Here is a 137,854-nt window from a genome sequence, read left to right as displayed (position 1 = left end):
TCAGTTTGAAAAAAAATGATTTAAGCAACATTTAACAAGTAACATTGCAAAACTGCTGCCAGCTGACTCAGTTAAAAAGAAAAGAGCTCTTCTAGGTCACTTGTTAAAATCTGGTCCAAGTCAGTAGTGACTGCCAGTTGTTACTAAAATACATTTGGCAGCTGGTTATGTCAAATTAGAGATCTCAGTCCAGTTCATTGACGTATCCAGAGCACAAGACAATAGTCACATTAATCGTTTCAGTTTACACCGCATATTAACTGGCATGCTGGCTAGTAGTCTCAGCGCTTGCCAAAGATCAAAATAGGCATGTTGGTGAGGTAGCACTAGGAAAACTTGGACTATCAGTGACTATGCTGCACTTATGTATTAATTTGGTTTTGTCAGGCCTTTGAGAAGCACCAAGCTGACAAAGGAAGTTAAACTAGATCACTTTCAGCTTGCTAGAGAGATCAGATATATTCATCAGAAAAGTTCAAAACTGTGTATTTCACTTGGACAATTAAGCTAGACTGGTCAGTTTCCTGGGAAATTAAAAGTTAATGGAAACTTTCCATTCGTTTCAGGTGTGGTTAAAACACACCCTCCTGTCACATTTCTTCATTTTAACTGATTAGATAAGATTAATTAAATCACACATAAAAGACAGCTTATTCCCTGTATTTTGTTTCACTATTCATAACTATGCATAAACTCATCTCTAGTGAAATATACTAACCTTTTCCAAGGGCCAAGTTTTGGTCCCATTGAATTAGGACGTACTAATTAGATTGTTATAGTAGGCAATAATTGTTTCAGAAATACGAGAACAAAGTATATCTATATCTACACAAGTTATATAGAACAAATGAAGTCAAAACCATTATCACAGGATCAATATATCCTGGCTTGAAAGTAAACATTGCTGGTTTGCGGTGGCATTTATCTAGCAGCAGGACATCATTAAGCTGCACTAACCTTCTATTCCACTGGTACTAGCTTTTAAATGTCTGCACTTTATATACCAATAACTCCCACAAAACATTCATACTGTTAGAGTGTTCTTTTCATGAACCTGCTAAGCAATATTAAAATTGCATGGACCCCTTCAGCCAACACATCAATTGATGCTATCCACATTGTGCTTTAGACTGAACTTTAAATTCCAAATTCATTAGTACAATCTAATGAAGTACAATACAGCAAATGTCTGTAGGTTACACATTTTAAATCACAAAAAAAATTGTTCCAGTAGCATGGTATATCTAAGTGTCCTTTCTAATAAGAGAGGGCACTTTGATACACAAAGAATGACCATTAATATGAAATTTAAAAACTAATAATTCACCCTGAGAAATTGTGTTTAACTTCTTCACCTAAAGACACAGCCAAGTTTTAAACTATTAGTGAGCATCAGTATCAAACTTGTTAAAGAGAACATTTTTTATACTAACACACACGACAATAACTTTATGGGGACTGGATAATTCAATTTAATTCAGTAACCTATCTCGGTCCTTAACTTGTCCTATTGTGGTCAATGGGAGTTTTGCCCAAGTAGCTGCAGGATCTAGTCCCAGAAACTGTTACTACCTACTGGCTGTGGCTTTAGATGAAGAATATCTCATTCCAGTTCTTACAAGAGTCTGAACTGTGATACTGGCTTTAGTGATTTGCGGATTTCCTGTGGGAAGTTTCACAAAACTGAGCATGCATGAAAAGTGAATTATTATTGTATCTTCTTATCAAGGGACGCTATCCTTTCATGTAAGGGTAGAGATAGGTTGAGCGTAGACAGAACGTGAGGAACTTCGTACACACGATGCTGTGCCTGTTCTGTAACTAACTGAGATTTCCACTGCTGTCAAAGTCCAGCTGGCACCCAAGTCACAAGGACTACATTTGCTTAATACAAATTGTTAGACTTGTCCTTTCAGAAGTGCCCAAAAACAAAGGACAGACACACGGACACTAAACATCTATAATTGAAGTCATTGTGTTGTTGTCTAAGGCAACTTAAAAGATTTCAAGATATTTTCAAAGATACATAAATAAAACAGTCCTGCTAAGTTTTCATTGTAGATTATTCTGTTCACTTTTCAAGTCAGTTTAATTTTAAAAATATCTTTCTGAATTAGAGCAGAAATATCAAGCAAGCAGAATCCAAATTCTTTCCATAAAATTATGCAATAACCTTTGAAACATCTGAATAATTTCCTCCGTGTTTTTAAAAGCAGATGTGTCTATAACAAGCTAAATTCTTAGCCACGTTTATTTTCCCTTCCACAAGAATAGACTATTTTTCTTTTTCAAGAGGAAAGAGCTTGATTTGTAATGTAAGATTAAAGTATTTAACGAACTCTTTTTTGGGTCTCACAGCTTAAGTGTTTTCAGAATTTAACGCTGCCTCATTTGAAACCATGTCTCCACCATTATAGAGCAAATCAGCAAAAGAAAAATTCTGTCTGCCCAGTCCAGTTAAGGAGTTTATTCTCCAGAAACTAAATGGATTTACATACTGCAACTACCCACAAATTCCACACGCACTGATTGGACAGACCTTCCCCACCCCAGAGCTTAAATAAATATAAATATAGAGGTTGTCAAAAACATAAGAATCTTATGTCCTCTAACCATGCTGGCTCTTTGCTAAATAGCATTTGCAAAGTGTTTTAAAAGGTGCACTGTCAAAAACCAGATTGTAATAAAACAAATCTTTCTATCATCCTGGATGGTGAAAGACCATAACTTTAATGATTTATTCTGGTCTCTGGTTTGATCACTGGCATCAATGATTCTAAATATCAAAATAAAGTTCATTAGCAGTTCACAGGGAACTAATGCCATTTATATGAATTGATGTAAAGTAATATTACTTCCCCAACCAGTTTATCTTTTTATCAGCTAGTTTACTGACTGCCATTTAAACAGCCTGCCACAAAATGTCTTTGCTCATTTACAAAGTCTAAAATAAACTCTGGTATCAAACACATAAGCAAAACAAACCAATTAGATCAAATTTAAACAAACTATTTAAGTCATTTCTCCAGAAATAAAATCTAGTGGTAGTAATATACAGGCTTTAGGGCAGTACAATAAATTGGACTGATCAATGCTGGTTACATAAGCAAATTTATCCAAGCATTGTAACAGAAGAGATCAATAGATCCATTAACAAAGTTCCAAACTTCATGATCTGAATTTAAGCATTAATTCATAAATGGTATGTACAAACCAGACAGAGCCAACAAGTTGCAATTTAGATACCACAGCAGATCTGGTATAATTAAAATGAAGTTAGTTGTCTTTCCTCCCCACAAAATTAGTGGGAATATGCCGGTGAGAAACAAATACAATTTCATTCACACATTTTTAACATAATTGAGAGGTAAAATATGTCTGGTCGGTATGTTTCAGACTGTAAAAAAATATACAGTACGTTGTTCACACAGTTAAGAAAACAATTCAGTTACCAAAAGTTTATTGATAAAAGTTTAATGTCAACTTACTTATAAAAATGAAAAAATATTTTAAACATACACCGTACAATTGAGCATCCGGGCCCTACTGACTATTAACTATAGGAAAGCATTTAAGGAAGTTGTGTCAAAAACCAAAGGTTAAACTCCAGGGATGTATTCTGCTAAAAAAAAAAAAAAAAAAAGTTTCTTGTTTGCAGGAAACTACATGCCTGGCCTAGTTCTTAAAGCTAATTACAAAATCCTCTTTCTGGTCCTGGTGTCTTGACAGTTGTTTCTTCTAACAGAACTGTCAAAAGAAAAGAAATATTTTATGAGGTATCTGCATACAGCTTATTTCTAGTTCTTTGCAAGAAAGAAGAGAAGAAGGCATTGCTCTAGAATGTGGTAATTTGCTTACAGTCACAGCATTTGCTTACATTCAAGAATCTCTACAGGGATTGAAAATCTTTTTCTGTTCACTTGCCCACAGTGAGTGCAGAAAAAAGTGTATTTGGTCCTGAAGCCATTTGTATTGGTATGAAATAATTTCTAGATGTGGCAAGTTATTAAATACCTTTAAGTGTAGGTTTGACCTAACATTAAATAAAAGGGAAAAAATACATGTTAACTTTATAAAACTTCAGAAAGGGGCACAAAACAAAGGAAGCTTTTCCCTGGCATTTTTCCCAATTTTCTTCTGCTGACATTTTTAGCAGGGGAACAATATACACTTCTGGGGTGCTACAACAGCCTAATAGGGTGAAGAAAATATAAGAATTAAGGGAAAAGCAGAAGTCTAATATTCACAATTCACTGTACAATGGCCCAATTAAGTAAAGAAAGATCTTTTTTCCTCCTAACTATAGTATTGTCTTCACTACACTGGGCCATTGTAGCTCACCAGAAACTTTTGAAATAATCTTCCAAAATACAATAATTTGTGTAAGTCAATTCCAGGGCTCTCTCACAACCCTTCCCCCATTACCCACCAGCGATCTGGCAGTAGCAGGCCCTCTTGCCCTCTCCATTGAAAGGGAGAAGAAGCTGAAAGGTGATCAAGTCTCTTTACAGGAATGCAAATAAAGGGAGCTCCTGGCTATGTCTCTCCTATTCCTCTTTCAGCAGCTTTTACGGCCCTTGTGACTGTAGTATCTGGCTGCCTCACAATCTTTAATGAATTTATCTTCACAACACCCTTTGTGAGGTAGGGAAGTGCTGTTATCCCCATTTTGCAGAAGGGGAACTGAAGCACAGAGAGACTAAGTGACTTACCAAAGATCACACAGGAAGTCTGTGGCAGAGAAAAGTATTGAACCTTGGTCTTCAGAGACCCAAGATAATGCCCTAAGCTCTGGACCATTTTTTTTCTTGCATTACCTAGTGCAAGCCCTCATGTGGCCAGCCAAGGAAGAGGGGAAATCCTATGTGTATGGGGCTCCCACAAGCCATTTAGAGGATATTAAGCAGAGGAAGAGGAGCTGTGCTCCCCAACACTCTCCACTCCTACAGATCAACTTCAGTTTTGCAATTTTGTAGTCAGTGTGGATCTCTAAGTGAGCATGTGTCTCATGTACATAAGACTAGAGTTTTTTTGAATAGCAGTGTCCATCAGGGCCATGTATGCACCCTTGGCTTCCCTGGGCTCTTATGAGGGCTGTCAAGGCTCCTTCCCCACTCTGAACTCTAGGGTACAGATGTGGGGACCTGCATGAAAGACCCTCTAAGCTTATTCTTAGCAAATTAGGTTAAAAACTTCCCCAAGGTACAAACTTTGCCTTGTCCTTGAACCGTATGCTGCCACCACCAAGCGTCTTACACAAAGACCAGGGAAAGAGCCCACTTAGAGACATCTTCCCCCAAAATATCCCCCCAAACCCTACACCCCCTTTTCTGAGGAAGGCTTAATAAGAATCCTCACCAATTTGTACAGGTGAACACAGACCCAAACCCTTGGATCTTAAGAATAATGAAAAATCAATCAGGTTCTTAAAAGAAGAATTTTAATTAAAGAAAAGGTAAAAGAATCACCTCTGTAAAATCAGGATGGTAAATACCTTACAGGGTAATTAGATTCAAAACATAGAGAATCCCACTAGGCAAAATCTTAAGTTACAAAAAGACACAAAAACAGGAATATACATTCCCTCCAGCACAACTTATTTTACCAGCCATTAAACAAATGGTATTACTTACTGACAGTTGTAAAGCTGCATTCCTGATCTGTTTCCGGCAAAAGCATCACACAGACAGACCAACCATTTGTTCCCCCCCTCCAGATTTGAAAGTATCTTGTCTCCTCATTGGTCATTTTGGTTAGGTGCCAGCGAGGTTATCCTAGCTTCTTAACCCTTTACAGGTGAAAGCGTTTTGCCTGTGGCCAGGAGGGATTTTATAGCACTGTATACAGAAAGGTGGTTACCCTTCCCTTTATATTTATGACAAGGGCATAGAGAACAGGGAGGCCGTGACCCTTCTTCATTCCCCTCACAATTCAAAGTTTGTGTAGCTGAGGACTCTGAAAAATTGGTGATAAAGGGTGGGATGTGGGATCCACATTGGCTACAACAGAGGTGGCCAACCTGTGGCTCCGGAGCCACATGTAGCTCTTCAGAAGTTAATATGCAGCTCCTGGTATAGGCACCAACTCCGGGGCTGGAGCTACAGGTGCCAACTTTCCAATGTGCAAGCGGGTGCTCACTGCTCAACCCCTGGCTCTGCCACAGGCCCTGCCCCCCATTCCACTCCACTCCACTCCTCCCCGCCCCCTCCCCTGAGCCTGCCATGCCCTCGCTCCTCCCCCTCCCTCCCCAGAGCCTCCTGCATGCCACGAAACAGCTGATCGGGAGGTGCAGGGATGGAGGAGGTGCCAATCGGCAGGGCTGTTGGTGGGTGGGAGGTGCTGGGGGGTGGGGAGAGAGCTAATGAGGGGCTGCTGACGCATTACTGTGGCTCTTTGGCAATGTACATTGGTAAATTCTGGCTCCTTCTCAGGCTCAGTTTGGCCACCCCTGGGCTACAACTTCTTAAAGAACTACACAGTTACTATAGGGTCAGTAAACTTGCTTTCTTCTTTGAGTATATTTCTTCTTTGAGTTGATCCCACTGTAGGTGACTGGGAGCAGTATCTTCTCCAGATTTTGCAAGTGTAGAATCTCGGCTGTATCAGTGAAACAGGGATTGGAGTACTGCTGTTCTGAACTTGGATCTGCCCTGGCAGCCATGTCAAGTGCATAGTGTTTCAAAAACGGTCAGCGGGCTTGCTCCACAAGGCTGTCTTACAGATCTCAGAGATCAGAATATTTCTGAAGCAGGCCAGAGACATTGGTTGGATCTTAATGGAGTATGCATTTATGTTCAGAGGGCAAGGCTTGCCAACCAACTGATCACAGACAAATAAATTGGGTAATCCACCTTGAGATTCTCATAGAAGAGATGGCTAGGCCTTTTGACATGCTGGATATGACCACAAAGATTCTGACAGGCTTGGTCCTGTTGATTTAATAAAGCAGAACCCGAGACACATCCAGAGTATAAAGGGTGTATAAGGCAGTCTAGTCATGACAGCCTGCATTTGGCGGACTCTAGACACTGATGTGATGGCTACAAGAAAGACCAACTTCATGGCTAGATGGTACAACAATTCAAATGAGAAATGGTCTAAGAGCGATAAGTAGGGCCCTACCAAATTCATGGTCAATTTTCATCAATTTCACGGTCATAGGATTTTAAAAATCATAAATTTCATGATTTCAGCTATTTAAATCTGAAATTTCTTGGTGTTGTAATTGTAGGGGTCCTGACCCAAAAAGGGTGTGGGTGTGTGTGTGGGTGTGTGTGTGTGTGTGTGTGTGTGTGTGTGTGTGTGTGTGTGTGTGTGTGTGTGGCAAGGTTATAGCGGTACAGTGTGTGTGTGTGTGTGTGTGTGTGTGTGTGGGGCAAGGTTATAGCGGTACAGCTACCCTTACTTCTGCACTGCTGCTGGCAGCGGTGCTGCCTTCAGAGCTGGGCAGCTGGAGAGTGGCGGCTGCTGGCCGGGAGCCCAGCTCTGAAGGCAGAGCTGCTGCCAGCAGCAGCGCAGAAGTCAAGATGGCATAGTATGGTATTGCCACCCTTACTTCTGTGCTGTTGCCTGCAGAGCTGAGCCCTCAGGCAGCAACCGCCACTATCTGGCTGCCCAGTTCTGAAGGCATCAGCGCAGAAGTAAGGGTGGAATGGTACAGTATTGCCACCCTTACGTCTGCGCTGGTGCTGGTGGGGCAGTGCCTTCAGAACTGGGCACCCAGCCAACAGCCGCTGCTCTCCAGTCACTCAGCTCTGAAGGCAGTGCAGAAGTATGGGTGGCAACATTGTGACCCCCCCTAAAATAACCTTGTGACCACCCTGAAACTTCCTTTTGGGTTAGGACCCCTAATTTGAAAAACGCTGGTCTCCCCTACGAAATCTGTATAGTATAGAGTAAAAGCACACAAAACACCAGATTTCATGGGGGGAGACCAGATTTCATGGTCCATGATGTGTTTTTCATGGCTGTGTATTTGGTAGGGCCCTAGCTATAAGAGAACCTCATTAAGCTTCCACATAAGAGCAGGGTCTCTAACTGGAGGGCAAGCATGGAGAAGGTTCTTGAGAGATCTCAATCCCAAAGGATGTGAAAAGACCAAGTGTGCCTGTATCTGAGTGCAGCACACAAATATTGCTATAAGATGGACTTTGAAGGCACTACTGGCTAGTCCTGCTTTCTTCAGGAGGAGCACTTAGGCCAGAATCCTTGGTCTTAAGGCCTCAACTGCCTTAAGCTGCCCATAAGAAAAACCTTTTCCACATCAAGGAGTAAGTCTTCCTGTTGGAGAGTTTCTGACTCTGTAAAAGGAACTCTCAGGCCTGCAGGAAGCAGTCTGTCAGTCCTTTTTCAAACAGCCTACATCCAGACCATCAGATGCAGTGACTGTGGGTCTAAGTTTGACCCTGGTTCTGTGATAGCATGTCCAAACCCATGGGAAGATGTGTATGTTGCGTGGGGGAAGGGAAAAGGAGCGGGGGAGTGGCTGACTGGACATCTGCAGATCAGATGGCCAAAATTGCCTTGTCCAGTAGGGACATGAACGTAGCTTTATCTTGCACATGAATGTAGCTTTATCTTGTCTAATCTGGACATGATCCTGGGGATTGGTGCAAAGACATGCAAACGTCCTTGAGACCCACCAAGCAGAAAGGTGTCCAGATGGGACCCGGAGTCTGTACCTCTACTGGAGCAGACATCCTCACGCTTAACACTGTCTGCTATGGCAAACAGATGAGAATACCACACGGGTGAAATATTGGCTCTAGGATGGATTTCCAGTGACCACTTCTGATTGGTTACCATCTTCCTGCTTAAAAAAGTCTACCAGGTTGTTCCTGACCGCAAGGAGGCATTTAGCTATTGGAGTCATTTGGTGGTGATGGCACCATTCCCAGGTCTCAACCACCTCTAGGCAGAGTGGGGATGATCAAGCATCTCAATCTCCAAAGTGTCCATGACCTGCACCCAGCTCTTGAAAGGTCTTGAAGTTGTCCAGTGCCTGTATCAGCACCAAAACTACTGTCTTTCCTAGGACAAAGATAAGGCACCTTTAGATAGCGAAAGGGGTCATTTGGCCTCCTGCTGTCATGTCTCTTGGCATTCCAGTGACCAAGGTCTTGCTAGTGAAGCTGCAAGAGAAAGGCTCCTCCTCCTTCTTCTGCAAAGACAGTAACTGACTCCTACAGGCCTAGAAGGTGGGCCCCAAAAGCCCCAGTAAGGCCATAGTAATATTCTGTATGTGCACAGAGGGCTGGCTAGTTGTTGGCTGTACTAATGCCAATCCCAGCGTGCCTGTTATTGGGGTCTGTAGAGATCCTCTGGTTTCTAAATGGTGATACTGCTCATAGACCTCAGCAACAAATCGTTTCTGCCATATGTCAGAGAAAAGGCAAGGCCTGGAGATGGTAAGGAGTACACTTCCACAAACAGTACTGGTTCATAAAGCGGTTTCTGCTCTGAGGACTATGTCAGTGCAAATGTCTTTCTCAATGCTGCATGTGGCTCGGGTGTGCTCTAAGTCTGTATGATTGGTGCTAGAAAGAATATTGGGGGGTGGGGGAGGGGAGGAGTGTATGTCTGGTACCAGAGCCATACTGCACCATAGTCAGCTCCTTTCTGCGCATCTTTGATGCTAGGTGTGACTTGCCTTCTGACATCTTCCTGTGTTCCTCTTTATGAGAGAGCAGAGCTCCTTCCCCACCATTCAGGGTGGCATCTTTCAGCACTGTTTCAACCTCTGAGGTATCAAGTTTGATGCTGGGCCTGCTGACAGGCTTCAGTGCCAGACATGGTACTAGTGCTGATGTTGATGCCAGGCCTGGCTTTGGCACCACTTTCTCTGCTGAGGTCTTCAGCATCACCTGCCTGTCAGTTAGATGTAGGCTTGACCATTAAAGGGATCTTCAAATTCAGCTCTTCTGTGTGTGATGGCACTTTCACACATTGCTCCGGAATATGAAGCTTCAGCCTTGCATTCCTTGATTTGTGGGTTCTTTCAGAGGAGGAGAGGCAGACGGAGCACCTGCTTAGACTGCAAGATTCTCCCAAGTAGAACACACATCTGCTGAGCCAAACTTTCAGAGGAATTAGACCGTCACAGGATGGACCAGGCTTGAATACTGTGGGGTTTGAGTCCACTTTGCCAAGTTACTGTTCAGTGGGAGTCAGGGAGTGTGCATTCACACGTGCAGGTGTGGGGAAAAGGGCTGCAAGCAGCTTTCTATTTGACGAGCACTGAAAACAGACTAGCATAAGAAAATAAAGAATGAATACGGTTCTGAAGAATCTCAGAAGAGCTAATGGAGTGTTTTGAGAAGTCTAGCAGGTTGAACGCTGGCTAGGTTCCACCTTGTTGCCAGAGGTGACAATAGGTAATTGAAGGAGGGTCGCAGACACCTCAACTTTTATGCCCTCATACAGGAACATGAGGAGCCACAGAGTGTATGTGCAACCCTGAGGGACATGGGTATTCAGAAAAATCCAGTCTAACATGCAGAGATTCATGCACACCTAGAGCGGGATCCACACTGACACGTACTTGAAAAATGAATGCTACACACTGTTGGAAAGCTTGGGACTTTTGCTTTCCAGTTATTTATTTCTAATTCTATTTGTTCAGAATGTGTTTGACCTGAACAGTCACCGACTCCTAAGACCAGCAGTGCTTTTTTGGCACTGATCCAGGACATGATAGTATATTGCAGAGCTTGGTCCACTGTAATTTTTTATATTAAATATTAAAAAATTAAAATAAATGAATAACGGTATTCATTGCACGGTACAGCAACACTTTGCACTCCATCTGAACTTCTGGCTTAGAAGTGTTATTACTGAATCCTATTTGAGAATCTATCCTGAGTTACACAAGTGGCTGTCTAAGTCAAATAGTTTCATCTTGCTTTCTTCCACATCTTTCTGGATTAAAATTCTAGCTGTTCTAAGTGTTTACAAATCTGTACACTTTATTTTACACTACAGTAAGCCTTAACAGAACCTGAAAGACAAAACAACACTACAGGGAAATATGAAAACTGAGTTAATGGACATAGGTAACTGAATGGCTCGAAAATTGCAAACTATAAAAGTTTCTCTTCCAAATATATTTCTCAGTTAAAGGTATTTGGCAGAATTTACAATTTATCAAACTGGTTTGAGAAGAAAAATAAAAGATTAACAACTCAAATAGGTTTTCTGTAATCCAGAAAGTAAATTGGAAATTTGACCATCTGCTACACAATATACAGAAGAGAACAAAAGCTTTACCTTCCATCTGTTTCCACATTCATTACAGACAACAAATGTTGTCATAGGTTCATCAGCACTGCGGGTTTGAACCTACAGCAAAGAGAATGGGGAGGAAAGGGAAAGGAAAGAAAAGTGTTATCACCATGATCCTGGTCAATTATGTCACTTCTGTTCAATATAAAGTTACTCAATGCTAAAATAAAATCCGTATATCCTAAATAAAATTACCACAAGAGCTATCCAAATATGTGATTTTAAAAGTTACTATATTTGAAATCCATTGTATAACAGTGCTTCAACATTCCATTTTAAGTGTCTTTATACAGATTAAAAATGCAAATTCTCAGCCCCACAACCTACTCCAGCCCACAAAATGGTCACACCCTCACAGGTGAAATGAAACTAGATAAATTAAAATCTAAGCACCAAGTCAATTGTGAACACGTGAGAGTACAAACTAGGCAAACAGCTAACAAATTGGAATTACCAGATTTTTTACAAAATAATCATGACTATTTCATTTTGTGTATACAGAAAAAAGGTAGTAAAACTTTTTTGTGCCAAACACATCCATAGGGAACCCCTTTTGTTTGGCTGATTTAAGTACTAAAAGTATCCATTTCAATAATGAAGATCAATGTAGAACTGTGCAAATATTTTTGAGTTTTGTTTTTTGTGGAAGTAACAAATGCACATTCTGCATAGATTTACATAAATATACTTATGATGAGGTGGCCTAAAAGCATAAAGACTCAGACAGATTTTTACTGCATTTGTTTACATCAAAACATTTTCGATACTAGAAGCATAAACTTAGCTTATTAAGTTCAAAGCTATGCACTGCAGCATTACTGAAATCAATATGGACTTGATTTTGCAAGTTTTTTGCACACAACTCCTAATTAAATTAGTTGCATTAACAGGAGGCTTGTAAATAGACCCCAGTTTAATAAAGTCATAATTAATGTTAATATTCACATTAATATTCAGAGGTTTTCTACATATTACATTTGCCATTGCCACCCAAATACACAGATAGGTCAAAGACACTGAAACACTAGTTATATCAGTTAATCTCCCGCACATCACAATTTTATAAATAGCTAAAAAAAGAAAGTCTAGCAAAGAATTGCTGAAATGGGGAAAAAAAATACTTGTCAATGTTAAGGAATTTCAAACACATCCTTGGAAAGAGTTTAATTAGTGTTGGGCTTAACTGCTGATTTCTAGGAAAAGTATTTCTAGTTACATCAAGTTGAAGGATAGAGGAAAGAGTAGCAAAGTAATAAGATGAGTATTTTCTCCATAGAAGCAGATACAAATCTATGAAATACCAACAGAAATAAGAATATTTGGAAATACAAATTCACTGTTCATAATTGGTTGTAAAAAGAGGCTTTTTTTGCACCAATGTTTAACTGCTATTTCTCTAAGAGGAGAATATTAATTTGCTTTAGGCTAACTGGAACCAAGAAACATTTAAAAGCTACTCAAATACTGCTATATTATAAATGACAATTTTCTTCAGCTATCAAGTTACAAGATGATGAAACAAAAATTCTTTAAAAAAAGAGAAAATTTCCTTAAAATTGAGATTCAACCTTGATCAGACAAACGGAACAACAAGAATGATTATGTACCTGTGTGTAAGTGCAATTCTTCTTTTTACATTTGCCACATGTAAACAGGTCAGTCTGGGTGCCTCCTGTCTTAGCCATCTGGTGCTCTCTGATAGCTTCTTTGGTCAGATTTTTGCGCATCTCTTTCAGCTCATCACTTGCCATCTCCTGTTATGGATAAAGAAACTGTCTACCATAACATTCTCAATTTGCTGTTGGGTCGTCTCTTCTTACAGTTTTGATACACTACTGCTAGTATGACTACCGTATATATCAGCCTAGCAAAGTTCATTTTGAAAATGTGTATAATTGTATTGAAATAGGGTTTTGTTTTTAAATCCAGGAATATCTATCCTATCAAGCAGCAAAATCATTCTATAACTCTTGGATCTTTTATCTTTGCTAAATTCAAACTGAATAAGCTTCAACTTTAGTTATCACAAATTCCACTAAGTTGGCCAAATATGCTACCTAAAGTTAAAACATTTCTTTACTCCTTTATACTGTTGGTGAAATGGCAGAAGTTACATAACCACCAAACTTGCAAAAATGTTTGCACTCAAAACATGTCTGACCAGTGACTATCAGAAAGTCTAGTTAGTGTAGGGGTAAAGAAGAAAAGGTGGTAGAGAAAGGTCCCCAGGAATGAAACCTTGTGCAATTTTCTGGTTGTGCAAAATTTAAATTCACTATTTTTGTTTTTGCATAACCAAAAGTTTATTTCCACCATGAAACACTCACAGTGCAAACAGTTTGCACAGCTGTCCTCTCTTAACAAGAAATGAATATCTGCATAATTCTAATTTAACCTAAAACATAGTATTGTTTGATAATGAGAATTGAAACCTTCTGCCTCTAGTTCATGATTCAAATTTAGCTTAGTATTGTAATGATCAAAAATTATCTGATGCTTGTTCATTGGCCTAGGAGAGGAGAATTTAGACTAAATTTATCTACATTTAAAACTGCATCCAAAACTCATGCATTCTTGTTATAGATAGAATGGGTATGGAGAATGAGCTTCCCCATCGAAGGATCTCTCCCAGAGTGGCCACTCCAAATCAAGATTGAGGCCATTTTCTCCAATGCCTGTGCTGTAATTCTCCTGTGGATAAACACAAACTTCAGTCTTCATTGCTGACTATCCAGCACGCCTCATGTTAAAAAATCTGGAATTCTAAAGTGCTTTATCCAAGCTTCTCCATCATTCAAGGTGTAATTACTAAGCTGAGAATAACATGTAAAGATTTTAGTCTAAAACCAAAACATTTAAGTCAATAGCCAAGTGACTGGCCTCCATGGTAACTTGTTACACAAAACGGCAGAATTACAGTTAGTAGCTTTCATATCTAACTTCTGTTAATTTTTTTAAAGCCTTTTCAGGGTTCCAGACACCAGAGAGGGTTTTTAAACTGTAACAGGGCCTAAGTGAGGCAGCTCTCTCTATGAAAGGTCTCTTCAGATATTGCACAATAGGGCTTCAAAATCAGTTTTAATTATGTATGTTCCTATTCTATACAAACTGCCCTTTATATAAAGCATTTTGTAAAATAATAAGTCCAAAACTTCACACTTGTTAGTTCAAGCTTTAAAAGATGAGATGTTAAAATTTTTAAGCGTGTAATTTATAGCCAGTTTCTTTAAAAATATTCAACTTTCGATACCTGTTAATTGTTTTCACTTCATTTGACTTGGTCAGTTGGGTGCTCCATACTTCCTTAACGTTTTGTATGTAGGAATGAGCATTCCCAATTTTTCCCACTGTCTCAGTATCTGCATGAGATTTAGCAGTTCAACTAACACTGCTCCAGATTAAATACCTATCTCCTCTACGTCAGTTCTCTTTTAAGTGGCTAAATATCTGTACTCAAAATCTTTTTAGTCTGAAATGAATTTAAAATCCAAATAATGATTGACCCTGAAGCACAACTTTTATATAAATACAATGATCACAACAAAATACAACCCCATAGAATCAAAATGCCATCTGATTCTCCTTATACAAATGTAGTGGTCTGCCACCCTCAGTTTACTTATCTATATGCGCAGACCATTTTTCTCTTGAAGAACAAAGCTCACCATTACTTATGACCTGTATGAATAGCTTAACTTCTGTTCTAGTTCCAATCTTTTTTTTCTTTGCCTGTTTGAGCACAACAAGAATTTAAAAATGCTGACACAATTACAAAGCACATCTAAGCTCTTATTAATTCTGTTTTTGTTTTTATCGTAACCTCTAAATTTATGTAATCAAGTTAATTGTTGAGGTCTCTGTAGAAACTACACAAAGGCACTGACCCTAGGAAATTTCATTTCATGTTCCTCAGGCACAAGTCCCATATTCTCCTCTCCAATTATTTTCATATTGACTTCCTAAATCCACTTTGGAGCACCAGCATTTTTCCTAAAGCCCTGTGCTATATAACTCAAATATTTTAAGACAGCATAAATAGTTGCATCAACTTCTATGGTCATTTCCCTGAACCTGATTCAAAAAGACACAAAATAGGGCGGCTAAGTAGGATTGTTTAAGCTACTGCACTTAGCAATTATTAGACTGGACAGGAGTACACTTTGCTTTGTGTGAGTTTTCAGTCAAATTTCCAATGCAAGTTTCCCGTTTTAAGCCTTTCAGTATCAAAAGTTATCTTGGGAAGTTAGCTAGAGAGGTTCTGTCCTTCATATTAACAATTCTGCAGTAAATTCCACTTTTACCAAGTTTTAACTTTCTTCTTGGGTTGGTAAGCCATCCCAATTCCTTTTTCTAATAAGATTTTTAGTGTTTCATCAAATACAAGTACGAATTTAGTCAGTTTTAAAACTTTTCCCTAAATATTGTGCCAGTGACATTTTAGTGATCTGTACGTCCTGCGTTTCTCTTTCTTTGTAGAGAAACACACATCATCTAGTCAAGTTTCTTACAAAGGCATTTTTAAAAACAATGTTTAAAAACAATCAGTGCTTAATCCTTGTTTTAAATATCCATTGTTATAGTTTAAATTTATTTGCTTTTCTTTAATAGTAGGATCTCATTTTATTATCTTAATTAGTCCATTTACCTAGCTTACTCTTTCCCTATTAATTTGTCTTTTTGTTAAAAAAAATTAATATACTTGGGGGTACTACAAAGTGTTTGCAGTGAGATAAACTAACCACAAATTTTAAAATTAACAGAAATTTTAAACAGTACTAAAAATAGCTCCAAAGAGTCTCACTGCCACAAAGAAAGGAGACTGACCTGTAAAAATCAGGATGATAGAAGTAGTCAAAATGCTGAAGCTAGCACTTGCCAAATACAAAGGCGGTGCTGTTTAATGATGATGATGACGATACAACGCACCCAAAAGGGGCACAAGTTGGTAGCCTGGGGTCACTGGCAGAACGCCAGTCCACCTCCCCTAATTTGAAGGTTGTTACTGGTACAGGCTGCATTTTATTTTTTTAAATGCAGTACATTCTATTTCTAAGCTCTCTCTCTGAAGCACCCTCAGGGACATTCTACCTGCTTCTTGCCTTATTCAGGCATCACAACTTTTGGAACTACCCCACTATCTCTATGAATCTTCAAGCCATTATACTGCTGATAATTGTGGTTTGTCTTAAATGCCTATACTTATGAGAGTGTGAAGATAAAGTATAAGAATGTTGATGGTTTGTATAGTTAAGTCAAACAGAGTAATAAAAGTTAGAAGATCTAATATTGACTTACCTCTGCTGTCATTTTGGCAAACCTGTCTGGAGGTATGTTCCCACATAATACATTTTTTCTTAGATTAGGGTTTTTTGTGTCCTTGAGATTTGCTATTCTACTTCGTACCCTATTTTTGTATTTCATGTCCGTGTTTTTCAATTCTTGATATATAGGTGCTTAGGACTTAAGGAACACATCTTCAACAAGTAATACGCAGAACACAATATAGTACTTCATTGCTTTGCAAACGTTTACCCAGGTTTACACAGGATTAGATTTTTATCAGTAAGTGTCAGTAAACGTCAATTTTACCATATACAGACAGACAGACGAAAAATATTTCCATCAATATTAACAGAAATTTAAGATCAGCACAGTGATAAAAAATGCTGCTTGAGACTTTATTAGTTTTATTTAAAGATATTTACTTTGTATATTTTAATTGTTATAAAACTCAAGTTTGAATCTCTATGTCTACAGTCATTAAATAATTGTCTGATCTTTCCCTATTTCCCACAACTGTGAAAATTTAAGTAGATAAAACTACCTACAAGCAAACATCTGTACTATCTACCAAAATTTTTAAGAAATAGAAATAAAATTCTGCTAAACCTACTCTTTACATAGTTGATCAGTACCTTTCTTAGCAATGGCTGCCAGTGCTTGTATTACATAATTTTCTCAATTTTTTCTGCTCAACACATGGCAGTTAAGTAATGGAACTGCAGATCTCTCAAGATCTCTCTTTGACTTGTGGAAGCCTCCCACAAGAGCACAACAGGCATCTTTAATTCATTCTGCTGAGGAACGGATTAGTTTCCAAAATAACGCAGTGTTGATATCTGAGCATCAATAATACCTAAATCAAATTTCCAACGAAAAATGAAGCTTCCAAAGTTTTCAACATAGCTACCCGATGTCTTTACAGAAGACACTCTCACATTTTATGCTAAATGTACACTGGCTGGGTAGCATCAGGAAGCTCGCATTGTTACTACCTATATAGCAATGGTCCCCAACCTTTCTTGTGGGAATAGCATATTGCTATTCCCAGAAGACTGTGGCGGGCGCCAGACACCCCGACACCGAAATGCAGCAGCGGGAAGAAGTGTCGCTGCTGAAATGCCGCCGAGAAACGGCAACGCTTCTCAGCAGCATTTCGGCGGCGGGGTGTCCTGCGGGCACACAAAAATGCCCCGGCAGGCGCCATGTCGCCTGTGGGCACTGCACTGGGGACCCCTGCTATATAGTATTTGGTCTATTGCTAAGTAATAGATGATGTTTGTTGCCAGTTTGGCTCCTTTGAAAACACTAAATTTACTTTAAAATGAAGTTGGGGTGGGTGGGTGGGTGGGTGGAGGAAAGAGTCCTGATTTGTGTAAGCATTAACCACATTAGACTTAAAAACAAAACAACAAAAACTATGCACTTAAAGAAGATTAAGCACTTTGAGAGTCACAATTTTTTTTGGCATTAAGATTCATCCAAGATTATCGGAACACAATAACACCACCTAGCTCTTATATAGCACTTGTCATCAGTAGATTTCAAAGCTAAGGCATAGAGAGAAGTAGCTTGCCCAAGGTCATCCAGCAAGTCAGAGGTGGGAGGACTAGAACCCAGTTCTGCCAAGAACCTGTCCAGAGCTTTATCTGCTAGGCCACACTCTCTCTAGAGTTTCACCACCGGTCACTTCAGTAAGATATCTATGATAGCTGCTGCTAGCAGCAGCAACCTTGGAACTATAACTTAAGTAAAAAGACTTCTGTATGTAATTTAATGGTCATAAATTGTGAGAATCTCTTCTCACACTAAAAACTTTCACATGGCTGTATTGAACAAAATGAGTATTTTCCTACTGAATAAAAATCAATGTTCATTATATGGACCAAACCATTTTTTTTTAAACAAACAGCAATATAAATCCATCAGCAAATACTAATTCTAGAGCACTTAGATATATTACAAAGGATATCTTCTTCAATCTGAGATCCCAGCTCTTCCTCATCAGCACCAATAGCAATGTAGTCATCTGAACAAAAGAGAAGTTTGATTATTAAAATTAAGTGGACATCAGATTTCCTTAGCAGCTCAAGTACCCATTGGGAATCCTGGAAAGCGTAAGTTATGCCACAACCATAGTATGCATTTTCAGAAAAAATAGTGCCCTATATACTTTTATGGTAGCAAAACCCTGTTAGCTCATTATTTTGCAGAGAACACAAAAGGTAAAGAAGACAAGATTGGTAGAAAATCAATGGCCTAAAACAGGGGTCGGCAACCGAGCCGATTTTTAATGGCACGCTGCTGTCTGCCGGGTCCCAGGCGCTGGCCCCGCTCAGCCAGCTGCCGGTCTGGGGTTCTGGCTGCTGGCCCCTTGCCAGCCGGGATCCCGGCCGCAGGCCCCGCTCAGCCTGCTGCCGACCTAGGTGAAAGGAACCCCAGGCTGGCAGCAGGCTGAGCAGGCCACTGGCACAAGATCAGTATTTTAATTTAATTTTAAATGAAGTTTCTTAAACATTTTGAAAACCTTGTTTACTTTACATATGACAATAGTTTAGTTATATAATATATAGACTTATAGAGAGAGATCTTCTAAAAAACGTTAAAATGTATTACTGGCACGCAAAACCTTAAATTAAAGTGAATAAATGAAGACTTGGCACACCATTTCTGAAAGGTTGCCGACCCCTGGCCTAAAATCTTATTTAATCAGGAGCTAAACTGTAGATGTAGGTACTGTACAAAGAGCTTTTGTGTTATCAGTTAAGTCTTAAAGATTCTACTCAGTTTGACAACTGCCAATCTCTTCTCTGAAAGAAAACACTGAATATCACTTCAACATCTGTGATAAAATTCACTCTAAGGATAGCGTGGGTACATTCAGTTAGTGTTAGATGACAGCAGAATCAGTAATTAAGTTGTAGAAAGGAGCTTAATGGACATTACAAATATAAGGAAAGCAGACAAACTGAAGTGCAATAAAACAGGAAAGTTAAAGTGGTAAATAAAATAGGTAAAATACTTAGACTCTAAAGACAGCATGAAAAGTTTGACCTGAAATGCCCAATCTTAGAAATCTCTGAGTAGAGATTTTGGAGAGAAAAAGTAAAAGAAACATTTACTTTCTAATTTAACATTTCCTTCTGAATTTGACAGAGGACAGGCCAGACAGTGCAAGCATGCTATCAACATTTCCCACCTTCCTTCCCCTCACCTTCATTTGCATTTTAAAAAGCTCAACGAACACCATCAACTAGAAATTAAGTCAACTTCATAAAATAAGTAAAAAAATAGTTTCAGGTACCACATCTATCAAATGCCCATGTCACTTTTTTTTTCAATCACATATTTCTACTAAAAAAAAAAATTCTCCCCTTTTGCTGTGTAAAAGGCCAATAAAAACAGCAGAACATGACTGATTACTAATGGGAAAAAACAGTGAAAATGCCTACACTCAAAATGCTCTCAAAATGCACAACGTAAGAAAACTGAAGAGAAGAAATAACTCACTAGTCTGTTAGTATAGCAATAATTTTAGGTAAGTTTCCAAAGACAAGTGTGATTTAAATTGACATTGCATAAAATCTGCAAAGTTACCTAAGTGATTTAGGAGACTAAATTACATTTACCCAAGCATTTAAGTCAGTTAGGCATCTTAACTTTCATTAACTGCCAGCTGGACTTAGACAAGGAGTAATGTCTTTCATAAGTGTTCAGCTGCTTCTGGCAGCTCTCTGCAAGTGAGTCTGTATAAAAAGTGGATGACTCAGTATTTAGAAAGTGAGCCCCACTATGGGAGAGATAGTGTTACCCTGAGGGCAGGACTTGGACCTACATATAACACTGCTTTAGAGCTCAAAGAAAAGGGGACCCAGGCTCCATTTTCTGAAGGGAGAGAGAAAGTAGCAGGAAGGATCCACGCTGCCTGTATGTACATTGCTTTGAGCACCCTGATCTTTTTGTACATATTCTCAATATTATCCCATTTGCTATTTTCACTCACTTACACTTTGTAACAAACTTCATACAAAAACTGTGTCATGCTCAAAAGTCCCTAAAATTTTTTTTTTAAATTGCCCTTTTTACTACACAAGCCAGTCTGAACCAAAGAGAAGGTTAATAATGAACAGATTTGGTTCCCACTGATAAGGGACTATGTACATTTCTGGAATAAGTTTTAAGTTAAAACAGAGTTAAATATATATAATTTGGTCAAGGGATAGCTTTAGAAGGATGGGAGCATGAAACTGTACAGTAATTTGAAGAGTATAAACAAGAGCAGTAATAGGAGAAGCTTTTTTGTACATGGAAATGTACATATTAATGTGCACAAAATGTATAGGTTATTTCTGTATTTTGAAAATAAAAAATAAAAAGGAGCAATAGGATGAGGTTCAGGGTAAATGTAGGAACAGCAGGAAAACAAAAGCCTTGACAGAGAGATCTACTGGATTACAGAATAATCTCCCAAAGGAAATAGTGAAAATCTTATTTTTCAGTATAAAACACAAAGGTGTAAGAAAACTCCTGGCACTGAAAACAAGATGGAATAGATCATTTCATAGGTCTTGTCCACCTCCAAATTTTATAACTCTCAAAAGACATAGAAGTTAACACCTGAAACTGGACGAGAATAGAATACGGCTGTCATAAATTGGATACTTAAAGAATTTGACATATTTAAAATTATCAAAACACCAGTGCCAGATGTACTGTAACAAAATTAAGTTGCAACTGAAATGGAAACGGAGCTTCTGGCTACCAGAATTTGAAAGGTCACAGGACACCGGGGGACAATGTGGTACCCCCCCAAAAAACAAACACTGAGACGATACCTTTCTTGGAAACAGATTAAATTGATGATACCAAGGAGGTAATGGCTAGCATGTATCATGAAGAGGATTCTCTGCTATTGGAAAGTAGTTGTCAGATGGGCTGGAGCAGGAAATGCACCTCATCATGTTTCCAGGTTTCCAGGGTTACTGGGTTATGCTAATCTGGATGAACCTATACCTGACTAGCTAGCCTGGTTGTATAGAATTCAGACTGGTCTGACAACCAGTGCTAGGATACATGGGAAGAAGAAACAGAACAAAATCCAATACCGTAAATAAGTTCTACAAAGCTCACCTCCTGTTTTGAGAGCAGCAGCCAACATTTCTCTACATTTCACTCGTACAGAATCTGAAGTACTTGGAGCCCGAGGAAAAGAAGGGATGAAGGAATCTGACGAAGCATTAGCCTCCTCTTTCCTGATGCTGGAGTTGCTACTGGAACTACTGAAGTAGGTGAAAACAGAAAAGTGGTATGAAATATCTTTTTTCCAACACGTTTCACCAAAGATCAAAACAAACTTTTTGTTTGATCTTTACATCTCATTCCCATAACAGAACAAAGATAACATTTATGCAATTATTTAGAGCTACAGATATTGTTAATCTTCAGTAAAAAGGATGTTTGAAATACTTGCTTCTATGTGACATGGGGTACAACAAGAATTTTACTAAAGAGGGGGGCCCAGATCCAGTGATCCTCTGGGCTCCCTTGTGCTGTAGTAGCCACTCCAACCCCTCCAGGTCCCACTTACGCCTCCAGCCCCCAAACATATACAGTTTACAAGGAATGACATGTGGGGGCAGAAACACAGATCAGTCCCGCACAATATTTGCATTGTAAGGGCACTAGCCCCCACCACGATGTTTTCCCCCGCCCCAAAGTGGTGGCCCCTCAGCATGTCCAAGTCCAGCAAAGCATAGGGAGTGGACATAGTCTATAGGGTATGGAGTCTCCCCCAGGGCCCCAAGCCCAGCTACAGTCCAACTTGGGGCGCCAAGGGAGACCCTTGGTGAGGTGGTATGTCAATGCAATGGTGCCCCTCCTGGCCAAGCAGAGTGTGGTCACTGGCTCACTCAGCTCAGCGGGACTGTCAGTCTATTCCTGGTACTCCAGAATCTGGAAAATCCTCTCTGATCTCTGGTCCGTCAAGTGATTGGTAGGGGAACCCTGGCCCACCCACTTAACTGGGTTCCAGCTCAGGGCCCTCAAGATAGACAAGCAAGATCAAAGTTCGCCAACTCTGTCAGTGCCCTGAGCTGCTTCCTACCTTCTCCTGGGCCTCTGCAGGCTCTTCAGTCTGTTGGTCCGTTCATCCCTTTTTGGGGTGTTGTCCTTGGGCAGCTCTTTAGCACTTTACTGACAGGAGTTCCTTTCTCCGGCCTGTTCACTCTCCGGGTAGCTGCCACTCCCCTCTACTTCTCAGCCCTTTTATCCTCCCAGCTGCTGTGAGGATGCCGATCAGCAGCAGCCAGCAATGCCTGTATTACCCCTTTTGCTGCTGGGCCAAGGTGGGGTACATACACCCCACGACACCCTGCTCCACACTAACAGCAAAGAGTCTGCTGAATCTGTTAGCACATTCTGGTTTTGTGGGAGATAGACTCCCAACAGGGTAATCTGATGGCTGATGCCATCAGTTCCACAAACTGACTGCTTCTGCACACAGGGGGAAGGATCTCGCTCCTCCCTGTCTATTGATGCAAAAGACAGTTTTGATGTTGTCCAACATTACGAGGGCATAGTGACTTTGAATGAACGGGAGAAAGGCTTCGCAAGCCCTTCAAACTGCTTACGGCTCTAGAAAATTAATGTGCATCCTGGATTCTTGTTATATCCAGGTGCCTTGTACTGTATGGTTGTCCACATGGGCTCCTCAACCCAACAGGGATGTGTTGGTAACAATCACCCTGTCCGGCACATAGGCAAGGAAGGGAATGCTCACACATACCTGGCAGGGATTCTTCCACCATAACAGGGACAATATCACTTTGGTGGGAACAGTCACTATGATGCTTAAGGACTGTAAATATGGAGAGTATACGGTTTGAAGCCATGCTTATAGGCAACAAAGGTGGAGCCTTGGAAATGACATGACATAAGTACATGAGGCCACATGGCCTCCGAGAGAGACAGAGGTCTTGACAGGCACTTGGGGATTGCTTATGACCTGTTCTATGATATTGTTCATAGCTTGAAACCTGTCCCTCTGCAGGGAAGCCCTTGCCATGACTGAATTTAACAATGCCCCCAGTGAAGTCTAAAGTCTGCATAAGGGTGAGGATGGATTTTTCAGCATTTATACTGATTCCCAAAGAGGAGAGAAGTTGCAGCATTGTCAAAGTTGACACATGGTCCTCTTAGTGTAACCTGGTGACAAGGAGCCAATCGTTGACATAGGGGAAGATTGTGAAACCACAACATTGCACAATTATATGACCTGATACTACAGAGCACACCTTGGTAAAAACACTGGAGATGGTAAGAGCAATACCAAAAGTGAGTATTCTTTATTGAAAATAGTCAGAGCCCAGAATAGTCTGAGAAAGCATCTGTGAGTGGGGTGGATGCCCAGGTGAAAGCAGGTGTCCATGTTGAGAGCTGTAAACCACATACCCTTTTTCAGGGATGGAATTATAGTTACCAACATGGCCATGTGAAACTTGAGTTTGCGAATAAAAAAGTTCAGATGGCAGAAGTCGAGAATGGGTCTCCAATAGCCCTTTTTAGGTACTAGGAAGTATGTCAAGTAAAAACTTCTCCCTTGGTACTGAAGAGGAACCTGTTCTGTTGCTCCCCACTGTAAGAGGGATTTCACTTCTTCTTTGAAAATGTTCTCATGAAAGTGGCCCCTAAGAGGGTGCTGGGGAAGCAAGTAAGGATGCAAACTCTGTTGAATAGCTAGAATGGATGACATTCTGAACCCATTTGTCCATTGTTTTTGCACTCCACGTGTTGAAAAATGGTGCTAGATGACCCTCAAAGGGTGCATGGGGTTCGGGAGGCATTAGACTTAAGATGTCTACACTGCAATGAAAAACCCACATCTGGCCTGTGCCAGCTGACCCAGGCTCGCAGGGCTCGGGCTGCAGGGCTGTTTCATTGCAGTGTAGACTTCTAGGCTTGAAGTCTACACTGCAATGAAACAACCCCGCAGCCCAAGCTGACTGACATGGGCCAGTTGCAAGCATCCAGTTGCTACGTAGACATACCCTTAGTGGTTTGTAGCTCTCAAGTTCCTGTCATCAGGTGATGAGGTGGAGGTTGGTGCCAAGCTGGTCAAAGGTTCTCCGACCAGGAAGGTGTGTTGTGGAAGAGGGAATAACAGTTCATTGCACAGCTCAGAATGTACCAATGGGAAGAAAGCCACTTCTGGTTTCAACAGCAGTACCAACTATGCTATTCGAAGTCAAAGCCCAAAGATGGAATGGGGGAGACACTTCTCCCAAAGGCCAGTTCCCCTAGTCGAGTTATATATTCTCTCAAGGAAGGACTTGATGGAGTGGGAGACTGAGTCTGGAAAGCAAAGATATCCGCAGGAGGAGCACAGATCTCAACTCTTTCCCAAGCAAGAGGGGTCTTGTCCGCCCAAACCAAAAGAGTCGCAGTAAAGAATCTGTGCCACAGCAGTTGAAGGCAAAGACAGTACCGAAGGTAACCAGTGCTCTCAGTGATCAGTTTTTGTCGGTCAGGTGCACCACAGGATTGTGTTTGGGACTACCAGAGGCCCCAGTGCCAGCAGATCACAATTTGGTGCTGATGGAGCCCTCGACTTGTCACATGCCCCTGAGACTTAAGATGTTTTAAGTTCTCTTGGGTTGAAGCTTATAGACTTGCCTGGTTTAGGCAGGGCTATATCAGATGTCTTCAAAGAGGATTTGGAGGATGACAACCTCATGCTTATGAGAATGCTCCTTGCTCTCCTGACAAGGCCCACTGACGTATCTGTAGGGCGGGAAACTTCTTCACTCTTGAATTGGGCCTTGTGGCAGGAGGCGCACTGCTTGCTGAGTAAGGCTGATCTATGGAGCAGAGGTTCCCTGGGCCCAGGTCTAATTGCGGTCTCATAGCTCTTCCATTAGGTGCTTCCTAAGTTCCCACCCTTCCCAGGTATGGTGGGGGGACAAAGGGCAGGTATTGCGCTGTCATAAATATAAAGGGAAGGGTAAACACCTTTAAAATCCCTCCTGGCCAGAGGAAGAATCCTGTCACCTATAAAGGGTTAAGAAGCTAGAATAACCTCGCTGGAACCTGACCAAAATGACCAATGAGGAGACAAGATACTTTCAAAAGCTGGGGGGGAGGGAGGAACAAAGCCTCTCTGTCTGTCTGCGTGATGCTTTTGCCAGGGACAGAACAGGAATGGAGTCTTAGAACTTAGTAAGTAATCTAGCTAGATGTGAGTTAGATTTTGATTTCTTTAAATGGCTGAGGAAATAAGCTGTGCTGAATGGTATGGATATTCCTGTCTTTGTGTCTTTTTGTAACTTAAGGTTTTGCCTAGAGGGATCCTCTATGTTTTGAATCTAATTACCCTGTAAGGTATTTACCATCCTGATTTTACAGAGGTGATTCTTTTTTACTTTTTCTTCTATTAAAATTCTTCTTGTAAGAAACTGAATGTTTCTTTTCATTGTTCTTAAGATCCAGGGTTTGGGTCTCTGGTTACCTATGCAAATTGGTGAGGATTTTTATCAAAGCTTCCCCAGGAAGGGGGGTGCAAGGTTTTGGTGAGGATTTTGGGGGGAAAGACGTTTCCAAACGGCTCTTTCCCAATAATAAACCCGGTTAGACGTTTGGTGGTGGCAGCGGAAGTCCAAGGGCAAAAGGTAAAATAGTTTGTACCTTGGGGAAGTTTTAACCTAAGCTAGTAAAAGTAAGCTTAGGAGGTTTTCATGCAGGTCCCCACATCTGTACCCTAGAGTTCAGAGTGGGGAAGGAACCCTAACATGCACCTTGCTACAATGTGGGCTTTCCCCAAGATAGTATAAGCAGCATAGGTGGTTATCACTGACCAAGAAGGAATGCAGGCAGGAACCACAAACTTTGAAGCCCGGAGTCCAGGGCATAGTCCAATACCCAAACAGGGTGTGCACTTTCACAATAAAAGTACTGCACTACAGTACTTGTATGACATGAATTGAAAAATACTATTTCTTTTTATCATTTTTACAGTGCAAATATTTGTAATCAAAAATAAATATAAAGTGAGCACTGTTCACTTTGTATTCTGTGTTGGAATAGAAATAATATATTTGAAAATGTAGAAAACATCCAAAAATATTTAAATAAATGGTATTCTATTATTGTTGAAACAGTGCGATTAACAGCACGATTAACTGTGCAATTAATTTTTTTTAATAGCTTATCAGCCCTAGTTTCTACCTAAAATGTAAGATACTGATTAAAATAGGCTGGTTATTGTTAAGACTCCTAGTATTGTAGAGTAAGAATGTTAAATAGATGACATCAGCAGGCAGGATGGATATTTTGACTACCTGACCCATATTGTGGCTAATCACCTGCCATTTTTTCATATTATTAACAGCAGAATTGACTTACCTTCATCCCTACCACAAAAGACCTGGATGACTATTTTGATCTACACTGATTGTCCAACCTTGATGACAGTGCAGGCATCACCACTTTTTAGACATTGATTACGTGTTTGATATAAGAACATGGCAGACCTCCCTAGTCCCAGAGATACTTGTACAAAAATTAAATATTTAGGAAAGCATCTATTAAGAAACTGATTCTTCACATTAATAATTCATCTGTTGTGCTAGTTCATTTTATATTACACACACACACAGACAGGTTCAAATACCTTTCTTCTCTTGCTTCAGGACTGTTTTGTGATGAAGATGCAGGTTCCTTTTTCTTGTCTTCAGAGTCTTTATCAGTTGACGGTCCATCTGGAAATGTACAAACCATGAAATAAACATTGCCTCTTATAGGACAGAAATAGCAGCCAAGTATAAGTTAAATGCAATGTAGTTTATTTCCATAAGATGGAATTTGAGTGTGCTCAATACCTGTGAAAATCAAGCCACTTATTGAGGCATTTAAGTTTGAAAACTCTGCCCTGATGATTAGAATGAAACAACCACATATTCAGTGCTTTTTTTTTTTTTTAAAGCACCATACAGTTCTATAGTTAAGTCCACACAGACAAGACCAAACAAAAAACTAGGGGATCAAAGGTTTAAGAGACTATCAAATAAAAAAAATGAATTAACTTAGTTAAAACTCATCACCGTGAATGAAGACAACAGAAAAGAAAACATAAAATTATCCAAATACAATAGATGCTGCATTAAAATAGAAGTGGTATTTTAAAAATCCTGAAGATTAAAATAAAAGAAAACCCACAATATATATTTATGTACTAAGAAAACTAAAACCATAAAAAGTTGAAAACTAGTCATTCAAGTACACTGTTAAAACACAACATTTGCATTTCTCATATAGAAGGAAAACTGACCCTTCCCCTTTTTTATGTATGAAGAGATAAGTAATCACCATAGCAACTAAAGAACACTTATCTGATGTATAAACAGGAAATATTCTATATATTCAGACAACCTCACCCATTCTTACATTCTCTACCATCAACTGCATGAATATTTTCACCAGGAATTTTAGAGTTGTATTAGCACTTTGTCATCTTTTTCCACCAACTGGCCTACAATTTCACTGGATGAATCTCATGTTATACTGATATGGAACAAACTGCCTAGGGAAGTTGTGGAAGCTCCTTCACTGCCAGTTTTCAAGAAGAGGTTGGATAGCCATCTGTCATGGATGGTTTAGACACAACAAATCCTGCTCGTTGGCCGGGGACTAGACTAGACGACCCTTACGGTTCCTTCTAATGCTTTGGTTCTATAATATCACAGGGCATGGCTACACTTGCAGATGTAGGGCACTTTCAGTTAAACCAGCCCTCGGAGAGCGCAGTAGGAAAAGCACTGCAGTGTGTTCACACTGTCAGCTGCAAATGCAGTGCGTGGCCACATTTGTGGCACTTGCAGAGGCATTGGGAGTGGTGCATTATGGGCAGCTATCCCACAGAGCACCTCTTCCCATTCTGGCGCTGTGGCTTGTGGGAAGGGGGTGGGAGGGTGCAGGGCATTCTGGGTCCTGTCCCAACACCCCGTGATGCATCGGTTCGCATCCCAGCAATCCCTCTGCTTCTGTGCATATTTGGCACCATCTTTCAACGTTTTTTGTGCTGCGCGCTCTGCCTTCCCTTTCAGTCTGCAGGAATGGAGCCCGAACTGCTGAGGAATATGCTGACGAGTCTCGCCAGCACATCATGTTTGGAAGTTGAGTTACTCCTTAAGATCCAAACTGACAGTGAGGACTCCGACGATATCGACTCAAGTAAGGCATACGACACAAGATTGCTTGTCGCATTCACGGACATGCTCATCACCGTGGAACACTGCTTTTGGACTCTGGAAACAAGCACTGAGTGGTGGGATAGCATCGTCATGCAAGTCTGGGATGACAAGCAGTGGCTCCAGAACTTTCGGATGAGAAAAGCCACTTTCATGGGACTGTGTGATGAGCTCATCCCCACCCTGCGGCGCAAGAAAACGAGATTGAGAGCTGCCCTGACAGTGGAGAAGCGGGTGGCTACTGCAATCTGGAAGCTGGCAACTCCAGACAGCTACCGATCAGTCGCTAACCAGTTTGGAGTAGGGATGTTGACCGCTGGAATTGTGTTGATGCAAGTTTGCAGGGCCATTAATCGCATTCTGCTCAGAAAAACTGTGACTCTGGGTAACGTGCATGACATTGTGGCTGGCTTTCCACAAAAGGGTTTCCCTAACTGCAGAGGGGCGATAGATGGGATGCATATTCCAATTCTGGCAGCAGCCCACCTAGCCTCCAAGTACATTAATCTGAAGGGGTATTTCTCTATGGCTCTCTAGGCGCTTGTGGATCACCGGGGGCATTTCACGGACATTAACGCAGGCTGGCCCGGAAAGGTGCATGATGCGCGCATCTTTCAGAACACTGGCCTGTACAGGAAGCTGCAAGCCGGGACTTTTTTCCCAGAAGTCAAAATGTCCATTGTGATCCTTGGAGACCCTGCTTACCCTTTAACGCCTTGGCTCATGAAACCCTACACAGGGAGCCTTGACAGCAGCAAGGAACAGTTCAACAGCAGGCTGAGCCGGTGCAGAATGACTGTGGAGTGTGCTTTTGGCCGTTTAAAGGACCGCTGGCGTTCTCTGTATGGGAAGCTGGACCTGGCCGATGGCAGCATCCCCACAGTTATATCCGCGTGCTGTATCCTCCATAACATTTGTGAAGGGAAGGGTGAACGATTCACTCAGGCATGGACCTCGTCGGTTCAACACCTGGAGGTTGAATTTGAACAGCTAGAGAGCAGGGCTATTAGAGGGGCCCAGCGCGGGGCTGCAAGGATTAGGGATGCCTTGAGGGAGCAATTTGAGGCTGAAAGCCACCAATAAGGTTTGGTGCCCTGCACAGGAGTGAAGTGCAGTGGTTCTAATGTTAGTAGGAATCTGTGTTTGCTACGCTTACTTGCAGTGCCTGTTGCTTTCCTGGGCTAAGGTAGCTTTTACTTTACGCAATAATAAAGAATGTTTTCAAAGCCAAAAAATCTGTTTATTGAAAAGAAAATTCATTTATTGAAAAGAAACACAACTGCTTTGGAAACAGACAGGGCAAGGGGCTGGGGTGAGGAACGGTACAATTACAGATTTGTGTATGTCCTGTTATTATACTCAGCCTTCCTGTCTGGAGTGCTGTGCAATGAGTGCTGCACTTCAGGATGGCTACACTGATGGGGGTTGAGTGCAGTGGGTAAGGGTCGTAGTTTTCAGGGCTGGGTGGTGAAGCTACAGGTGTTGGAGACAGCTGGTGGCGATAAGAACCCGGATGTTGGGGAAAGTGGGTTGGAGGTGACATGGGGGCACAAGGGAAAGAGTTTTGGGATGCAGGCTGCAGGGGTGGGGCAGGCATGGTAGTGCTCTGCCTGCATGGCTACGAGCACCTGGATCGAGTCCACCTGGAGCTCCAGGATGCTTATCAGCCGATCCGTGCTTTGCTGCTGGAGCTCCGCGCTTTTGTGCCAGCAATCCGCATTCTGCTGGTGGATCCTCCTTTCACTCTCCCTCCACTCCTGCGCTTTTAGATTCTCGTTGACTGCTGCATTACTTCATGCAGCATGTCTTCTTTCCTTCTATGTAGCCTCTTCCTGAGTCTTTGCAGCCTCTCGGCCGGTGATAACATGGATGGCTGAGATCTCAAGGTTGCATCCATAAAGGCAAAATGCAACACTTAACAGAGGCAGCATTGTTCACACCAGACAGAGCAATGATTCCCCCATACTTAAGGACGAACACAGTGTACACAATAGCAGAATTTGCCCGTCCCAAAGCGAGCACACACAACCCACGGGAGCCCCAAAATGGTGAGTAAGCACAGGGTCCAGGGGGAATGATTCTTTCACAGCTGTACTGTCCTCTGGGTTTCTGTGCCTTGGGGAGAGCCAACAGTTGCAGGGGGCCCCTATACTGAACGCTGTCCCCCACATTTTCCACAGGAGTTTGTCCTGGAAGATATCTCGCTGCTGAGGGTGATCTGGGAAGCAAGGGAGGGTCTTCTACTACAATGTGGCTTCTGCCCCAGGCCCATATGCAATGCCCTGTGTGCAGCAATGGTCCCCCAGCCCCTCATGGCACAGCGGCGCAGACATGTTAGCCTGACTGGGTCAAGGACCACAGTGGTTCTCCCAAGAAACCGGAGCAAGCGCATTGCCCAAGTTCTGGCTGAGACCTTTGAAGAGATCACTGAGGCCAATTACCACGATGTGAGACAGCACATCAATGCCCTATTCCGCATCTAGGCATGCATGCAGCCCTAACCCTCCTCGCCCCAAGAGCCTGCACTGAACAATTTCCATCCCAAAATAAAAGCCACTTACCGGGCACCTCCTCTGGTGTTTGTCCTTCCCCAAGCACCAGCCGCTGCGATTGGCTACCTTCCTCCTGGCTTGAGAACAGTTCCTGGCTACATGCATCTAGGGATTCCGGAGTAGCTTCCTCCGCCTCAGCACCCTTGCTCCCGCTTTGCTCCTCCTCCAGCCTTGCTGAACTGGGCTCTGAAGTGTCCACGGTGGTACTGAGTGCAGGTGGGGTCGCCTCCAAGTATCGCGTCCAGCTCTTTGTAGAAATGGCAGGTCACAGGGGCAGCACCGGAGCGGCTGTTTGCCTCGCGGGCTTTGCGGTAGGCATTCCGCAGCTCCTTCACTTTAACCCTGCATGGCAGTGCGTCCCGGTCATGGCCCCTTTCCATCATGTCCCTTGATATCTGCCCGAAGACATTGTAATTCCTAGGCTGAAGCGCAGCTGGGACTGGACAGCTTCCTCCCCGCAAACACTGATGAGGTCCAGCACCTCGCCACTGCTCCATACTGGGGATCGGCAGGTGTGTGGAGGCATGGTGACCTGGAAAGATGCGCTGAGAGCACTCCACGCCTGGCTGAGCAAAGAGGAAGGGGATTTTCAAAATTCCCAGAGAATTTAAAGGGCAGGTCTGACGGTTGGTCACCTGATGGCAGGGCAGTAGAGTTCAAACTGATGACCAGAGTGGCTAGAACAGGCATTGTGGGACACTTCTGGAGGCCAATCAGAGCGCATTAACAGACCAGGGAGTCCACACTGGCGCTGCAGCGCTCCAGTGGGGGCGCATAAAACGTTATTCCACTCGCCGAGGTGGAGTACCAGGAGCGCTCTACCACGGAGTCAGAGCGCTCTACGTGCCTTGCCAGTGTGGACAGGTCATGAGTTAGAGCACACTGGGCTTCTTTAATGCGCTCTAACTCGCAAGTATAGCCATGCCCACAGGTTACTGATTCACACATAATTCTCTGATACATCAGCAGCAGACTGGGAAACTTTCTTAACAGTCACTTTACATAAGGAAGGTGGGTGGAGGTGAGAGTGGTGGCTGACAATTTAAAAAATGCCCTCCATATTTTAATATTCCCGCAAGCACTAATGAAATAATCTTGAAACAGACAATATACAAGTAATTTCATTTGTCAGCAATTTACATCCAAGGAGAAAAGATATTGTAGTGGCACTTTGAGAAATAAGAAGCTATGAGAGAAGAGCATCATAGAGAAGCAGGAATAGAGCAAGAAATTCCAGATGATGAAGTATGAGAGTCACGAAAGTCTGTCTGGTATGGTTTATAAGATTTCCTTATAAAAAGACAAAACCAGGAGAGATGTTTTGACACAAGAGTAAAAGGACTGGTTTTCATCGTACATATTACCTCCCTTTTTCTGTGGTGCAGATATCAGTAGCTACATTGGGTATGTCTACACAGCAAAGAAAACATCTCCCTTGTGGAAAGGTCCCAGAGCTCAAGCTCCAGTCTGAGGCCAGAAGTCTACACAGCAATGTAACAACCCTGCCGCCCCAGCCCCGTGAGCCTGAATTGGCTGGCATGGGCCAGCTGCAGGTTTTTCTTTGCTGTGTAGACATACCCATTGTCTGCAGGAATATAAACTATGCTTCCTCATTGGAAATCCAGGCTGTATTATTGAATGATTCTTTTTGTAATTACACATTTTAATTTACACAGGGTAGTTTGCAGATGTAATATGCGGTGTGAAAAAGGACTCAAGAATGCTGGGGAGAAAAAACAGATTAACTATTTGTCATGTATGCAGCGTTGTTGTAGCCATGCTGGTCCCAGGATATTAGAGAGACAAGGTGAGTGAGGTAATACCTTTTATAGGACCAACTTCTGTTGGAGAGAGAGAGAAAAAAACTTTCAAGATTACACAGAGCTCTTCTTCAGGACTGGGAAATTAAGGCCAGGTCTACACTACAGGACAAGGTGAAAAATCCACACACCGGAGCAACACATTTATACTGACCAAACCCTCACTGCAGACAGTGCTATGTCAACAGGAGAGCTTCTCCCATTGACACAGCTACGGCCTCTCAGGGAGGTTAAGTACGCCGATGGGAGAAGTTCTCCCATCGGTGTAGGAGCATCTTCTCTTAAGCACGACAGCAGCACAGCTGCACCAATGCAGCATTTTAAGTGTAGACCTGCCCTGTCACTGCTAAATACAAGGTTTGAACAGATTGTTTAGTATAAGTAGTTAACACATATTTCAAGGGACCATTCAAGCTGAAGTGGCTCATTAACAACTCTCCAGTAAGAGGGAGGAAAGGGAGGGAGGGAAGAGCTGCAGGGGCGGTTAGTAGGTTATAGATTGTTGTAATAAGCCATAAATCCAGTGTCTTTATTAAGACCATGATTTTTAGCGTCTAGCAAAATTATGAATTTAAGCTCCAAGGCTCGTCTTTTGAAAGTGTTGTGCAGGTTTCCTTTGAAGATGAGGACAGAGGTTTGAGAGTGATCACTCTATGAAAAGCGTTTACTCACAGCTGATAGGGTGTTTTTGTCTTTTATCATTTTCCCGAGTATAGTGGTTGTTTGGTTTCACTCACATAGTTGCTATTGTGATAGGCATGTATAGGAGGTCGGGGGTTGTTTTAAGGCCAGAAGAGGGGATTAGGGAAAGATTTCTTTCAGGATGGGATCCCCACTGAGTATGAGCTGTAGTTTGATGATACCTCATATGGGCTCCAGTTTCGGTGGTAGGTGACAACTACAGGTGTGCAGTCAGAGGGGGTTTTATTTCTGATTTTGAAGCAGGTTCTCTTGGGGTATTTGGGAAGCCCCCTCCATGATGCAATCTACTTCTCTTGTGGAGTGTCTTTGTTTGGTGAAGATAGTTGTGTGTGTATTAAGGTATATATACACCCACAACTTTCTCCCCTTCTGGCCTTCAAACAACCCTCCAACCTCTCCAAGCTCCCTGCAGATCAGGACAACTCCAAGCGGCATCAAACCCTGCCAAAACAGATACAAAACCTGTAGACATATCTCCACTGCTACAATGATCAACACCTCCCTCCCAAACATTCAAGATCCAGGAGTCCTGCACATGCCTATCACAATGTGTGGTGTACCTCATCCAGTGCAATAAAAGCCTCAATAGTAACTATGTGGGTGAAATCAGACAACCACTACACTCTTGAATGAACTTACACAAGGAAACGATAGACGACAAAAACACCCTATCACCTGTCAGTAAACATTTTTCACAAAATGAACACTCTGTATCTGACCTCTCAGACCTCTTCATCAAAGGAAACCTCTACAATCCTTTTAAAAGACGAGCCTGGGAGCTTAAATTCATAACTTCACTAGACACTGAAAATCGTGAACTGAATAGAGAGACTGAATTTATGACTTATTACAACAATCTCTAATCCACTAACAACCCCAACCCCGCAGCAGTTCCCCCCCTTCCTTTCCTCTCTATGAGTGGAGGGGCATTAGCCGGCCACTTCAACTTGAATGGTCACTTGAAATGTCTGTTAACTACTTATGCTAAACAATCTGTTCAAACATTAGCTTGTGACACTCTGATTAAGTTTCCCAGACCCGAAGAACTCTCTGGAAGCTCAAAAGCTTGTCTTTCTCACCCACAGAAATTGGTCCAAGAAAAGATATTACCTCACCTACCTTGTCTATTTGTTATGTAATTATTCACTTGAGCAATAGTCACAACAGGCTCTTCCCTCCAAAGGTCAAACTTTCTATGGGAATTCAGAAGCTTTTCAGAAGTTTTTATTCTATTTGATGTCTATATATTATATATATATATATATATATATATATATATATACATACACACACACACACACACACACACTAGTATTGCCGATAGTAAAAAAGTTACAAACACAAGGATATATAATTGGCATTTGGTTTTGTTCAAAATAAAGTTACTGGAGAAAATTGGTAAGTGTCGTCCTTTACATAATCTAGTCTGATTCATTACATAAGGTAAGGATCTTATATACAGAATGCTTTGGAATCACTTAACTTACGTGTGATTTGGCTAGTACTACAATTATTCTTCTGTTTGCACCCTTGAAGAAAAACTCAGAAGAAACAAAACTGCTAGTTCATAAGCATTTAAACTTTTCTTCTGCATTCATTTCAAAACTTTTTCTCCCCCCATTCTTAGTTTCATTAAGGGCAATAAAATGTATCTTACAATTATCCAATAATGTGCACCTCCAACCCAGTAAATAATTAAACAGAGCCCCTATAAATGTATTCTAAAAGTTCCTGCATTTTTTTTCCAGATAGGTACCTTCAGGATTCAGTAAAAATAACTCTGAAATTTCAAGCTGCATTGTAGAATATTTAGATTTTACACATTCTTAAAGGAAATTGTCTGGATCAAAGAAAGTAAAACACATCCTGAAATCTAACCTGACATTTGCAGGTTAGGATACTTCATGGTATTTGCTATAAAATAATATCAATTAAGTGTCACTACTTGCAAAGAATTTTTTCCTCTCATCACATGGCTGAAAGATTTTTTTTTATGACCTCCAATAATACAGTTTGCATGTTCATCTGAACTGTATCCACTTGGCCTGTGTAGCTTCTAAGGTCTTCCAACCATTATCTGCACTTTGTAAAGACTGATCTTGTCCTGATCTTGCATCAAGTCTCCTTTCAGAAGATGCTCGGAAGCCACCACCTGAGAGTCTACTAACCAAGCTTCAAAAATATTGTAACCAGTCTTTGTTTTCACACTTCATGTGGTTCTCATCAAGAGAAATTTTGATTATGCTTTGAGGTTCAGAACCTCACCTGATTTCTTTTAGGTTCTCTCTTCATTCTTAAAAGTTCCAAAAAATGTTTAATTTACAAAGTATACACAACCTGTCAAGTAAAAAGATGTTTATAACTGAATTTTTGAACTTAACAACTCTCAAAAGATTTCAGAGCTCAGAACAGTTAACAGCTGTCCACCTGTGTTGCCATCTTTGACGATACCCTGTTTTACAAGCACTACAAACAGCATAATTGAAATAATTTGTACAACAGCCTGACATACAGTATTCTGAATTCTTCTGTGAAAGTCAAAATCAATGCCAACACAAAATGAAGTCCCTAACTTTTCCACCCTCTTGGCCCAATTACACAACTCTACAGTGCACGACAATGTAATTAATTTTAAATTCCAATAATGAGTTGGAGTTTATAGCAGTGAACCAACATTCGCCCTGGTATGCCTGAGAAACAAGATTTACACAGTGATCAAGGAAATCGGTGATCGAGTCAGTTCTGTGCATGATCAATGCTATGTTTTCACATACAGAAGTGATTTTAATAGACCCAACAGGATACATGGGTGCAATTACACACATTACTCTTGAAATAATAATAATTGGGGTTCTGGATACAGTGTGGTCACATCTCTCCATCTCAGAAAAAAAATTCAGTTTTAATTACCACCAGTACAAACTCTTGCTATCAGTTTTCAAATTCTTCAAAACTTTAGTGTCATTTGATATCAGTACAGTTACATGCCAGAATTGTAGCCAGCTAGCATTTTTAATGGTAGTAAGAATGATCTTTTATTGAACTTACAGTAGAACCTCAGAGTTATGAACACCTTGGGAGTGGAGGTTGTTCATAACTCTGAACAAAATGTTATGGTGGTTCTTTCAAAGTTTACAACTGAACATTGACTTAATACAGCTTTGAAACTTTACTATGCAGAAGAAAAATGCTGCTTTTAACCATCTTAATTTAAATGACACAAGCACAGAAACAGTTTCCTTACCTTGTCAAAATTTTTTTTTTTTTTTTTAAACTTTCCCTTTTTCAGTAGTTTACATTTAACACAGTACTGGTACTGCATTTGCATTTTGGGAGAGGGGAGGAGGGGGGTCTCTGCTGCTGCCTGATTGCGTTCTTCCAGTTCCAAATGAGGGGTGTGGTTGACTGGTCAGTTTGTAACTCTGGTATTCGTAACTCTGAGATTCTACTGTATTCAAAGTGCACATAGAAATAGGTTAATTCTTCCTCTAAAGGGAAACACTTTCATATGTCTCAATATATTCTAACGTTTAAAAATCAGTCACTGTCAAGGTAAGGATTGGTAAAGACAAGCAGAACAAATACACTGAATCCAAAGGAACATTTGTTATGTTCTAGAAATTATTTCTGCTTTGATTTAATCAAGAAGCTCTTTGCCAAACTTTAAAGCCTGGCATGTCGTTACTCTGAAATCTACACTACTCAGTCTTTCTGTGGGTCAGATTTAGGCAAAAGTAGCTAGTCTCACAGCTACAAAGTAGATGCCAAAAGTTGCAATGTTTGCTTACTATGGAGAGACTGAAGTTACCAGTGCTCCAGTCAGATGACCTTTTCTTATCCTTATTGCTACTATTTTTGAATATTTTCTTCAATTTATGAGAATTTTTAATCTTCCATTTATGTCTTTTGTCACATCAAGAAACGACAACATAGATGTCCTCTGAACTATTTATCTATATTAGGGGTACTCTTAAATATATGGACAAAAATGTAAGGTATATTACATTCAGACAAGGCCGGGGAATTAGAAGTTTGGTGCAAAATCTGAAATTCAAATACATTTTATCGTCACTTTCTGCATTGTAATTTGAAATCTCATCCTATTTACTGTTAAAATCTTTGCCTCACTGTCAGAATTGCAATGTATTAGTTTATTTTTAAAGCTATATTCATCAGACTATGAACTGGTGATTAATCAGCATTTTTATTATCTATCTAAGATCTTCCCCCAATTTCTAAAGTATGTCCAAGACCTTCCCATTTCTTCAAAAAACCTCACTAACAAGAGAGATCTACTACACCTACTTGTTAGTGGACATTAGACAATATACTCCTGGAGTAGTCATTTTGATCTCTAGTAATTAAAAATCTCAACATAATCTCAACATAATTTAAAATTTAGGAGAAATAAGAACAACTCTAGCTTATCTATGGTTTGTTTTTAAAAATATTTCTCCAGCTTTACGATCCTGAGGAAAATCCCAGTGGAAGCTATCTGCAGTTCTTTCAGAATATTTTCCAATTAATTATTTGTATTAGATGGGAGAAAACATCTTCACAATAATTGGAAAATATTTCTCTCCTCAAAAAAGTTTGGCTTTCCAGGATATTTTGAGATTGTTGAAAAAGGAGAAACATGTCACTGGAAAAGTAGATTAAAGTTAAGATGGTTGAAATGAAAAAAATATTAGCACATTCTGCAGGTTTGCACTGAAAATGATAAAGAAAATATCATTTGTTGCCTAGTGATTGGGATAATTTACTGATAATTTGTAACAAGTTTTGGAAGGAAGGGTATATTTTCAATTTATTTATATCAGAACAGCAGGAATTTACATTTTGAATAAGAAACAAAACCATTTTGTATTGTTCTCTTAGTATTTACCAGCATTTTGCTCAGTTGTTTTTTTACGGAATCAAATTCCAGTTTTACATAACAAGTAGACAGAATACATGGAAGACTTCACTAAGTTTCATATTGACATAAAGGCATATAAAAATATATGCATTTGAGTTTATTAGGTTACATTTACCAGTGACATCAGATCAAATTATTGGTAAAGTACATCTCTTGGTAATAACAAAACAGGACATGATTTTAGAAGCTTGTTCACCAGAACACTTGCTGTACTTCTGCCTTCACAAAATGCCTGCTCAACCAGGTATTAGAGTCCTATATATTGTTTCATGCTTTAATTCAGCATATATAAGCCTTTACTTTAGAAACACCCCCATTAAGAAGACTCCCATAATTTGTCATTTTTTATTGAAACACTTTTCTAAAACGGATGCCAAACCATTCCTGCAATCATTTAGAAAAGAGCGAAGGTGATGAAATTAGATTGCCTTGAAATGTATAGCTAGCTAACTTGGATGACAGCTGGCATAGCACACTTGTCTAAACTGAAAAGACTTCTATTAATCCAGCAGCTCTTGTAATTTCTGTAAAACAAAAGCAGACCTCACATTTTAAATATTAAGCTACCAGAAGAAACTCCCTAAACTTAAGTTTATGTGAATGTGAGATGAAGCCACGAATAAGTTATATGTATTATCAGCAATGTTCCAAATAAACACGGTTCATGAGTTTCAGTTTCAGGTGTTTAAAACTGCACTAAGATGACAGTGATGTGATTTGTCCTGGCATAAAAAATGTTGCAAGAATAATTTCCTTAGATGTGTTAATAATTAGTACACAATATTTAAAGGAATACTATTTAAGTTCCATTCACTTTATTCAAGTGCCTTTAATGAATACTGAGGTTTCAGAGAGTGAGCAAAAGGCATACAGAACTAGTTAGACTTCAGTTTTCTTACTATAAGATTGGAGCTATGTACTAGTCATAATACTAATAGCATTAAGTCAACTTTTGATTTTTGTCTTTTCCTTTCCTATAGTTTATGACCCACTGACAGTTAAGATTAAAACCCTTTAACACCTTGATGTGCAGGTACTGTAAAGACTTTGGAAGGCAGAGAATAGTTGATCCAGACAAACAAAAGGTCAGTAGGTTTTAATGCTGCAATAAGGCCACTCTGGAACTTAGTTCAGTAGCAAGCAGTGAAACTGTCCAATAGATATTAGTCATGTCACAGAGACGTGCTTCACGCTGCTCTGTTCTTAGCAACTCATTATCCCAATGAAGCTACACTGACTATGGCCCTTAAGGGGACCCATGAGTAATGCAGTGATAGAGGGCACAGGGAAAATGAAAATGATACAGAAAAAACTTCAGTACTGAAAATGTGAGAACTGGTGAGCCAAGAATCAAAATGGTGGCAATAGTTTATAATGCCCACAATACAAATGATTAAATGCCTGAGGGAGAAGGAAGATTGTTAAAAAGCTTTTTGCAGTCATACCTAACAGCTTCTTCCAAGACTTGATGAGAGATTTTGCTAAAGATGTAACCTCTTCATCTGTGCTTTGCTTGCGTATTGCATTCACTGACATTCCAATTCTTGTGGACTGCAACAGAAAAAGATATACATCACAATTTGTGAAAGACATTTAACAGATACAAAAAGCTAAGCTGCATTTTGACAATGCAAGGTAAAAATCTAAGCATCCAGTCAGTTGTATCCCTATGAAGTTGACTGAAATTACTTTATTAAGTTGCAAATCCTTACTGAATTGATTTTCACAAGACATCCTGCACATTTATACTGATAAAACACATTAATAAACTTTTCTTGATAGGAGCATGCAATCAAAAAAAAAAAAGTTCACTTGGAACAAAACATATGTTTTATGGTTTAAGTGGCGGGGGGGATCATTCAATATATTAGATAGAGGTCCATTCTAAAACAGGAAAATAGAAATTGCATCACCTGACGTTATCCTATCGGATGACTTTTTTTTTTTTTTAACTGCTATGTTGCCCGATACATTTAAAGCTCCTTTAAGGCAATGTTAGTGTATTAGAAATCTGCTCTCACAGCACAGGATCCTATAATATTTCAGTACCCTTATTATTCACAAGAGTGATAAAGGCAGAGTACAAGAGATGGGACAACATGCATAGACATATCTATGTACATAAAGAAATCCACCTTTTCTATGAGGCTGCATGATGACTGATGTTCTCATTTTAGGGAGCCAAGAAACTTCTCAGGGACAAGTAATTTAAGAAACGTACATTTAAAATGTCAATAGTATCCCCAAGTTTCAATATTTATACCTGTTAGTAATCAATGGCATATTGTAGCTGCCAACAGATAATTCCCACTGTTTTCCATTTTGACTGGAAAACTGTTTTTAAAACGCCATGTTTATTGTCTGTTTCCTTGCCCTCAAAGACAGCTTAAGAACTATTGCTCATATTTCCCGGAACAATTCATCTTCAGACAGACTACTGAGTATTTCAGCCTGAAAAGAGGAAAGTTAAAAAATTCTATAAGAGAGGGTGTTTACAATTAAAGCTATTATGCAACTGAAATTACAGCAATGGCTTGTCAAAAATTTAAAATATTAAAATGATTTACAGATGTTTGAATAGTGTTAGAAATTATGAATTTCATAAATTTGATCAATTTAGTTCAGTAGATCTTGGGTGGGATTTTCACAAGCAATTAAGTGACTTCAAAGCACAAATCCCATTTACTTCCCATGAGATGTGCTCCTAAGTCACTTAGACTCCTTAGAACAGTTGCTTTCAAACTGTGGTCCGTGGACCGCTGGGGGTCTGCAGGCTACGTCTAAGGGGTCCATGAAAGGTGACTAATGAAAATAAAGTTTCATGTCCCAGAAAAGGCATTCCATTTTTCTGATCAACCAAAAGCATGTTAATACCCCCACCTACAGGTCAAAGCCCAGAAGCGTTGTCATTATCACAGATGTCCAGTTTAGTGCCCTTTCTCAGGCTGCATCAAATGCCGTGCCAAGGACCTGCAACATTTGAATTCTGCTCAGTCACTTTTCAGTCTAAGACTTCTATGGTAGGGGTCTGCAGACCACACGTTGACTTTCCAAAGGGGTCTGCACCTCTATTTGAAATTTTTTAGGGGTCTGCAAACGAAAAACGGTTGAAAACCACTGCCTTACAAAATCCCACCCTTCGGCAAATAGCTTGGAAAAAAGCTAAAATATTGATGGAGAGGATCCTAAAACATGACAACAAAGAATTTTACGAACATTCTGTCCTTTGTGACTTATATATTGTATACACGATAAACTAGCTTACTAAAACCCCAAGGGCAACTGCCACCTACAGTGTTAGGAAGAGATTCTTCTACAATCCATTCCTTTTATAACTTAGTGGGTGGGGTATAATCTCAATTTAGCACAATAATTTGGTATTTCTTACTTTAATATACTCCCAAGTTATTCAGAGATCTATCGATGTAGAGGGATATTTTTCCAATTTCCCCTCTTCCTCCTGCTCCAAAACTGAAACATCTGCCAAAAAAAATTTAATACAGTTTTCTAATTTGATCTCAGATTACTTTCTGCTAAAAAAAAAATACCAACCTTGCTTATATAATGCTATCCTGTCTTTATTGCCAAGTTTTAACAAAGGTTCAGTTACTCTTACTTCGAGTCATTTAAGCCATTAATGCAATGTATATTTCTCATATTGCTTTTAATAGGCTTACTTTTTTTTGCATTGCTTTTTGTATTCTTATCAAAGAAAAGAGACCTTCAAACATCTTAGGATCTAGCTGCTATGACTATTTATTCTATTTAACCTTGTAATGGCCTGGTATTACTATTTTTCTTCTTTAAAGAGAAAATTAAGAGGGTTTTTTTTTTTATTTATATTGGAAGTGTTACACATTTGTTCCTCTACCCCATGCCCTTCACCCAATCAAAATCCCAGTACCACATTTTTGTAAGCAACAAGGAATAGGACAACTGCTCAAGTTTCTAAGCAGGTGATTCCTGCAAGGTTTTAGTAAAGGAAAGTCATCAAATAACCTCAGGCCTCAGAACTGGGAAATCTCTGACTTAAAAAAAAAGTGTAATTATTAAATTTTAGACTAAAGGAAATGAGAGGCATGTTTGGCAGAGAAATGCATTGGTCAAAATGTAGCATGATATGGCTTATACAGAGCAGTGATCAAAATCTTAACCTATCTGGCTTGTTTCCTCAAAGTCTTAACAAATTAAGCACTTTATTACTTAACCAATGAAGTAAACTATCCACCGTGATTTTTTCCAAAGATATTCCAATCTTTATACTTCTTTGGGGGGGGGGGGAGGGAGAAATGTGGTGAGGAGGAGTTTCTTTCTTTTATAGATCCCATAAATGTCTCAGAAGGAGTCTACACTGCTACAAGCATCAGGTAAGATAGGAGAGGCAGAATCCATTGGACAGTGATAGTGCCATCCTTCCCTAAGAGGGAGCTACCTATCAGCTCAGAGAGCAAAGAACACTATATTATTTTGTTTGGTGGGTTTTTCCAGTATCTTAACCTTATATGTAAACCATAAGAAAAATCCATGATTAAGTCAAATCTGAAATGTTAGCTTAATATAAAGTTACAAGCAACAAGAAACTGAGAATTATAAATTATGTTTTGGCACAACAGATTGGCATTTTTGGCCTTAAAGTATGGCATTTCCTTCTTTGATCATTTAAGCCAATTTACCGCAATAGAGAGGCAAAGGAGATAGGTTAGCAATGTACGTATCAGGTATGAAATCGATATTTCTTTGGAACTATGAATTGGAATCCCAGTCATCAATTTGTTTCATCAATTTTGATGCAGTTAAAAACAAAGACCATGCTTAATCCACATGGACCCTGAAGGTCTCTTGCACTAAGCGAGGAATTTGTCCTGCTGGTTTTGGTCAAAGTTTCTCCATCCTACCTCAGGCACTGTGCACCAGTTTATCTATATCAATCATGGCACTGTGCACCAGTTTATCTATATGGCCACCATCTTCCCACCTCATAGATGGGTGGACTCTGGCAGTAGAGGAATTTATACATAGTTTGTAAAGCACTTTTGGATCCTTCACAGACTTTCATAGCTAATAAAATTCTTTGCATTTAGTATGTTAAGTAGCAAATATAAAACTTTTTAAAAATGGATGGTATTTTTCTGCAATGTTAACTCATCCACATTGGATGCATGTGGACATTTCAAATCCCTTTTCTGTAAAGAGCAACAATATAATTTATAAGTGTAATCCACAAAATATACAGGATGTACAACATGGCAAGGCTAGCGCTGCCACTGAAACCTTAAAATTAATCAGGAAATGCAATTATCATCTGTGCAACCATAATGATAAAGTGTCATTTGGAGAGACTGCATTTTACGTACAACGCCTCTAACTCAAATTGTCACAGCGGCAGTGTGCACTGCAATGTCACAAAGGAGATAGGCCTTCATTAGACTCTGGTAAAAATCTTAGCTGCCTATTGAGTTTTTCACAATTATTATACATCCAACTATTTTAGCCCAAGAGCTTATTCACTGCTGAGTAACATGCAAGTTTCATAGTCCATCTGCTCTTAATCATACAAATAAAGTGTGGAAATTCTTCTCTTAACAGAGTGGGGAAAAAACCATTCAGCTTCATAACTCAGACACAGCTAGTAGGGTTTACTTTAAACTTACAACCAAGAAAAATTCATTTTTTGGCTGAAACTAGATTATCGAAAGCATTCTATTAAAGTTATAAGCAAGTAAAACTGAGTTGTACTTGAAACAATCCTCCAACCTTAATTATAGCACTTGTTACCAAGAGCTACAATTATTAAGTGTTGCTTCCTCATGGGACAATGCCAAGAGCTTTGCAGATTCTGGAAAATTTCATCATCAAAGATTTTTTTCCCCTCTCGATGAAAGATTACTTGTGGCCCATTTAAAGCCTAGTTTTCAATTAAAGGCATACCGGAAAATAGGTAAAGCTCAAAAAGAGAGCTAGATTGTACACCACTCTCACCTCACCCAGATGCAAGGGGGAGCAAGGGAATATTAGGCTCCCCCACACCTTCCTGCATAGCTGTATAAGACTTACCCTATTCACAGACTTAGATACAGGGAAAGCAGGAAGGGGCTGCGTACCCAACATATCCCCCCTGTGAACAAATGCAGGGCAGGGTAAAACTGTGGCTCCACTCACTTATGATCTGATCGGTGGAGCTGACTAAATCCAAGAGGGAGAGAGCATGCTACACCTATAAAGGGTTGTAATAGGTTTCTCTCCTTCTTTAGTGCAAGAGCACAGCAGATTTTTGCCTCCAATATACATCTCTGAGACACCCTACTCACAGGCCGACATAGTTGATAAGCTGCCTTTTGCTTGGGCTGTGCCTCAATGCACAATCTTTCTAGCCCATATAACTGAAACAGAAAAGTTTTAAAAGCATCTGCAAGGGCTTGCTTCTGGACAAGAGCTAATCTAAAAGAGTTGTCATAAGTTGGTGTGGAGGAAAAGACCACATAGTAACTATGGTTCTTTGAGATGGTTTGTCTGTGTGTATTCCAGTTATGGTGGTGCATGCAAACTGACAGAAAGAGTCAGTCTAGGTAAATGGACAATATATTGTTTTATTATTTGCAAAGCAGCACAGGTGTACAGTACTTGACAGGCAAAGAGGCAGTTCCCTACCCCAAAGGTCTTGTAATCTAAATGAAACCTTTTCAACTGTACACTGATGCAAGGAACAGAGAATATTCTGGTGGACCTCAGATCTGAATCTAAGAATCTCTTAGGTTTTATTTTTGCCGTTTAAAAGCTCATATTTAAAATATAACAGCAATGTAAAAGGTTTACCTGTAACAACTCAAGGGTCATAGGTATATTCTTAAGCTCCTTTAGCAAATCCAGTGCCCCAGCCTGTAAAACATGCATAAAAGTATTATTCAAAATATATTTTATTTCCTACACAGTTAACTTCTAAAATGTTTAGCAGAACACAAGTGATCTCTCTTTAAACTCCCACGGTATAAGTTTTAGTTTTGTGAAAGGTTCCAGATTGATAACTCTGAAGACTTAAATCCTATTTATCCACAGAACAAGCTTAGCACAAGAAGTGACACTGCAAGTCTCTCCAGACTCTTACCATCAATGTGCCTCGACCCCAGTTCAGAGATGCTATCTTGGGGGTGAGAGCAGTTTAGTCCCACACCATTTAGTTTCTGGTCTCTCTATTAAGATTACCATGTAACGCCATTTGTGGGAGTGGTTAAAGTCACATCAATACTTATACCTTGGGAAGTGGATTTACAGCAGACTCATTTCACTCAAGTTCCCCAGACAGACCTCACACAGCAGCATGTTTCAGTCTGTAATGAACTGGGCTAGATTAGAATAAGCAACCTGAAGATGAAGGCTCTATACATCCCATTACCAATCCTTAGGTAACCAGTTCCTCTCCCAGAAATATTTCTAACTGGAATTATGTTGGCATGGGTAGAATATATTTCTTTAAAGGTATCAAACACAGGTAACCAGATTACAGTATTTTACTACACACAAGTGTAGTTTTCCCCTTGGGATAGTGTTTATTTTTCTAAATCACTCAAAAATTCTGCAAGTGAAAAAAGTTGAATGAGGGCTTTCTTTCAAGCTATAGCTATCTGCAACCACTCTTATCACTACATTCATCTCCAATCTAATACCCAAAATCCCATGCATGTACTGCAAGTGGATCTTTCAGACGAAACCTTAAAATGAGGTTCTGCTCCTAAAAGTTATAAATTGCAGAGCATGGATCCATACTTGTCTTAATCCCACTAAATCAAATCTAATCAGTTTACATGTGAAAACTCTCTCTCTCCAGTGGACAACACTGCAAACTCAACCTGGAATCTGAGTTTTTTCTGGTTCATGTATCACTAATGTAGATTCATCACCTAGTTCATTTTGTAGTTGATGCATGCTCCAGAACAGTTCACTCAACTATGCTGCACTGAGGTTAGACCTACTAACAGTTTAAAAAAAAATACCCCTAAACTTTAGTCAATACTGTAAGCAGCTATTATTCTGAATACACTGAGGAAGCAAGATTGACTGAATAAGCTGTCACTTTTAGTCACACTCCAGGGGAGGGGAAAAAAAAAGTTCTCTCTGAGATGCATGGACATTAAGGATCCCATTGCAGTTTTATCAAGGTTGGGTGTTTGCCCACATATCTTGGACAAAATCTTCCCCTTTCACCTTAATGTAGTGTACTGTGCTGGTGGCTCCCATCCCAGAATGGCTACATTTGACTTGTATTTTATATATAGGCAAACTTCAGCTAACAAGATTGTGGTTAACCAAAGTCATTTATTTTACCCAGCGATACTATATGCTTATGAGCTCTTAATTGGTGCTACAAAGGAACAGCATGCAAGGTGGATCCTGAGCAAATCTCTGCCTAGTCTCCCCTGGTTCCTAACAAAGGAGAACTCCTGTCCTGTGAAGTTTAGAAGCTCTGTTGAAAAGAAGGTTTACAGAAATGGATCTCCCAATATATAACCCGCCAAATATCTGAATGCTTCCATAAAGTCTAGTGTTTTCCTAAGGATGAAAAAGGCTAGATACATGTAAAGTATGATAATCAGCTGCCAACATTCATTAACAAATCCTCTAACAAACTTCTCGTGATACAGATTTTATATTTATTACTAATTATACTAAATTCCATGTCATTTTTTTTGAGGGGGAAGGGAAAGGGAGCACAAGGAAAGGAAAGAAGGGGAGGGAAGGCCCAACTGTATCTCACCTCTGTACTCATGATTCAGAAGCCTTAAAGAAGCAGCCTTCTGATTCTGTACACCTATACACTTAACCACCATCTCCAAGCAATGCACTGTTTTAAAATGAACCCTTTGCTGCTAAGAAATGTCAGACTGCCTGGCTTGGAGGCCAAAAGACTTTTTCTGCGGATATAATACAGCAGAGGTAGCGACAGTGCAATCTGTCTCCCACACCTTCTCATTATACCTCCTTCTTGAACCTGAAGTATCTCCAGGAATTTAAGTGTACTTGAGTTTTCCTGTGTAGTTCAGGGTCTATTCAGTTTTGTTTTCCGCTAACAAACAGCCAATTAGTGCAATCTATAGTTTGTGATACAGACACCTGTCCACTAGGTACTAGACAAATCAATTAATTTCAAAGACTCAACAGTTATCAGATTCTAAAAATTGTCACTAATAACCTGGATGTACAGCTACCCAGTCCCTATAACAATTCACTTTTTACATTATACCCTCGTTATTTCTCATCCTCTTTGGATTATGGGCCATTTTATTTTAACCACTGATCCTATATACTTCTGCAAGTCTCCTCCTTTCTAGACACCTCAAAAATAAATAAATAAATAAACGTAGGGCTTGTCTGCCTGTACAGTGCTGTAGCGAAGACACCACTATATCCATGGAAGAGCTTCTCCTGTCAGTGTAGTTGTCATGTCTACACCCGGAGTTAGGTCGGTATAATGTCGCTCAGGGAGTGTGGATTTTTTACATCCCTGAGCACCATAGTTGTACTGATGTAAGTTTGTAGCATAGGCCTTAGACTGTTTAGATCTCCTCCCTGCATTTAAGCAAACCTCTATCAAGCATAGCTTACTCTGCTCCTGTGTGGTGTGGTTAGACAGTGGCTGTTCTACAAGGCCAAGTACATCACCTTCCCACTGCTCCCAGACCATAGCCGTCCAGAGCTGTATCCCACAGCATTCTCTCCTTCTAGCTCATTAGCACAATCCCACTCTCTCAGCCTCACTCTCCCTTTCCCACTTTGATTTTGTTTCTGTTTATTACACAATGATGACTGCAAAAAAATAATACTGACATGTTTAATTGAACATTTAACTTTTTACACCTCATCTCTTAGCTGACAAAAGTAAAAGTTTACTTCTTAGTGCAGCACAACCGATGAAACTATAGAAGAGTAAGTTGGGTTTTATTTTGCATCTACCCATTATCAACAAAATGGTCAGCTAAGTTCTGACTGCAGATTCATTTAGTGGTGATGATTAAGACTTTGTGTTTGACTATATTTTTGAGATTGAACGTATCCATACCTTAAAGCATTATTTGCATAAAACGTTGACCACAGACTATCCAAAGAGGCCTGTTAAAAAGAGCCTATTTCCCAACTAAACAGGGTTTCATCAGAAAATTCCACAAAACGTTTCAGCTTCAAAGAACTTTTGTTGAACCAAAGGTAGGACTTCAATGGAACCCTGCCTGCCAGACAGTTTCCACTAGAAACTTGCAGGACAGGCTACCGCGAACCTGGGGCTTCCAGAGTCCATTGCTCTGGGATAGCCCCTCTACACAGGCTGCCCCAGAGCCTCCAATTTCCCACCTCCTAAGGAGCCAGAAGCCCAGAAGTTTTTGCTCCACAGTAGGGAGCCTGGAAGCCCTGGGACAGGCTTCCAGGTCCATAGCTCTCAGGCAGCTCCACCATATAGACTCCCTCAGAGTGGGGGACCCTGGAAGCCTTGGCAACTGCTACTGAAACTGACATAGGACCCCTGACAGTTTCACCACTGTTAAGCAGTGGTGGGCAGTAGTGAACCTGATAACCATGTCAATTTCAGTTAGCAGCAGCTGAATTCCCAGGAGGCACACTTCCTTTCAGAAACCCCATATGCTGGTTTTTCTAAAACTCATTATATATATAAAATTCCCAGTTGCAGGAAAGTCAAAATCTCCCATGAAACTGAAATACCAAATTTTGGCTAGCTCTGTTGATAAATACAATAAGAGACCACAACACTAAGGAATGTTTGTAATTGTACTGCATGCAAAGACTTTTCATTAGATAAGTCTGATCCTTGATTTCCTAAATTTTGGTATGCCAAATATCTATTTGTCATGGGTTCATGCTACACAAAAGATAAGGACCTGCTAGTTGTGTGTGGTGATCTGTTTATTTTAGATCTATATATCAAAGACAAAAGCAGAACCCATGAGGATAGGAATACTCTCAGATCCTCTTTGTACGAATACTGATTGTGGATACCAGTGGAATACAGCTAACAATGTGCTAGGGAATGTGCACACAAACTAAAGAATTTGCAATTAACATTTCTACCAAATCCAACTTTCAGTTTTAAAAATAGTTTTCCTGTTTTTTTGCTGAAGGTCTCTGTTGAAGGGACTACAAATATCAATTGAGAACTTTCTCAGACTCTTGCTTGAAAGGGCAGGGATGGTGAATCTTTAATTGAGAAAGCTTCTCTCTCCCCCACCCTCGCCCCTTTGATTAGAATTAAGTGTTAACAAAAGAAAACAAAAATTGAAGTCTTTTGAGAATTGAATTAAAAATTGTCAGGTTTCGCTGCCTTGGTATCTGTTCACTAACAGAGCTGGCTGCTCAGTCACCCATAGGACTGGTCTTCCAAGAAATAAAGGGTAAAGTATAAATCCTTGAACTTTTAATTTTTTTTTTTTTTATTTTTTGTAATCTTTACAGGCCTTCTTTTCTCTGATTTGAAGTACAATGGAGAGTCACAACTCAACTCCGCCCCTCCTGCCCAAAAGTATGGCACCTGGGAAACCTCTGGCCAACTTTAGACATTTTCCATACGCTGGGGATGAGCAAAACAGGAGGTGAAGTTCTACACTGAACTGTTGGTATTTCAGATATCATTGAAAGGTCTAGCTTCAGACATGTTTTCGTAATCTGTTGAATTATACTTGAGGCAAAAGTCTAAGTAAGAGTCATCAGCATCTTCTCCTGGTGTTAAGATGTATGTTAGTGCTGTACTGTTAGAGTTATTCATGAAGTCATTACGACCCTTCCTTTCTTTATGGCTAGACTGGAGGTGGGGGAAAAAGAGGGGATTGTAACACTGTACCTCAAAGTAGCACTGTGGAACCCCCATATTCACCACTATCATATAATTATGATTGTTTTGAACAAAGTATACTTTGTGACTTACACATTTTAAGTCTTGATCAGTTGAACATTAATATCCTGTTGACTTGTATATACTACCATTGTATGTGAAGTTATGAAGTATTGCTATACATGCTGCTGAAATATGTTGTGAGGTTGGGAGATACCCACAGCAAGCCTTTCAGTTGCAACAAAGGAGAGCCAGACAGGGGTTGGTGGCCCATGAAAAAGAATCCACTATCCCAGAGGTTTCTCAGAGAAGGCACATACGCAAGGCCGCATTAACACAGGGGCTTTAGGGACTGCAGCCCAGGGCCCCAAGCTGAGGAGGGCCCCAGCACAGCAGGGTTCAGGCAGACTGCCTGCATGCCGTGTCCCCACGCAGCTCCCGGAAGTGGCCGGCTGCTGGCACGTCTCTGTGGCCCCTGGTGGTGGGGGAGGCAGCTCCACGCACTATCCCCACCCCCAGCACCATCCCCGCAGCCCCCATTGGCCAGGATCTGGCCAATGGAAGCTGCGGGGGCAGCGCTTGCTGGTAGCACACATAGACACGCTGTCCCCCTCCCCTGAGGGGTGCACAGAGACGTGCCAGCAGTCGGCCACTTCCGGGAGTGGCGTGGGGCCACGGCATGCAGCCTACCTGCACCCTGCTGCGCCACCAGCTGGGAGCTGCCTGTGGTAAGCGCCTCCCGGCTGGAGCCTCTATCTCGTACTCCCTCCTGCACCCCAACCCCCTGCCCCAGGTTGGGATTCCCTCCTGCACCAAACTCCCTCCCAGAGCCTATATCCCTCATCCTCTCCAACACCCCAACACTCTGCCCCAGCCTGGAGCCCCCTCCTGCACCCAAACTCCCTCCCAGAAAGAAACTAACATGACAGCTGTTCTAAGGTAAGAAGTAGGTTATTTTGAATTAACTATATTCTACAGGTTTTAAGACTGAAATGTAACCACAGAACGTCTTTATGTTAATTAAAAGGCAAGTTTAGTACTGCATTAATAGCCTCAATGCCACAATTGTGATCGTTTTGTTTTAAATTTGAAAAAAGACTTGCACACAGGGACCCAACAAAATCTAATAGCCCCAAGCCCACAGGAGTGTTAATCCGGTCCCAAACATATGCCATGGGGGTGGATTAACCCATGTCACAGCAAGGATCTTTCTAGCAGCTAGAAGAAAGTATAAAAGAGCGACAGTGACATAATCACTTGGCCTCTCTTCCCCTTGCTCCCATCTCAACCCCCGGAAGGTCGCCTGGAAGGAAGTCTAGTCTGCGTATTGAGGAACTGTAAAGTGCCTGTAACATCTGTTAGGATTCAAATCTTACTTAGTCTGTTAAAAGTCAAAATTTAGATTGCATTTCTATTTTTATTTCTTAGGTAACCAACTTTGATCTCCATGCCTGCTACTTATAAACACTTCAAATCTGTTTTGTATTTTACCTAAAACAGTGTGTTTTTGGTTGAAGTGTTTGGGGAAGCTTAGTTCAAATTACAATGGCTGGTGCAGGTCCACTTTCCTATGAAAAAGTGGTGAACTAAGTAATGAGCAGGCTTCTGAGCAGTTCAAGACAGCACAGTTCTCGGGTGTAGGGCTGGAGCTGGGTGGAAATTGGCTGAAACCTCTCTACTGATGGTTCATGAGTGGCTGGGAGATCATTCATATAACTCAGTTGGATGCGTCCCTGCTGTGGATGGCTGTGTAAGTGGAGTACCCGACAGAGGGTTGTAGCTTATCACAATGTGATCGGGACACTGCAGGTTGTTGAATTTGGAGGGCTCAGAGGTGCCACAGTCCAGGTTACACCCCGAGGACTCTGTGACAGAAATAACCCAACACTATTTCTGTTTTAACATAGAGGTAATGTACGAAAGAGGTCAAAAAACGCTGTGTCACAGCAACTATTTCATGAAGTAGCAACACAATTTTCTGCACAAAAAAAGCAGTTCAAAATTTCAGTTGAATCTGCTAACTGGTGAAAGGACCTATGCTTACAATCTCATCTTGGTCATGCACAGCCATCCACCTGAAAAGGCAAATAAACTTTTAAAGTAACTTTATTCCCATGTAAAATCCTTAAAAACCATACTCCCTTTTCACAATTGATTTGTTGACACCCTCAATAACTGAGGAACAAGTCTCAATATCAAGCTAGTACAGTTTACAAACAAAACAAAAAAATATCCCCACACAACTCACCCAGATTAATCAAATGACAATCAGAGGAAAAATGTCTGCATTGACTGTTTTAAAACCTATAACTTTTTAAAATTAAAGTAACTTTTTTAAAGAATACCTTTGTCAAGTTAGTTACACAGTAATGGTCTGTTCTACTAAAGGGAGCTGCCATTTAAATCTAGTAAGAATACTTCCTCTTACCTTTTCTTCTCTAAACTTACTGAACTGTCCTTGAATTTTGAAAATTCGTATGTGCAACATTACCTCTGCCCACCTGCTCTTATGCATTTCAATAAGTACGTTCATTACACTTATATAAAAATAAATGGTACACATTTTTAACTAAGGCTACAGGTAAGGTGCAACCGAATAATGAATAGCACACATTTCAATTACAATCTTATTGGAGGAATAATATAACGTATCTGAGATGTGTGTCAGGTGTTGCATGTTATAAAGCGTAGTATATCAATGCAATCTTGTATGATTGCTGCCAGTTGAAAAAACTACATATTACTACTGTTGATTAAGCTGAGCCCTGGTCTACACTATGAATTTAGGTCGAATTTAGCAGCGTTAGATCGATTTAACCCTGCACCCCTCCACACGACGAAGCCATTTTTTTCGACTTAAAGGGCTCTTAAAAATAGATTTCTGTACTCCTCCCCCGACGAGGGGATTAGCTCTGAAATCAATCTTGCCAGGTCGAATTTGGGGTAGTGTGGTGGCAATTCGACGGTATTGGCCTCCAGGAGCTATCCCAGAGTGCTCCATTGTGACCACTCTGGACAGCGCTCTCAACTCAGATGCACTGGCCAGGTAGACAGGAAAAGGCCCGTGAACTTCTGAATCTCATTTCCTGTTTGGCCAGCGTGGCAAGCTGCAGGTGAGTGCAGATCTCATCAGCAGAGGTGACCATGATGGAATCCCAGAATTGCAAAAGAGCTCCAGCATGGACTGAACGGGAGGTACGGGATCTGATCGCTGTATGGGGAGACGAATCCGTGCTATCAGAACTCTGTTCCAAAAGACGAAATGCCCAAACATTTTAAAACCATCTCCAAGGGCATGAAGGACAGAGGCTATAACAGGGACCCACAGCAGTGCCATGTGAAACTTAAGGAGCTCAGGCAAGGCTTCCCAAAACCAGAGAGGCAAATGGCTGCTCGGGGTCAGAGCCCCAGACATGCTGCTTCTATGATGACCTGCATGCCATTCTAGGGGGTGCAGCCACCACTACCCCACCCCTCTACTTTGACTACAGCAATGGATTATCACGCAACAGGGATGAGCATTTTGGAGACGAGGAAGATGAGAAGGAGGCTGAAGATAGCGCACTGCAAGCAAGTGGAGAAACCATTTTCTCCAAGAGCCAGGAACTGTTTCTCACCCTGGGCCTGGAGCCAGTACCCCCCGAACCCACCCAAGGTGGGCTCCCGGACCCGTCAGGCAGAGAAGGGACCTCTGGTGAGTGTACCTTTGTAAATATAATACATGGTTTGAAAGCAAGCATGTTTAATGATTAATTTGCCCTGAAGACTTGGGATGCATTCGCAGCTAGTACAGCTACTGGAAAAGTCTGTTAACATGTCTGGGGATGGAGCAGAAATCCTCCAGGGACATCTCCATAAAGCTCTCCTGGATGGTCACTCCTCATGGTCACCTGATTGAAATAGGGTAATTTTATTAAGGGGACATTCAGAGGTGGCCGTTCCTGCTGAGCTGCGTGCCTATAGCTGAACAGAAATCTTCCCTGCTATTAGCCATGCGGTGTGGGGAGGGGTGAAGCCATCATCCCAGAGAATTGGGTGTATGGGGGGGGGGGGGAAATTAGTTGGGTTTGTGTTGCATTTTAGCCCGAAAACCACAGCCCCTCCTTTTAAATTGCCAACCCATTTTAAATGGCTAGCCCAACGGCTGCTTGGTGTGGGAAATGAGGGCGCTGCTGTTTAAAACCATTCCCACGTTATGAAGGTGAAAGAAGCCAAAAGACTGTGGCTTACCATGGCTGCCTGCAAGCCGAATTCTGTTGCCCGGCCCTGCGTGTGTGATCTCTCACACCAAACCGGCAGACCCTCAATATAAGAGGCAAAATATGATCTTGTACCGAAAGCACATGTGCTATGTAACGTTAACAACAAGGTTCACCATGAAAGAAAGAGAGTCTACCCATTGTTCTCTAAAATGTGGGGTTTTAACTACTACTCTCCCTTTTTTCCCCCCCTCCCGCAGCTGCAAATGTTTCAACACTCACACTATCATCTCCATCCCAGAGGCTAGCGAAGATTAGAAGGAGAAAAAAAACACACTCGCAATGAAATGTTCTGAGTTCATGCAGTCCTCCCACACTGAAAGATCCCAGCAGAATGTGTGGAGGCAAGCAATGTCAGAGTCCAGGAAAGCACAATATGAACGCAAGGACAGGCGGCGGACTGAAGATGATAGGTGGGGTCAGCTTGCTGACAGAGGGCAGGAGGCAATGCTGAGGCTGCTGGAGGATCAAACTGATGTGCTCCAGCATATGGTTGAGCTGCAGGAAAGGCAAGAGCACAGACCGCCGTTACAGCCCCTGTGTAACCAACTGCCCTCCTCCCCAACTTCCATAGCCTCCTCACCCAGACACCCAAGAACGCAATGAGGGGGCTTCCGGGCACCCAACCACTCCACCCTAGAGTACTGCCCAAGCAACAGTAAGCTGGCATTCAATAAGTTTTAAAGTACAGTGTGGCCTTGTCTTTCACTCCTCCCCCACCCCACCCGGTGCTTCCCTCCTCCCCGACCCATCCCGGGCTACCTTGGCAGTGATGAATAAATAAAGAATGTATTAATTTGAAACAATAATGACTTTATTGCCTCTGCAAGCGGTGATTGAAGGAGGGAGGGGAGAGCGGTTGGCTTACAGGGAAAGAGAGTGAACCAAGGGGATGGGTTTTCATCAAGGAGAAACAAACAACTTTCACACCGTAGCCTGGCCATTCCTGAAACTGGTTTTCAAAGCTTCTCTGATGCACACCGCGCCCTCCTGTACTCTTCTAACCACCCTGGTGTCTGGCTGTGCGTAATCAGCGGCCAGGCAATTTGCCTCAACCTCCCACCCCACCATAAACATCTCCCCCTTAATTCTCACAGATATTGTGGAGTGCACAGCAAGCAGTAATAACAATGGGAATATTCGTTTCGCTGAGGTCTAAGCGAGTCAGTAAACTGTGCCAGCAGGCTTTTAAACGTCCAAATGCACATTCTACCACCATTCTGCACTTGCTCAGCCTATAGTTGAACAGCTCCTGACTACTGTCCAGGCTGCTTGTGTATGGCTTCATGAGCCATGGGAGCAAGGGGTAGGCTGGGTCCCCAAGGATAACTATAGGCATTTCAACATCCGCATCGGTTATTTTCTGGTCTGGGAAGAAAGTCCCTTGCTGCAGCTGTTGAAACAGACCAGAATTCCTGAAGATGCGAGCGTCATGTACCTTTCCCGGCCATCCCACACTGATGTTGGTGAAACGTCCTTTGTGATCCACCAGTGCTTGCAGCACCATTGAAAAGTACCCCTTTTGATTTGTGTACTTGCTGCCTTGGTGGTCCGGTGCCAAGATAGGGATATAGGTTCCGTCTATGGCCCCACCACAGTTAGGGAATCCCATTGCAGCAAAGCCATCCACTATGACCTGCACATTTCCCAGAGTTACTACCCTTGATAGCAGCAGCTCAGTGACTGCGTTGGCTACTTGGATCACAGCAGCCCCCACAGTAGATTTGCCCACTCCAAATTGATTCCCGACTGACCGGTAGCTGTCTGGAGTTGCAAGCTTCCACAGGGCTATCACCACTCGCTTGTGAACTGTGAGGGCTGCTCTCATCTTGGTATTCTTGTGCTTCAGGGCAGGGGAAAGCAAGTCACAAAGTTCTATGGAAGTGCCCTTATACAAGCGAAAGTTTCGCAGCCACTGGGAATCGTCCCAGACCTGCAACACTATGCAGTCCCACCAGTCTGTGCTTGTTTCCCGGGCCCAGAATTGGCATTCCACGGCATGAACCTGCCCCATTACCACCATGATGTCCAAATTGCCAGGGCCCGTACTTTGAGAGAAGTCTGTGTCCATGTCCTCATCACTCTCGTCACTGTGCTGCCGTTGCCTCCTTTTGCAGGTTCTGCATACACTGCTGAATAACGTCCGTGGTCTTTACAATGCTCATAACTGGCACGGTGATCTGAGCGGGCTCCATGCTTGCCGTGGTATGGCATCTGCAGGAGAGCAGAGTGGCAGTGGCGGGTGATGACGATGCTGACAGCAATATGGCACCCACACAGAAAAAGGCGCGAAACTATTGTCGGCCGTTGCTTTCACAGAGGAAGGGAGGGGGGAGCAAGGGGTAGGCTAACAGCAGATGGTGCAGTACGACTGCTAGCCGTCGTCGTCTCCTGGGTGCTCGCCAGCAGATGGTGCAGTACGACCGTAGCCGTCGTCGTTTCCAGGCAGACTGAATCTCCATGAGACCAAACTTAAGAAGAGAATGACCTGGAATCACTCCCATTTATGTCCAGGAGCCCCTGACAGACCTCACCAAAGTCTGCCAGGAGCACCCATGTCTGCCCAGGCGCCCCCGACCAACCTCACCGAGGTCGACCAAGAGCACCCAGGAGACGATGACGATGGCTAACAGTCACAGAATCATAGAATATCAGGATTGGAAGGGACCTCAGGAGGTCATCTAGTCCAATCCCCTGCTCAGAGCAGGACCAATCCCCAACTAAATGACCGTACTGCACCGTCTGCTGCCACAAGGCAATGAGCTGCTGCTGTGTAGCAATGCAGTACCGTGTCTGCCAGCACCCAGGACACATACGGTGACGGTGAACTGAGGGGGCTGCATGCTTGCCATGGTATGGCGTCTGCACGGGTAACCCAGGAAAAAAGGCGCGAAACAATTGTCTGCCGTTGCTTTCACGCGGGGGGGAGCCTGACAACATGTACCCAGAACCACCCGCGACAATGTTTTTGCCCCATCAGGCATTGGGATCTCAACCCAGAATTCCAATGGGCGGCGGAGACTGCGAGAACTGTGGGAATAGCTACCCACAGTGCAACGCTCCGGAAGTCGATGCTAGCCTTGGTACCGTGGACACACTCTGCTGACTTAATGCTCTTAAGTGGGAACACACACAATCGACTGTATAAAATCCATTTCTAAAAAAAACTGACTTCTATAAATTCAAACTAATTTCGTAGTGTAGACATACTGTGAATATATTAGTTCAGCACAGCAGCAATTTAACAAGCCAATTTATTGTTAACAGAGTACTAATAGTCTACCCATGAAAAGTGGATGTCCATGTTGATGTTATTCTTTTCAATTCATCACAAGTCACATTCCAGACAACTGGGATACTACAGCTCAATGTTCTGTTATAAGCCATAGAGAAAGATTTTCAATGGTAGGTTAAATAAAATCATCCCTTCCTGATAGCGTAGACTAGGAAAGGATAGTTACAATAATACCCTCAATTACAGGAAGAGCACCTGGATTCAATTCAATGGGTTTTTCTTTTCTATGTTTTCTGTAATTTTTTTTTGCAAATTGTAAGGTACAGTAAAACCTGCCAGAGAGACCTTACAATTTGCAAAAAAAATTACAGAAAACATAGAAAAGAAAAACCCATTGAATTGAATCCAGGTGCTCTTCCTGTAATTGAGGGTATTATTGTAACTATCTGTGCTTATTGCCCTTGACACCCACATGTGCATGTGGAATGAAATAAGCAGGGAGCAGAAAAAAAGAAAACATCAAATGAATAAACAAGGGGGAAGAGAGAGAGAGAAAAACTGAGAATATTCATCCTGTTAGAAAAATGTCAGTCAGACCCAAGAACCTTGTGTAGACTAGGAAAGCTACCTGTTGCCACCAATGGGTGTCAGCAACAGGTCTAGCTACACTGGTGCTGAACCTGGTTTAACTGATAGGGTTGATTAAGTTACTGAAACAGTACATGAACATAGTTTGTCCTGGTCTACAGTCACAGTTAGACTGAGTTCAGCACCAGTCAAACCGCAAGACGTTCCCTGCAACAAGTAATTTTTCTAACACAGATAAGTCTAGGAAGAGCAACCGTGGAAAGGATACACCTTAGACAGAAAACAAAATTTTCCACACTGCATCTAGTTAAGAAAAATTCTTTAGAGAGGATTCCCAGTCAGCTCATTGCTGAAGACTCAATGAGATTTAGGATTTAACAACCTCGTTAAACACAAAAATCTAACTTTAAATACTGTTGTCTGAATTACTAGTCCATACAGAAAATACCAATGGTATTTACCAATGGTAAGGATGGTATCATTTCTCAAAGCTTCGTAATTCACCTGAACTGTCCCTGGAATCTTGCAGTGACATGGGACAAGCATTCCGTGTTAACTGCCCAAGTTACGCGTTGCTTCACATGAACAAACTGAGATCTTTAACCCTAGAGAACCTTGCTTTCTATTTGAGCTAACCACTGGGATCCAAGCGTTCTGTGAAACTCCACCTCCATTCATCCGGGACGAGCTGCTACTTGTTTTTATTAACATAGTAAGTACGTCTAGCTTTAGCATTTGCACAGAGTAAAAAATATGAACTGGCTCAGCTGCCAGCCTATGCTGTGCTGGGGGCCGTGTCAGAGGGTTGGTACAGCTAATCCCCAGCGTCACAGCTACTCTCTCCGTTGTTCAGTTCGGGTTTTAACGCCTCACGTGACATGCTCGTGATGGAAGGCAACGTGTGTCATCCGACCTGTCTGCCAGCCCGGGCTGCGAGGCCTCACCGGGGCTCCCCGGCGAACCCGCCACTTGCTGAGCGTCCCCTCCCCAAGCCCATCGAGCCTGCTGCTTCGCTCCCGGGCCGGTCACGGCGGCGGCGGGCAGAGAGCGGCTCTGGCTCGTTCACTGGCTGCTGGGGAGCTAGCGAGGGGCTCGTATTCCCTGAGCCCACCAGCGCCTGGTGACCCGGCCCGGGCACAGCCCACGCGGGGCAGGGGGGTTTCTCTGGGAGGGGAGAAGAGTCCCCGGCCCGCACACGCTGGAACAAGCCCCCTCAGCAGCACAGGAGGCGCGCGGGGCTGGCCAGAGGAGACCCGGTGCCGGAGCGCTGCAGCGCCCGGCTCAGCGGCGGGGCTTACGGACCAATCCGGCTCTCAACTCTCCGAACGGGCACCGGGAGCAGACCGAGTTCGCCCAGACAGGAGACTGGGGGGAAAGAGCGCGAGGCACCTTCGGGGGACGGCTGGGGGCGTGCGCGAGCGCGGGGCCTCACAATTGGGCGCGAGGCACCGTGCGAGGGGGGAGGAGACAGAGAGTGGCGCGCGACGAGCGCCGGGGCCCCAAGCTCTGGCAAGAAAGAGGGCGGAGGCCGCGCGCGGGAGGAGAGCGGGGTGCTGTTCCCCCCGCCCGGCCGCTCACCGCGTTCTTCTTCTGCACCATCTTGTCCATCTTCTTGGCGATGCGGATGATCTCGTCTTCTGTATTCATGGCTGCGGAGGCCCGAGTGGGGCCCGGCCGTCGCGGCGAGGGCTGGGCCTGCGGGACGCAGCCGAGAGACGAGAGGGGACCGGCCACGGACGCAGCCGCTCAGGGCCGTCAGTGCAGAAATGGAGCCAGGCCGCCGGATAACAAATGAACCCAGCAGCCCGAGCGGCGGCGCCGGCGCCAGGCAGCGCTCATCAAGCACCAGCCAGGGGAGGCAGACCTCACTGAGGCAGCCCGAGAGCATCCACCCGCGCGGGCGGAGGGGGGGGGAAGCTGGGGAAAGGCGGGGTTAGCGGCGCGGGCCCTGCCCCCACAGCGGCGAGCGAGGGCTGCCGCCGCCGCCGCCGCCCAGACTCCGGCTCGCTCGGTGCGTCCGCCGGGCGGCGCCGCGCGCAGAGGTCGGCTCAGGCACCGTGGCCCGCGCTACACAGCGGCAGCTCCGCACCCCGCTCCTCAGAGCCGTGGGGAGCCAGTTCCCCCGCCCCCTGCGGTGCGCTAATTGCTGGGCCCGGGCAGGTGCGCGAGCTGCAGTCTCCAGCCCCGGGTGCCCGGACGGCTCGTCACAACGCTCGCTTGTAAGGACGAACGGCTGCTCCGCGTTTCTGCCCTGAAGCGCTGTTACTGCCCGGAAGAGAAGGAGGCTCCCCACAAGCCCCATACCGCCTTGCTTGTTGATTGGTCGGGAGCAGGATTCCCAGCAAGCCACTTTCACCTCCCCTTGTTGGTTTTACTTCACCAAGGGCATCTCTACGCTACAAACTTAAGTCCACCTACAGCCACTGTAGTAAATGCGGTCCTGTCCGCACTACCCTCCTTCTGTCCCTGCTGCCCGTCCTTGCCAGGAGTGCTTTCACTGACTGAAAAAGGGTAGTATGGAGGCAACAGCCTGGCTTGGAGTGGGGAGCCAGGAGCAGCAACGCTCTAGCTGGAGGCCCCACTCACCTCAGGGTGACACCGGAGCTGTGAGCCTCTTTGTTTGGGTTTTTTGGTCAATTTCATGGCTCCCTGCTGGAGTCATGAAATTCACAAGAATGACAGCCAACAGCTGAGGTAAGTAACCCTTAGTGTATACATGGACACTGCCTTGCCCTAATTACACTAACATAAGCCCTATGCCTCTCATGGAGGTGGAGTTATTTTGTCATTTTGTTGGTGGAGTAGGGCACTTACATCAGTGGGAGCACAACCTGACTAGTATAGACCAAACCTGAGACTGGAGCTTGTGTCCACACTAGTCTGGAAATTGCCAACCTTAGCTCTTGTGTAGACTGGCCACAGTGTGTTTTAACTCTCCTCTTGTCGGCTACACAGAGGCCTGTTCTACACTACAAAGTTAGGTCGATTCAAGGCAGCTTACGTCAATCTAGTTGCGCATGTACACTTAAGTTGGTCTCCCAACCACATAAGTGCCCCCTTACTCCGACATAGTAACACCATCTCCCCAAGCGGCTTAAAGCCACAATCAATGTACTCAGGTGAATGCAATGCAAGCATAGACCCTGTGTTACTTATTTTGACCCTAACTGTACTCTAGCAGCTGTCCTACAGTGCCTCACATGGACTGCTCTGGTCATCAATGTGAATTCCATTGCTCAGGGGTCATGGAAACCAGAATTCCCCCTGCCTCTTTAAGGCCCCACAAATTTTTGAAACTCGTTTTTCCTGATTGCCCAGCTTGGCAAACACACCTATCAGCTCTCCATTGTTGAGTGCAACAACCCAGCTGATTATGCTGGCTCCATGCTCTGGCACACTCATGTCTGGAGTAGACAGGTGATACTGGATTTTCTGGTCATATGGGGAGAAGAGGCTATGAAGGCACAGCTCCAAAAAGCCTAGAAATATCAACATCTATGAGTGGATTGTTCAGCAGATGCAGGAAAAGGGGTACAAGAGGGACTAGCAGCAGTGTCGCCAAGGAGCTGCAGCAGGCATACCAGAAGGCCAGGGAGGACAACGAATGGATGTGATACTAAGCTGCAGACCTGCACTTTTACTACGTGTGTCATGCTGCATGCTATACTCAACAGAGACACCACCCCCACAGCAGCATGGATATCTGCAAGGAGCCTGAGTCACAGACGCCTGCTGTGAACACAGAGGAGGAGGAGGTGGTAGTGGATGAGGAGGAGGATAATGGGAGACAGGTGACCAGGGGATCCAGGTACACAGCAAGCCAGGACCTGTTTTTGACCCCACTGCAGTCTAGTCAGTTCACCAGTCGAGCCCAATGTAAGGGAAGGGTAAGTAGATAGATTTTCAATTACAGAGGTGGCATTCCTAAAGTAGCAGGATACATGTTTTGACTTTTCATTAATTAACTCATGCTAGAAAAGGTAGTGGTACAACCAAGAGAGGTAGAGTTGCTATCTGCTTCTCATTCCCTTATAGGTTTAGGCAGGGGGTGGCCACGTGGAGCAGTTTGTTTACGTACTCTGGGCACATGATGCCCTTGAATCCTCCTGAGAGGTCACAATGAAACTTTCATAGAAGTACTCTGAAATCCTCTGCCAACAGTTTGTAGAGAGGGCTGTCTTATTTCTTCCTCTGTGGTAAGATGCTTTCCCAAACCGTTCAGCAATAAGTTCAGCAGGCACCACTACAGTACACAGACTAACAGCATACAGGTCTGTGCTCTCTCTGCCTTTGTTACCCTCAGATGTGAAATAAATCACCACCACCTGTGGAAAACAGTGCCAACTTTCAGTGTCAGTGCCCTTTTCTACTAGAATCATGCAACTGAGCAATTCCCCTGTCATTTCCCCAACTCCAGGCAGGCCACAGTCACTGGCTGGTGCTGTGACTGGCACAGTGCACAAACAATCCCAAGAAGAAGTGAGAATGTAGTGCTTAAAACTTCAGGGGAGCAAGAGAAGTGAGATCAGCATCTTAAGTTTTGCTTTCTTTAATGTATACACTGACAATGGTACCTCTGTGTGTTTTATCTTCAGCAGTTGCCATTGCCTAGCCTTTAGGGTTTCCCCCTTCACACCCACAGAACACCCAGGTCAGATAAGGAGGAGAAAGAACAGGACTTGGGATGACAAGTTCAGTGAGATCCGAAAGCCAGTGCAGCGTTGGACCATGAGCACATCAAGGGATGAACATTGCAGAATGAACATTGTAGGCAGCTTGGAGAAGGAAAGAGTGGAGAGGAGAAAGGCTCAAGAGTCCCAGCAAGAAAAGGAGGGAGATGCACCAAGACATAATGAGGCTTCTCAGGCTGCAAACATGGATGCTATAGATCCTGGGCTTGCTTCCCTCTGCAGCCCATTGAGAACTCAATATCAGGACCTCCCAAAATCCCCCCCCACACACACATATTTTGTGGGGCATCAGGGATTGTTGCACTACCCCTAACCGTCCACTCCAGGGGAAATTAAAGACAAACAGAGCTTCAGGTACACTAACTGTGGCTTTCACAGGTTAGTGTATGTGTAGTTGAAATAGATATGAATGTTTTCCCCTTCATAATTTCTGTTTTCTTAATAAAATTTACTAAATTACATTTTTTATATCTGTTTTCAAATTGCCCTTTTTTTGCACTGATTTTGTTGCAGAATAAAGTTCTATTATTTGGAACATAATTCATTTTTATTAGGTCTCAACATACACCATGGGATACCTATCCCTGGTGCACAGCACTATGCTGATACAAGCACTCCTGGTGAGTGCACGCACCCCTGATGCAAGGAGACAAGTATTCACACACACAAGCAATGTACTGAGGCGGGTGTATCTGACATAACTTGCATTGACATAAGTTTGTAGTGTAGACATGGCTAAGACAGGTGAAATGATACATTGGTTCAAATGACAGCAGCTAGGCTAGAGTGGGGCTACTGCCTGTGCAGTTACTGGGACAGGAAATAGTTTTGAGGCTGTGCCTATAGCTGACTTTGTTTTTCCACCAGTGGTAGCAAAGGTGGGAATTTTTAAGAAAAACAGTCAAGTGGCCTGTCTGAGAAAAGGGCCAGATTTTGAAAAGTTTTTAGGGGGGGAGGGATAGCTCAGTGGTTTGAGCATTGGCCTGCTAAACCCAGAGTTCAATCCTTGAGGGGGCCATTTAGGGATCTGGGGCAAAAATTGGGGATTGGCCCTGCTTTGAGCAGGGGGTTGGACTAGATGACCTACTGAGGTCCCTTCCAACCCTGATATTCTCTGATTCTAAGTAAGCAAGTCTGGCTGAGGCTTACACCATGTTTGCTGAAACCCTTTAAAACATTGTTTTGGACTGATTCAGGCTTAACTCAGCTTTGAATGTGGATGGGGCCAAACCTTTTGGGAAACTATGCCCTAGTCTAGGTAGCAACCACTTCCTGTCTTAATGAGCTGTGTCTATTCTAGACTTATTACTTAAAATTTCTCTTCCACAGTTCCACCAGCAGCAGCTCTAGTGTAGACAGGCTGCTGGCAGCTGCCATTTTCCCAACCAGCATTAGATGAGCCAGTTAAAATGTTGGCAGCCAGTCTATGCCGGGGCTACCAATGGACAAGCTACATGAATGGCAGCACTAGTGTGAAACAAAAAATAAAGCTAGTGTAAACATAGCCATTGTGTTTAATCAGAGTTAGCCTGAAAAAGTTTAAAATGTGAATAGAATGAAATGAAAGTCTTCAGGCCTAGTGAACCATTTTCAAATAGCTTTTGCTTATTGGAAATGTCGCCCCCCCCCGCCAAAAAAAAACAAAAAACCCACCCTGCATGCCTCAGCAGCTGCAAATGCAACCTTACTAAAGTCCATCCTGTAATAGGTAAGGAAATGATAGCAAGGTAACTTAAACGCTACCCGGTGCCAATGACAAGCCAGCTGCTTTGGAGTATTACATGCATACACCTTACAACCAGACTGGTGGACTGAAGAAAATTCCAGAAACTAATTCAAAAGACAATGGGAAGAGTAACTAGTGACCAGAATGCTGATGGCTGTAGCAATGCTTCTGCTCATACACCTTCCTTTTCAGAAGATGAAAACAAATACAGTCATGGAGTACAGTCATGGATGGTTATAAACTGTTCAGGAAGGACAGGCAGGGCAGAAAAGGTGGGGGAGTAGCACTGTACGTAAGGGAGCAGTATGACTGCTCAGAGCTCTGGTACGAAACTGTGGAAAAACCTGAGTGTCTCTGGATTAAGTTTAGAAGTGTGTGCAACAAGAGTGATGTAGTGGTGGGAGTCTGCTATAGACCACCGGACCAGGGGGATGAGGTGGATGAGGCTTTCTTCCGGCAACTCACGGAAGCTACTAGATCGCATGCCCTGATTCTCATGGGTGACTTTAATTTTCCTGATATCTGCTGGGAGAGCAATACAGCGGTGCATAGACAATCCAGGAAGTTTTTGGAAAGCGTAGGGGACAATTTTCTGGCACAAGTGCTAGGGGAGCCAACTAGGGGGGGCGCTTTTCTTGACCTGCTGCTCACAAACCGGGTAGAATTAGTGGGGGAAGCAAAAGTGGATGGGAATCTGGGAGGCAGTGACCATGAGTTGGTTGAGTTCAGGATCCTGACGCAGGGAAGAAAGGTAAGCAGCAGGATACGGACCCTGGACTTCAGGAAAGCAGACTTCGACTCCCTCAGGGAACGGATGGGTAGGATCCCCTGGGGGACTATCATGAAGGGGAAGGGAGTCCAGGAGAGCTGGCTGTATTTCAAGGAATCCCTGTTGAGGTTACAGGGACAAACCATCCCGATGAGTCGAAAGAATAGTAAACATGGCAAGCGACCAGCTTGGCTTAATGGTGAAATCCTAGCGGATCTTAAACATAAAAAAGAAGCTTACAAGAAGTGGAAGGTTGGACATATGACCAGGGAAGAGTATAAAAATATTGCTCGGGCATGTAGGAAAGATATCAGGAGGGCCAAATCGCACCTGGAGCTGCAGCTAGCAAGAGATGTCAAGAGTAACAAGAAGGGTTTCTTCAGGTATGTTGGCAACAAGAAGAAAGCCAAGGAAAGTGTGGGCCCCTTACTGAATGAGGGAGGCAACCTAGTGACAGAGGATGTGGAAAAAGCTAATGTACTCAATGCTTTTTTTGCCTCTGTTTTCACTAACAAGGTCAGCTCCCAGACTGCTGCGCTGGGCATCACAGAATGGGGAAGAGATGGCCAGTCCTCTGTGGAGATAGAGGTGGTTAGGGACTATTTAGAAAAGCTGGACGTGCACAAGTCCATGGGGCCGGACGAGTTACATCCGAGAGTGCTGAAGGAATTGGCGGCTGTGATTGCAGAGCCCTTGGCCATTATCTTTGAAAACTCGTGGCGAACGGGGGAAGTCCCGGATGACTGGAAAAAGGCTAATGTAGTGCCAATCTTTAAAAAAGGGAAGAAGGAGGATCCTGGGAACTACAGGCCAGTCAGCCTCACCTCAGTCCCTGGAAAAATCATGGAGCAGGTCCTCAAAGAATCAATCCTGAAGCACTTACATGAGAGGAAAGTGATCAGGAACAGTCAGCATGGATTCACCAAGGGAAGGTCATGCCTGACTAATCTAATCGCCTTTTATGATGAGATTACTGGTTCTGTGGATGAAGGGAAAGCAGTGGATGTATTGTTTCTTGACTTTAGCAAAGCTTTTGACACTGTCTCCCACAGTATTCTTGTCAGGAAGTTAAGGAAGTATGGGCTAGATGAATGCACTATAAGGTGGGTAGAAAGCTGGCTAGATTGTCGGGCTCAACGGGTAGTGATCAATGGCTCCATGTCTAGTTGGCAGCCGGTGTCAAGTGGAGTGCCCCAGGGGTCGGTCCTGGGGCCGGTTTTGTTCAATATCTTCATAAATGATCTGGAGGATGGTGTGGATTGCACTCTCAGCAAATTTGCAGATGATACTAAACTGGGAGGAGTGGTAGATACGCTGGAGGGGAGGGATAGGATACAGAAGGACCTAGACAAATTGGAGGATTGGGCCAAAAGAAATCTGATGAGGTTCAATAAGGATAAGTGCAGGGTCCTGCACTTAGGATGGAAGAATCCAATGCACCGCTACAGACTAGGGACCGAATGGCTAGGCAGCAGTTCTGTGGAAAAGGACCTAGGGGTGACGGTGGACGAGAAGCTGGATATGAGTCAACAGTGTGCCCTTGTTGCCAAGAAGGCCAATGGCATTTTGGGATGTATAAGTAGGGGCATAGCGAGCAGATCGAGGGACGTGATCGTTCCCCTCTATTCAACACTGGTGAGGCCTCATCTGGAGTACTGTGTCCAGTTTTGGGCCCCACACTACAAGAAGGATGTGGATAAATTGGAGAGAGTCCAGCGAAGGGCAACAAAAATGATTAGGGGTCTAGAGCACATGACTTATGAGGAGAGGCTGAGGGAGCTGGGATTGTTTAGTCTGCAGAAGAGAAGAATGAGGGGGGATTTGATAGCTGCTTTCAACTACCTGAAAGGGGGTTCCAAAGAGGATGGCTCTAGACTGTTCTCAATGGTAGCAGATGACAGAACGAGGAGTAATGGTCTCAAGTTGCAATGGGGGAGGTTTAGATTGGATATTAGGAAAAACTTTTTCACTAAGAGGGTGGTGAAACACTGGAATGCGTTACCTAGGGAGGTGGTAGAATCTCCTTCCTTAGAGGTTTTTAAGGTCAGGCTTGACAAAGCCCTGGCTGGGATGATTTAACTGGGAATTGGTCCTGCTTCGAGCAGGGGGTTGGACTAGATGACCTTCTGGGGTCCCTTCCAACCCTGATATTCTATGATTCTATGAAATAATAATCTAGACAAGCTCAGCATAGTCACAGCTCCCATTACTTGTGCAATCTGCTGCAAAGATTTCTGGATGATTTTCATGTATCTGTACAATTGCTAAATCAATGTTTGTTGTGGATTGGCTATTATCTGCTTTGTATTTAGCCAGTAACTTTGTATTGCTGACAAACATGTGTCCAACACTAATTTTTTTAGTCTGTTTCAGCTGCTGTTGGAACAGGCTGTTGTTTTGCACCAGCATCCAAGTCCTAAGGTAAAACAAGCTGCCAAGGCACACAGCTGAAGTGACAACACGTTTTGCGTACAACAAACAGCAAGCACATTTTTCACATTTTTTTGTTTTTTCTAGAAAGACACTAGATGCCACCTTAAGATAACGTACCAACAGGGTGAGAGAAGAAAATAAAGACAAGAGGCTGGGGCGTTACTAAGGGTATGGCTACACTACGAGGCTTTTAGTGACACAGCTGTGCCGCTAAAAGGCATGCAGTGTAGCTGCTGTTTGTCAGCAGGAGAGAGCTGTCCTGCCAACAAAAAACTTCCATCCCCATGAGCGGCAGTGGCTTTGTCAGAAGGAGAGTACTGTTCACACTGGTGCATTTTGTCGGTTAAACTTTTGTCGTTCAGGTGTGTGTTTTTTTAACACCCCCGAACAACAAAAGTTTTGCTGATGAAGTGCAGCATAGACAAACTCCCCTACTTAGCAGATCCAAATCCTGCTGATAGGAGACGACTTAATAAGGATCAAGTAGGGTAGAATTCCCTACTCTGGCTGGGCTTGGTACAGCATGGCTGCGTGTCATTTAATAGCCTGTAGGAGGTTAGACTAGAGGATCTGGTGGTCATTTTTAGTCTTAAACTCTATGACTAAGTTCCAATGAATTGTCCCTGCTGCTACAAAGACAGCATACTGAGAAATTAGTGAAGTTTCATCTCAGTATGTAAAAGATTTGATTCTGGAGATTTCTAACAGAAGATACTTTAAGATTGGTCATGAATATGACTAAATCCATCAGTTTCACTTTCCTTGGGACTGACTGATCGTATGTATGAGAAACTACTTTAATAGGACAACTGTTCAGCACTCAAGGCAAACTCCAAAATTTGGTTGCACATGAAACTCTAATTCTCCTACCATGTGAGTCTATGTTAATAAGTCTAATTGCATGATCACATCTCAGAATTATCCTGTCCATTTTTCCAACAATCTAAGGTTTTTTTTCATATAACAATTTGATGGTTAATTGTCCACTTTATGCTTACTGATCGGGACTTGATATAAGCTCTCTTCTTACTATTATTCACTCTGTATTTTTAAAAAAAGAAATTAACTATCTTTTTCTCCCCAGCAGAACAGATTTTGTTGGATACAATTAATTGGATGAGAAACTTAAATACAAAGCTAAAGCTCCGCTCCTACCGCTTACTCTACACAGGTAAAGACCCAGCCCTCATGGAGAACTGGGGTCTGCAAAGGCAGAGAGCTCTTTGCAATATCAAGCTTTAGTCTGTCATCTGTTGGTATATATGATTTACTGTATACTTTTCATCTGAGCATCACAGAATCTGACATACAGAGAAGTACATAGTACAACAAATGGTATCTACATTGTATACTATAATGTTTTGTATTAAAGGAGTAGTGTGTGGCTTCGTAATGAAAGACTATATCAATTTATATACAGAAGGTGGCCTAGTTAAGGTTACATGCAACTTTGGCACTTTTTAACTTCTGAGCACTTCAGTGTGTAACACAAGATCTTTACAAGCAGCTTTTCCTATAAAGCTTTATATTTAAAAAAGAAATCAGTGGAGAAAATATTGACACTACACTACATATTCATCATGGGGGTAAGATTATGATATGATTGATTATGATGCAGTTTGTACAAGATGAGTCATGTGAGGTATCATTGGAAAAAAGTTATGATTTGCTGAATATGATTGTCCTATTCATGTGCATGTTTCATTTTTGTATCTGAAGTTATGAATATTGACAATTATCTGTATTTCAAACGTGCTTACTCTAACACCCACAGGTAGCCTTTCAGGTACAACAGTGAAGAAGCTAGACATTGTTCATGGCCCATCAGCAAAGACAATGGGCTATGGAAGAGTTTAGCCTTCCTGTAAATGGTTCAGCCAGCCTGTAAGTAATGGCTGCTATGACTCAGTAAGAGCATATGACCAGACCACATAATACTGAACTCCATTTTGGGTACCTGTATTTTTTCACAAATTGGGTTGGGAACTGTTTTTAGAACAAAGGGTTCGCTGCCATATGTTAAAACTATATAAGGTAGGGTGTGACATCATCTAGGGAAGCGGTTCTCAAATTGTAGGTCGGGACCCCTGTTAAGGTTCCTTCCCCACTCTGAACTCTAGGGTACAGATGTGGAGACCTGCATGAAAAACCCCTAAGCTTATTTTTACCAGCTTAGGTTAAAACTTCCCCAAGGTACAAACTATTTTACCTTTTGCCCTTGGACTTTATTGCTGCCACCACCAAGCGTCTAACAAATATATAAGAGGGAAAGAGCCCGCTTGGAAACGTCTTTCCCCCAAAGATCCTCCCCAAACCCTACACTCCCTTTCCTGGGGAAGGCTTGATAAAAATCCTCACCACTTTGCATAGGTGAACACAGACCCAAACCCTTGGATTTTAAGAACAATGAAGAAGCAATCAGGTTCTTAAAAGAATCACCTCTGTAAAATCAGGATGGTAAATACCTTACAGGGTAATCAGATTCAAAACAGAGAATCCCTCTAGACAAAACCTTAAGTTACAAAAAGACACAAAAACAGGAATATACATTCCATTCAGCACAGCTTATTTTATCAGCCATTTAAACAAAACAGAATCTAATGCATATCTAGCTAGATTACTTACTAAGTTCTAAGACTCCATTCCTCTTCTGTTCTCAGCAAAAGCAACACAGACAGAGAGAACCTTTGTTTCTCCCCCCTCCAGCTTTGAAAGTATCTTGTCTCCTCATTGGTCATTTTGGTCAGGTTCCAGCGAGGTTATCCTAGCTTCTTAACCCTTTACAGGTGAACGGGTTTTTCCCTCTGGCCAGGAGGGATTTTAAAGGTGTTTACCCTTCCCTTTATATTTATGACAACCCCAAAGTGGGATGCAACCCCATTTTAATGGGATAACCAGGGACGACACCCAAACCCTACCGCCCGAGGCTGAAGCAGAAACCCTTGGGTGGCAGGGCTCTAAACTAGTGTGCCTTTGAGTGAAGTGTCTATGGGAAAATCTCAGCTCCGTGAGCAAAGGCTGTTGCATATTCCTCTCCACATCAAGGGCAGGGTGAACTGAATAATAAATTCATACTGGTTGGGGTTTTGACCAGGGCAGGATGGTACAGCTCTGGGGTCTTACACTGGGGAACTGGGGGTTATTTTGGCTGTAGCCTCTCTATTGCTGGTTCATTCGGTGGTTGGCCAGAGCCTGCATGCAAGTGCAGCTGGGTGTGTAAAACTGGGAGCGGGCTGCAGGTTGTCACAGCAACACCGTGCGAGAGGAAACCCAGGCTGATGAGTTGGAGGGCTGAGTGGTACCCCAGTTCCAGGTGAAACCCTGGTTGGAACCCGTCACACATGTAAAAAGGCACTTTCCAAGATCGTAAATCTTAATCTTGTCCGAGAAAAAGTTTGCATGGTGATATATTCCATGATCTGGGAACATATAGCTAGTTAGAAGCAGACAGCCCTCTCTCATGCACCTACAGAGGGTGCAGGATGGAGACCTTTAAATCTCAGAAACAGCAGCAATTTAGGTTCATCAAACCAAAGACTGTAACAGTCTACCTTGAATCAACTCTGGGACTTGCCCCAGGAGCCACAGTCCTCCCATGGGGGAAGGTGGGGTGAGAAGGTAGCTTGCTAAATTTTTTACCTGCTGCACTTTCTCAGTAATTTCTAAAGTAGTATGCTGTTTGTTAGTGGCCATATCTATTATACCTCAGGAGAGGCACGTCTAGTTTTATGTAAATCAAACACACCATACAAGAGAGGGTTCTGCTGAGCATGTGTCCCTTTCAATCTGTTTATACTTCATTAGGTAGTTCATTCAACAGAATTTAGGTTCTGTTTTTACTATACCACTTTATAATCTGTAAGAGTGCTGCTAATAAATATATTTTCGTTTGAGATCTCCAATAGTAGCTGTAACTAATTTGGAAATGTAATTTTTAATAGAAAAATATATAAATAGCTCTGGAGGGGTAACAATGTAATCATTACTTGTCACTCCATGATCATGTGTCCCACCCTTCCCTACTGCAGCAGCTAGTGTCATGGATTCTCCATTGCAATAAATCCCCTGTGTGTGATGCAGCTGCTTTAGCATTTGAAAGCTGGTTTAAATTTAAACAGGGAATGTGTGTATAATCTTCTTGGCAAGTATATAAAGTAAATCAATAAATGAAGCCTTACTATTTGCTTTGATATGCTTGTAAATGACACAGCAGATTCACTTGTAAAGCTGAAGTACTGGGCAAGTTACCTGGTCATGTAGCTAACGTTATTAAGCTTTGTTCCAGAGTATCTTTCCCCGCTCTTTATTTTGAAATATTGGCTTCATATGCAGTTACTATATATTATTTATTTTAAAGATTATTTTGTACCCTTCTAAAACGGTTAAGAATGGAGCACAATAAATGAGCAAGAATGGTGGAAACAGAATGTGTTTTATGAAAGATTATTTAAGAAAACAGCTGCAAATAGTTATATTATTTTAGATTTGATAAAAGGCCACTGTTAAAGTTTAATGAAAACCTACACTGAAATATCAGACGGCGTAGTCAAAAATTACAGTATACTCTTGTTAGTACCTGTTAGTAAATATTAATACTTTTAGTTCTTTGTTTTTATATATATGTCTCACAATCAAACTATTCTTTAGAATCTTTAACCTCAACAAAGAGTATGTCTGAATTCTAGGGCCCAGAATACTGGTCCTTGACCGATAACTAACCCTATTCAGGAATTTATCTATATATTAACAATCTCTGATGCCTTCATGTCTATACAACTCCAGATATTCTTGGAAATCATCTCCTTAACTTATATATATACACACATACACACACATATAATGCTGACATAAATATGTATAGACTAATAAGGGATGATTGTTATAGCAGATGTTTCCTGTTGGGGAATCACTATGGAAGAATGATGGTGGGGTAAGAAGGACCCACTGAGAGAGATCTTGAATTGTTTGTTCTACCCAAGGCAGTATTGCCTTTAGGGATGGAGAAGATTTTGAGTCTCATTCAATACCTTTTTTAGATTTATCCTTAAATAGGAAGCTGAGAGACTTTGTTTTAAGCAGCAATTTAGTACTGAATGCTGGAAAGGGGTGTAATATCCATTACGTACCCAAGTAGTGCTTTAAACACAGTATTTGCATTCAAGACAATAGAGATCAGCACTTAAATAAAAGTGTTGTAATTTGAGCATAGATTGTTTAAACATACATTTTTTTTTAAAGTTAAAAAAAATTTTAACACACATACTACTGTATTGTCACTGTTAGCTTCTACTTGGTATCTGAGTACAAAAAAGCAGATTTGTCACATCCTAATGCTGAATGCTCCAAACAAAACAAAAGAAGTGCATACATTTTGAACTTTGTCTTTTCTTTTTCCCCCCCCCCCTTTCCCTTTTTTCAGTTTGTCTCATCACAGCCTCCCTCCCTATGATTACCCGACCTTCCTTCATATAATGACTCATGATATAGTAACCATATGGTACATACATCACTGAACAATCAAAGAATGGAACCAGCTGCTAGGATCACATACAACCTCTTAGTTTTGCAGTTTCCTGTTTGATTTTTTAAATGAAAATACTAATTGTAACTGTTAAGGATGTTGAAAACTGTATTACTGAAAAAATGCCTGCCTTAAGGCAGAGAAGTGCCTCGAGAAAGCTTTGCCAATACAGCAGATTAAGGAAGACTGAAGTTCTTGTTTGTTAGTCAAAAACCAGGCAGATAAGCAACATAATTCTCAAGGCATTTTAAAAAATTACTTTGTTTCATTTTCTTTCAGTTTCCTTTCTGGGAGTGTGAAGATGAAAAAGTTAAGTTATACCTCAGAACTAAGGTGACAGAAATATATAAATTGTTGCCGACTGACAGTTTTTCCTTCCAAGTAGAGGGAAACAGCAATTTCTTTGTCTGATGGAGAGTGCAAATTATACTTAAAAAAACGCCCAAAAAATAAAATAAAATACCCCACATCCTTGAAGTGACTGCTGTTGCACACTGTTAATGAAAGCTGGCTTTCTAAAGACTATTACCACACAACTGTTATCTGAAAGTACTTTTTCCAAACACTGATTGTTTGAAGTTTATTTCACAATTATAGAAACAAAGATTTTTACACTTTTCTACTATAGAAATCATTTCAACAAAGCTCAAGGTTTCTTACCATAAATAAATGAGTAAACTAAGTAACATCATCTTGATTTTTTACGTTAAATAACATCCGCTTATATTCTTCAACGTAAAGGAAAGTGAAGCATTAAAATGATTGTTTATAAAATTTAAGATACCCGGGCCTTAAACGTATGGCTTCATTATCAACATCCTATACAGTACATTCTTAAAATTATATCCATTATGTGTCAAGTAGCGCCTATATATAAAAGATGCATTTTAACAGTTTTATGAAGTGCAATACACTTCATAGAGAGAATACATTTAACAACTCTAATATACTGTAACTAGTATATAGTATTTTTCAGCAACCCACTGTGTGCAATTATATAATACTTACAAGGTAAGAGGTAAAGACCAAATCTTCCAGCCCTCACTATGGCAATGTTCCCAGTGACATCAATAGTTTTGCCTCAGTAATGGATGTAGGATTTGTCCAAAAATGCACAACCCAATTTGTGTTTATGAACAAACTGAATATTCAAATAGCAGGTCCAAAGCTTCCGACTGAACAAAACATTTAATTTGGTTTGAACAAAAAATTAGGCATGTGTTTGAAATTAATTAGTGTTCGGAAACTACATAACGTAAAATGTAGGTCTCTATTTCTTGGGGGTAAAATGCAGACAAGAAAAGGCAAATTTTGTTTTCAGTAGCTTAACAGTGTTTGTAGATGTCTTTCCTCTGTCTGGGTGAGAAGAATAAAATCTAAGTAAACAAAATGAATTCTAGGAACATGCAGTACCGATTTCAAATGTGCAATCTTGGTATTTACTATCCCATAGATCTAACTTCTATCCCCTAGTAAAATAATGGAACAAATATTGAGAAAAAAAATCACTTGTCTGGGCTCATATTCAACCTAGCACATATGCTAATCCTGGCAGGAATTCTCAGTAGCCATGTCTGCCAGTGAAGAGGCTCCTGCTGCAAAAGCATCCACACAACCTCCCCTCAATCTGAGAGGGTACAAAGGTCCAGCACAGCCCAAGAAGCATGTTGCACTAACTAGGGAGATGTGTTGATTCAAAGGTATCCTTGAAGTAATTTCAAGCATCAAACTCCTATTGATCCCCACTGCTACACAGCAGTCCTCCTTGGTGGAAAAACCTGAAGGATCTCTTCCTGGAGCACAGTGGGCCAGACTGATGCAAGGTGTAGTAGTTTACATTTATTTGCACCAGATTTGGTGAATCTAGCCCCTAAAGCAGTGGTCTCCAACCTTTTTATGCTCAAAATCACTTTTTGAATTCAAGTGCAATCCAGGATCTATCCTGCCCCTTCCCCCCGCTCCCTCCATCACTCGCTCTCCCACACCCTCACTCATTTTCATTGGGTTGGAGCAGAGGGTTGGGATTCAGGAGGGGGCGCAGCTCTGGGCTGGGCCTTAGGGGTTCAGAATGCAGGAGGGGGCTCTAGGCTGAGCCTGGGCCAGGGGTGCAAGAGGGGGTTAGGAATGCAGGAGAGGGTATGGGGTGCTGGCTTTGGGAGGGGGCTCAGGTCTGTGGCAAAAGCTTGGGGTGCAGGAGGGGGTTCAGGGTGGAGGAGGGAGTATGGGGTGCTGACTCCGGGAGGGCGCTTAGGGCTGGGGTGCGGGCTCCCCCTGGGCAGCACTTACCTCGGGCGGCTCCCGGTCGGTGGCGCAGCAGGGCTAAGGGAGCGTGGGGCTGGGGGGCACATGGCTCCAAGCACTGCCCTCTCTGCAGGCACCACCCCTGCAGCTCCCATTGGCTGCAGTTCCCCGATCCCAGACAACAGGAGCTGCGGGGGCAGTGCTTGCAGGCAAGAGCAGCGCATGGAGACCCCTGTCCTCTCCCCAGCCACAGGGGCGTGCTGGCTGCTTCCGGGAGCGGCGTGGAGCCGGGGCAGGCAGAAAACCTGCCTTAGCAGCAGCCCTGCTGCACCACCAGACTTTTAGCGGCCGGAGATCACCATCGACTGGGAGAGTCTCCAGGATCGACCATTTAATAGTGATCTACGGGTTGGTGACCACTGCCCTAAAGGGTAACAAGCAGCAGCATAGCATTACTGTTTAAAGATAAATCTTGTTAGATATGACTGGATATTTGGACAAAATTAGCACACAATGCAGTAGATCCAGTATTAGTATTCATTTTTAGTAGAGCATTTGATAGTGACAATGTGTTTTAATGGAAAATTAATTCAAGCTGACTTGTACAGGAACCCTTGAGGACAACAAACTGGCTACACATTGTAAACAAAAGTTAACAGTGGACTGTAATGTATAAAGTTGGGGAAAACACTGTGGGATACAACAGGTAACAGAGCTAAAACTAGTCTAATTTTAATATCTTTGTTAATGAAGTTAACCAATACTAAACTGAAGGCACTGCAAGCAGTACAGGAAATAACAGGAAAGGACTTGGAAATTAGAAATGTGCACAAATAAGTTTGGAAGAGAAGTTTATACTGAGAAGAAATCATTCAACACACATGACAGAGTAAGAGCCAGAAGCAGTAATAATGGAAGAATTAGGGATTATAGTGGTAAGCAAGCTAAATATGAGTTTGCAACGTGAAATGATTGTAAAAGGATCCAACGCAGTTTTGGGATCATGTTTCTGAGCTAGGAAGTATAATACTTCTCAGTACAATTTTGGGGTGACCAAGACAGGAATATTGTACTCTTCTGGGCATCACACTACCAGAAAGATGAATTGGAGGATGTCTAGAGAACAGTAGTCAGAGGCAGGGTGTGTGAGAATTATGAGCAAGCATTAAAGTTAAAATATGTATATATTGGCTAAGAAGGGAGCATGAGAGTCTCCAAATAGCTGAAGTGTACAAACATCAAATGGAGAAATATCCTATTTAGTTTGATAAGCTGAGATGTATGTAGTTATTGGGGTAATGGGATGAAATTAAAACGAAAAATTCAGGCTATCTGGAAATAATTTCCCAAAATAAGATGTATTAGGTACCCTGCAACATCAGACACGTAAAACTTGATTGAACAAAATACTATAAAGTAAGCTAGGAAGGAATCCTATATTGATCATCCATTTCATCTTTCTGCTAAAATGATCTTTCATCTCTAGTTTTCTATTAGCAGGACACTATTTCAACACAGTTAATCTACTGCTGAATTTGTATCATCAGTTTCTATTATACCACAAATTCCCAAAATTGTAACTTCCATGAGATATAGAATTCCTTCTGTTTCAAAGGTTTGACAGGACCCATTTTCATATTCCTAGAATATTCTAGGGCACTGGATGAACATGGAGCACACCTACGTGTGGAAAGTCATACATGTCATTTTCTTTTTAGACAAAAGCTGACGTCCCATGATGAACTTGCAATCAAAGTAAAGAAAAAACAGTTGGCAGTTTCTCACTATAATGACTAAGTTATTACAATTCCATATTACATTCGTACTACAGCACTTAGGAAATAAAAAGTAGTTAAATACCAATGTTGTAGAGGAGTCTGTTCAACAATACCCATAATTTGTGTGCAACATCTGCATTGCTTTTCCAGTCGATTATTCTGGAGCAAAGCAGAAAAATAAAACAAGACACTTGAATTGCTCATGTAAAATACATTGTCAATATTTCTAAAAAAATTCAGTAAGCTACACAAGACAAAACCCATGAGGGTTCCAGTGTGGGAAAAACATGCAATATGAAAACAAGAATCTTAAAATGGAAAGGTTTCATGTATTTTTTTTAAACCTCAGTTTCACGAGTCAGCATCAGAGATCAATTTACACTAATAAACGTGAGCTATCACCAAATTGTGATGAGTGGTAAACACAGGACTAGTGATAAACAGCTGAGTCCCCTTAGTTTCTGTGATGTCAACCCATTTTGGGGGGCGTACAGGGTGTATGAGATAGCAAGTGTTTTCTTTTCTGACATCAGACGCTATTTGTAAGGTTAAAAACTAGACTGGAATAAATGCTATAACTAGAGTCATTGGTATGCATTCATTTTTAGGTAAGAGAACAACCCTCTTCACGTGCAGTAGCAATGTTTAAACCATTATCCTCACTAATATTCATTCTACCATCACATGCCTCTTATGTTTTACATGTTGCACGTTTTATGTACAAGATATATATCAGGGTATCTTAATATACTTTCAGCAAGTATTAGGAATACATCATATCCCAAGCATACAAGCTGGTCGTGTTTAAACAGCTCATTTAACCAAAATGAGTTTAATTAGCCACATGACTGCTTTAAAAATGGTGCAATCAAAAAATCAGAAACATCTTAAAATTGTATTCTCAGATACATTCTGACACACTATCTAGCTGTCTCATTCCCTATAATCCCACCAGTGTATGATTTACTTGAAAGATTACCATTTCTTGTGAAATATACTACTTAGTCCGTGTTCTTGGTATACATTTGCAACACAGAAGGTGTAGAAATAATGCTTTTGAACTGGGCATGTGAAAAGATTAACACATTCTACCAAAGCTGATGCTGGTGTTTTTATACAAAAGGCAACTCAAATCTTGTCAATCAACTGGTGGCAGGTGTTTGTCAACGAACTTCTTTACATCCATCATCTCCTGTTCAAGAACAAGATTATGCATTAGACAAGTGTTCAACTAAGATATTTTTCAGCAGTTAGCGGTCTCATTAAATTAGTATTTCAATACTGCAGTTACTACAAGCAACTGAGCCACAAATTGAGCATATAATTAGATTTCTTATGCCTCAGTATAATACTTATCCCTCTGAAGAATTCAACTAACAGACAGATTAGTTCATCAAGAGCAGAATACTCTTTGAATTACTTTACTCAGGAGGCAGCAAATGAAGAGTCAAGGACGAAAGAAAGCTCCTCTCTCTATAAAGTGCTGAGAGAATCTAGCTATCCCAGTGGTTCTCTTTTCTGCTTTTTTCATTTTTGTTTTGTAGTTCACATCCTTTGATTTATTACTCTTAATTCCTTCTATCCCTCCTACTTCCAACTCCCTGAATGGAGGCCAGCAAGGTTCTTTCTCACAGAATAATTAATACATAGTGTTTACATTGTGAGAATTCAAACCCCTCTTCCAATTCACTTGAAACAATGTAAACAAATATTCTGCAATCATTCTGGGAAGAAAAATCCTGCTCACCTGCAGGAAAGAAGAGGGAGAAAGAAAAAAAGGCCCATGAGGTTTTTTTTTTTTTTTTTTTTAAACTTGACGGTAGGGAATTTAACAACTCATTTTGTTTCCCGTAGTTTTCATTTTTTCCATTAAATGAAAAACAAGAGTATTTTAAAAATTCATTGTAACAACTGGCTAGTGTGAACAATATTTTTGAAAGAAATTTATGTTAGCTAAAACAATCCTGGGCACACGGTTTGTTCAGCCCAGAGTAATTATTAATTGAAGCAGCATCCTCAAATTATTAGTCACTCAAAAACATTTGTTTTCCTTGAAAATGAGCATTGAGGTTCACCTTTTTTCCTGCTTTGAGAGAACATTAAAAGGAAGAATTCTCTGAAAACAATTCCTGTTTTCATTTAGAAGATTACCTCAATACATGAGCTATGCATCATGCCCGAATAAGTCTTGAAGGTTATATCGACTGGATTTATCAGACTCTTTAGCTTCTCAAAAGTGAGGGAACCAAACATCAGAGGAACCAAAGGGTCACAGTCCCCATGGCACTGAAGAATAGGAATATCTTTGTTTACACCACTGATAGCACCCTGTCAAAAAAAAAGGGGGGGGGAGGGCATGAAATTGCATAAGATTAGTGCATTCAAGGTAAAATGAGGCTACACAACAAACAATATAATGATAGTGAGCAGAGTTTGGACAGAAAAAGAAACACTGAATGGTCTGCAAGTTCATGTTATTCTACATTTTGTATCTAATTATCTACTACATAATAAAATAGAATAATTACAAATATGTTAGTACTATTTTTAAACAATCCTTTAATTGATTATAGAATTAGAATTCTTTTAAAGCACAATTTCTGGGAAAGTAAAACATCTTCTAGAACTCAAAGGCAGAAACTGTGTACAGATTAAGGTAGTGGACTGCAGGAAGAGAACAGGTGATAAGGCAGTTCATTTCCTAGAAGAACTTGGTTGTATCCTACAGGCTTGTTTTATGACACTGGGAAAGTAATTTAAAATCAGAATTTTTGTAGGTGGCACTAACTGTGCATTCCTTATTTCACCAAGTGCCCACCTAGAGACAACCAAGGACCAATTTTTGAATATTGAAATCGACAGCCACTGAGGATGCTCAGCAACTCGAGCAGCAACATAGTATTGTCTGGAGGAATGAACACTGAGTTGGGAGCCAGGAGGTCCTGAGTTGTGATTCTGAATCTGTCGATTAGCCACTTATGCAAGACCACACACAGTGAGTATCTTTCGGTCTCCGTTTCCCATCTGTAAAATGGAGATAATACTGTATCTCACAAAGGAATTATGAAGATATACACCTCTACCACGATATAACGCGGGTTCGCATACAATGCAGTAAAGCTCCGACACACTGCTCTGAGCATCGTGTTAAGGGTGCCGGGCCAGGGCCGAGGGGTTGGATAAGGGGCAGAGGGTCTCAGAGGCGGTCAGGGGCTCCCCCCTGCAGCGTCTGGGAGGCAGGAGCTGTGGGGAGGGGGGCACTTTTGGGGGCCCCGCAGTCCCAGAGTGGCCAGGGGGATTACCGGGGGGGCCAGGAGCAGCCCACTCCACCTCCCTCACCCCCGGACGTGTCGATCGGGGAAGGGGGCTTGAGGAAAGGGATCCCCCCACACTCACCAGCAGAAGCTGAGCAGCCTGGCCCCACCCCGCTCCACTCGGCCAGCTCCCAGCCGCGGTGCTCCGCTTCCCGCCTCAGGTGAGTGAGGGAACTTTCCCCAACGCTCCCCCCCCGAGCGACATGGCTGGGATCGGGGCAAGGAAAGCGGAACGGGCTGGGGCCACGTCGCTCCGCTTCCCGCCGCAGGTGAGTACGGAGGGGGCGTCCCTTCCCCAACCTCCCCACACTCACCGGCGGCGGGAAGCAGAGCGCCGCGGCTGGGAAGTGGCGGAGTGGAGCGGGCTGGGGCCGCGTTGCTCCACTTCCCACCGTTGCATGCCTGGTCAGGGGGCGGGGGATGTGGATAGGGGTCGGAGCAGTCAGGGGACAGGGAGCAGGAAGGTTGGGTGTCTCTGGAGGGGACGGTCAGGGAACAAGGAACGGGGGACCAAAGCAAGTTCAATATAATGCGGTCTCACCTATAAAGCAGTGAGATTTTTTGTCTCCCAAGGACCGCGTTATATCAGAGTAGAGGTGTATTTGTGAGGCATTCCGATACTACAGGGAGATAATGGAAACTACTGAGTGCTCCGCTTCCCTCCCCACCTTCAGTAAGTTGTTTAAGATAGGTATTGTATGTACTCACACTGATAACACTATTATAAACACTAAACTTCCCAGTATATCCTTGAATTAATGTAATTACAACAGGGATAATGTATTCCTTTTACACACTGCTTCCTCCATGTCCCCAAAATATTCTGTACTAGAAGGAATTCAGCCAAAATACATAACACTTGCAAAAATGTTTGTACAAAACTATTTTAGGCCATAAATACTGTTATTTTAAAGGTAAATTAAATAATGAATTAAGTAACAACTTTAAAAAATATTTAGCAAAAATGTTTAACATAAGCAAAACTAAATTGTTGTCAAATGCTGACATAGCGTAAGCATCTTCTGGATTGATACCAACAGATCTGAAGTGTTATTATTCATTACCAATGCAATTCTGGCTCTTGAAGCTTAAACTAGTAGCCCCTCATCTGGTAAAGGTTATTTAAACATAAATATGCCATTCAATTTTTATAGACTAGAAACATACTAAAGAGAATCTCTCTTCTCCTGCCTGCCCCCATTCCTCTATTCCAAGACAGCAAGTAAGGTGACAGGAGGTGGTAGTGGTATTTTGAATCCCAGAAAGTTGCAAGAGTTAGGGGAGGTGACCAGATAAGTCAGCGGCAAACACACAAAAATTTAAGGAAAGGAGTAAAGGAAAGGGCTGCTGCTAAACAAAAGAACCACTGAGGAAGCATGTAAAATTTAAGCCTCTGCTGGAATGGATGTTGGGTTAGCACGTCTGCTCTACCAACAACTTCAGGAGAGTGGAATCTCCCATATATCTGCTCCACAGCCACCTGGAGGACTGGAGCAGACAAGCACTTATTTGTTAGCTCCAATAACAGAGCACAGGCACCAACGCCTAACAATAGCTTTGACAAAGGACTAGACTTCACATGATGCCTCAGTTGTCTGACAGCACCACTTTCTTTAGCTATGTCTATACTATAGACCTTACAGTGGCACAGCTGTACTGTCGCAGCTATGCCGCTGTAAGTAGCTGCTATATGCCGGAGGGAGAGCTCTCCCGCAGACATAAAAGTGCCAGTGTGCTATCTTTAAAACTTACATCAGTCAGGGCTGTGTTTTTTCACAGCCCTGAGCGACAAAAGTTTTGCCGACATAAGTGCTGGTGTAGACAAAGCCTTAATCTATGGACATATTTAAAGAATTGTTTATCTAACTACCATAAGCAATTTCTATCTAGTGGGGGATGGGGGGGGAAGGTGTTAGCCTGTGGATACAGTGTAATGAAAGTGAAAAAATATGTTCAAATGCTCAACTTCAATGAGCTTACTGAAGACTGAGTTATGTTTAAGAAAGTAGTACAATACCTGTGGAAAAGAGGTCCGTAGTGGAAGCCAACAACTGAGTGCTATGACTCCTGCTAATTTCTGATGTGTTGTAAGAGCTGTATACAATGACAAAGCACCTCCCTAATCAAGAAATTTAAAAACTATTACAATGGTGAAGTTAAACATTTAAATTAAACAGTTATCACCATTACTTCAGGATTTGTGGCCCCTTATATTTACAAACAATATTTTCCAATTTCAACTGATTGATGTGAAAAGTACTTCTAAAAATATCAGGTGACTCCATCCTTATTGTGTTTCAATTATTCTAGATCAAATTTGTTCAGTTTACAAGTAAAATGACAGCACTGTCCTAACTGATAATTACAAACTAAATCTGAAATCCTGTATTCTTCCTGACTCATGGCAACATCATTTTTGTTGTTGTTTTAAAAGGAGACTACAGAATAAATTTATTTAATTCCCTTGATGATATGCGAGCCAAAAGAAAATTTCACTTCCCATAATGACAGTTCTCTTTCCTGGTCATTTGTCTGACCGCAGTCACTTTAAAACCATATAATGCAATAAGGTGCATGAGAGTAGTTAACACTTTCATTCCTTTAACTGTTAGCATCTGAAGGCCAATGAAAAGGAAAAGCAGGATAGCAGCTTTGTTCACATTAGTTTTTGTATATTCTTATTAACCAGGTTATCACTGGACAACAAAAAGTCTACCGCAATCTCTACTAATGACAACTCATTCAGGAAATAATAATTCCTTCCTTCTGAAGTTCAGATTTTCTATTAACTATATAAAATTCAGACTCAGATTAAATTTATTTCTGTATTTTGGAATACAAAAAGCAGATGCCTTACCGAATCAAAATGACATGGAAATTTTAGAACTAACCCCTGAAGTTATTATTCTTCTTAAACTTAAATTATTTTAATATTACTTTATAGCAGTTTTGTAGTATGTAAACTCATTTTGCACTAAGTTGATTTTTAGAGTAGGAAAATAATTACTTTTGTGGCCTTTTAGAAGTAAGTAGAAACTAAAGGCCTTGTTTTCAGAAATGACTAGCATCATCTGCTCGTTAACAGGATTTCCCAGTTCCAAGGAGACAACTTCAACTTCCCTCAAATAGGAACTGAAACTCCCTTCCTGACAAGTACCTTACCTGAGAAAAGCCTCCCAAAATTATTCTGTTAGAAGGAATTCCATTCTTCACTTCCTGATCTATCAGTACTTTAACTGCAAGTCAAATGAAGTCCAATAGTTAATATGTAGCAGTTCCAAGGGGAGTTCAGAAGAAGAGGTGATATAGGTGGTAAAAGGCAGTATTAATCTCCCCTGTGTCAAGGGAAAGCTGGCAGATGGGAAATTGATGGAGTACTGCCCAAGCAAAATACTCTGGACCAAAAGTTCCGAGACTAGGGTCAAGAATTCTGGTGCTATGGACACCAGCAGTTCATGCAAGGCCAGAAGTGCTGGTACCAAAATAGAAACTGTTGGGTCAGGGTTGCACAAAAGTCCCAGTGCAGAATGGGTGGTGACTGTTGAGCATTTGGTGTCATAAGCATGCTTGTATGGCTTCAGTGGGCTGTACTTTCTAGAAGGTTCCTAATTTAGTGGGTGATAGGCATGCATCTGATGTGGGGGAATACAAAGACTGATCAATGAGCCACTAAATTCACCCACACAATTTAAGAAACTTAAAATCATTTAGTTAAACTGACAATATACTATCAGCGACTTCACCATTTTAAATCATTTTATTAGCTAAGTTAGAAACTGACATTGAGAAAACAGCTAAAAATGAAGAAGCTGTTTCATATACATACACATATATATAATGTATAAAATATGTATATCACCTGGAAAACACCCATTTAAAAAAATTGGAAGATGCATTAAAAATACTCATAAATGTACCATGCTCTGCCGCCTGCTTGATCCCAGCTTCATCTTCCTGTGCATCCGGGGAGAGACCAATAATATCAAACCTTAAAAGAAAAAGAACACAATTATATAAAGTTTATTCACTCGGGAACTAACACATCTTTGTACACTGACATAACCATACAAACAGTAACGAGAAGATTTACTAATGATCATTTTTTCCACACTGATGTGTTATTATCCTACAGATCATTATTAAGAATAGGCTCAGTCAGTTTACACCTTGTAAACAGTAGTTATGCAAGAACTCACATATCAGACCCCGGAAATGACTGATCTTAAGAGTTTAAGCATATTTAATTTTATTTATTTATTTTATTTAATATTATGGTTTATGGCACAAGGAATTAGAAGCTCAACTATATAAGTTTTATTTTAGTTTCTGCACTATATAGTAGAGCTGCACCTGTAATTTATACTAAACACATTGAGAAATCTTTTAGTGGGAATTAAAAAAAAACTTCAACTTTTCAACCAACTATAATCTCTTAAGAATTTTGCCCTCTTCTACCTTGTCAAAATAAAACAGCTCAGTATTTTGATATTTAAGAGGCAGTGTTAAATTAATATATTTTTTGTCATATTTTTATCCAAATATTAGCAGGCATATGCTTAGAATTAAACAATTCTCAGCTAATATAAAAAAGCTAAAAAAAAAATTGAAGAAAAAAATCAAGAGAAGGAAGATTTACATAACATTTCACATCCTCACTTTAAAGCAAAAAAAAAAAAAAAAAAAAATGTGGATTTCAACATTATTTTCTATTGGAGCTTCCATTCTGAAAGAAATCAGAGACCGCTTTTTTGTAAAGTTTAAACAGTTAATTGTCCACAAAACACTACCACCCATTACTAGTAGTAAATAATTCCAGGAATTTTTGTTCCTGTTTTCACAACAAATAATTAAAGGAAAATTACTTACTTTTAGTAACTGGAGTATAAGCTGTGGTGTTTGTGTGTTCCTCTTCTGATGTGTATGCACTCCATGTGCTGGAGATTGGAACATTTTAATCAGCAAGGTCCACTGATGACCTCAAGCCCTGCCCCCTCCCCCCAGTACAGAAAAGGGACAGAGCAAACAACCAAACCTCACTTCCCATACCCCTCTCAAGCCCAGGCTATTAGACTTGGCAGTAGTGGGGAAAAGAGGGTGGCTTGTGGAACACATGTAAACACACCTCAAAGAACTCCTGTTACTAAAGGTAACTAACTTTCCTTTCTAGTTTGACTGCTTGTTTGTATAGGTTCTACTTCTGGTGACTCCTAAACAGTATGTAATAAATGAATTCTAGTACTCTCCTCTAATTAAAGACAGACTGCAACACAGCCCTCTCCAATGGGGCATCTGAACAAGGTGCCTGAATGAAAAAGCAATCACTAGGGGAAGTATGTATAATACTCCAAATAGAAGCTCTACATATATCAGCTATGGGTATTCTCCCTAAAAGAGGCTCCAGAAGAGGTCTGTGGTAGAATATGAGCTAACATGACCTGAGTTCTAAATTGACCACCTAATAAAGTAACTGTATGCAGTGTCACATCCAATTAGAGATTCTCTGAGTTGAGACTGCCTGACCCCCCTGGAGCTCTTGACAATAGACAGACAGACTATGTGAGTGCCTGAATGGTCTTGTTGGAGTTAAATAAAAGGAGAAAGGATAGAGAACATTCAAAATCTGAAACACAGCCTTGCCCTTGGATGAATGAGGCGGGGGTAGGGGGGGTACACACTTAAATTAATGGATTTATTTAAATGAAAATTAAGGGATTACTCTGAGTAGAGATGTAGGGTGAGGCTAATGTGTAACTTTATCCTTATGAAGAGTCACATACTGCAGTCCTGGCATGACAGCTTGCAATTCAGATCCTGAGTGTCAATGTGATTGCAAACAGGAATTCAGTCTTCAAACAAATGGAATAACAAGCACAAGACTAATGGTTCAAATGGATGTCCCCATCAGGCTGTTAAATAACACATTACATTTCCAACATGGAGGGAATTGTTTTGATAAAAAGAAATCCCCTTAAACCTTTCACAAAAACTTTTAAACTGAAGAACAGAATATCAGGGTTGGAAGGGACCTCAGGAGGTCATCTAGTCCAAACCCCTGCTCAAAGCAGGACCAATCCCCAATTTTTGCCCCAGATCCCTAAATGGCCCCCTCAAGGATTGAGCTCACAACCCTGGGTTTAGCAGGCCAATGCTCAAACCACTGAGCTATCACTCCTACCCTAAACAAGCTGAATGGGTCCTCATGGATGGATGCTGTGCTGAGACAGCAGCCAAATGAACACGGAATGAGCTTAACAACTAACCAGAGTTTAAGTATAACAGATACTCAAAGAGACGAGGGATTGATGTCTCTTGGAGAAAGATTATATTGGTAAACCCAGAATGAAAAATGCTTCCATTCTGCCGTACAAGTTGTCCTCAGACGGCTTTCTGCTCTGAATCAATATGCTCTCTACATCAGCAGTACACTTATTCAACTCTATTACCTGACAGTTTCCATTTTATGAAGTGTAGTGACAACACATCTGGATGAATAGTTGTCCCGTTGTTCTGGGTAATTAAGTCTGGTAGAAGAGACAGAGGTACTGAAGGTGTTACCAAGAGATTTCTTATTTCCGTGAACCAGTATTGCCTGGGCAAATCCAGTGCTACTAGAATGAATGTAGCCTTGTTCTGTCTGACCTTCTTTAAGCATAGGATCAGAGGATTTGGGGGATAAGCATACAACAGGCACTAAATCCAAGGGATTAGGAAATTGTCTCCTGGAGATCCCCGACTCTGCCCTACCTTGGAAAAAAACACTTTGCATTTCTTGTTCTGTTCAGCTGCAAACAGATCCATAAGGGGAGCACCCCACTGATGACAGAATCCTTTATGAACCAAAAGTGATTCTGAGAAAAATACCTATTTAGATGTCTGTCGGCATGTTGTGTAGGACTGGAAGATAAAGGTGCAGATAGCTGTACATTTTGACTTCAGATTCCATAGAAGGATTGCTTTCCTGCATGAGAGCATTGATCTGGTTCCTCCTTGTTTATGTAAGAACTAACAATAACACCATGTTTTATTTGTAAACTCTGAACTTTGTTATGAAATAGAAAGGACATGCAGACAAGCTATGTTAGTCTGAGCTCTAGGACACTGATATGAAGCCAGCCCTCTCTGAGACCACCGACCCTGTACTGTCAAGTTGTCAAGATGGGTTCCCCAACCGAACAACAAAGCACTGGTTACCGTTGACTTTGTGGGAAGTGCTGGGGAGAACAGAATTCCCTTGCAGACCTGATCTGGTTCTTTCAATAAGGGAGTTCAAAACTTCTGAAGGGATGCATACCCCCATATCTATTTTGTGAAAAGCCAGGCAAAAACCTATCAATAACCACCCCTGAAGACAATAAGGATGCAGTCTGCTGAATGGAGTCAGAATACATGAAGCTGTGTGACCTAAAAGTCGAAGACATATACTTGCTGTGGTACATGGATTCTTTCCCATTTGATTTATCCTCTCTAGTATGGTGTCAAACTTGGTCTGCAGCAGGTATGCGTAAACTGTCATGGAATTGATTAGTGCCCCAATAAAGTCTACCTTTTGTGTTGGATTAAATGAGACTTTCACGTTCACACTCAACTCCACTGTGCACAACAGACATATGACATACTGAACACTGTTTATAACCTGTCTGAAAACAATCCTCTTACCAAACAATCAATAAGATATGGGTAAAAACATATTTCTCTTTCTGCAATGTGCTACTACCATGGCCAGACAATTTCATGAAAGTTCTCGGTGCCATAAACAAACCAAAAGGCAGCATTTTGTACTGGTAATGTGTGTTGCCCACTACAAAGCACAGGTATTTCCTATATGCTGGATGGATAGATCAAAAGCTGCAAACCAAATCTAGAAGATCTGGGGAAGGAAATGTGAAGGACAGGACTACCATTAGGAATTTGAACTGGCAAACAAAGAAATGCAGATCTCAGATCCAATGTTGGACACCAATCTGGGGAGACTAGAAAATATCACAAATAGAACCCTTTCCCCCCAGCTGTGGGGGGAATCTCCTTTATATCACAAAGAGCCAAAAGAAACTTACCCTGTTGTTGAAGGAGACTCTCATGAGTGGAGTCCCTAAAAAGAGATGAGGAAGATGAGTTGGGGGTGGAAATGTCTTGGAACTGAATAGAGCAGTGGTTCCCAAACTTGTTCCGCCGCTTGTGCAGGGAAAGCCCTTGCTGGGCCGGGCCGGTTTGTTCACCTGCTGCGTCCACAGGTTCGGCCGATTGCAACTCCCAGTGGCCGCGGTTCGCTGCTCCAGGCCAATGGGAGCTGCTGGAAGCGGCGCGGGCCAAGGGATGTACTGGCCGCCACTTCCAGCAGCTCCCATTGGCCTGGAGCAGAAAACCGCGGCCACTGGGAGCCACGATCGGCCGAACCTGTGGACGCGGCAGGTAACAAACCAGCCCAGCCCGGCGGGGCTTTCCCCGCACAAGTGGCGGAACAAGTTTGGGAACCACTGGAATAGAGTAATCTTTGGAATTATTTTCAGTACTCCACCTGTCGCTGATGATACTGTTCCATGTTCCCTAAAATAATGCAAATGGTCCCCAAAGAGGGTAGGGAAGGGATAAAGATCCTGATTGGTTAGCAGCTCTCGATATACACATCAAAATGACTATAGAGCCAGCCTTCACAGCATTTGAAGTCGATGAAGATCTCCTCATATATATATATATTTTGTTTCTTCTTAGATAAATCTGATATTCTCTGATAAAGATGATAGAGTAGTGACAGTCTGTTTTGCTTGAGTATGATATCAAGATTGCTTCTTGTACTGAGAAGCGTAGCTGCCTAATGCGTGACATGGTACGAGACAGTTTTTCAATGTAACAACTTGTCAGTTTTAGAACTGAACAGATGATTCCCTTCAAAGGAAGGTCTTCCAATGTAATTTGAACCTTGTTTGGAAACCCAGAAAACTGGAGCCATGACACGCTGCCTAATTTCTGCTGCCATGGACTTTGATGCTGCATCAGCAGCATGACTGGAGGCTTGTAAAGAAGGTTTTAACTATTAATGGACCTTCCATAGACAGAGATTTAAATTTCTCTCTGATGTCTGGCAAAGGTTTATCAAGATCTTCAGCAACTTTGCTCTACATTAGTGTAATCATAACATGATAGAAGGAACTGATAATTCGCTATGAGAAGTTGAAGACTAGCTAACAAATAACTCTTTACTAAGAGGTCCACTCTTTTCCTCTGTTCTCCTTTGGAGTAGTTCTAAAAGACTGATGTTTCAACTTCTCTTGAGCTGTGCCAAGGACCCTGAACAAGATGCATTTAAAAATATTCAAACCCTATCAAAGGGACTTAACACCATTTTTCAGCCATTTTACAGGATGGTGATAGATGCTAATCTGCCACAATAGCTAGGTTGGTTCTAACAAGCCTTCATTTAAAGGTAAGGCAAGTGTATCCAGTAGAGATATATGCAAAATGTCCAATATATGTCCATTTCGTTGAACAGTCTGAGCAGGGATCGCCAAAGTTTCTATGATTCTGTGGACCAATTCCTGAAATGACTCATCTAATGACAATGCCTCAAGAGGAGCCATATGTTCACACTGTGAAGAAGTGGATGGAATATGCTCTAGGATAGTTTCAGAAACTTGTTGGTGAAGTCTGTGTTCATTTAGAGTTTGACATGGAGAAGAGTCTGGTTCAACAATATGTACAAGATCACCATGATTGCTTTTGCATGACAGGTGGATCCTGGGGTAAAAGAGATCTAATCCTGGAAATTGAAACTGAGGAAAGTTTTGATTTAGAATACTGCACCAGTGAAGGGTAGCAGCTGGTCCACATGGATGAAGTGAATGTGGCCAGGGCAGGGGGTACTACCTAGAGGCTTTTGAACTAACATGCCTGTATATTTACCCTATGTATGACCTGACTGTCAAACATATGAGTCATAAAAAGCTAATCCCAAAGGGTAAAAGGGTGAAACATCCCCATTATCAGAAAAGGAATACCCAACCTCCTCTTCTAAGGGGATGGGGTGCTGCTGATGAGGGATTCGGAGAATTACCCGCTGATGGGGCTTACCACAATAATCCCTAGGAGACTTAGAAAGCATCCCGATTGACAAAAACATTTATTAAGGTGCAGACAGGCTACACTTTGTGCCATGTACTTCTGCACTGAGTGCTGCTGCTCCATAGGATGATCTGGCAGTAATAAAGCCTGCACCAAGATACAAATGCTGGCTTCAGTAGCTGTGCTGCTGCAGGAGTCAGAACTGATGTTAGAAGCAACAGGCTCCAAATGAACAGGCACAGACAGCTGCTTCTCTCAGGCCACCTGAGGAAGTCAGCACTGCAAGGGGCTGTAACTGAACCAGCACCAGAGCATCATGCTCAGAACGAGCCCATGCTGCAGACAGCCAAGAGAGTTGTCCTGGCACTGGAGAAACATGCTCAGAATGGACTAGTGCTGCAGACAGATGAAAGCTGACCCAGTGTCCAGAGCACAGGTGCTAGTAGCAGACAGCCAGCAGAGAGCTCTGCTCCAGTGATAACACAGACACCAGTGAGGCTTTCTGGGCTGCCTCCTGCTGAACTGATGTACGAGGAGCTGCTTTCAGAGATCTCTTCATCCCAGAGACAGCAGGGAGTGAACCAACCCTCTTTCGTTGTGCACTCCTGAGAAGAGGGATACCTGTTACTGCCAACACAGAAGCAGCCAGACCCCTGGAGGTTAAGGCAGTTACCAGGACATTTTTCACTAAGGATTGTCCCAGACTGGGGGATTCTATATTCCACCTGATCAGAAACTGGCCTCATATTTTTCTCAAAAAGGAAAAACTTCATCCTGTTGTCCTAGACGTAGCTGCCCTCTCGGCAAAGGTATTACAATCCTTACGTTTTTCCTTTACATATCCAGCACCTAAAAAGTAATGACAACTTAAATGTGTCATGCATGGGCGTACCAGCCCCACAGGACTCAAAATGTAAAGCCCGGGGTTTCTGTCCTGACATAATATCAGACCCTCCCTTTAAAAGGCAGAAAATAAAGCTCAACAAAGCTAAAACTACTAAAAACACTACACTAAATACCTACTCTAAATAACTATTTACATAATCCTAATAAAATAGGCGACTGAAAAAAGGAGTGGGACACTGCTATTTGGGTCCACCTCATAGCCAGGAGCAGTTGAAAGGAAAGGAATGTCAGTTGTTTGTTCCACCCCCATTTCTACCCTCGGAGAGCGGGGCCCAAGGTCATCAAAGGAACAGGTACAACCAAAAGATATAGCTGACTAAAGCATTCTCATCTACAGCACATGAAGCACATGAACACCAGAAGTGGAACAGAAGTAAACATGCATACAAAGAATACAAACTTCCAAGCAGATTGAAGACTATGAAGTATATTATACATTTGATGTTTGCAATTTTAAAAGTTGCCTTTTCCCTGTCTGATTTTTTTCTTTCTTCTCAGAGCTAGTGTTTCCTTTTTGCTTCTGTTGAGACAGTTTGACACTATTAATGAGAAACCTTTGTTAGAACAATACTAAACATAAAAGCCTTCTGCATTTACAGTTGATTAAAGCTAGCAATTCAAGCTCATCCTTGAGTTAAGTCCAATCAATATAAACACTTGGGACTTTACACTATATATGATTATTTCTAATTCAGAAAGTACTTACCAAGATGGCATTGCCATATTCATGTTCAGAGAAACTGGCATAACTGGCCTAGAAATTGAGAAATAATATTGGCATAATTTAATACAAAAGGTTTGTTAACATAAGAACACACACCAGATAACTATTTCTGCATTGCTGCAAGATTTCAGGTTAGTTGTAAAGCTAGATGTTTCCTATATTTTCATCCCATTTTTAAAGCATGACCAGTGTCAGCTCTCTCATTTTTAAAAATGAAGGTAAACATGAGTGAGACCAATTTTGGTCTTTCAGAAGAACTACAATAGGTTTTGAGGCAGCAGATGAAAATAATTAGTAGCACAGCGACTTCCTTAAGAACAGAATGAAAACCCTGAGAGACTATGAAAAGCACAGACAATAGCAGCATACGAATGGTACATAGAAGACAAATTGGCTACTTTTACTGTATTTACATGCCCTCATGAAAATTCAGAGGCAACAATGTCGAAGAACCACAGTTATTAGCACAAGTAACTATTCCTCAATTGGCCTCTGCTCATTCAGACTTATGGGAGTCTAGCAAACAGCAGTGTTGTATCATATTAAAGAAGTTCTGTATTAAAATCACAAATGAGTTTGGTTCCCCATAGTTTAAATTCCAGGGTATTACTAATTAAGAGGTCTCTTGGTTTTTGGTACTGTTTCTCTCCCTCTATGTGTGAAACTTGCAAGCTGCTAATTGTGTTAGTACATTCTAAAACAGAGTCTGTTCTCAAAGCAATTCTTTGTAACGACAACTACTCACACAGAGAGAGACTCAAAGCAATACTCTGTAACAACAGCACCCAGAGACTCCCCGCCCTTTTGTTGTATTCATCTCGCTTTATTAAGAATTGTGATTAAAACAGAGTTCGAGGATGTATGTGGATGGATGCTTGGTGTGGATAATAACCGAATGATCAGGGAGGTGCCAGCCTAAGAATCCAGTGTCCATCGGCTGAAGAAGGCGTCAAGTGGAAATAACCAGAGGACCCCCGGAGGGCAGACTGGAATCCACCCAACAGCCTCAAGGATGGGAGAACCAAAGAACAAGATAACATCTGGCAGCACGGAGCCGTCAGGAATGTGCCATCTGCTAATTGATTCAGCAACAGAATGATGACGCAATTCCCATAGACTGGCATAGGAAGAAATTCCTATAAAAATGGACTCTAGAAAGTGAGAACTTTGGGGTCTGATTCTGCAAACCAACTTCCAGGAGCAGCAGATGAGCATATGACAAGGCCCTGCTCCCTCCTCATGTCCAGGCCACCTGGCCAGTGGCTTGGCGTGAGCAACTCTAAGGCTGGTAACTATGATAACAACCTTGCAGAACCTGTGTGTGTGTGTGTGTGTGTGTGTGTGTGTGTGTGTGTGTGTGTGTGTGTGTGTGTGTGTGTGTGTGTGTGTGTGTGTGTGTGAATGTGTGAATAAATATGAAATTGAATGGAATGTTATAGCTATAACTAACTGCTTACTATGATTCTTTCTGTATTCACAATAAATGTGGCATTTTGCCTTTTCCCCTTTAATAAGATCCTGCTGGTTTTTATTTTATTGATATAACAGCAGAACCCCCTGAAAAGTGATTTAAGAATTCTAATTAAACATATTCATAGAGCTCAGCAAATGCGGATATCCGCGGATCATTTTTGTGGATTGTGGATCGGCTGCAGATACAAATTTTGTATCCGTGCAGGGCACTACAGATTCCATCTCCCAAAGCAAACGTCAGATCTAGATACCAATTTGAAAGCAGTGATATATAAATGGATGTACAGAAATCCACGTAGTAGCCCAGCTAGTAGTTTATGATGGAAACATTATGGAGACACATCATTGATACTTTTGTCCTAAGAGATTGAGTCGTAAGACCCTGAGGCACTCTCACCCTAGCTGAGTCATAACAGGTCTCATCGTACAACCTGTTCCACTTTGCAACTCCTAAAGTGGAAATGGTATTTTCTTTATGCTACAAGAAGTCTTGCTGACTTCCTAAAGTCTTCAGTTCTAGCTATATACATTTAAAAAAACCCACACACACACAAAACTGCAAAACCCTTTTTACATGGGGGGTATGGAGCCTTGTTTCCTCCAGAAAATAATGAAGTTTTGGAAAGAACTATGAGATTGTCTCATTCACACACACAGCTTCATTTTTTCTATATATTTGAAATGAATTTGTAAGAAGACTGTCTCTGAAGAATATGGTGAAAATAAGATCAATTATTAAAGCTTTTGCAACTGTCTCCTCACAGAGGTAGTCATGCTCTCTTTAGTAAAAAGAAGAGTCCCGTTTTAAGGGCTCAAACATGAGTCCATCAGCCTTGTCAATAACAAATTAAGATTCCATCATGGAACTCGTTCTCTGACGCACAAGAAGAAGTTAGGATACCTGAAAGGTCTGGGCTGCAATGGTGTGACACCTGAGAGACAAGCTGAAATGGCAGGTAGATTCACTTACTTGAACACAAACCGATGGCCCTCTTCCAAGTGAAAACTTCAGCTATAGCAAGGGAGCAGCTACAATAGTCTGTTCCAAGACTACAAACCTTTTTGGTGCCAAGAAATTCTCCAGACTCAATAGGTCAATAGATGCTTGATTAGTAGCAGGTTTTTTAAGACACCTAGCAATCTCCAGTCATTGAACAAAGATATAAACCAAAGTGTTCCTTAGAAGCCAAAATCAGCATAGGTATTAATGAAAATCTAGCACCAAAAGTTCAATTCTTGGACTCAATGAAATCTTGCTGCCTGGCAAGCCACCAACAGAATTCTCCAGCGCTGGGGTTGCATCTGACTTGCCTGGCAGCATACTCTCTTCCAGTGCAAGGGCAGACAGCCACTCATAGGTCAGATCCAAGGACTGGATACTCAGGACTCATCAGCTAAGGCCCAGGGCCTCTGCTGCCAATTGGTGCAGGAATTATGTGTGACGGTCCTACTTACCAAACAGTAATATGAGGAGTGGGCTTTCCCAGCCTAAAAGAGAGCTGGTGTGTACATCCACCACTGTTTACATGGAGAAGCACAATGCACAAAGTTTAAACCCCAGTCTTAGCCAAACAGGCTTCCAGGGGTTTGATAAACAGCAAAGCGCCCAGAATAAAAATGAACTATAACACAACACTAACACTAGAAATAAAGAGTCTTGGATCTGAAATCCAAAAGTCACTCTGGGCATGGAAAATAACATCCTTACATCCATAACTGTCTAAAGAAAGCAAGAAATTAGGGACACATGCTTTTACAAGCTTGGCTCCAAAAGTTCAATTTCACATGAAGTCCTTATGATGTCCTGGTTTCCATGAAGTTTCTAAAGTTTGGAACCACAATAGGAGCATCCCATAGGCAATATGTAGAGGCCACCTCAAAAACGACCAGGGACACTGATGAAATTGAAAGGCATCAAATTTAAAACGGATGAGGATGATACTGGTCAGATTTTTTTTTTTTTTTTTAAAACCACACACCGCATAATTTAACAGTGGACTTACTGTCACAATGTGTCACGGCCAAGTGCTGAATTAGGCATTTATATGCATGAGAAAATAGTTTCAGACAGGTTTTACAAGTGTTTGCAAAGGACATAGACACCTATGTTTCAGGAAATAAGCCAGCTGCTAACAATTTAAGAAAATACTTCCAGCGTGAAGATTACATCTTAATTGTCCCTTATGTGGTTTCTTCCACATTCCTCTGAATAATGTGGTAGTGGCAACTGTCAGACAGAGGAGGCTATTACAGATAGCACAATGATCTGATAATATCATAAAAACTGCCATATGTTTTATTATAATGTTTGGTAAATTGAATCCCCCTCATCCAATTCTGCTCGTGTGCCGTGCTGCACCTCACCGCACCACCTGCTAAAATTCTGAGAGCATGGGAAGATAAAGAGATAAGAACCTCCCATTCTTTCCCCTCCTCTGGAGAGAAAAAAAAAAAAAGCTAGCCACTAAAGAATGGGAAAGGCAAAGAAGCAGGGCTGAGATCACCATGTGTTCTATGACAGTGGTAAAAACACTTAGGTCTTGCCTATTCTACAGCCTCCACTATTTCCAACACCACTGATAGAACCCATAGTTCATTATGGTTTCACTAAGTTTGCCACTGTAGGTGCAGATGTATCTTTAGGTGCCCCCCTGCCTCTGATCACTTCCATGTCAGACTCCGCTTTGCCAGGTGAGAAACTGAGACACCTTTACTTCAATCCACAGGTTTCTCTCTCTACCGCAATGAAGGCGGGAGATGAATTGTTTGTAAGAGGTGCTGAATGTGGGCCAGGAAACATAGCTATCACATTTTAAAATAAAAGAGCAAAGGGCCAGCAGGGAAGCGAGTACTGAGAGTACTGGGCTATCATTCAGATGGCTCTGCAGATTAGTTCAAGGGGTTGCCTTTACTATATACAAACCAGATGCTGAACTCCACAACAGCATTCAGCCTTTCCCCGCAACACTGCTACAGATCTCTCAAGACTGCTGCTGCTTAATGCAACATGGGATGCCTCTCCACTACTTTTGCCCTAATGAGGCAAGATGCTCTTCTTCCCAGAAAGAACAGTTAAGTCATAGGATGGACACAGACAATTTGAGTTTCTCTTAAAATAGACCAAGATTGGTCTTTTACTCACCCTGATTTTCAGTGTTAAAGAGATGCAGGCTACAGTTTAATGCCTTGTTTACTGGGTAGAGTCCCGTTACTCCTGACCAAATTCTGCACAGAATTCATATGGCCTGCATTTTTTTTCTGTGTCCCCCCGCAGAAAAATGCAAAAAAAATCTCCCGGGGGACATGTGCCTGTTCCCTAGCAGCCCAGGCAGAGCATCTGGAGCAGTCTCAGAGATGGGGGAGAGGGGCTGGGCGTGCCTGTGTGGTTGATCACCGTTGGGTGGGGAGGTGGGGCTGGGCGTACATGCGTGCCAACAAGCGACAGAGAGAGAGAGAGAGAGAGAGACTGACTGTTCCTCGCTTGCCACTGCAGCTTGCTGGCACGGAAGGGTAGGACTTTTTATTATGCACGAGGCAGACTAGAGGCAGAAATGTAGCAGCCTGCCTATTAGTTAATTGATCTCATTCTCCGAGGCACAAATGTACCAGCCTGACTGTGTAGTGACGTTGTTAATGTTCCTATTGTTAGTTAGCTGTTCCCATTCTCAATCAGTTCCCCCAGGATCATAAAACTTGTGAGAGTTTTAAGGCTCCTACATTGCCAGAGTGATGTAAAAGAGTCTTATTATAAATGACAGTGAAGATGTATGTGCTTTCTCACTTTTTCCTGTGACAAAGTGGCAAAATGGGGTTAGATTACAGCTCAGGATTTATTTCACTTACCCATAAAAAAAATTAAAGCAAATAAAACATTTACCAAGCAGTCAATAAAACATCTGGACAATCAGAACCAAGCACTTCCTGAAGTACCCAGCCAGGTCCAGGAAAATGATTAGCACAGGGGTGGACAAACTTTCTGATCTCAGGGCCGCATCTGGGTATGGAAATAGTATGGCAGGCCATGAATGCTCATGAAATTGGGGTTTGGGTGCGGGAGGGTGTAAAGGCTCTGGCTGGGGGTGCAGGCTCTGGGGTGGGGCCAGAAATGAGGAGTTCAGGGTGCAGGAGGGGGCTCCGCGCTGGGACAGTCTGTGTGGGGGGCGAGGGCTCCGGCTGGGGGTGTGGGCTCGGGGGTGGGGCTGGGGATGAGGGGTTTGGGGCGCAGGAGGGTGCTCCAGGCTAGGACCGAGGGGTTTGGAGGGTGAGAGGGGGATCAGGGCTGGGGCAGGGGGCTGAGGCGTTGGGGACTGGCTCAGGAGTGCAGGCTCTGGGTGGCGCTTACCTCAAGCAGGTAGGGGCAGCGTGTAGGGGCAGCGTGCGGAGCCCCCTGGCTGCCCCTATGCGTAGGAGCCGGAGAGGGGACATGCCACTGCTTCTGGTAGCCGCATGGAGGAGCCCCCGACCCTGCTCCCCAGCTGGAGCAGGGCAAGCCCCAGACCCTGCTCCCCAGCAGGAGCTTGAGGGCCGGATTAAAACAGCTAGCGGGCCTGTAGTTTGCCAACCCCAGATTCTCAAAACTGTATGACTTTCTTTTTTCTTTTCTTTTTTTTGGGGGGAGGGGGGGTGGCTGTTTGGTGTTCTGTAATGTAATTTAAATGAAAATCTAGGATTAGAACTGGAATGCAGGATATTAGTTACCAAGTGTTTGTAACTTAACTTTCATGTGTTTAGGAAATGCTGAATAGTTATTGTGACTTTTTTCTATACTGTAGTTTAAATAAATTACCAAAACAATTGAAACTGGTTTGATTATATTGCATTATTTTGACAAATAAAATATGCAGAATTTTGCAGAATTTTTTGGTGCAGAATTCCCCAAGGAGTATCTGATGCTTGCTATCAAGAATTTTAGTTGTCTTTTAACGCAAGGTAGCTGAGAGAAATAAGCAGAAGGGCCAGCTTTGTATGACTGCCATCTCTCCAGACTCCCCCAAAAAGGGCTTTGCAGAACACAGCAGTAGTCCACAGACCAAGGTTTGAGAACCTTTATACTAACTACATGAATAACCAACAGTGTGCATTTTCTATGACAAAGGAGTGCATACAATTCAAAGATAAGTAAATATCAATTCTTAAAATTAGCTTCTCACAAATATTCATGCTGAGTAAAACCTGGCCATTCAAAAGCTTGCAAAAAGCAGAGACTTACACGAATAGTCAAATTGAAGTTAGCTGATGAATTTGAGCAATTTTCCAATAATTTTCTGTTTATTCACTCAGATTAAGTTATTTGCAATGAAGCAATACACAAATCAAAACTTGGTGTGCTTAAGTAATTCACATCAATACTTCTTAAACTTTTTTTTAAATAAGCATATATCTGCACTTTTTCAGTAAACAGATAGCCAGTAGTCAACCGAAGTGATGAGTACCCATAAATCCCACTGATTTCATCTTTCCACATTTGTCTAATGGCCTTACAAAATATAATCTACATCAGGGATTGGCAACCTTTCAGAAGTGGTGTGCCAAATCTTCATTTATTCACTCTAATTTAAGGTTTTGCATGCCAGTAATACATTTTCACGTTTTGAGAAGGTCTCTTTCTATAAGTCTATAATATATAACTAAACTATTATTTAAGGTTTTTAAAATGTTAAGAAGCTTCATTTAAAATTAAATTAAAATGCAGAGCCCTCCCCCCCCCCAGAGCAGTGGCCAGGACCCGGGCAGTGCGAATGCCACGGAAAATCAGCTCGCGTGCTGCCATAGGTTGCCTACCCCGATCTACATAGTAGCCTTGCATTTGAAAACAGTGAAAAACCAGAAACAACATAGGTATTTTCAGGAAGCTCACTCAATAATATGGTAACACCCCCTTGAACAGGAATATCTGATTAATGTATATTATTCCTGTATAATGTCTTGAAACAAAAGCTAACTGTTGTAAAGATTGTTTTGTTTCTCATATTTACATGGCAAGGATTTGAAAGCCTGTTAAAACTTCCTAAATAAATAGAAAAAAAGGAGTGAAAAAGACGACAAAAGAAGTTATATACTTACGCATGTGGGCAAATATATTTTACATGTGGACTTCTGATACCTGCAAATGCTTCTGCCCAGCCATGTCTGTTGGAGAAAAGTATGTTAAATGGCATTTTCATGTGCTAGTTTAAATGTTAACTTTAATAGTTAAGCATTGTTGCCATAATGCTAAAGAGGGAGTGTCAGGTCATTACAGGTGACATTTCTAAAAGAACCTAAAACAAAATGCATTACCTATGTTAAAAGAGAAGTCCTTCCTTTATAACAAGTAGCAAACGCATCTAAAGAAAACTAGTTTCTTGTCCAATAGTAGTTGCTCACGCTCTCTCGCTCTCTCTCTAAGAAAGCATCTGCTATAAGCCTGTCAATGATACATTTACTGTGTCAGTCTATTCAAAGACACATAGACAAGGCCACAAATTCAATTGTTTTTAAACTTTTTTGAATATTGCTATAAAAAATTTCTATGCCGCATAAAAACAACACTAAAAAACACTTATAACAATTGTGGTTCTTCAGGATGTTTTGTGCATGTAGCTCTCATGCATGGTGTGGCTGAACCTCTTGCAAAAGAATTCCAAAGCTTCAAAAACAGCAATAAAGCAGGAAGGGCACATACGTGACTCATGTCCTCTCACCCCCTCTTCCAAGAACATAAAGGGCACCATGACTCCGGTCACCCCCTCAAGTCTTTCTCATCACCCAGAGTCTCACAAGGTGTCTGAGCTGCAGGAATGGAGGATGGATTGAGGGATTCACATGCACAGAACATCTAGAAGAACCACAGTTACTATTAGTTAAGTAACAGTTCTTTCTTCGAGTTCCTATGCACGTGGCTTCCACTCATGATTATTAACAAGCAATTCAGTGATCAAGAGGGTGGAAGCTAGGAGCTCATCTGAATAGACTGTAGGACACATCTTCCCCTTGTGTATCCGCTCTGGAAGCAGATACCAAGAAGTAATGACTAGCATACATATGCAAGTTGTTGCTCTGCAATTTTCCACAACTGGTATCCTACTAAAGCACATTTCTGAGGCAGGTTGTATGGAATGAAGACAGTTTGGACATGTCATACTTTCTCATTCCCCAGCACTCTGCACTATAAAGTAGTGTTGAAAGTATGCAGCTCTGGTAAATCAATATCAGTGATGATGGTAGCAGATGTGAATACAAATATTCAAACTCTTTAGGGGAAACTTGATACTTTTGTTCAGCTCTTTGAGGTTGCTGAGATATAGACTACTCCACAATCTAATTCCTTTGCAGGTTTAAGAATTCCCACATTAATAGGAAGGGCTATTCTGTCCTGAGTGGCAGGTTGCAAAATATCAGATAGTTTATCTGCCTTGTCATGAACCATTTCCAATGGAACGTTACTCCTCAGGGAATTGTACACCAAAAAATTGAAAATTCTGCGCACGTTTTAAAATTCTGTAAATTGTGTGTGTCAATAAATAAATGTGGCTCCAGCATGGCAGTGGGGAGCACAGGTCACTGGCTGCACTGAGGTAGGAGATCACTCTGAAGCCCTCACCACCTCCAGTACAGGGATTCAGCAGTGAGGCTGCACCTGACCCTGACACAGTGCAAGGGCTGAGCCTGACCCAGAAACACCTCAGGGCCCTGCCCCGCTGTGCCAGGCGCACCAGCTGTGGCTGATAAAGCTCAACCCAGCAGGATCCAAGTGTGGAGGGGCTTAGTGTGGGGTGGTCCAGGTGTGGGGTGAGAAGTTTCTGTGTGGGGCAATCTGGGTGCGGGCAGCTCAGTGGGAGATCTGGATACACAGGGGCTTATTGGGGCGTTCCAGGTACAGGGGCAATGGGACTCTGCAGGGGATCCAAGTGATGGTGGTTGGGCTCAGTGGGGGGGTCTGGGTGTGCTGAGATGGGGCTGGGGGGGTCTGGATGTGGAGGCTCAGTAAGGGGGTCCAGGTGCTGGGGCTTGATGGGGTGGGGGTCAAGGTGCAGCTGGTTGGGGCTCAGTGGGGTGGGGGTCTGGACGCAGGGGTCCAGGTTTAGGGGGGGATGGGCATGTCAGAGTGAGGGTTCGATAGGCCTGCTTAACGGGGGTCCCCCAGCTGCTGCCAAGGGGATGCCGCATGTTGGGCTCCCGCTTTCCCCTGCGATTCCTCTATCCCCTTTTCTTCTTCATCATCTTCCCCTCACTCCCACATTCCCCTCCCCCTGCCCTATTCCACCCCCCCTTTTCCCCCCCACTGCCTCTTCCCCCACATCCCCTCACCCCCCTTCCCTCATTTCCTCCATCCCCCTTGCCCAGCCTCACCGCAGGCACTCACTGTTACACAGAAAATAGGAAGGCTCCCAAACACACAAAAGGGGAGCACAACTGGAACTAGGACCCAGGAGGCTGCAATCAGCTGCAGAGTCAGCAGAGCCCGAGACCTCTGAGCTGGGCAGCTCTGTGTTTGCAGAAATGGGGGGGGAAGTGGCACAGTGGCACGTAACCCCGTGAGCCCCCCACATGTCTCGCCTTTGTTTGGGGGGCAAACCCTCCCAAAAACTGCACACATGGTCCAACCCTCCCTGTGAGGCTTTCCTGCCGTTTTCTGCAGGGAAAAGCAGGAAATCTGCAGGGGGGCTTTTTTCTGCAGGCACACAGTCCCGCAGAATCCCCCCCAGGAGTAGAATATGTAGAAAGTTTGCCATTCTTTTCAAAAATTCCTGATATGTTTTAAAAATCATCCCTCATTAAGGGTGTGGAAGTTTCTTCTGGGGAAGGAGGAGAGAAAGCACTGGCTGAAAGTTCATCTTGCACCTCTTCATCCTCTCTCCCAGAGACACTGTGTTGAGGTTCTGATATCAGGATGACTTTGTTACACCCTGACACTTCATCTGAAGAGTCCGAATGGAATCTCTGATGAAAGCAGTTCTGAATAGTCAGTTCTGAATGCTGAAATCACAGGGGCCAATACATCCAAGCCTGAAATCCAGGCAGATCCTTTTGGTACCATGCTCTTCCTGTGAGAGGATTTTCTCCCTACCACATTCAGCAGCTCCTTTGATGCCTGGAATTCTGCCCTCCTCTTTTGTTGTACCAGGGACGATGACAGCTTCCTTGTGGGAGATCTTAGAGTGGTCTTTAACTCCATGGGCAGCAGGGATTATTCACTGCTCCAACAGACAAGCCTGAGAGCACTTAAAAGAGCAGTGCCTACTAGGGGGTATGGAGATCAGTTACCTCCCTAGTTGGGGGAGGGGGGGCACTTACAGGCTGGGTCCCAGATAGTATACCCAAGGATCCCTGAAGCAGCTGCCGTTCAGAATCAGACTAAGATCTTATTGATTTCTCCAGGAGGAACAGCCTCAGTCTATATTCCCTACCTAAAATGCTTTTTTTAAAAAACTAGCTAACAAATGAAACTGACTATCCTCAGGAGGCTGACAGATTAAATTGACTATCAGGAACAGACTAACAAATGAAATTGACTGCCTAATGTAATTAGCTAAATTAAGTAACAAACAAGGAAACTAAATTACCATACACTAAGAAACACAGTAACTAGCTAAAGCGGATGCTACTCTATTCTGACTTTCTGCCAAAAGGCAGTTAGAAGGAGCTGAAGGGGGAGTAGGGATATGCTGCCCTTTATGAAAGGTGCATGCACAACCCCTGCTGGATATTGCTATTGAAGTTCCTAAACTCCTGTGCAAAGAACACAACCACACCATATATGGAAGCCACATGAACAGTAACTTGAAGATGAAGTTTGATTTATTAAATCCAAAAAGCTAGGAGATTTGAAACTGCAGACAGGACTCTATCCCAATTCGTACTGTTGTCCCTATAGATGTATATGTCTACATACAGTGGATGATTCTACACACCTAAGGTTGCAGTAACTCAAGACAAAAACAAGTAGATTAAAGGTTAATTTCCTTGCTTTCAAGTAATCCAAATATCTTTCGCCTCAACACCTCCACACAATGAGGGTCAGTGAAAAATTAGAGTAATTCTGCATTTAAAATTGGCATATAAAATACATAATTCAGTTTTTGATGAGCTGCATGTTGTTCAACATGCTGAACACAGCATTGAGTTTCAGAGCTTTCTTACTCCCCCAGCTATCACAAACCCAGAGGATGGCGTGGATGCGTGGGCTCATTTAGTAAGCCCAGAGCTCATTACCACAAGTCCTGCAATGTTAAATTTAATAAAACTAACCCCAACGGAGGTGAAAATATAATCAGACAGAAGCTCGACACCCGTGAAAGTAAAAATAATTAAACAATGGAAAGGTTTTGATAAGGGAAGAAACTAAAGTAGTAGTCTTAGTGAAGTCAGAACAACACGTATGAGTATGGCTTTGCATGACTGGACTCTTGGTGGCGAAGGAGGCAAAAAGTAGTATTATTTACCTGTAACTAGTTCTTTGAGGTGTACATATCACCTCAGCACTTAAGTCTTAACCCTCGCAAAAGCCCTAATCCATTAGGGTTGTGCACGTGTTCCCTTGAGGAACTGAACATTTGGTGGAAGATCACACAAATAAAAGTCTCCTCTATTCCTTCCACCTAATCAGACTCCATACTAGACGCGCCGAAGTCTAAGTCTACTTAAACTTGCGTTAACATTTAGTTACTACTTTCTCCTTACTATATTGAACCACTTATTTTGGAAACTAGTAGTACTAACAAGTCAAAAAGAAACTGTCTGAGGAGAACTAATTAAGCAAGGAATTTGAGATTCTTTCCAACTGGGCATCAGAACTGCCAAGTTGAAAAAGATACATTGCATAAATATACAGGTGTGTACTGAAATCTTTATAGCAGCCATATATATTTCTTTTACTCCAATGATGTCAAATAGGAACCTGACTACTCTGACTGCCTGTGACAAATATATAACAAAAATAAAAGAGCTGCAAGTCCCCAGAAAAACTCCAGCAAAACTCTAGTCTGAAACCTATGAGACATTTTGGAAACAAGCGAGGATGTATTGAACGTAGTCTAATGTAGCTTCAATACAGTCTGGATATCATCAAAATACAACACCAAAACCAAATTTAAGATTTATCAGAGCTGCATACTTTCAACACTACCTTATCGCACATAATGCTGGGTAGAGCCCTGCGTGGATACAAATTTATATCCGCGAATGTGGATATCCACGAATATAAATCGGTATCCGTGGAACCACAGGGCTCTCCCAGGAACCGCAGTGGCAAAAGGAGCAGAACATGGGGCCACCGTTCCCAGGAGCCAGCGCCCCGTGTCAGCAGCTCCTCCGGCGTGGCTCTACTGCCCACAGACCCACCCCCGTCCCTTCCACGCAGCTGTCTGCATCCCCTGTCTGGGGGCGTTAATGCTGCTTGAACACAAGAGTGTGACCAGAGACAGCTGCTGGTGAGCCAGGTGCCCGCCCCAGTAGGCAGGGCTGGGGGTGCTACAGCCACGCCGGAGGAGCTGTTGGATCATATTAAAGAAGTTCTGTATTAAAATCACAAATGAGTTTGATTCCCCATAGTTTAAATTCCAGGGTATTACTAATTAAGAGGTCTCTTGGTTTTTGGTACTGTTTCTCTCCCTCTGTATGTGAAACTTGCAAGCTGCTAATTGCGTTAGTACATTCTAAGACAGAGTCTGTTCTCAAAGCAATTCACAGAGAGAGACTCAAAGCAATACTCTAACAACAGACACAGCACCCAGAGACTCCCCGCCCTTTTGTTGTATTAACAACTGTGATTAAAATAGAGATAGAGGATGTATGTGGATGGATGCTTGGTGTGGATAATAACTGAATGATCAGGGAGGTGCCAGCCTAAGAATCCAGTGTCCATCGGCTGAAGAAGGCGTCAAGTGGAAATAACCAGAGGACCCCCGGAGGGCAGACTGGAATCCACCCAACAGCCTCAAGAATGGGAGAACCAAAGAACAAGATAACATCTAGCAGCACGGAGCCGTCAGGAATGTGCCATCTGCTGATTGATTCAGCAACAGCATGATGAAGCAATTCCCACAGACTGGCCTAGGAAGAAATTCCTATAAAAAGAGACTCTAAAAAGTGAGAACTTTGGGGTCTGATTCTGCAAACCAACTTCCAGGAGCATCAGATGAGCATCTGACAAGGCCCTGCTCCCTCCTCATGTCCAGGCCACCTGGCCAGTGGCTTGGCATGAGCAACTCTAAGGCTGGTAACTATGATAACAACCTTGCAGAACCTGTGTGTGTGTGTGTGTGTGTGTATGAATGAATGTGTGAAGAAATATGAGATTGAATGGAATGTTATAGCTATAACTAACTGCTTACTATGATTCTTTCTGTATTCACAATAAATGTGGTATTTTGCCTTTTTCCCTTTAATAAGATCCTGCTGGTTTTTAATTTATTGGTACAACAGAGCTGCCAGGGTGGGGTGCTGGCTCCAAGGAGCGGCAGCCCCATGTTCTGCTCCTTTCGCCTCTGAGGTTCCCTGGAGAGTCCTACGGTTCCGCGGATACCAGCTTGCATCCACGAGTATACATCTGTATCCACACAGAGCTCTGATGTTGGGGAATGATGAAGTACAGCGTGTGCCAAACTGTCTTCATTCCATACAACCTGCCTCAGAAAAATCCTCTGTATCTTTTGGCCCAGAACAATCTCAAACCAAGACCTATTCATACAATGCAGCCAAGAAAATATGAGTACCATCATTATCAGGTCTTGGAGATGGATTGGCCATGTGCTTTGGATGGACACTGATTCCATCACCAGAATAGCACTAAGATGGATACCTGAAGGCAAGTGAAAATGAGGCTCCCCGAAAACAACATGGTGAAGAGCTGTGGAAGCTGAGCTGAAAAACCTGGGGCACAGCTGGGGAACCATTGAAAGATTTGCCAGAAACAGATAGGAGTGGAGGAGCTTCGTCGCTCCCCTAAACGCCAGAGGTGTAATGGGTACTAACTAACTAAATGTTTCTTAACCTGATAACTAAAAGGTAATAACAGGTTTGTTTGAAAAGTATGTCGTCTTTAGAAGAGTAACTTGATCTTTTTCTTCTCCAGGACCATAAAACCACCCAGTTTCTTTCAATGATCCACTTCAAATCCTACAATCCTTCCTAAAATATTTGGTGTCAAGAAAAGGAGTGGAAGAACCAGAAAATTAACAGGTAACATTAACTATAACATTTACCATAAAACATTAACCATATGACCATACTCACTATAAACAGGGGTCTACTTAAATCACAGATAAATCACACAAATTTTTTGCAGGTTGGTCACAACATATATAGAAAATTTTGCAGATGTGTATTGTTACCCCTACTTCTGTGCTGCTGCTGCTGGTGGCACTGCCTTTAGAGCTGAGTGCCCCGCCAGCAGCTGCCGCTCTCAACTATGCCTTCAGAGCTTCAGACTCAGATATGCTTATATTTTTGCATGAATGAGGCTTACGAGTGAATATCAAGTTGAATTTAGAATCATTACAAAGGGGCATTCCTGTTTTCCCCACACAAACTTTTAGGGAAGACTGGAGACAAGACAGCTAGTTCAACTCAGTGATTACTCCCAAGTGTAGGTAATATTTTTTAATAGGCTTTAACTGATTTAGTTTTTGTGAGAGTTTTTAAAAACTAGCATGGCCACCTCTTCAGCATTTGGCATAAACTCTGCAACCAGTGCCAGTGTAACTAATTTATGAGAAACAGCAACTGAGTTGCAACTACTCATGTCTTACAACCCAGAAATCTCAAACTGTAAGATAAGTTAGATATACATCAGTAAGCCATTATACCTACCCAGTATCTCCCAATCCATGAAGAAATATGACCTAAAATTTAAAAAAAAAAAAATACAAGAGTTAAAAATAATTGTTTCATGCTTAATTCCCTGGTTTGTTTTTTCTGTAAGGACAAAAATAGCTGTGACAAATTAATAGATTCTAAGGCCAGAAGAGACCATTATGAGTCTAATCGCCTGTACAGCACAGAACTTCCCCAAAATAACTCTTTAAGGCATATTTGTTTAGAAAAACATCCAATCTTGATTTTTAAATGGGCAGTGCCACCATGACCGTTGGTAAATTATTACAAAACTACATACTATAAAAACTGTGCAATACCAAGTGCAAGCATTATTTTGGGTACAAGTTTCTCCAAGCCCTAATAAAATCCCTCACTACACTTTTATCCCATATTTCCCCTTCCCTAAAAGCATCTCCCCACAACTTAGTTTATTAGGTTACTGCCATAATAACCAAGTTAGACCAAATAAATCATTTTGCTTCTGCTAGTCATCGCTGTCTCATTTTGGAAGTACGGTTTGTGACAGATCTTGATTGCTTGCTCCTTCTTCTCACTAAAGAGAGTAACTCCAGATATTGTCTAGCAATTCGTTATATTTGCTTTCTTGCGAAACGTGCAATTTATTAAAAGAGAAGACAACTAGGGACTCTTGCCAGTCAAATGACATCAGTGACCTTCATCTCATCCAACATCATAAGTTAATTCCACTAAATGAAACATTTAAAAAAAAAACAAAAAACACCAAGTGTTCAACACAGCCCAGCTCGCAAGGGAAGACGGAAGGCGGCAGGAAGAGCCCCTCATATCACTGCACGGGGGTAGACCTTCCCCGCACCCCGCCGCGAAAGACAAGCAGGACGAGGCAGCGGCAGCAGGGCCGTCACACCAAGCGCACCTATCCGCGCGCCTGCCAGCGGCCGCGGCCAGGACGGTGCAGTCTGCCAGCTTGAACTCTCTGTGCGTGGAGGGGCCGATCTCCGCCGCTCTCCCGGGGCAGAGGCCCGGCTGGCGTGTGCGGGAGCCGCTCACGGCAACACCCCGCCGGCGCGAGTCCGGGGCAGAGGCCCGGCTTCCCGAGGCGGGCCTGGACAGCGAACCGGAGCACGAGGGGCGCGCACACGGGGCCCGGGCGGTTACAGCGGGGCACGGCCCGTATGCCGGAGCGTACACCGCGCGCGCCTCGCCCCTGGGACGGAGCCGCTCAACCCCTGCTCCCCTTGGTCGCCAGGCCCGGACTCACCGCGGCAGTGGCCTTCCTGGCGGCCGGGACGATGGCGGGGAGCGGCGCAGACATGTTATTGCCGCACATACACCGGGCTCCGGGGCGGCCAGCGGGACACACTGGCCGGGAGGAGGGCAGGCACCGGGCCAAGGGGAGGGGAAAGGCGGGAGGGGCGGCAGCAGGGAGCAAACGCGGTGACTAACAGTAAGAGTCGGAGAGCGGGGGAGGGGCGGGGGGTCGGGCTTGTGTCACCAACCCCTGCCCCCTTATCCCCCATGCGCAGGCACGCGCATGCAGGGGCTCAAGGGCGGCCGTTAGACTAGGCGCGGGGCAGCCGCCAGTATCCCCTTCAAAACACGCCCATCACTGCTCGCCTCCCCTATTGGCTCTCAGGCGCAGACGATCCGCCATCTCCGATTGGACTCTTCTCTTGTCATTTAGTTCCCTGAGGACTGGGGGGCGCGGGAAGAGGGTCACGCCAGAACGCGTGCGCAACGGAATTGTTCTGGCGACTGGTAGGAAGTGTCTGTCTCAAGCCCTGGCCACGGTCTAGTACTCCCCAGGGTGGGGGGAGATTCTGCGCCAAAAAATTAAGAATTCTGCAAATATTATTTGTCAAAATAATGCAGTATAATTACATCCCTTTCAGTTGTTTGGGTAAGTTATTTAAACTACAATACAGAAAAAAGAACAGGAGGACTTGTGGCACCTTAGAGACTAACCAATTTATTTGAGCATAAGCTTTCCTGAGCTACAGCTCACTACATCGGATGCACTCTGGACAATACAGTGGGGAGATTTATATACACACAGAACCTGAAACAATGGGTGTTACCATACACACTGTAACCAGTACCAGCTATTACTCTCCTGCTGGTAATAGCGCACCTTAAGTGATCACTCACCATACACACTATAAGGAAACACCGATTGTTTCATGTTCTCTGTGTATATAAATCTCCCCACTGTATTTTCTACTGAGTGCATCCGATGAAGTGAGCTATAGCTCACGAAAGCTTATGCTCAAATAAATTGGTTAGTCGCTAAGGTGCCACAAGTACTCCTTTTTGCGAATACAGACTAACACGGCTGCTACTCTGAATACAGAAAAAAGACACAACAACTATTCAGCATTTCCTAAACACATGAAAGTTAAGTTACAAACACTTGGTAACTAATATCCTGCATTCCAGTCCTAATCCTGGATTTTCATTTAAATTACGTTACAGAACACCAAAGAGCAAAAAAAAAAAAAAAAAAAAAAGTAGAATGTCATTTTAAATTGTTCAGACTTTTACACATGAAAGCACAGGCAGCAGGTGAACTGTTGGCTGGGGGATGCTAGCCCCCAACCCCGCCCTTTGCACCTAAGGCCCCACCCTTCCACACACACCCGGCCGGAGCCAAGCCACTGGCCTTGTTCCACAGCTAAAATCCCCCAGCCCCAAATGCAGCCCCAGCACTGGAGCACAGGAAGGCGCGTGGCCCCCAGTTTCCCCAGATCAGGGGGGCAGGTGGCTGCTGGCTGCAGCCTGCCCAGCTCCGGAGTGCAGGAAGGTGGGTGGCACACAGCCCCAGCCACAGCGGAGAATTGGGGGACTGGAGCCAGAGGACTGGAGCCGCACACAGGGAGTGAGTGGGGTCACACCTGGCTGTCTGGGGAGGCAAAGCCTCCCCCAGCCTATGCGACCCACTGCCCATGCATGAAAGTTATACAGTTTTGCTAATGATTGTCCTGGACCTGGCTGGGTACTTTGGGAAGTGCTTAGTTCTGACTGTCCTGATATTTTATTGACTGCTCTGTAAAAGCTTTATTTGCCCTCAGTCTTTTTTTTAAAAATGGGTAAGTAAAAATCTAACTCCATTGTGCCATTTTGGCACAGGAAAAAAGTGAGAAAGCGCATGCATACATCTTCCTAGCTGATTCCCTGTCATTTAAAAGGCTTTACATCACTTTGTCAATGTAGGGGCCTTAAAACTTTTACAGATTTTATGTTTCTGGGGAAATTGACTGAGAATGAGAATAGTTAACTACAACAGGATCATTAACAATGTTACTATGCAGATAGGCTGCTACATTTCTGCCTCAGAGAATGAGATAAATTAACCATCAACAGCAACATTAACAAAATGTGGTGTGGTTTTTTTACAAAATCTATTTTCTTTCATTTAAAAACAAACATTTTTCATTAACACGATACTAATATTTAATTGTTTCTTCAATTTTCAAGAAGTTACAGACATATTTTTATAATCATATTAGATAGATTGTGACTTTTTCATTGATACCTTACCTAACATACTTTGTATAAGATTTGTTGCAATTGTCTAACAGTGGCAATATTAATTATATAAATAGTCATGTTTCAATCTTAGTGTCACAGCATCCAAAAGTACCACACACCTTACTAGGCAGGCAGACTGCTACATTTCTGCCTCAGGGACAGAGCCTTCCTCCTGCATAACAAAAAGACTTACCCTCCTCCATGCCCCTCAAGCCACAGTATCAAGCAAGAGGGACAGCGTCTCTCTTGCTTGTTGGCCAGCCCAGCTCCCTGATGGTGATCAACATCTCCCCCACAGGCAGGCATGCCCAGCCCTCCCCCTCGCAGTAATCTGCATCTCTGAGGCTGCTTCAGGCACGCTGGAACAGACATGCTGCCTGGGCTGCTGGGGAAATCTCCGGCAGATTTCTTTTGCTTTTTTCTGTGAGGGGGACACAGAAATATGTGGGCCATATGAATTCTGCGCCCTTGGTCAGGAGTAGTCTAGTCCAAGGCAGCAGAGTGAAAGGCCTCGGGCTGACAGTAGGGTTGCCAACTTTCTAATCACACAAAACAAAACACCCATGCCTTGCCCCTTCTCTGAGGCCCCACCTCCCACTCACTCCATCCCGCCTCCCTCAATGGATCACTCTCCCCACTCTCACTCACTTTCCCTGGACTGGGGTAGGTGGTTGGGGTGCGGGATGGGTTGAGGGCTCCAGCGGTGGTGCAGGCTCTGGGGTGGGGCCCGGGATGAGGGGTTTGGGGTGCAGGAGGGGGCTCTGGGCTGGGACCAAGGGGTTCAGAGTGTGGGAGGGGGCTCCTGGCTGGGGCAGGGGGTTGGGGTGTGGGAGCGGGTGTGTGCTCCGGCTGAGGGTGTGGGCTCTGGGGTGGGGCCAGGGATGAGGGGTTTGGGGTGCAGGAGGGGGCTCAGGGCTGGGGCAGAGAGAGGGGGTATGGAATCCAGGAGGGAGTTTGGGTGTGGGAGGGGACTCAGGGGTTGGGACTGTGGGAGGAGGTGAAGGCTCCGGCTGGGGGTGCGGACTCTGGGTTTGGGTCGGGGATGAGGGATTTGGGGTGCAGGAGGTGGCTCTGGGCTGGGGCTGAGGGGTTGTGAGTGTGGGAGGGGGCTCAGGCCTGGGGCAGGGGGTTGGGGTGTGGGCTCCAGCTGGGGGTGTGGGCTCTGGGCTGGGGATGAGGTGTTTGAGGTGCAGGAGGGGGCTCGGGGCAGGGGGTGCAGGCTCTGGGAGGGAGTTTGGGTGCAGGAAGGGGATCAGGACTCGGACAGGGGGTTGGGGTGTGGGCTCTGGTACAAGGGGTGGGGTGTGAGAGGGCGTTCAGGGTGTGGGCTCCAGCCAGGCGGCACTTATCTCTGGCAGCTCCCGGAAGCATCTGGCATGTCTGGCTCCTAGGCAGAGGGGTCAGGGGGCTCTGCATGCTGCCCGCACCCGCAGGTGCCACCCGCACAGCTCCTATTGGCCATGGTTCCCCCATGACTGCCCCTGCGCCTAGGAGCCGGACATGCCGTCTGCTTCTGGGAGCCACACACAGCCAGGGAGCCTGCCTTAGCCCCGCTGCACCACCAACTGGACTTTTAGCAGCCCGGTCAGCAGTGCTGACCAGAGCTACCAGGGTCCTTTTTCAACTGGGTATTCCGGTTGAAAACCGGACACCTGGCAACCCTAGCTGAGCGACATGTTGCCATCTCGTGTACTGGGTACTACAAGCCTGTGGCTCATGCCTGGGGCTCCACTCTGGCACCTGAGTGACACCTAGACACTTGTGAGCACCCTTAATCCCAAGTCCCCAGTGGGGATGGTGGGTCTGAGCCTCATGGTGAGCACTGCCAGGTACAGCAGAAATAGTCAGGTCTGTCATGTGAAAAGTGCAGCTTGGTGCTTTTACAGCTATGGCCAGAAATTACACTGCTTCTGACTGGCCAAAGGCTATTTGAAGCTTTAGCCATTGTTTCCAGAGCCTCCCTTCTACTTAGGATGCATCTGCACTATTAAAAAAAGATGTGTTCTTTCCACCCATTCAATAACAAACAGTAACTAACAGGATGTAAAATCCTAGTGAAGACAAGGCAGTATGTAATTTTCACACATTAGCAGGTTGAGATAAAGGGAGCCTAAGGTTTACTTAGACCTGCAACATGAAAACTACAAACTGCCTTGGTTTTCGCTAGAATTTTACCTGGTGTTAGTTACCACATGCTAGCTAACGTGGTATGAACATACCTTTTATCCTAATGAAGACAGGTTGGGAATTAGTGTATTAAGGAATAGAAACAGACACACACTCCCTATATATCTTCAGTGCTGCTGTATTTTCCTGTTTAATGGCACATGCTGCAGAATTGTTAAGTCAATAGGTTTCCTGTGACTTGGGGTGGCTCCACACACCTTGACCTTTAAAAATGGAAAAAGTGTAGCAACTGCATTCCAAATAGGGAGCAAAGAACTGAAGAGCATATCAGTTCTATTTGATATCTCACACTCTTATTCTAAAACCTAGTCATGTTTGTGTTTTGAATGTTTTTATAAAGCTCCCAGTAAACTTATTTTATTAGAATTATTTACAGCTTGTTTTAAATGATAAAAGATAACCATAGAATTTCTAAATGGGGAGATACTAAACGGTAAACAGCATGGGAAATGGAGAACTTAACAAAAACATATATAAAAGCCGCAATCTTATTAAGATATTATTCAATCTATTTGTTCTCTGTTAATGATATTCAGATGTCCCTTCTAGCCTTCTTGGCTGAATTAAAGAAATCCTTTGGCACAGACTCAAAAAATTAATGCTTCCTGTTCATCTTGATATCTGTCATGCCATTCAGGCTCTTTATTTTAAAATTACTAGAGCAGGGGTTCTCAAACTTCACTGCACCGTGACCCCCTTCTGACAACAAGAATTACTTCATAACCCCAGGAGAGGGGACCGAAGCCTGAGCCCACCCAAGCTCTGCTGCTCTGCGTGGGAGGGCCAAAGCCCGAGCCTGACTGCTCTGAGCAGGGGGGCCACAGCTGAAGCTCAAGAGCTTCATCCCCAGGCAGGTGGCCTGCAACCTGAGCTCTGCCACCCGGGGCTGAAGCCCTTGGGTTGCAGCAAGTCTAAGCCAGCCCTGGTGACCTCATTCAAAGGGGGTTGCGACCCACTCTGGGGTCCCAACCCACAGTTTTAAGAACTGCTGTCCTAGAGCATTCCAGACCATTCTGAACATTTGTACTAGCTCTGTATAAATATGGCAAACACATTACTATCAATGTGAAACAATTTGTTCTTTTTTCTTCTGATCAATAAATTTGGAAAAAATAGTACTGTGTGTGACCATGTAATTAAAGACTGTATCATAATGTAGATGCACAGGGCTGGGGGCAAATTAATGTTACACAAGCAGCCTTAATTCTGGCATTTTCTAACTTTGGAGTGCTTGATTCTCCAACCATAATGTTCTTTTAGCAAAGTTTGGTGTGTGTAATTTCCTAGATTTTTAAAAAGGAAACTGATCCTCCTTCCCTCCCCATTCCCCCTGAAATTGCATCATGTGGTATCATATTGACACCCATATGGGTCATCAGCAGTTGGGTTGAAACCTTTAGATCCACCACATAGACTTATGCCACTTGGGGTCTGTCTACTCTAGAAACGCAACAGAGGCTGCTGTAGCTCTTCAGCGTAGACACTTGCTACAGTAACAGGAGGCGTTCTTCTGTCAGTGTAGTTAATCCATCTCCTCCAGAGGCAGTGGGTAGGCCATAGGCGCCGAGTTTCTAATCTGCCAGGGGGTGCTCCTCCCCAGCTCCACCCCCACTCCATCCCTTCCCAAGACCCCACCCCCACCCTGCTTCTTCCCACCCCCATGCTGCCCCTGCTCCCCCTGTTCCCTGCCTCATCCCGCCCCGCTCCACCCCTTCCTAAACCAGTTCCACCGCCTCCCCCGAACAGACTGCGCCTTCGCTGCCCCTCTCCCCCCAGCATCTCCAGATGCCACGAAACAGCTGATCCACAGCAGGCAGGAGGTGCTGGAGGAAAGGGGAGGTTCTGGTAGGGGGGCTGCTGGTGGGTGTTCAGCAATCAACATTTTTTTCCCATGGGTGCTCCAGCCCTGGAGCACCCATGGAGTTGGCGCCTATGGGTAGGTCGACGGAAGAATTCTTCCATTGACCTAGCACTATCTACACTGGGGGTTAGGTTGTGTTAGCTATGTCAGCCATGTAGATTTTTCACACCCCTGAGTGATGTACCTGGGTCAACTTAACTTCTGAGTATAGACCAGGCTTTGAGCTAACTGAGTAGCTGATGTCAGCCTGTTTTCCTCTATGTGAACCAGCATTAGAAGGGGATGGGACACTTTTGCCAGTAGGTTTCACAGATATTTGCTGACAGCAGAGGAATGGTTAGACTCAGGAATCTTGGGATCCCTTTTAGGTTCTGGAGGGGAGTGTGCTGTAGTGGGCACAGACCTTTCTGTGCATTTCTCCCCAAGCTTGACCTCTCCCTTTTGCCTCATCCTCTCCAATTTGTTCCTGTTCTAATCCTCACTCTGTTCCACCCTGATTCCTCATCTCAGTTCCATTCTCCTCACCTAGCCAGTTCCATTCTTCACTCCTGAAGCTTCTCATTCTAGACTTTGTTTCCTTGCCCAGAAAGTCCTAGTATCATCCTTCCAGCCTCTGGGTTCCAGTTACACTCTCCTCCACTAGTCTCTTTTCCCAGCCAGTTCAACTCTCTACTCAGCTCCCAGAGCGAGTCTCTTTGCCTAGCCATTCCCATTTCCAGCTACTTGTTCCCAATCTCTGTGTCCAGCCAGTCCCAGTCTTCTTGCCCAGCCAAAGCCAGTCTCTTTGCACCCCAACTCTCAGTTTCCTTCTCCCTCTCCCCTGGTTGGGAGCAGCCTACAGCTGCAATTGCAGTGAAAGCCATGCACAGATCCAGGATGCAATATGCCCAGTGTGGTCAGAATGTTTAGGGAAGTTAGCTGCTACAATCTAAGTCTCTACTGAGAAAGTAGCAATTGTTATTTTTCCAAGGTAACTGTGCCAAATTTGGGCAGATTTTCACAGGGACAGCAAAAGGTGCATCCCTGACACAAAGGCCATCTCCCTGCCAAATTTCAAGCCCCTGCTTCAAACATGGGGATGCTAGAGCTTTTCAAAGATAAGGTGGCCAGAATTTTTAACAGGGGCAAAACAAACATATTTCCCCCTAGATTAGTTCTCAGAAAAAGATGAGCCATTTTGGCTGAAACACCTCTCCCCCCGCCGCCCCCCCCCCCAAAAAAAGTCAGCATGAGGCAGACATCCAGCATGGAAAATTTCCGCCCAAATAGTTAAATTTTGCAAATTTCTAAGCAACTGAAAACAGGGTCTTTTAATGGGAAGTTTGGGGCAACCTTGGCAATAGGCAGATGTATTAGCCCAGTACATAATTTCTCAGTGGTGTTCTCTGTAACAACCCCCTTATCTTCCCTCAATTAATCCTTCACAGTGCTTCTGTTCTGGAAGAAAATAATTTCCAGTTGACCCATCATGCTGGCTGTAATTCTATTCTCTGGTTATAGAGTAGGCACAATTTCATTAGGTAAAGTAAGTTACATGATCAAGGAGCACAACAGCATAAGGAAACTATTGTAATAATAATGCACAACATTTCCATAAGAATAGCAGAACAAGGGAAAAAGGTATTCTTCTTCAAACTTCTCATTTTGGTTTCTTGATTGCCACTGCATTTGTATTGCATCAACATCCTAAACATCACCAATCTTTTTAAGATACAGCCCTATGTTTTTAAGTCCGGGCTGCAACATGCCCAGAGAAGATCAAATACAGATAATATAAAAGCAGATAACAGCAAGGGAAAAGTAATTTTAGACATAAACAAAAGCAAAGTCTGAGAAGCAGTTTGCAGTCCATTCCATTTTATATCATATAGCCAACTAACTTAGACATTCCATCCCAACCTGGTAGATGATATTCTGTCCTCAATTATACATACCTTCATCACTTCCCATCTGAACTATAGCAATGCAGTATACCTGGGCATGTAGCTTTCAGTGCATAGGAAATTCCAGTTACCACAAAATGCCGCAGTGCATCTCCTCAGCAACACAGGCTATTACAAGCACATCTCTCCACTCTCTACACTGGCTTCCCAAAGAATACTGAGTTAAGTTCAAGATCTTGGTCTTCATCTTTAAGCTGCTCAGGGGCCTGGACTACAAGATTGTCTGAAGTTCCAAGTTAAGAACTGTGGTAGACAACATTGCTCCTCAAGGCACAATGGAATTTTCTATCATAAGGGTAAAGGGTTTTGCCAGAACAGGAGACAAAGCTTTCTAGGGGGCTCATCCAAGACTGTGGAATAAATTCCCACAAGAACTAAGGACCATCACAGCCTATCCCCTTATGCTCTAAGTGAAAGGCTCATTTTGTTTACCTTGTTTTCTCTCAGCCATGGGGGCGGGAGAAGGGAACTGAGAGTTGGGGGCAACCCTCAATCTATCAGTTCCACATATAATTCTCTCCCACAGGAGACACGATGAGAAAGAACAAGCCACAAGTGACAGATGTTAATCACATGGCTTGATGCACTACTGGAAAATACTCATATGCTACAGTGATGATGGTGGTATAAGAACCTATATAGAGTAGATCAGAATTATATATGCAGCATGGTACACAGATGTGGGGAAAGGGGAATTTGGGCTCTCTTAATCTTCTCAGTGAAGTTTATTTAAATATATTGTCCTTACATATGTATTTAAAAGTGCTGTATCCTTTATTTCACATTCCTTTCATACGTCGCATATCCTGGGGCTTTGCATCCCTGAAGTGTTCCACTGACAGAGACATCATGCAGCATCCTTTTCTTGTTTTCTTGTTTGTTTATTCTTCAGTTTGTTCTGTTTAACCTTATACCACTTGTCTTTGTTCTGCACCCTATTGCTCTGTATTGCACCAGTCCCTTCAGACTGTAAGTTATTTAGGGCAAGGACTTGTTTGCATATACTTCAACTATTGTTCAGAGTTGGGATCAGCAGAGATAATATCTGAATAATACACATACATGAAAAACATGTAATATTTATAATTATAAGGAAGGGAAGTAGTGATAACCATTTTTTTTTAGTGTGTGTATAACACTCACTTTTTTGTGTAATTGTGATTCATGGGCTGTCTTCCATGGAAAGTTTTACCAGTTATACCAGTACAATCAGTGCTTAATTGACAATGAAAGAGGTACTGGATCTCAAGCTGGCTGGCCAGAAAGCAGTGGCTGCCGGCCAGGCACCAAGCTCTGAAGTCAGCGAAGTCACCAGCAGAAACACAGAAATAAAGATGGCATCAGAGTAAGATATTGCCACCCTTACTTCTGCGCTGCTGCTGGTGGCTGCGCTGCCTTCAGAGCTGGATAGCCAGAGAATGGTGGCTGCTGGCTGGGAGCCAGAAGTCCTGGGGCTACAGACTGCCAAGCCTAGAGGTGCCGAGGCTAAGCCCTGGCACAAATTAAGCACTGGTATAGTTAAATAAACTTCGTTATGCAGATATAACTCCCTGTTTGGACAATCTTATTCTGGAATGAGAATGGTTTTTTTTGGTTTAACTTTAACCCCTTCCAAAGTGACATAAACTAAACCAAAACAAGGAACTCTTATAATAAGCTCACCCACATGGGGAGAGTTATACCAGCACAACTATATCCCATTTAGATGGACACCTTAGTTTATGCTGGTATAAACAAGCCCATCCTGTACACAGCATACTTTTATGGTGCAGAGGTGAGTTTATGTTCACATCTTTTGTATACTGAAGCAAATTATCATTATTATTACTTATTATTTGTATCACGGTGGTGCTTAGGAGCCCCAGTCATGGACCAACAACCCATTCTGTTAGGTTTAGAGTAGCAGCCGTGTTAGTCTGTATTCGCAAAAAGAAAAGGAGTACTTGTGGCACCTTAGAAACTAACCAATTTATTTGCGCATAAGCATCCGATGAAGTGAGCTGTAGCTCACGAAAGCTTATGCTCAAATAAATTGGTTAGTCTCTAAGGTGCCACAAGTACTCCTTTCTATTCTGTTAGGTGCTGCACAAATACAAATCAAGAAGACAGCCCCTGCCCCCCAAGAGCTTACAATCCAAGTATAAGACAAGAGGTGGGTACAGACAGATGGGGCAGCGCAAGGAAACAATATCTGCCCGCATGCCAGGCAGTGGGTAAACTCGGTTGTGTCCCAGGAAACGGGCGCAGTCACAATCCACATAATCCATGGACACGCGCTATACCGTATGGGGTGCAAACCAGCCACCTAGGGTGACCAGATAGCAAGTCTGAAAAACCAGGACAGGGGGTCGGGGGTAACAGGCGCCTATATAAGAAAAAAGCCCCAAATACCAGGACTGTCTCTATAAAATCGGGACATCTGGTCACCCTACAGCACCTTCCACCCCGTCTCACCAACCAACCAACCCCGCTTCCTCTCCGCACTGGCTCGCTCCTTACCTGCCCTCCCCCGACACAGCCGCGTCGCGACAGTTGGGAGGGGGAAGGGGTTCCGGCTGCCGTAAAGCGAGGCGCACGGCCCAGCGTCGCATGCTGCGGGCGGGCGGCTGCCGCTTGTGCCCTTGCAGGCCCGGGGCGTGCGGTGGGGGTGGCCGCCAGCGGCCATGGCAGCCGCGTCGCGGGGCGGTGGCCCCAAGGCGATGGAGCTACTCCGGGCCCTGCCCAGGGTCAGCCTGGTCAACCTGAGGCCCAACCCCGGCGCCAAGAAATCGGTAAGTGCCGGGCGCAGGAGGCCCTGGGCGGGCTCGGCCCGGGCCTTGGCTCTCCGAGAACGAGGCACGGCCCGCCGGGCCCGCTCCCCCGCCCCAGGTACCCAGGCGGCTGGGCGGCCTCAGCTGCTCAGCGCTGAGCCCCGCGTGTTGCAGGATCCGCGCCAGCCTGGGCCGGCCCCTGAGCCCCGAGACCGACCGTCTCTTGCGTGCGCAGGCTGGCCCCGAAGATCTTTCGGTGGTGCGGGGCCTTGGCGTTCAACAGCCACGAAGCTGGCTTAAAAAATCATGACGTGCTTTGACCTTCAGGGTTCGTGCTTTTTTGGGTCCTCTCCCCAGCGATGAGACTGTGTATTCGCCCCAGTGAAAGGTGAAATTCTCCTGTATTGTCTTGACTACAGGACGTGGAATGCTAACAGATAAACGTTAAAGATGCTAAAGACTTCTGCTGGTACAGCTGCACACGCCTGACCAATATAGGTATGCCAACAGATGTCTGTCATGTAGATGTAGCCGTCAGTTTCAGTTTGAGGAAAATTTGCACACTTGAAACTGCATCACCAGTGCAAAACCTTAATGTAAATGTTTTCCTCTAGTGCGGTATGCCCACATCAGAGGGTTTGGATTGATTGAACTACCTTAATGCATTGGTGCAAACTTTTGAAACCTTTCCTAATGAGGATGGACACACAAGCCTCAATCCTGAAATTGGATCTGTGTGGGTGAACCCCGGTTGACTTTTATGGGGTTGTGCCCAGGGATCCATTAGCAGGATTTGAGTCAAGCCCTTTACAATAAAATTTGAAAGAAGAGCTGCACTATTAACTTGACTGTTTCCTCTTGTCTCCCCACCTCTTCTATTGTGCCCCTTAATTGTGTGTGTAGGGGGGGATGACTTACAAGAAGCTAGCATAAGAAGTGTAAAATGTTGGTAGTTCATGTCTTTGAAAATGTCAGATTCACAGTTCTCAAATGGTTAGAGATCAAGGCATCTGAAACCGATCTAAAGCCCCAACCCTGCAGAGTGTTCTGTGTAAGAGTCCAACTATGCAGAGTAGCTGATTTTTATAATACCTAATGTTATGCCATCTAAACTTATTGAATAAAATTAATGTGAAAAATACCAGTTGCATTATTTAATGGTAGCTTATTTAAATTGCTACTATCCTGACTACTATCCACATTATTTAATACATTAAAATAGCCTGAATTAACTAACAGACACCGAATAAAAATAGCCAAATGTTAAAATAAATGGGTTTTACTTGGTTCCCTGTGTAACAGATGGAAACTGAGAACGCAATGAAAGGTAGTAAGAGAATGTGAAATGAATGACCAATACCTTTGCATTAAGGTAGTTCAATCAATCCAAACCTTCTGATGCGGGCATACCGCACTAGAGGAAAACATCTACAGTAAGGTTCTGCACTGGTGATGCAGTTTCAAGCGTGCAAATTTTCCTGAAACTGACGGCTACATTTACATGACAGACGTTTACCTATGGTAAATGAGCTTCTATTTTATAAATAGTATTTCTGGTGTAAATAACTCAATAAACAGTGAACAGCAAGTCAGTGACACAAGGGAAAATAAGGTTTAAATGACTTCTCCTGGGCTCCGTGCTCCACCCTCAGGGTCCTGGCTCCCCACTCTCCTCCGGGAGAACAGTAGCCAACCAGACTCTGGGTGCGGATCTCCCTCCTGGAGGCGAGAAGTCCTGGGTGGCTGTCCCCTCCCCTTCCAGTGGGGAGCTGTGCAAAGCTGAGAGCCCCAGCTCTCAGCCCCCCACGCTGTACCTCTTCAGTTGGTGGAAATGGTCTTGGTGAGGACGCGCACCACTGACAGAAGGAGGTTAGTACGGACATCAGCCATTGCAGTAATTACTGCGGTGGCTTCAAGTTGACCTAACATAGGTCAATTTGAGATTATAGTGTAGACATGCCCTCAGGTGGGGATAGGGGTGGGGAATCACAGTAGTTTATTGTTCAAGAGAAAGTATATAACTTTCAGACCTACAATAATACCTAATCTCTCTTATATAGCACTTTTCATTTGTTGATTTCAAAATGCTTCGCAATCTTTTGAATAGGAGTACCTGTGGCATCTTAGAGACTAACAAATTTATTAGAGGATAAGCTTTCTTGGGCTACAGCCCACTTCATTGGATGCATAGAATGAAACATATAGTAAGAAGATTATATATACACATACAGAGAAGGTGGAAGTTGCCATACAAACTGCAAGAGGCTAATTTATTAAGATGAGCTATTATCAGCATTGATTCAATAGATGTAATTTCCCTATGTTAAGTATCCTCTCACCTTCTTGTCGACTGTCTAAATGGGCTATCTTCATTATCACTACAAAAGTTTTTTTTTTCTCCTGCTGATAATAGCTCATCTTAATTAATTAGCCTCTTACAATTTGTATGGCAATTTCCACCTTCTCTGTATGTAAATAAAAATCTTCTTACTATCATTCTATGCATCCGATGAAGTGGCTGTAGCCCACGAAAGCTTATGCTCTAATACATTTGTTTAGTCTCTAAGGTGCCACAAGTACTCCTGTTCTTTTTGCGGATACAGACTAACATGGCTGCTACTCTGAAACCAATCTTTTGAATGTATTTAGCCTCACAATACCTCCAAGAGGTAGGGAAGTACTGTTATCCTCATTTTACAGAGAGGGAAACTGAGACACAGAAAGGCTAAGTGATTTTCCTACCATCACACAGGAAGTCTGTGGTGGAGCAAGGAATTGAAGTTGGGACTCCCAGTCCTGGACTAGTGCTGTAACTATTGAACCATCCTTGCTTGCTAACAAAATGTTAGAGGTGAGAGGAAAACATAGTGCTATATAGCTATGCTACAGAAGTTACAGCGCTGCTAGTGCAGACGCTCTAAGCTGACAGGTGAGAGGTCTCCTATCAACTTAATTACTTCAGCTCTCCCACCTACGTAGCGCTGTCCACACTGGCACTTAGGCTGGTGTAACTTACGTCGCTCAGGGTGTGTGTGGCTTATTTACACCCCTGAGCGACATAACTTAAATCAATGTAAGCTGTCGTGTGTACATACTCTTACTCTAGCTTTGCACATATCCATGTAGACTTTCAAACCATTTGATTTGGTGACTATCTAAAATCACATTTAGTTTAATATTCCCTCCTTTAATTAAGTTAAGCATTTCCACTTCTTTCTTACCAGTCTCACCCAGTTCATTGGAGAACAGTCTTCTATTTCCTCAGAAGGTACATTGCCAGAGTTTATGTATCCATAGTGTAATTAACTGAATTTATGAATTATTGCTTTCAAGGAAAAAAGACGTGGCCGTGGAAGACATGGAGGTAAGAAAAGTGGTCGAGGTCATAAAGGACAAAGACAAAGAGGAAATCGCCCCCGATTGGGCTTTGAGGGTGGCCAGACTCCATTTTACTTGATTATTCCAAAATATGGGTATAATGAAGGACACAGGTAAGTTTGCTTTCTAGATTTATTTTAAGTGGAATGTCATTCACTTTTATCTTTCTTCTGAAGTGGCAGTCAAAATCTAATTTTGTGAACGCAGCCTGAACATATGAGACAGTCTCTCCTTTCAGTTAGTCATCTGTTTTTCCCCCAAAGTCCCCCACCCACCCCTTCCCCTTGTCACTTTCTGTAATTTTGAATCCATTAGTCTTTCTCATTTCTCTGCCACCTTCTGAACCACTCTTCCCTTCATTATCTGCCCTCCATATTGATGACTCCCTGGTTACAGCCTTCTGCCCTCTTTTCCATAGTTGACTGCTTTGTCTGTTTCTCTTTCATCTGTATCTTCCCTATCACTCCTCGTGCTCAGCTCTTGCTCTCTCTCTCCACCTTTATCTCCACTTGTGCATTCACTCGCCTTAATCTGAAGCCTATTAAAAGACTCCCAGGGACCCTAGTGGGCTTTGGATCAACCCCGTTGCGTTCAGCATCTCTACAAGATCACCTGCTCTTCGTTCAGCTCTTGGCCAACCAATCCTACTTATTCACTTCCACACCTCTAATCAGGGTAACTTTTTTCCATTTTTGATGATAAACTCAAAAGAGTATAAAGAAAAGGAGTACTTGTGGCACCTTAGAGACTAACAGATTTATTTGAGCATAAGCTTTCGTGAGCTACAGCTCGCTGCATCGGATGCATTCAGTGGAAAATACAGTGGGGAGATTTATATACATAGAGAACATGAAACAATGGGTGTTACCATACACACTGTAACGAGAGTGATCAGGTAAGGTGAGCTATTACCAGCAGGAGAGTGGGGCGGGGGAGGACCTTTTATAGTGATAATTAAGGTGGGCCATTTCCAGCAGTTGACAAGAACGTCTGAGGAACAGCGGGGGGCGGGAGAAGGGGGAATAAACATGGGGAAATAGTTTTACTTTGTGTAATGACCCATCCACTCCCAGTCTTTATTCAAGCCTAAATTAATTGTATCCAGCTTGCAAATTAATTCCAATTCAGCAGTCTCTCGGAGTCTTTTTTGAAGTTTTTTTTTTGTTGAAGAATTGCCACTTTCAGGTCTGTAATCGAGTGACCAAAGAGATTGAAAAGGAGTACTAGTGGCACCTTAGAGACTAACCAATTTATTTGAGCATAATGCATCCAGTGAAGTGAGCTGTAGCTCACGAAAGCTTATGCTCAAATAAATTGGTTAGTCTCTAAGGTACCACTAGTACTCCTTTTCTTTTTGCGAATACAGACTAACACGGCTGCTACTCTGTCAAAGAGAAACCTGTCAAAGAGACTGAAGTGTTCTCCGACTGGTTTTTGAATGTTATAATTCTTGATGTCTGATTTGTGTCCATTGATTCTTTTATGTAGAGACTGTCCAGTTTGGCCAATGTACATGACGGCATATATCACATTGGTAGATGTGCAGGTAAATGAGCCTCTGATAGTGTGGCTGATGTGATTAGGCCCTATGATGGTGTCCCCTGAATAGATATGTGGACACAGTTGGCAACAGGCTTTGTTTAAGGATAGGTTCTGTTGTGTGGTTGCTGGTGAGTATTTGCTTCAGGTTGGGGGGCTGTCTGTAAGCAAGGACTGGCCTGTCTCCCAAGAGTGTGGCATCAAAATCTAGCTACAGTACTGCAGGTGAGGCCTCACAAGAGCCAGGTAGAACGGAACAGTTACCTCACATGTCTTATATAGTACGGTCCTATTAATACACCCCAGAGTGATATTAAGCTTTTTTGCAACTGCATCACATTGTTGGCTCATATTCAACTTGTGATTCACAATAGCCCCCAGAGCCTTTTCAGGAGTACTTCCACCTAGCTGGTTATTCCCCATTTTGCAGTTAATGCATTTGTTTTTTAGTTCCGAAGTATAGAACTTTGGACTTGTCTTTATTGAATTTCATTTTGTTGCTTTCAGACCAATTCTCCAACTTAACAGGGTCCTTTTGAATTCTAGTCCTCTCCTCCAAAGGGCTTGCAACCCCTCTCAGGTTTGTGTCATCTGAAGATTTTTATAAACATACTCTCCACTCCATTATCCAAGTCATTAATTAAAATATCGAACAGTACTAGACCCAGGACAGACCCTGTGGGACCCACTAGATACACACCCCACCCCCTACGTTCCCCCAGTTTGACATGAAATGTTGATAACTACTCTTTGAGTACAGTCTTTCAACCAGTTGTGCACCCACCTTATTGTAACTTAATCCACATTTCCTTATAAGAATGTCATATCAGACTGTCAGAAGCTTTACTGAAATCTAGATAAATCACATCTATAGCTTCCTCCATATCTAATAGTCCAGTAACCCTCTCAAAGAAGGAAATTTGGTTGGTTTGGCATGGTTTGTTCTTAAAAGATCCATGATGGCTATTATTTATAACCCTGTTATCCTATAGGTACCTTCAAATTGTTTAATAATTTATTCCAGTATCTTCCCAGGTATCAAAGTTAGGCTGACTGATCTATAATTACCCAGCTCCTCGTTATTTATTCCTCTCCCTTTTTTTAAAAGATATGTACTATGTTTGCCCTTTTCCAGCCCTCGGGGACTTCATGAGTTCTCAAGATAATTGGTAATGGTTCTGAGGTTACTTCAGTTAGTTCCTTAAGTACCCTAGGATGGATTTCATCAGGCCCTGCTGACTTGAATACATCTAATTTACCTAAATATTCTTTAACCTGTTCTTTATCTACTTTAGCTTGTCCTCCTTTCCCCTTGTTGTTAATATTAATTGTGTTGAGTATCTGATCACCATTGACCTTTTCAGAGAAGACTGAAGCAAAATAGGCATTAAACTCCTCAGTCTTCTTGATGTCCTCTGTTGTTAGCTCTCCTTGTCTGTTAAGTAGTGGACCTACATGTTCCTGTCTGTTTGTCTTTCTCCTCATGAATTTATAAAACTTTGTATTGCCTTTTGTGTCCTTAGCTAGGTTTAACTCATTTTGTGTCTTGGACTATGTCTACACTAGCACTTTTGTCAATAAAACTTCTGTTGGTCAGTAGTGTGAAAAAAACACGCACCCCTGACCAGCATAAGTTTCATTGACAAAAGGACTAGTGTGGACAGTGCTATGTCAGCGAGAGACGCTACCGCGGCTTGTTGGGGGTGGTTTAAGTAAGCTGACTGGAAGGTTCTCTCCTGTTGACATAGAGTGGCTTCATGGGAAACCTTACAGTGATACAGCTGTGCCACTATAATGTCTGTAGTATAGACATAGCCTTAGCCTTTCTGATTTTGTCCATTCACACTTGCATTATTCTTTTTTCCCATCTTTAGCAATGTTCAAAACCATTGTCCCTGTCAACTTCTGCACCCTTCTCTCTGCCCATAGTTTTGCTAACTTCCTTAACAGCAAAATTCACTGGATCCAGCTGAAATGTCCTACTCCATACTTTTTTCATTTCATCTTACACCCTATGCTCTGCCTATGCATCCTGCTTTTCTTCCTCCTCCTGTTGGCATTTGTGTGCCTTTTCCATGACTTGTCCTTGCTTTTGGAACACCCTTCCTCTTCCAGTGGGGCAATTGTCCTCAAACGCTACAGATACTTTCTCACAATCCACTTCTGTCAGTCATTGATCTACACTTCACTGCTATCTGTTTTTATTTTTTGCCTTATTCTGTTGCTCCAATTAAAAATAAATCAGAACTTACAGGTTTCATGCACAACATGAAACCCATGTTTCTCCTTGTCTGTCTTCATTTCTTGTGTAATTTAGTGTTTGCGCTGTTTGGGTCCATGACTTTCTTGTAATTCTGTAAAGGGTAATACAAATATTAGTGCCATACATTTGCAATAGTGGCAAACATATGCCACAGTTTTAGCCAATAAGGGCCATGTGATATATTGCATGTGTTTAACTCCTTCACCCCGGAGCTGTCTCTAATCTGTGCTGTGTATAAAGTCTTACTAAATATGTAGTTTGATTTTTATGGTATTGATACTGACTTCGGTGAATATTCATGTGTATGTTTCCATTCTGTGGAATGACGTGTTGGTAGCAGACTTGTTTTCATTACTGAAGGTTTTCTGTGTATATGCCTATTAATTAAGTGAATTTAATATGTGGTTAGTATTGATATTTGATTAGCATTATGAAAACTTGTTTTAAGCAAGTTGCTTTCTTGACGCTATTTGGAAATAAAGATTATCTCCCTCCCCCTAATTTACCTTACCATGAAAGTGGATGAGCAGCACTTTCCACAGGTGGTTAGATAGTGACTTCCTGAATCAGCAATCCAAAACAGGGAATGCTGAAGAACAGCTAAAACTAGGAATTTCTCATTAATGTTAAATTTATCTTGTAAACTGCCCTTTTAATGAAAAATGATCCAGTCTTCTAAGTGACAGAAGATTCACAATAACTTGTGTTGTACAGTAAAATAATAGCAAAGTAAATTAGCAATGTGGTAAAAGAGCCTGTTCTTGTAACTCTACAGCTGTTCCAAGAAACATATCCTGTATTTAGAAATATAATTTTTGCCAAAATACAAGTAAATGGCCTCTTTGTAACTTGTGGTTAAAATACATTTACCTCATCTCTGAATATCCTCTCACAAAAAGGTACTTTGTAATTTTGTGTAAATGTTGATATTTGCCTAAATCCGAGCCCAAACTATTGGAAAATGTGCTTCCAGTTTATTCTTACATGATAATAAAGGCCAAACACCATTAAGTGTTTGTATATGTTTACTGGTGGTATACTTATTGTGCATATGTAATCAAACAAAATTTCCTTCCCATATTTACAGTATTCTTCCTGTTCTTAATCTCTGTCTCAGTCCCCATGTATAAAAAGGAGTGAAAATATTTCCAGGGCTTGAAAAATATATGCTGGGTATCAGAAGTCACAGCCTACCAGCCATAGTGAAAAATATATATGCCACTATACTGCCTGTAGGTTACAGGAATAAAAGAGTTGTATATTTTTAAATACTCTGCTCCATTTAATTGTAATACTCAGCTTTCTGTTTCATTTGGTTGTTAGAAATATAACTTTCTACTATGACTGATCAAATAGCCAAAATCTTGAATATATTATTTAATGAATTTCACAGGTATTTAAATATATCCATTCAAGTATCTGACTAATTATACAACTCACTGAATAACAGAGACAAGTATTTGAACACAGGTGAAAATCAAGTTATTCAGCCAGCCTGCTCTACTTTCTCTCCCTTTTAGCCCCATTCCTTTTTTTAAGTTGATGGCTCTTGGCTGCAATCTTCCTGCTTCCCTTGAGTGTGTGGCGGAATAGACTTGGCAAGCTGGTCAGCTGATTAGTCGTATAATGTCAGTTGTCTGATTAACTGACTACCTATTATTTGACTTATCAAATATTCCAGCAAGAATGCCCTGATGTAATGGCTGGCCTACTTTTTTGATTACGTCATGGTGCTATTCTTTAGCTTTTTTTCTATTGTGCTTCACATTTTTCTGAGTAAAAATAACTTGAGTAGCTTGGGTTTTTTTGTCATTAGGCATAAGTATTTAGCTAAGGCTAAGCTTATTGGAGACCATAAAGTCTTACTCCTTTGTTACTGTTATAGTAAATTAGTGCTTTAAAATATTTGACCCTTTTTTATATTATTTGGCCAATCAAATGCCCAACCATATGGGGAATGGATATTTACTCAATATTTCCTTATGTTGTAAGTGATAAGAGGGATAAATCATTGATATTTGTGAGGTGTTTGCTTACAATAAGCACAGTAGAAAAGCAATATACCCAGAAAGAGCTCACATTGGAGTAGAATACTAAGGATTCTTTGCATATGCTTGAATGTCATTGAGTCAGATTCTTATGTGTCAATAAGGCTGATGAGTTAGACTCATAGGAGAAGGTGGTTGTCTAAAATCTTCTTGACCTGCCAAGGATCATTCAAACTTTCTGATTTCTTCTTCAGAATAACACTTAGCCTCTCCCTCTAGAACCCAGACAGTCTGTGCAACTTAAGCTGACTAGCTGCTGGGGATGTTACTTTGGTGTGAATTGAACCCGGTGATAGCCAGTTGTAGTGTTTGGTTTCCTATTTTATAAAAGGGGAATAAAATGTACTTATGGATGGGCCTATTCTTAAACAAAATTACTTGGAACATTTAGGAAAGGATGGAAAACGGAAAAAAGTATTGTATCGTTCATTTGTCTCTTAACCAACTAAACCTGGAAGCTTGTTTCACTCTGCTAACTATGCGAATTTCAGCTTCATATTTTGAAATCCTAAACTTCTTTGCCTTTTCTCCAGCTACAGGCGCCAGTATCACCCCCTCAGTCTTCAAAAGCTGCAATACCTTATTGACTTGGGTAGAGTGGACCCCACTCAACCGATCGATTTAACCCAGCTCACCAATGCCAGAGGTGTGACAATACAGCCACTCAAAAGGGATTATGGTGTCCAACTAGTGGAGAAGGTATGTCTGAAATACACTACCAGGAGAATAATAATAATAATGTAAAGCCTTAGTTTTTTGTTTGGTGCCCCTCTCTTCCTCTCTCCTGGAAGCGTGACTACTTTTCTAAGCCAGTTTTATGTTTCCAAATGGAAGACTAATTAAATTCGTAATGCTAAATCCACTAGAGGGCACTATGTATTCATGAAAAGCTGGACAGTGTATTATGATTTGCAAGATGTTATTTTTTTCAATTGGAAGAGTAGTTAAAATTGTTAAATCATGTAATGGGATATTGTAGAATTGTGACCCAACTTAGTTTTTGTATTTCATATTTGATACTCTGTAGAGATGGATAAATATAGCTACCAAAATATTCAATTTATGTTTAATCTAAGCACGTGCTGTAACTTGCAGGGTGCGGATATCTTTTCAGCAAAAGTAAATATTGAAGTACAGATGGCATCTGAGTTAGCCATTGCTGCAATTGAAAAAAATGGTGGTGTTGTTACGACAGGCTTCTATGATCCACGGAGTTTGGGTAAGAATTCCCCCTCATCTCCCCGCTTCTTTTCTTCGGTGGAATGGTGGTGGTTTTTTAAAATCTAAATCCTAAATGTAGACCGCTATGGAAAGAGTCAATCATTCGTTCTTTTTGAAGGTCCAGTAGGAGCTGCATAAATCAATGCAGTCTAATAGAGCTCTGCTAGAAAATTATCCTCCCTCAAAAGCAGTACTTGCTCAGTTTTCCATTATTTACTATTTGCCTATCAGCCCTACCCAGTCATTGATGCTATATAAATTATTCAGTGCAGGGGGAAAAACTACATTTAAGGAGTTTGCAGATTTGGGGTGTAAGGTTGCTTCGAGGGGGTCAGGAGGAACCTGTTAAACTAGCTGAATTCTGCAGGTTTGTTTTTGTTTTGTTTTTTTGTTTTTATTTTTACAATTGTATCTACATTATGTCCATATTAGATGTGGGGAAAATATTGACAATGAAAGTTGAAGCGCTTGACCACTCTGTTTAAAAATTCGTAACAAAAGTGGGTTTATATTCCTGGCACTCCTCTTTTAGGAAAACAATACATTGGGGGAGGAGAAGAGCCAATTCAAAGGAAATTATGGATTTGAAATGTATTTTTATTTTTAGATTGTGGAAGTCATTTTTTTTGTTTCTTTTGAAATAGCCATTTTATTATGAAAACAAAATTTGAGGAGCATGGAATCACCTCATACAAAATAACTATTGCTTTTTTACAATGTTTCAGTGAAGAGTGTGGTTTCTGCTTGGCTTGAGTCTGTATCTTGCCCAACATTTACATGTACAATCTATCGTATTAATGGCAGTTGCATGCATGAACTGGAGGCCAGACGTGATCCTTATTGAGTGAATTGTATTACCTTGGTCTTGTCCATTTTTTCTAAACCAACCAAAAAAATCCAGAAAATTTCAGTTAATAATAAATAAATTCTGGACGGTTCTCATCCTTGGGGATGTTCCCAATAAACTGTTTGGCATTTGTAAAGAGAAATTCTTATTAGGGCAATACATTTGAGAGTGTTCTCCATAAGCTGAAAATAAACAGCCCTGATATATGCAGTGTTGCAGTTGTGTTGGTCCCAGGATATTAGAAAGACAAGGTGGGGAGGTAATGTCTTTTATTGGACCAACTTCTGTTGATCATCCACCTTGTCTCTAGCCCTGATATAACAGTCCTAACCTACAAGCAAGACCTTTAAATACATGGTAATATTACTGTGCCATGTCTTTCTTTCCAAAGCAGGCATGCTATACATATTTAAAACATTTTTTTCTTAAAACAGTGGTTCATGCAGATGGTTATAAATCGGGAATATAAATCAGTTTTTCCTTTTAAACAATATTTTTAACTGATTCATTTGGTTTATTGCATTTGTACAACTTAATTGATGTCTGGTATCCCAGAACAAGAAAATATGGAGAGAGTTGTCTCTAGTCTTCCTCCTTTTCCCTGCATGAGTTTGTGGCAGTCAAATAATCTAGCAAGAGACTTCAGGCATATGTTGTACTTGTCTTTTGAGGAAAGGAGGCATCATCTAATGCTTTTGAACCTTGATTATGACGTACTATCCCTAATTCTTTCTTTCTCTCCTTTGCTTGCCTGTAGAGATTTTGTGCAAGCCAATACCATTTTTTCTGCGTGGCCAGCCTATTCCAAAGCGAATGCTTCCACCTGAAGATCTGGTCCGTTACTACACAGATGCCAGGAATCGTGGGTATCTAGCAGATCCATCAAAGATTCCAGAAGCCAGGCTTGAACTCGCCAAGAAATATGGTTATGTTTTGCCAGACATAAGTAAAGATGAACTTTTCCAAATGCTAAGCACACGCAAGGACCCTAGACAGATTTTCTTTGGTCTTGCTCCAGGTTGGGTGGTAAACATGAGTGAAAAGAAAATCCTGAAACCAACAGACGAGAGGTTGCTAAGATACTATAGCTCATGAATTCTGAGACAACTGCAGATGTACAGGAAACATCTGGATATGAAATAATGGATTAGAAGTGAGGTTTGTTTTTTAAAACAGATTCTTATTGTACTAGTCAAAACATTAATATACATTTGTGATTGGGTAATGCTACAGGTACATCTCTTTTTTTCTATATTGAGTCATAATACCATGTAGTGAAGAGAATACTCTTTCAAGAATAAAATACACATTCTAACACATTTTTCTCTTGCTGTCATTTGCCACTTGTTTCTTTGATAAAAATATTCTGATGCTGATCTTATTCTAGAGAATGCTAGTCGAAGGAATAGGTTGTACCAATAATTTTAGCTTTCACTTATTCCTCTATCCCAATTTTTTACCTTGACTTTCAACTAACATTTTACGGCTTCTTAAAAAAAAAAAGGTAGCAAAACGCATCTGAGTGTTTTAATCAATGTGTTATATAAAACTGAATCCCTAACACCTTTGTGAGAAAGATCAGTATTATTCCCATTTTACAGCTAGTGTTTCTGAAGCACCAAGAGATTAAATAACTTTTCCACAGCCAAAGTGGTGACTTAATTTGTCAGTGGCAGATACAGGATTAGAACATGAGCTATTGACTATTGATTTAATCAGATATTTAAAAACCAGTTTAGACACACATTTGTGTCTAATCAGGATTTTCTGAATTAAACTAAAATACTATCAATAGAAAATCCAGGCACAAGTAAAAATATATACAAAAACCAGTATCGGCAGATGTTGCTATTATAGCCACTGGCTGTAGATCAGATGTATGTGTATTAAAATTAGGAGTTTAAGGATAGGAAGGATGATATAGCGGATGGGACACTGAAGTAGGACTCCATTTCTAGCTCAGCAACAAAAATAATGTACAACTCTGGGCAAACAAGTTAATCTGCCCTGTGCCTCAATTCACCATATCTAAAATGGGAATAATTCTTCCCTATTTCTCAGGGGTAGTGTTAGAATAAACACCAGTAATGATTGTGAGACACGTGGATACCAGGGTGATGAGGGCCACAAGGACCTAAAATAGAAGAGCGAGAAATGATATCGGAAGTTGCAGAAATTCAAGTGTGGAACAGATAGCATGAGAGATTTGTTCTGAAGTTTCAGGATTTCACTAGGTGATTTTACATCCTCCCAGCAGGGGGTAGCTGAAAATTATAATTAAAACTGAAGCTAACTAGCTAGTTAAGAAATGTAATTTTCATCCGGTGGAAAACCCATATTTTATCACTCTCCCTTGTCCTGAATTGGCTCACTTCTCCTGAGCAAAGGGCAGGGAGTTTCTTCTTTTTGTCCCAAGTAGTACAATGAACCTTGGGACCTAAGTTCATCAATAAAGGCTTGATCCAACTTCCACTAAGTTGATGGAAAGATTCTCATCTATTATAATGGAAGTTAGATAAGGCCTGAATAAGGAGAAGCTGTTAGATATCTCTGCAGAGAAGGAAAGGAAACATGCCTGAAAGAAAGTCTGGAAGACCAAGAGACGGGGTGCTGGAACAATTTGTATAGTGGGGGTGCTGAGAGCCATTGAACCAAACTAAACCCTGTATATGATGGAAACCACTTCAGGCTAGGGGATCTGGTAGCACCCTAGTTCCAACACCTATGCCAAGAGATATATGAACATCCCTCTTTCCCAATCTAATTTTCAGGTGCCTGTGGGAATTCTCAGTATAGCTTCCTTCAGCTGTCAATCCCAAATCCTAGGACAAGCTTCTGATTGTCAAAACCCTCCTGTGCGCCCCCAGTCTGACCCTGTAGGTTCCAAGCCCCTGCTGTATGCTTTGAGAAAAGCTTTTCTCACCTTCTTCCCCCCCACGAGTGGAGAGCTGGATGAAACTTGGTGTTTATCAACCCAGCTTCTTGGGGTACTCAATTAATAGGACCAGGTCGAGTCACAAACTAAACGAGGAAAAACCTTCCACACTTTCCCCACGCTCCCCGTGACATCTCACTGACTTTGATAAAATCTCTGGTGGAATCACGTTTCGGAGTAGCAGCTGTGTTAGTCTGTATTCGCAAAAAGAAAAGGAGTACTTGTGGCACCTTAGAGACTAACCAATTTATTTGAGCATAAGCTTTTGTGAGCTACAGCTCACTTCATCGGATGCATAAAAGTGGAAAATGCAGTGAGGATATTTTTATACACACAGACCATGAAAAAATGGGTGTTTATCACTTCAAAAGGTTTTCTCTCCCCCCACCCCACTCTCCTGCTGGTAATAGCTTATCTAAAGTGATCACTCTCCTTACAATGTGTATGATCAAGTTGGGCCATTTCCAGCATAAATCCAGGGTTTAACAAGAACATCTGAGGAAGGGGGGGGTGGGGTAGGAAAAAACAAGGGGAAATAGAAAAGGAGTACTTGTGGCACCTTAGAGACCAACCAATTTGGGTTTCAGAGTAACAGCAAGGTTACCTTGCATAATGACTTAGCCACTTCCAGTCTCTATTCAAGCCTAAGTTAATTGTATCCAGTTTGCAAATGAATTCCAATTCAGCAGTTTCTCGCTGGAGTCTGGTTTTGAAGTTTTTCTGTTGTAATATAGCAACTTTCATGTCTGTAATCGCGTGACCAGAGATTGAAGTGTTCTCCGACTGGTTTATGAATTATAATTCTTGACATCTGATTTGTGTCCATTTATTCTTTTACGTAGAGACTGTCCAGTTTGACCAATGTACACGGCAGAGGGCCATTGCTTGCACATGATGGCGTATATCACATTGGTAGATGTGCAGGTGAACGAGCCTCTGATAGTGTGGCTGATGTTATTAGGCCCTGTGATGGTGTCCCCTGAATAGATATGTGGGCACAGCTGGCAACGGGCTTTGACATTACCAAACTAACCTGCAGGTTTCCATTGTCCCTGCTTAATGTGCACTAGATGCTAAGAAATAACTAATTGCCCCTCTCTCCCCCCCAGTTTGCAGTTTGTTAAAAGAAGCTGGAATATTCCAAAACACTGATATAAAACTGGAACATGAATAGCAGGAATTGGGTCTTAATGGTGTTGAAGTGAGCATTTTTATAAGGTGCACAACTTTTTTGGCATGTTCTTAAAAGTAATCCCTTGTTCCAAAAAACATAGCTTCTGGTGTTAACTTGAATGTGGAGTAAATAACTTTCTCATTTTAGAAGTATCCTGTTCTGCATCCTGATGATTGTTGGTTTGGAAACTTAAATGACAAGTGACACCTTTTTTATTGTTACTACAATACTAGTTGCTCCATTTTTGGGGAGGGAAGGCACAGCGGGGAGAGAATATTTATTGCCTTCCCTTATTTGTGCCATAATGTTTCTGTTTTTATGAATCAATTCACAATTGTACTTTGTGGAGGTGGTGGTACTCAACAGGAAAGCTACTTAACTGGAAGCAAAGAAGGAAGTTAGTCATTTTAGTGAAGACCAAAGTGTTTATGTATCATTGTGTTTTGTAAAAGTGACTTTGTTTCAACTTTAGCTTTTTGTAATAAGATGAACAAGTTGCTCCTGGTAAGTGATTTTTTTTTTTTAAATTCTCTGATACAGAGACACACACTTCAGTTGTAGCAGATTTCTAAATGGCCCTCAGGTGAAGGGGTAACTCGGATAAAATGATAACAGGGAAAGAATGAAAACAGGAAACAGATGTCTGGTGACGTATAGTGATTGGATAGCAATTATTCAGTGAACATCGTCTTAGTCACAAGGCAGCTGTATCCTGGTCTTGATATTATAATGCTGCAAATACCTTGGAGCCAAAACAGCCACGTTCCACAAAATCCGGTCATTCTAACTTATAAAGGTGATCTTCTATTGACTTATACTTGGAGGGGGCAGAGAGGGTTGTAAGTTGCCTTATTTAAAATATGCTCTGCTTGTCTCTTTCTGTTTACAGTAGCTAGTATTTAATAGCAGTGGTTCCTATTTTATTTACTAACCAAAGAGTGACAAGGCTATAAAGGAATTCCCGTTCATAATTTTATCTCATCAGAAACACAAGCCTCCTGGCAACATAGTATAGACTTATCAAAAACACAAGTGAGTTGTCAACAATGTCTCTAATAAATCTGTAACAAACTGCTCCCCAATGGAATATCTTTTATATGCTGATCAAGTTCTCTTGCACATGGAGAAAACCAGCATTGGCATGTATGGCAATTATATTTACTTATGTTAAGAATGTGCACATGTTTTTACATTCATAAGATAAATGATTGCGTTGGGTTTCCTGTTTTGTTAGGCTTTTTCATATGCAACAATGTGTTGCACAACAAGTGTATTGACTCTGCCGTAACAGGAAAGGCATTTATCAGGTAGCCCCAGGATAAAACAATTTAATTTGTGCCTTGAAGTGTTGAGGGTAACATTTTATTCCTGTATACTTCCGACAAAATACTGAAATCAAAATGACTTCTGAACAAATACGTACTCACTTTCCACTTCTGAAGCATCTGGCTCTTGTGAGATAAGATGGACTTCACTTTGTTAACATTAGTCAATTAGTACTATACCTACTGTGGACTTTAAGTGAAGCTGTAACTCAAATGTGCCTCTTCCTCTTTTGCATATTTGTACAATTAAGATAATTGCTTCAGAGGCAGAGGGGTGTTTGAGGCTTTATTGGTTTGATTGTGCAATCCTTATGTTTTGTGACAAAAAATTCGATTGGTATGCAGTGTTTTTAAGAAGTGGGTATAGATGTGTAAATGAATAGACTAATCCTGAATCTTCACTGGCCATATGCCAATATCGTTTTGACATACAAGCTCAATTGATATTAGAGCTACAGGAAGTTATACAAAAGTGATCAGTTAAGACCATAGTTTCCCATTGCTTCTTAATTTTCTTTGCCATAGTTAAAACTTAAATATGCAAAATTATAGATCAAACAAAGTGCTAATGCACAGAGAAGTCTGAACTATCAAGTGCTCAAAAGTTGGGATATCCCACAAACTAAGATTGTCCCCACAATATTAAGTTGGAAATGTTATGCATCCTGTATGTATCAGACATTTAACAGCATTAGTATATTAAACATTTACATTTAAGAAAAAAACAAAATGCTATGTGTGAAATGG

The 137,854-nt window shown here is 42.3% G+C and overlaps 3 protein-coding genes and 2 long non-coding RNA genes across 8 annotated transcripts; 3 read left to right on the top strand and 2 right to left on the bottom strand.

Moving 5' to 3' along the window:
* Nucleotides 1-3,617: 3,617 nt before the first annotated feature.
* TCEA1 (transcription elongation factor A1) lies at nucleotides 3,618-60,603 on the bottom strand. Of its 2 annotated transcripts, XM_074944375.1 has the most exons (10): nucleotides 60,279-60,602; nucleotides 45,605-45,667; nucleotides 40,237-40,342; nucleotides 27,224-27,311; nucleotides 21,691-21,839; nucleotides 18,533-18,589; nucleotides 16,576-16,730; nucleotides 12,888-13,034; nucleotides 11,266-11,337; nucleotides 3,618-3,747 (listed from the first exon to the last, which is right to left on the bottom strand). In XM_074944375.1, the coding sequence occupies exons 1-10, from the start codon at nucleotides 60,345-60,347 to the stop codon at nucleotides 3,739-3,741; spliced, it is 915 nt and encodes a 304-aa protein (XP_074800476.1). In that variant the 5' UTR covers nucleotides 60,348-60,602; the 3' UTR covers nucleotides 3,618-3,738. The 2 variants fall into 2 exon arrangements, with proteins under 2 accessions (XP_074800476.1, XP_074800475.1); XM_074944374.1 differs by lacking the exons at nucleotides 3,618-3,747; nucleotides 11,266-11,337; nucleotides 12,888-13,034; ... (4 more) ...; nucleotides 40,237-40,342; nucleotides 45,605-45,667 and adding an exon at nucleotides 55,706-57,091 and having other exon boundaries at nucleotides 60,279-60,603.
* Nucleotides 60,604-60,707: 104 nt separating this feature from the next.
* Nucleotides 60,708-63,727, top strand: LOC141982370 (uncharacterized). Its single transcript, XR_012638043.1, has 3 exons — nucleotides 60,708-61,394; nucleotides 62,375-62,587; nucleotides 63,296-63,727. It is a non-coding gene; the product is annotated as an uncharacterized LOC141982370 (long non-coding RNA).
* A 5,674-nt stretch (nucleotides 63,728-69,401) lies between these two features.
* LOC141982371 (uncharacterized) lies at nucleotides 69,402-92,572 on the top strand. Its single transcript, XR_012638044.1, has 3 exons — nucleotides 69,402-69,490; nucleotides 80,671-80,854; nucleotides 92,473-92,572. It is a non-coding gene; the product is annotated as an uncharacterized LOC141982371 (long non-coding RNA).
* LYPLA1 (lysophospholipase 1) lies at nucleotides 73,742-120,160 on the bottom strand. Of its 3 annotated transcripts, none has more exons than XM_074944381.1 (9): nucleotides 120,127-120,160; nucleotides 108,124-108,155; nucleotides 100,396-100,461; nucleotides 92,842-92,889; nucleotides 85,091-85,161; nucleotides 84,336-84,409; nucleotides 83,191-83,292; nucleotides 80,011-80,187; nucleotides 73,742-79,051 (listed from the first exon to the last, which is right to left on the bottom strand). In XM_074944381.1, exons 4-9 carry the CDS (start codon nucleotides 92,880-92,882, stop codon nucleotides 78,998-79,000), a joined length of 519 nt encoding a protein of 172 aa, XP_074800482.1. In that variant the 5' UTR covers nucleotides 92,883-92,889; nucleotides 100,396-100,461; nucleotides 108,124-108,155; nucleotides 120,127-120,160; the 3' UTR covers nucleotides 73,742-78,997. The 3 variants fall into 3 exon arrangements, with proteins under 3 accessions (XP_074800482.1, XP_074800483.1, XP_074800481.1); XM_074944382.1 differs by lacking the exon at nucleotides 120,127-120,160 and adding an exon at nucleotides 109,025-109,163; XM_074944380.1 differs by lacking the exon at nucleotides 120,127-120,160 and adding an exon at nucleotides 109,370-109,565 and having other exon boundaries at nucleotides 73,743-79,051.
* Nucleotides 120,161-120,186: 26 nt separating this feature from the next.
* Nucleotides 120,187-135,366, top strand: MRPL15 (mitochondrial ribosomal protein L15). Its single transcript, XM_074944376.1, has 5 exons — nucleotides 120,187-120,398; nucleotides 123,711-123,868; nucleotides 130,139-130,304; nucleotides 130,701-130,824; nucleotides 132,431-135,366. Exons 1-5 carry the CDS (start codon nucleotides 120,291-120,293, stop codon nucleotides 132,766-132,768), a joined length of 894 nt encoding a protein of 297 aa, XP_074800477.1. The 5' UTR covers nucleotides 120,187-120,290; the 3' UTR covers nucleotides 132,769-135,366.
* Nucleotides 135,367-137,854: the final 2,488 nt, after the last annotated feature.

This window comes from Natator depressus, chromosome 2 (genome assembly GCF_965152275.1).
Source record: "Natator depressus isolate rNatDep1 chromosome 2, rNatDep2.hap1, whole genome shotgun sequence".
Lineage (NCBI taxonomy): Eukaryota > Metazoa > Chordata > Testudines > Cheloniidae > Natator > Natator depressus.
This window is presented reverse-complemented; position numbering and strand designations above follow the sequence as displayed.

Bases quoted from the DNA above. Each gene is read 5' to 3' on its own strand.
- TCEA1 (XM_074944374.1), bottom strand. From the start codon at position 56,948: ATGGACACAGACTTCTCTCAAAGTACGGGCCCTGGCAATTTGGACATC.
- LYPLA1 (XM_074944380.1), bottom strand. From the start codon at position 109,438: ATGTGCGGCAATAACATGTCTGCGCCGCTCCCCGCCATCGTCCCGGCC. The intron at 108,156-109,369 runs GTGAGTCCGGGC...TTTAAATTTTAG, and splicing joins CCAGGAAGGCCACTGCCGCG to GTCATATTTCTTCATGGATT. The intron at 100,462-108,123 runs GTAGGTATAATG...TTTCTCCAACAG, and splicing joins CATGGATTGGGAGATACTGG to ACATGGCTGGGCAGAAGCAT.
- MRPL15 (XM_074944376.1), top strand. From the start codon at position 120,291: ATGGCAGCCGCGTCGCGGGGCGGTGGCCCCAAGGCGATGGAGCTACTC. The intron at 120,399-123,710 runs GTAAGTGCCGGG...ATTGCTTTCAAG, and splicing joins ACCCCGGCGCCAAGAAATCG to GAAAAAAGACGTGGCCGTGG. The intron at 130,305-130,700 runs GTATGTCTGAAA...TGTAACTTGCAG, and splicing joins GTGTCCAACTAGTGGAGAAG to GGTGCGGATATCTTTTCAGC.